General features: G+C 42.8%; 3 protein-coding genes across 3 annotated transcripts; 1 reads left to right on the top strand and 2 right to left on the bottom strand.

Annotated features, from left to right (window-relative positions):
- Positions 1 to 36,468: 36,468 nt before the first annotated feature.
- On the top strand, positions 36,469 to 127,048 carry slit2 (slit homolog 2). Its single transcript, XM_083984100.1, has 38 exons — positions 36,469 to 36,709; positions 37,184 to 37,446; positions 38,333 to 38,404; positions 40,142 to 40,213; positions 47,715 to 47,786; positions 92,605 to 92,676; positions 93,883 to 93,954; positions 94,728 to 94,799; positions 95,156 to 95,319; positions 95,819 to 95,957; positions 97,615 to 97,686; positions 97,888 to 97,959; positions 101,720 to 101,791; positions 102,087 to 102,230; positions 104,181 to 104,344; positions 104,649 to 104,672; positions 107,389 to 107,539; positions 107,679 to 107,753; positions 107,942 to 108,085; positions 108,219 to 108,362; positions 108,467 to 108,633; positions 108,767 to 108,899; positions 110,784 to 110,852; positions 111,178 to 111,249; positions 111,821 to 111,892; positions 112,061 to 112,132; positions 114,165 to 114,328; positions 115,620 to 115,744; positions 115,979 to 116,076; positions 117,682 to 117,821; positions 120,181 to 120,274; positions 120,857 to 120,994; positions 121,468 to 121,708; positions 122,491 to 122,621; positions 122,727 to 122,881; positions 123,942 to 124,296; positions 125,092 to 125,306; positions 126,660 to 127,048. The coding sequence occupies exons 2-38, from the start codon at positions 37,226 to 37,228 to the stop codon at positions 126,914 to 126,916; spliced, it is 4,716 nt and encodes a 1,571-aa protein (XP_083840226.1). The 5' UTR covers positions 36,469 to 36,709; positions 37,184 to 37,225; the 3' UTR covers positions 126,917 to 127,048.
- A 10,261-nt stretch (positions 127,049 to 137,309) lies between these two features.
- On the bottom strand, positions 137,310 to 138,686 carry LOC310994963 (D(1) dopamine receptor-like; the record flags this gene model as incomplete). Its single annotated transcript, XM_083983892.1, has 1 exon — positions 137,310 to 138,686. One exon carries the CDS (start codon positions 138,684 to 138,686, stop codon positions 137,310 to 137,312), a length of 1,377 nt encoding a protein of 458 aa, XP_083840018.1.
- A 1,722-nt stretch (positions 138,687 to 140,408) lies between these two features.
- Positions 140,409 to 143,942, bottom strand: LOC310994946 (glutamine synthetase-like; the record flags this gene model as incomplete). Its single annotated transcript, XM_083983870.1, has 6 exons — positions 140,409 to 140,742; positions 140,873 to 141,072; positions 141,821 to 141,942; positions 142,116 to 142,262; positions 142,364 to 142,507; positions 143,774 to 143,942. The coding sequence occupies 6 exons, from the start codon at positions 143,940 to 143,942 to the stop codon at positions 140,409 to 140,411; spliced, it is 1,116 nt and encodes a 371-aa protein (XP_083839996.1).
- Between the last annotated feature and the right edge of the window lie 237 nt (positions 143,943 to 144,179).

Here is a 144,179-nt window from a genome sequence, read left to right as displayed (position 1 = left end):
TACTACTATTGTTTGTACTGTCAGTTATAATTAGATGGGAAATTGCAACCTGGATTTTGGTCTCTGGCATTGTTGGTGTTTTTTTCAGTGAATGAGGCGCTACATTGTTGTAACTGATCCACATCATAACAAGTGGGTTGAGGTGGATGTTGGGTTTACAGTGCAGGGCTTTGGTACCAGAGATGGAGTGGTCTGCATCCTGAACTGTGTGTGGTTTGGTAGCAAAAGCACTTGGGTTAAGGTCAGAGAAAATTTAACAGTTTGTAACTTTCCTTGAGAACAACACATTTAACTGGTGTGACAGCCCGGTCACCAGTTACAAATGAAATGTAAATCTGTTTTATGATTTGATAACGATATCACTATGGTTTGGTCTTGTGTTGAGGGAAATATTGTGGTTTGTGTTCGAATGTTAATTTAATCAAAGTTATGGGAGGTTGTTGTTATGGTTACCAAAAGAACATGTGATTAAAGTAAGGGAATAATAATAATAATAATAATAATAATAATAATAATAATAATAATAATAATAATAATAATAATAATAATAATAATGGTCTTTTTTCTTCTTCTTTTTAAACAACATTGTCAAGTTTGATCTATCCATCAACACCAAGCTCCTCCTTATGTGGACTTTGCTGCTGCTGTAATGACACTAAATCACTTCCTCCTCTCCTCTCAGTACTATAGCCACTCAGCCAGCTACAGTAACACTTACAAAATACCACTTAGCACTACCCAACTGGCCACAGGGCTATAACACACACACACACACACACACACACACACACACACACACACACACACACACACACACACACACACACACACACACACACACACACACACACACACACACACACACACACACAGTGTCATCTGTCAGAGTCAATAGGACTTGTTTCAGCCATGTGGAGATGAAAACCCACTTGGTTGTAAATATGGTTCATGGTGTGTGTGTGTGTGTGTGTGTGTGTGTGCGTGAATATGAGAAATGGGGACTGTCAGATGGCTTTTGATGACAAACAGCCAGGAGGGACACACACATGTGCAGAAACCCACTATCAGGACACACAGACTCTTCAGAGCAGGGTGCTAATACATGTCTCATAATCACACTTAGTCCTGGTAATCTAATACAATGTACACTAGCAGGTTGACCCACACACTTATTTTCCCACCCACTTATGAAGATAGCTTTTTTTCTTTGATCACTACAACAGGTTTATATTTCAAGCCTCTGATTTAGAGAGTGAAACAGTCATTAAAGGGATAGTTCACCCAAAATTCAAATTTCACTCAATATCTACTCACCCTCATGTCGACTAATGACTGGGAGAATTTTCTCTGTGCCTTCTCTGAGTTACGGGGGGGTCCGCGCAGCAGTATTTGTCCATATAATGGTTGTGAATGGTGCTCACTTTTCTTCGTCCAAAAAGACACACCAAAAAACATCCAAATACCTCCATACTGCTCGTCTGTAATGTCCCTCTTGTATTGAAGCCCCGACATGAGAAATTGTTCTGAAAAAAATTTAATAATTCTATATTTTAAGCTTGTTTTTAGCGGAAGCTCCCAGTGTCTCAGTTCACTGCTCTTCCTGTGTCAGTGCAAATCTCGCATGATTTGCACTGACCGGCGGAACAATTTCTCATGTCGGGGCTTCAATACAAGAGGGACATTACAGACGAGAAGCATGGAGGTATTTGGATGTTTTTTGGTGTGTCTTTTTGAACGAAGAAAAGGGAGCACCATTCACAACCATTATATGGACAAATACTGCTGCGTGGACCCCCCGGTAACTCAGAGAAGGCACGGATAACTCTGAAAATTCTCCCAGCCCTTAGTCGACATGAGGGTGGGTAGATAATGAGTGAAATTTGAATTTTGGGTGAACTATCCCTTTAAGTATTAAACTGAAACACGTGATACGCAATCATACATAAGTGCACCCCCCCCAACCATAACCCTCCTCAAAACAGTAAGTGACAGCTATCTGCTCTTCAGTGATGAGTGTGTGTTTTCACCCTAGTCCATCATCATTTTTTATTGATCATTCTTTTGTAATTTGCCCCAGGTACAAGGCTGAGCTGAAAGTTTATACAGAGGAAGGTGTGTGTATGTGAAGATGGCTTGGGGAGTTGATGCACTCAGAAAATATGTGTTTCATTACTGCACTGTGACCCAGCAGAGATGTGGTGAAACAGACTGCCACAGTGAACTGACAACCTACGACACTTATTTGTTTGTAGCACACAGACTTTCTTTTTGACGTGAGCTCCGGCTCTCAAGGTTGAATGAGCAGTGTGTATGCTATGTGTGTTCATTGTTTTTGTGTCAGACGAGCTAGCTGGTAGCTGCGACAAGGCTATACTGGGGAAACTGGTACACTAACAACATGTGACAAGGGTATACAGAGTTGACCTGGTCTCAAACTTTCTCCGCTTTTTTTTCTCTTTTTCACGTCATTTTCTCAGTCTGTCTCTGAGCTTACTTGACAGCAGTTGTGTTGAAGGGAAAACCCTCCGGTGTTGTTTTTCCATGTCACTGTGAAGTACTGTCATCCAGCCCTGGCAGCTCTTGCCAATAGTCATCAGTCATTATTCCTTTAACTTGATTTTGGTTAGCAGTGATTCTGCACATTACTCCTGCAATATGAAGCTAATGATCTGCTGCTGCCACAGATTTTAAAGCAAGCTATGCAGCTTTTGCTCTGATTTGAAACGAGCTAATTAGCTCTGTATTCAAAGTAGAGGAATGTAAGTAAGGATTAGAAGAAATGGCAGGAGACCTGTGGGTGTGTGTGCGTGTGTGTGTCTGTGTCTGTGTGATTGTGTATCTATCCAGCTGTGGATCTCACAGTCATTGCACACCAAAAGTGGACTGGTGAACCAACGGTTTATTTTGGACCAGTGCTCTCCATGCTACACTTACATTCAGTGCAGGACCAGTGCAGCCCCACCTGCATGATGGTGCGGAGATAAACAGTATACAACCTCATACCTTCTACTACTTCTCAACATCCTGAACTATTTGGTCAGACAATTTAAACTTATTTCCAAAACCATGGCATACTGGACTTCAAAATTTAATACACCACAAAGAGATCAAACCCACAACGTTAATCCTGTCTCACCTCATTTCCTGTGCTATCTCACTGGAAACCCCTTGCTCTCTTTGTCACATTTTTCAGTCTTAACTCTCGGTGTGGGGCTTCAAATTACAACATATTGCCTCGGGAATAAACCTACAACCTCAAAACTACCTGTGGCCCTATTTCTCCAGCACCTCTCCCCTTGGCCCCCATGACCTGAAAGAGTAAAGAGTGACACAGCCTTAAACTTGTTCACACTGCCACTCCAAATCCACTCCTTTTTTGTAAGGTGACCTTGGGTGACTTGAAAGGCGCCTCCAAATAAAATGTATTACTATTATTATTATTAATATGGACACACACATATTAGATCACTCTCAGTCAGTAAAATCGGATTCTAATCAGATTTGAAAAAAAAAAAAAAAGGATTTTGACTGCAGTCAAGGCCTAAATAGCTCTGCATGAGGCCTCCTGAGGTTGTTGTTTAAGTAAAAACTCAAATGCCTGAAGAATCAACTGATGTCAGACCACGGGATGAACACAAAAGGTCAAAGACACAAAACTTAATTTGTTCTCACCATGTTGTTCAAAGAGTCAAAACAAAAGGGCCAAACGCTCCCTAAAATAAAGTACAAGTGTGTGCTTTGGTTCAATCCCCTGGCACTGCACTGTTAAAGTTAGCTAAACATGCAGATCAGATAACTAATCAGATAACTTGGTGTGTTATAAGACTGCTTGAAAGATTTGGGTTTGATCTCGTCAACCACTCAAAGTGAAAGCTCCAGTGATGTACAGTATCTGGGGCAGCAGATGGAAAAACACAAAACACTACAGCTACTATAACTGTAAGCCTATAACAGACAGTAATATACACAACAAACAAAATGTTTAACTGTTAAAAATGAACATAGCCTCCATATGTATTCAAGTCCCAGTGTTCACCACCACAGTTACACAGCAGTTTATCCACCATACACACTGTCCTTTCACAACAAATTCAAAAGAAAAATTACAGAAGGAATTTTGCACTCATATGAAAAGAGAAAATAACAATTAAATAGGAAATTTTTAAAATGTTTTTTGGTTTTAGAAAAGTAGAAAAGCTGAGTGGATGAAAAGCAAGAGCAAGTCAGAGGACATGAATCTAACATGGGGGGGAAAGGGTCAAAAAGAGAGTGTGTGAGCATTTGTGTGTCTCAGGCGAGAGAAAGGGCACGGTAATTAGCCTGTTAATCATCTGGTTTAAATCACTGATGGAGCCCCCAAAAACCTTCAGGTTAGACACATCATGTGTGTGAGTGTGTATTCACATACGCCAAGAAGCACTGCACAGTTGGTGACCCCATAAAGTCCGGCCTGCAGGAGAGCAGTTCTCCACAGACATAACTCAGCATATCAACCGACCTTCACAAAGATCATGACAGAGCGCTGATCTACGCCGCAGCAGCAGACAGGAGATTCATTTCCATCCATATCGAACAATTCAATGACCCACAAACTCCATAAAACATCTTGCAGAACTCTGCTAAGTAAGCTGACCGGCTGTCGCTGCAGCGCTTTCAGCAGAATGTCATGCAGCAGCAGGAGCGCTGCAAGTTTCACCTTACAGCATGTTGGCTAGTCTGAACGGTCCTGATATTGAGTTGCAGCCATCTTTTCACTGAACACATGTTAACTATCTGAGCTTCTGTTTCTTTGATTGCACATCTCCTGTGATTTGTTTAATCTGGGTTAATGACTTATTTAAGAAAAATAACATAATATTAATGACGTAAATCCATAAATAAACATGTAATCCTTTGATATATGTACATCCTTTATATTTTAGTTTTCTTTTCAAACTGTGAACCTCTTTTCTTTTTCTTTTCTTTTCTTTTTTTTTTTTTTTAACAATTATTACAAAGGTCCTATAACCTCGCAAAATAAGTAGCCTAATTCAAATCAAAACACAATATTCATGTAAACCTAAACAAGCCTCAAACTAAACCTTAGTGTTGCCTTAAACAGATTAATTGTTTGATGGTAACAGGAAGATACAGATAAATGATGTTGCCCAGCTGTCAGAAAGCACTTCAACCCTTCAGCCCTTGCGTTACAGGCTTTATTATTTGTTAATATGGTCGCTTTACCAAAATAAACCTCTCTTTCAGAAATGGAAACTGTTTGCACTTTGGTTAAGGATGTAAAAGACTGTGTTTTTGTAAAATGTAGATACTGAAAAACGTATTTTGTATAAAATCATATTATACTGTTTCTCTTACCTCAACCAAGTTCCTTGTGTAGCTAAACACCGTCATAAAAAGTACCATAGTTTACAGAACCTTTGAAAGTGTATTGTTGAGTCACAAATTCAGTGACCAAGGAGCTGAGGTAATAATTACGTTGCAATCAATAGATAATCACATGTTTAACACAAGGAATAGAATGGGATGGTCGATAGCAATGTGAACAGTAGGAGTAAAGGTATCATTACTTTAGAAAAGAGGTGAAGTTTTGTTGAGTGAAATCAGGCAAAAGTTTCAGCAGTAAGTAGAGTGACTGACGTCTGATAGTTGTTACGATCTGCAGGAGAACGGTCCAGACTAGAGTCTGACTGCATCTATTGATATCCCTGCCTTACTACAGAAGGACTGATGATTTTTCAATGGCTCTGTGAAACACTGAACATGAAACTGAAAAAAGCTGGCAAAAGCTACAACTGATAGAAAGGACCAGTCAACACTCAGCATCTGGAATTCAGCAGCTTACAGTAATGGTGAAGGGTGCACACAAAAAGGAAACACACCTGTGTCGGGTGTAACAGAGTTGAGTTAGTTAGGTGTCTATTCACCCCAGCGTGCTCCATGACAACCCTGCCCTCAGTAACAGAAGCTGTCGCTCTAGTATTAGCAGCTGTAATGTCCCGATCAACATGCATTTCTGTCTTTCACATCTGGAGCTGCCTCAGGATGTGCACTGAAGTCAACTGGTCTTGGCAGCCTACACAGACTGGCCACTGACAAGTGTGTGTGTGTGTGTGTGTGTGTGTGTGTGTGTGTGTGTGTGTGTGTGTGTGTGTGTGTGTGTGTGTGTGTGTGTGTGTGTGTGTGTGTGTGTGCGTGTGCGTGTGCGTGTGCGTGTGCGTGTGCGTGTGCGTGTGCGTGTGCGTGAGTCAGCAATGTGTGATCACTGGAATGTGTGTGTGTGTTTGAGCTTCATCACCTTGCTGTGGGCGAGACATTACAGTGAAAGATGAAGGGGCCTGCTGTGAGGTCACACACCCACACACTCTCACAGCTCCTCCTCGAGGCATCTTAAGGTCAGCGGCAGTGTTTCCCTGTTTAGTCGGCAGTGAGAAAACAAGAGGATCAGACTTGGAGAGTCTTTTCAAAAAAATATGACGCGGGGGGGGGGGGGGGGGGGGTTTGGCAGGGGAGCGCAAGATGGAAAGCACTGACACAGGTATGAAGGGAGGTAGCGTTTTGCAGAGGAGGTTAGGGAGAGTTATTAAAGCAATTTAAGATTGATGGCTGTTGTTTGTTTGATCCCAGTGGAAATACCTGTGTCTTGAGCAAAACACAGACAAATTGAGAATAAACCATGGAGGGATATTAATCTCACAGCTGTCTCAACGCTATTATTAACTACTGGAGAGAAAAAATCATCACGTCTTCCCAGAACCGGCGCAGATATGTGTCTGATTTATACTTAGACTGCCTCTCTTATAAATATCTAGAAATCTCCAAACCAACAATAAGCAACATTATGAAGAAGCACGAAGAAAATCTCCACTGATATGCAGATGACACCCAGCTGTATATATAAACTTGCATAACGCAAACCATCTGAAATAATCCAGTAATGAAACATCAGGCATCAAGACTTTTATGACAACCAGTTATTTAGCTGAAATTCAGACGTTGAGGTTGAATGACATTACCTTGGTCTACTTCTGTAAGAAACTATGGGTTCATTTTTTTAACCAAACACATGCTTTGCTTCACACATATTAAATAGCTATCCAGAATAGCCCCCTGTACAATATTGAAAAAGTGATGTCATGCATTTGTTACCTCGAGACCTAAGGCACTATCAGGATGTCTCAACAACTCTGTAAAGAACTTCACATTTGTTAGCTTCTCTCAAATTAAAAACCCAGAATAGAATTGAAATGACAGGTTTTGTTTAATTTTCTTAACAACAGGTTATTCTACAGGTACTTCAATTAACTACACAAATTCCCTAATGGATAGCACATGTTATCTCCATTGGTTTCATCATTCATCATTTTTAGCATACTTTGGCCGTTGTGCCAACAAACACACAAGGTAATAACAAATCTCTTTTTCATTTCCTGATTTCAGAAACTTTCAAAATCAGCAAAATCTGTTATTATTCACTCTCCTCTGTGGATCTGTTTTCCTCATCACCGTCATGTAGGATTCTGACGAGGATATTATTAATGTGATAAAGACTTTTCACCTTCTCCTCCCCTGCTCTGTAATAAAAAACTGTGTAAACACAGCAGAGTGGTTCAGATCAGAGACTATGCAGATCCCTGTCTTGTTCCCTGATTAACATCTCTGGCCCGTGCCGTGTGGTGGAAAAAACTAAGGCTCAGCTGTGTTTTATTCATCGCAAAGAAATGCACGGATGAATAATTAGCACAAAGACTCTTTGGAGAAGGTTTCAGAAAAATGAATGCCTGCTGCCATGCAAACACACACACACACACACACACACACACACACACACACACACACACATGCACCTGACGACACTGTTGTAGGAAAGTGTATCAATGCCAGGTACACAAAAATACTAACCACACATGCCCTGAAAGACAGACTCAGTCACCTTTTGTGAGTCTGAGGACCATCTGTGACAACAGCAGCGGTCCTCGGTGTTTAAACTGTGGACAGACATGAGAGCACCGTGTGATGCTCTTCCAGTAAGACATACCTTCACAGTCTGGATCTAAGCTTGTCTATTTACTCCTTTGGGTTACAGAAATTCAATGGGCCTGATAATAATAATGTTTAAAATTATTGTGGTTAATTTTACATTTTTCTATTCAATAGTCACTGTTTTGCCAGGATTTTCTTCCTGCACCTGGAAAATTATGTCTTCACAACCAAGAGATGTGACGATGATATTTTCTGTAATGCAGTAACGGTACAGACGAGGTACTTTGCTATGGAGCCCCATCATTCCTAAGTGACACTGTTCCCACAATTGCCCAAAAAGCTAAGTGTCACATCCTTTCTGCCCTTCTAAGGACAACTCTTCACTCTCTGACAAACTGGTGCAGATGTGTAAATGTAGAACTTAAAACAATAAAGACGTATTTTATGGGACAAAGGAACCTTTGAGGCAACAGAGGTTCATTTTTCCTACCTGAAAGCAATAGGGGGGGGGGGATGTTCAGGCCATGTCAAAGTCTGTGTTCTGTTTTAACTTTATGACATTCCTCGTGCATGTTTTGATCCCAAGAGCACCTCACCACTTGAACGATGATCAATCAAGAGGATAAATAGGCATGCAGGATCTACTGTATATCTATCAGTCAATCAATTATTCAGTCAATCAATCAATCATCCCCCTATCAAGGAGGAAATAATTCATTTACTGTAATTATGTGCTTTATTCTTTATGTCATAAGTCAATTACAACTTTTCCTAAAATTAAACAACATTTTCTAAGGCTACAGTTTAAATTGATCTGTGATGAAATTGATATGTACTACTGCATGTTCAGTGGTAGAGTAAAACCAAGTGCTTTCACTTACATACTTTACTTGTGTACAGTTTTTTAAATGTACTTTACTTACCTAAACATTCAAATAAACATCACTAAACCCCTCTGACAGTTATGCGTTACTTTGCAGATTAACCTTTTACAGACAAACACTATAATAAGCTCACAAGACATCATACATTTCTATTACTTTTAAACTAACAGTAGTTTGACAGTATGTGAAGTGGTTCAGATTATCTCCAATTTCACTAGAAACAACACTAAAATGACCTTTAATTGTAATCAGAACAGTACTACTGCAGCAAAACTGAATAATGGCTTTTTCTACTTAACAAGGACAGTTTTGTAGGTTATGTAACGCGCTTAGTAAATGAAAGTAGAAAAGTTAGAAAGACCATTCAAGAAATCTGTCTACCAACACCTATGAAACTTCCAAATCAATGGGAATTATTTCTTGTTTTTTAGACTTTATTCTATCTCTTTTTAAAATCACAAATGAATATATAAAAAACATCAAATAACATGTTAATCTGTGAGTGTTGAAGATTCTGGAGGATGGACAAGCGATGCTGTGTGATGGGCAGATATGGGAATGATCTCCTCATCTAACTTCCGAGTTGTTCCCTGGCAGAAACGTACCTCTCACAGTATGTGCATGCATACTGCATGACTTGATGAGAAACTGACCTTGTGGTCGTCCTTCCTGGTTTATTTGAGTTTGAAATACATGATCTTCTGGAGCTCAGCTCACAGATCATTCTTAATTTTAAGGTACATTCAACAAGCTGCCATTCACCAGTTTGATTTCATACATTTTATGCAATGAGACGACATAAGTTAACAATATTAACCTCTAACAAATGTAAAACTTAATTGTCTAATGTCAAAAGAATGCAGTTTTTGAATTTGTGGTTTAGGCAGAAATAAACCGAATGTGTAATTTCAGAGATGTATTCCCAAGACAACACAGTGAAAGTAAACAACGTCCATGCAGAGGGGCTTTTAATGCTTCGCCAAGGTTGTTAATCTAAAGTAATGATGAAGTTGTTTTTAAATCAAACTGTATCACAGTTCGCTCCTCTACCTCCTTGAAAATAATACCTTCTGCCTCTCAGAATAATTGTTAGTCGTTTCCTGACTTTATCGTAAAGGCAGCTGTTCTTGAGTGTGTGTGTGTTACAGCAGCAGCATGATAGTTTTGTATAACGATACCCCTGTGTACCTCAATACATGTGCACACACATACACACACACACACACACACACACACACACTCCCATGCATATTTTTTCCACCCTATGTGACTGTCCAAGCGGTAGAAGGTGCCAATAGCCTTAAAACCACAGGAAAATTGCATTTCAGATTCATAAATTCAATAGTAATATGAATAACAGCAGATTGGAGGCAGGGAATGGGCGTTATCCCAACTACGGCAAAAACCAAACTAAATGTAAAGATAATGACTTTTTCCACAGTCTAACTGCAACTCAAATTGCATCTCAACTTACCAGACAAATAGGCAGTTAAAATAAAGTTGCACTTGAACCTTATATGGGCATTTCATTTTTAATGGGTTACTCCCAAGAGTGTCTTCAAATCATTCAGCGGTCAGTAAATGTGAGTGGTGAGGAAATATACATAGAGCGTGCTGTTTGTGGCTCATTGCTCACAGTTTTGAGGCTGATCAGTGACTTTGCATTTGTCTGTTCCCTGGTCTTGTCGGAGAAAGTGTGTATGAGTGTGCATTCCCTCTCCCTCTCTCTCTCTCTCTCTCGCTCTCTCTCTCTCATACACACACACACACATACATACACGCGGACAACGTCTGAGACGAGCTGTAAGTTACTTGGCGGTAGTGGTTGTTCTCATAACATTGTTTCATTGCTGGCATTTTTCTGGGGTTCTAAATCTGGGTGCATGTTTGTTGATGCAGAGGGTGGAATGGAATAACGTGTGTGTGTGTGTGTGTGTGTGTGTGTGTGTGTGTGTGTGTGTGTGTGTGTGTGTGTGTGTGTGTGTGAGAGAGAGAGTGATGAATGGGACTGATCATGAGCTGCCTGCTCTCGTCATCCCTAGTCACACCGTCTATATTTATTTGAATGAACTAATGCTTTGATTTACAGGAATCTTTGTGGATTTTATTCTCTCGGTGACTCTCCACATGTCTCTGTGTGTCTGTGTTTGTTTTTCAGACCTTGAACAGGCAGAATAGCACATGGAGAATGCTAAATATATTGACAAACACTCATCTCCTCACTGTACTGACTGTTGAATGCAAAAACAATACAAACAAAAGTCTATACACATTCAGTGCCGGTGCTGTTGTTCACACAACTAAATTATCTCTTTAACAGGTGGAGTTTGACAGTAAGTATCTTTCAAGCCTTTCAAATGAGTTGTTTGACATTTTAGCAAACAAACATATTTGCTTTCAGTGCTCTCTCAAGTCTACACGATAAATTTGAAGCTACAGTCCTCCAGTTTTTATTTTATCACCTGTACGTAAATGTTACCAATTTACTGATTAAAGATATACTGTGTTGTTTATGTAATTAGATCAACTCAAATCTAATTTATTTCTAGAGCGCATTTAAAAATGGCAGATGGCTGACCAAAGTCCTGCACAACATCAAGTCAAACTAAAGTGCAAAAACAACAATTTGTCCTTCCACAGGGAGTCATTCGCTGAAACTAGAAGTAGCGTGCTGCATTCCTCTGCCAAGGCCACACGATCCTACATACAGTATGTGCAGCTCCTATATAATAGAAAAACAAAAGGAAAAAGGAAGTAGCCTAGCCTGAAAAGTCGATTCGTGAAGCTCTACAGCGGAACGAATTGTCCTATTGCATATGTGGTTATACTGCTCTTGTTATTGTGTAATTTTATTAGCTGGATGTTGAATGAAACACTGATGTAAGCGTTCCTAAATGCCGCTGCTGCTGCCACATGCACTGTTAGTTACTGTTAATAATGGGTACAGCTCTGTGTGTGATGCAGATTCAGCAATTTTTCCACCAGACCTGGATCATAAACTGAATCTGCCCCAACATAACACCATAAACATGTCTGACTTTGTCAACTTTTGTACATTACCTACTTCTTGAAATATTGATGAAAATGTTGAAAAAAAATTCAAATTAATGACACAACTATGCCTTGTTAATCAGATGAGATGATTGGTGTCGAGTTAATACTTTTGGATTTTTCTACTAACAAATAAACAAACCAGCTGATTCTTTGAAAACATAACTTCCTTGGTAGAGTCAACTATTTCTCCAAATCAACCATCCATTCAGGTCAACCCTGAAATAGTACCACCATGCGACCTTCATTGTCATGGTTACAATAATCAACACACAAGTTAGGTTCATGGAACCGTCAGGGTCTGGTTAAAGCAGAAGTAAGCGATCCGGTCGTTTTGGCTAATGCTGCGTTCCAGGCAGGCTTTTGAAACCGTAAATTACAGCTTCAAATCACAACTTACGACTTTGTAGCGTTCCAGGCAACCCACTCGTGTTTTTCCGACCTGTTTTACCTGTGAAAGTCACTATAACGGCCACTCGTAACTTCCGACCGGTGAACTCGTACCAGATCGAACAAAACACGAGTTACGGGCTGCCTTGAACGCACCATAACAGTCCTTGTCCCTACGTCACCACATTCACGGCGTCCCTTGGCTGCACACACAGCCCTGCATGCCGTTCTCTCTCCTCATTGGATAAAAACTGTAGGATACGAGAAATGTTTTCTCCTCGGCTCAGAGCAGAGCAGAGTGACTGACAGACCCGTGTTTCGGTCCAAACACTCTATGTAAGTGATTGCTGTCGGAAGATATAACTATTTAAGACTTATATTAACACAAATATATCACTCACTTCTGCTTTAAGTTTGGGCACGAAAATGTTGTGATGTTGACCTCTGTGTCTGTCTGGTGATCAGTGATACTCTGCCTTTGCCCTTTGTCAGCTGGGATAGGCTCCAGTACGCTGGATGAGAAGGAAAACTAATAGATGAATGGATTTACCCTCCTATGTAACTTTTTCCAAGAAAGAATTTCCCAAAATGCCTCACTGTTTTTTAACCCCTCTCTTTTAACTGACTTCTTACAGTCATGGCAACAAAATGACACAAAACATCTTTTTTTAATGCTGAACAAATATGAAAAATGGACAATCATCACCAACAAACATATTTACAGGTTCAGAGTCCTTTGTTTGTTTGAAAACTGTTTATGTTTAAGTGACAAAGACCTTAACTGACTGTAAGAACGACCTCATGTCAGTTCAGCACAGCATGAGAGTGTGATGTTGTTATAAGCCACAAAGTCCACAGAGGGAGACAGCTGGTGAGTTGAATAGAGCACAGAAAAATGTCAGACCAGTACGGTAGACCGCTGTTCGTTTCCCATTTCCTGCTAACCGTCAACACTGTTTTGTTTAACCGTGACTATGGACATTCTTTGACCTTAACAAAGTACTTATTTTTATTCAAACTATGATCCTCCCTTAATCCCAACCAAGACATTTTTGTTGCCTAAAACCTAACAGCATGTCTGTGTAAGATCATACAGCGTCAACAAGCAGTTCAGTTCCTGCAATCATTATTCTTACCAAAGTGATTTGAGGAGAATTATGAGGAGGATTTATTTTCATTAATCCGCACAAGGATCCAAACAACCAATCTTCAGCACAGGCTGCACATTCTTCATGCTGACCAGCACCACATCTGAAAATGTGTTTGTGCTCTTGTAAGTGGATATATGCATACCAAATTTGGCCCCACGATATACACAAACACACTCACACAAGCACACACCAAATTCCCATAAGTTCAAAGGCCAGTGCCCGTATCTTATCCCAAGCCTTTAGTAAGACAAAGGACTCTGTTCTCTCTCCAGCCACCATGCTAATCTGCCCTCCAAACTACAAAGGCACTCCAGCAGACTGCTCCCTGCTTCTACAGGGATTATCATTCACTTATTGAACTGGCTCTTATGGGTTTGGAGCAGCCGGAGTAAGAGAACGAGAGAGAGAGGGACAGAGAGAGAGAGAGAGAGACAGAGAGAGAGAGAGAGAGAGAGAGAGGGGTGCAGTGGCATACAGTTTAGAGGAGCAAAAGGCACAAAACCACTTGAGTTTATTTTCTTTCACTGAGCTAAAAGCGTGATTGAAATGTTAATATAGCCGAGCTGCTGTCCCATATTCTCCCCTCAGATAAATTTCTCCATCTGGAGAGAGAAAGTAGAGAGAAACAGGGGTTTGCAAGAGGAAAAAAAATAAAAGAAAGAATGAGAAAGAGCAGAAAAAAAAGAACTAGAGTTAACAAAAAATGTGAGACAGAGAGGCAGGAATGTGGGAACAGCCAATAAAAGCGCCCCATGTAATCGCCGGCGTAATCCTTGTAAAATAATCCAGCAAAGGTGGTGTGTGCGCATGCATGTGTGTTTTGTGTGGATGTGACAAAGTTATAACAAAATAAAATACTCTACATCTTCTTGCACTCATTTATTTACCGTGCCAGTTTGATTGGTAATACTTCATCTGAAGTTCCCTAGATATTTAGTTTGTTATTTGAGTTTGGAGTTGATTAGTGGTCTAGCCTGATGTAGACTTCTGATGCTTTTAGCCATGAGATTTTGCAGTCACCCCCTTGATGCCCCCCATCTCTCCCCCATGTCTCATTCTTCAACTGCTGGATTTAATTCCAGTCGTGCCTTCGTCTTCTTGTACAAAACACGCCAAAACTGATCATTTACATGGTGATACCAAACCTCTCTGCTGCAGCAGGAGAAAAATCGGGGGGGAAAATCTCACAGTGAAGCATTAATAGGATGAGGGTAATCTCAGTAAACTTTAGTGGATTAGTACGTGAGTCTTGCTTGAGGAACAGACATTAGATTTACAGCATTGCATAAACATCTTTCTTTTTTCTAACCTTGATCATTGTTCCTCATGCTTCCTCTCTATTGACCTTTGCACAGAGCAGGGCTGGCGACAATGTCGGCATCACAATATAATCATAAAATCCTACACACAAACGTCAGCAGACCACACTAACACGGATCTCCCACTCTCAGATGTGAACACAAATAAACATCCTGATTGGGGTATTAATCATGCATGAACACCCACATACTACACACACACACACACACACACACACACACACACACACACACACACACACACACACACACACACACACACACACACACACCACGCCTCTTCCTTGTTTAGCAAATTAATTAGGCCAATGTTCAATAGGCTCTTAGCTTTAATGAATAGAGCTATAGAAAAGAAGGAGGGACAGCAGGAGAAACTGGAGAGGGACAAGCGGCCTGAGAAAAATGAGCAGACTGGTTTATCGCTCTCTCTGGCTCCACTGCGGAGGTTAAAGGCCTTCCTTGGCAGAGCAGCACACACTCTGGCTGGAATATTTCTCAGAAAATTCTGCAAATATCTCTCTTTTGCTTTGGGAAAAATCTTATTTGAATAAACTCTGATGGGGAAACTTTGGACATCTGTTTTTATTACCTTACGCATACATAATTTTGGCTTTTTTTCCCTATCACATAGCAAAATGCTACTATTTTGATTGTGATTTCTTCTATTTTCAGACTTATGCAGGAAGTCAGTCAACTGATATAAGACGTATGACTACAACCGCTGTAGATTGCACCCTACAATTTCTGTGCATGGCTTTATGGAAAACAGACAAATGGGACGCAAAGCGCAACCCCCTTTGCGCAGCTGTTGGCCAGGTGTGCCTTCACAGAGCTACTTCCATCATTTTTCCATGGGCACGGCCGTATACAATGTCATGAATGTGTTCAGGGAGTGACCAAGACCCCGTGAATAGCGTCGGGCTTTGAGGTGACTTTGGCATAATGGCTGCACAGAGGCAAACTGGCCCAAGCACCATTTTTTCCACCATACACAATCACTGGAAAAGAAGCAGCTGTAAAACAGTGAATAGATGCATTGGCTCGGCGGGAGAATGACTACGGGCCAAAAACATGGAAGTGTGAGGAAGCCAGTGGAGGCTTTTTAGACATATGTGCCCAGTGAGCAACTATCACAGGAATGAATGGAGTTCTATCTTTGAATGCAGAACCCAGTGATCCTTAATAAATCCATGATTTATGTAATTGTCTCGCCTCTTTCTATGACGGCAGACTTTTCGTTATGTGTGGGCAGTTGAAAAAGCTTATACTTCTAACTTAGCAGTGTCCAAAAGTGTATTGATAAAATGAAGTAAGAAAAGATCATGATGGAGTTTGTCACTCAGTTCATTTCCATTTGGGTGGAATATTTTTTTGGCATTGCTGTCAGTGAAATGTCTGTTCACTCCGGTTGAGTTATGACACTGAGAAGAAGGGGTGCGATCTTTTGATGCACCCCTTGCACCACTCCAGAGCTTGATTGGGAAGCTCTTTCCTTGGACACATCACATCAAGAGGTAATGGAAAAAGCTGTGGAAATTTTCTCAGGATTTGCCTGTGTGGATAAAGTGTACTGGCCGGCGGCATCTTCCTGCTTAGATATTCCTTTTGTTTCTGCCATCGGCCTGTTCTGATCGCCAACCTGTTTATAACCTCTCCCTGTCTCAGGTTCACTCTCTCTTTCATTTCGGAGAACGTTGATTGCTCAGCTGCTGATTCATCATGGCCGCCCTACGCCACAGTGACGTAGATTGCCGCAATATCACACACGCTCCTGCTCACATAAAGACAGACTTGACAGTATCTGATCCTCGCTGCATTCTCCTTCAGTGCCTTTCTATCATCCATCTGACATCACGGATCAGAGTCACGCAGAGAAAAATCCTGCATTATGCCTCCATTAATGTTCATTGATACTACATCCCTTTCCAGCTGTATCTATCACCTAATCCATGTGTTATTCATCTCTGATGAGAACAAACTCCTGATCAAATATCTTCTCAAAGCTCATTTGGTTTCACTTTGAGTTTTGGCTTCATCTCCCACTGATAAAATTTTGGTTCTTGCTCCATAATTCTAATTTTCTGGAAAGAGAAAAATCCATAATATTCAGTCTTTTAAAAGTAATTGCTGAGTACTTGGCTCTTGATGTCTGCGTGTGTCTGTAAGAGAGAGAGAGAGAGCACTTGTATGCGGGGGTTTGTGCTTTTGTGTGGATGCAGCATGTATTAAATTTGTCTGAAAATGCAGAAGCAACGTGAGTGTGTGTGAGATCTAATGTCAGATTTACATGTTTGTGCTCATTTTTACACTTTGTCTGTCTAGCTGTAGTGAATTATTGCCTGTATGTGTATGTGTATATGTGTGTGCGTGCGTGCGTGCGTGCGTGCGTGCATGTGCGTATGCGTGCGTGCATGTGCGTATGCGTGCATAACGTCGAGCTGATATGTGGTTTACATTAGTTCTGTTTGATGTCTCCATCAGAGGCCTCTCTCCTCCTACTTCAACACTACTGTTTGATCTGCACCAATCTGGTCCTGATCACTCTGCCTTTGTTTACTTTCAAAGACACTTTTCATTTCTCCATGTTTCTCTAACCCCCCACTCACCCACTCTGTGTGTCACTTTGCTCTATGTATGTGTGTGCGTGCGTGTGTGTGTGTGTGTGCAGGTTTGAATGCCTTTTGTTCTCTGAGCAGATGTTTGCGACACAGAAAAGGCAGAGGTGTTTTACATCTGTACAGCTTTCTGGACTATTGTTTCTTTTTTTAAATTCAATCTGAGTGAAAACTTCACTTCTGCAGTGGACATTTTATTTGAGGTGCTGATCAGTGATTGTATGTAGATATGATTTGAAGGCCAACGCTCTCAACACTCATGCTCTTGCACTTTCAGCCGAAGCGTGGTTATGTGCTCTAATCCCCTACTTAATCAAATGTCAGGAGGTCAAGTATGAGTGCACACGAGTCTCACTCCCACTGCCTGTGATCAGTCCATGGACAGACAACTGGTTCTGACTTTTGGCTGTGTCAAAAGTGTTTTCTATACAGAAAGCACAACTACAGGCCTTATATTAATGCCAAAAATAGGTGAGGCAAAAAAATAAAGAAAAACAAAACAATAACAAAGCACCAATCGCTTAATTTAGATTATTTTCAAGGTTTATGAAAAAATAAGGGTGTCACACTACACAGTTTTACACCACTCGTGGTGCTCTGGAGAAAGGTTTTTATGAGTGGGTGTCACAGGTCATGCTGCCTTTACCAAGAACCACTTGTCTTTTTAGGAGCTGCCACTTCCATCTATGTCTCACTTTCTCTGACTTCAGCCACCTGACTTCTCCCCACATTCACATATGGCTTTTCCTGCCTCACTTTCCTGTTTTCAGCTGGTTATTGTGTCTGCTCCTGCTCCCTGACTTTACCTCCAGTTTATGGGTGCCTGTATTTGTCTGCAAGGATTTCCTGTTACATTTCCTACGGTGCAAGGAAAGGTAACAGCTCAGCATCAAAGGCAGACAAGTAGACAAGCCGGTAAATACAGTTGTAAACAACTGGGAACATTCAAAAATCACATTTGTTGTCAGAGAAAACATTGATCACTGTTGGTTCTCAGCAATTCAAACATTTTTGGTGAGAAATAAGAATTTAGACATCATTTTAGTTTACATAGCAGCTTCATATGACACCTTTAAGTACTCAGTTACACCAGAAATAGAGAGAGTAGTTCCGACTACTTCCTTCGTGGCAAAATCATACAAAATAGAGAGGTCTGTTGCTGTCATCTCACATTATGCAGCATCAGGGTAACTGTTGCAGTAAGAAATGTTGCAACAATGGTACTATAACAGGTTCCTTTATTTTCCTATCTTTTTTCCCTAGAACCATCAACATCGTGTGATTTGTGGGCCAAAGATTACCAAAGATGAATTGTACACGCAATAGCACCATGTGAATGAACTTTGTCTCTGCAAGAAAATGACCAGCGATTTCACAGCTATTTCATATCAATGAACTGATTTTCGCTGAAAATGTTGTTATGAATGGTCTAAGAAATCTCAAGGATTAAATCCTTTAGCAGGCCTCTGAGCACCTGCACGTCCCCCACAAAGACCTGGCATAGATGGATATGGGACAGTCTTTCTTTATTCACTGTGCTCTTTCAAGCACATCTCTTTATCTTCCTTAAACCTTATTGCTCATCTCACCATCCGCCCCTCCTTCTTGGATAGTTGCATGTGAGAGTTACATGTCTAAGACCCATTAATACTGGCAGCTGTAGACACATAGTGAAATTCTTCTTCTCTACACAGAGTAATTCAACACTCCTAATCATTTATCTTCCAGTAACGCCTTTCTTACTCCACCTAGCGCTGCTGGATGCTCCATGTCTCAAATACAAACAGAAAGACATAAAAGGAGTGTGGGAGAATTAATGGTGCAACAGAGGGAAAAGATATAAAGTGGATGAGAGAATGAAGATGAGCTGCAGACAGAGCATAAGACTGAGAAAAAAGAAGTGGAGGAGAAAGACAGAGCGGTGTTTACATAGTTATAATCATGCAGACATGTTATACAGGCTCATACAGTACATGGAGTCGGCCGATGACATGAACATGTACACATCACTGACTCTTCTCTGTTTGGCCCTGATTATATGTGTTGGTACCATGGCTACCATAGGACTTAATTGTTGTTTACAAGGGTGGACGGCTTCTGTCATGACCTCAGGATGGGGTCAGTGGTTAATCTGTTGCCACAGTGATGCACGTGTGTGAGCATACACATTTTCATTTAACCTACTTTTGTGTCGACTATGTGGGACCGTGCGTGATGAGAATTTTCATTTACAGTCTTTTAAAGTCAAATTCTTTCCATCTGTGACAGTATCTCCGTGGTACAAATTAAGCAATCAGCGCGTAATTAAGTAATTCTTCTGAGTCATACTTTACACTCTTAGATGTTTAAATCATCACTGTCAATCATCTTACCACATTTCTGTAAGTAAAACCACACAGTGGAGGACAGAGTGCTGATTAGATTGGATATAATTAGGTCATAGGAGTTTAAGATAATGAAAGTCAGCGCTGCTCTGCTGTCGTCCCGTGTGTTCGGGGTCCTGTGGGACTCAAACAGGCCTGTTAAACTTTATTAGAGTGAACAGGCTTCCTGAGTCCACGGCACACTGGGCCTGGGAGAAAGTCCCACAAACAGAGACTATAAACACCACAACAACAGCCTATTGTCTCTGTGAGAGCAGGAGAGAATGGATGACAGGGTGGATGGATAAATGAAGGGTCTGTTCTCTGCTCCTCCTGTGGACGGAGGTAACAGTTTGCGTGTCCATGCATAGATTTGAATCTTTTTCATTCAAAAGGGGAAAAGTTTAAAGGAAGGGGTGGTTAAATATAGATTTTATTGTCGTTTTCAGTTTCAGGCTCACAGTCTCACTTCATGGCTGTTGCTAAGTAACTTGAAATGAAATGTCAGCAGGCTTTTAGCATGTTGATGGTGACTGTAAATAATACAGAGAACACTTATCACCGATCACTCTTATCATCACAAAGGCAACTACGAGTGATAGCACACAAAAAGGATTTAACTGGTTGCCGTCATGGACATGAACAGTGTCAAAGTCAGGAAGGTTGTTCCACTAGTGCCATGGTTCATTCAAATGAATGTATCCAAAATTATCAAGCTTTTTTGATATATTAAATCCGATCACAGAAAAACGGGTTTAATCCCTATAGAATATTTTACTAAAGATAAAAGATACTCAGCTGTAGCTCTTAAGTTTTTCACTGCAAGGTCCTAGAAGCTTCCAAAAAACCTAAAATCAATATGACAAAATTAAGCTTCATGGTTTCCACAACTATAAATCAACTTGATTTAAATGAAAGAGAAAGTCCAACTTCCTACTTATTCTCAAATTCACCAAACTGAACCAATACAGTCTGAATTATTCAAGCAATTAAATTAGCTTATTTTATCTTTATTTACTTAGAGGATGTGGTCATAACTGCAGTCTTGGGACTGAAAACCCAAGCCCATGGTACACAATGAGCACCACTGATCTTCAGCCTGGGTGTGCTGAGAACTCCTTTCCTTTTTAAACTAGTAAATCGGTGACTTAAAACACGTTTTTTTTTTACCCCCTATGTTTTTCCTCAAGAGTGTGCAGCCCTGTCCTCTAGAATTTTACATCATATAATACAACTGAGTTGATTTGCAAACAACTTTATGGAGGCACCATAATCACTTGCTCGTTTATGCTCTGAGAAATGTTGTTTTCTTTGGAATTAATGAATGAAATACTACATTTATTGACAGCAAAGAAGGCAGCAAAGAGCATAAATGACACTAGAGACCAGAGTTTCCATCTGCAGTCCATCTGTGGTTTGGTTTTGGCTTTCATAACCTGCCTCCAGTCACTACCCAGCCCTATAGGTCGTATGATGAGTAAGTAAACAACTAAAGAAAACAATTGAATGAAATGAATGTTAACTATGAATGTTTGACTGATGGTTCAGCATCAACATATTTGTCACTAAATGCACAAATTGACAACATATCCTCGTTATTATAATGGAAAATGTAATCTGGTCACAATTAGGTTTCCCCCAGCACTTGTTCAATGTTACAAATTAGTAATATGAATGCCATTTATAGGACGCAAGGTTGTATGCGGCTCCAAAATGCTGTGGGGACCTTGGTGGGACTGGTAGTCTGAGATTGCTTCAGTTTATCATCATATTTGTGAATAGAGCATCATACATTTATAAAATGACATAAACCCCATCATAAAAAAGCACATTCCCACCCCTGATGTTTCACAGAGTAAAGGGATAAAATTATATTTAATAGACAGCTGCTGTTAAGAAACATTGGGAGTACATTCACAGTGACACCAGATAAAAATGATTCATCAGTAAAAGCTGCGTAGTAGTAAACCACCTGTCGGGATCTGGCTTGTATCTGTGGGCTGTAACAACATCGCTGTGTGATCACTGTCCTGATTAGCTGCTGCATCTATCACTGAGTGTTTAGACGGGACCAACAGCTCTGCTGCTGACGGACATGAGGTCACACCCCTGTGCAGATGCTGAGGGTGGTGAGAACATGACACGCACACACACACACGAAGACACACACGCAGACATTACCATTGCATGAATTACACAAAGTTGTAATGAGAACTGTTTATTTGGCAACATGATAAATGATAAACAGTCACTGTACTGCCCATCGTGTGATGTCTTTTCCCTCTGAGTTTCTGCTGATGGAGTGTGAGTGTGTGTAGGTGGTGCTGCTTACGTTGTCTCATCTGTCAGGGTGGCTCTCAATGCCCGGCATGCAATATTTTTTTCCTCACATGGCTCATAAGACCCACCCTCCATTTATTTATTATAATATCCTCAACTTTTCAGTGTGTTTTGGAATCAAGACAGATCAAGTCAGAGGTTTGTTTTTTTTATTTTTGCTGTTTGCATGCATGTTCATGATGAGGGTTGTGAGAAAACAATGTCACATCTCATAAGGTTTCTCCTGACAAAGAACAACCAGACTAGGTGTGTTATAAAACAGCTAATGCAACTCTACAGATGTGATGAAGATGTAACAGATTATAACTTCGGGAGACTTCAGTCTGTGTGTCTCTGTTTATGGACGTAATCCGTGTGGAAACAGCAGCAGCAGGTGGGGATCTGTGTGTCTGCAGTTTTCTGGAGCTGACGAGTCTCCAGAGCTTCAGACTGATGGCTCCACTCGCTCTCCCTGATCTGGGAATAATCATTTCCTGTGATTTGGGAATATTGTGTCATAGACATTACACTCTGTCTCTGTTAATTACTCATCGACTGTGAGTATTCGTGCGCTTTCTGTGCATGCGTGTGTGTCTTTTGCAATTCAGTCTGAGAGACATGGAAGTCATTTGCTCTTGATACGTGCAAAGTGTAATTGTTTTCTTTATAACCTGCAAGCAAAGTTTGTTTTTGTCTCTCTCCCCTTGTCTGTCTCTGTCTCTCTCTCTCTCTCTCTTTCTCTGTCCTCTATCTTTCTGTCTCTCTCCATGTTTCTCTCTCTTAATTATTTCCAGAGTGTTTGTTTGGAAATTTGTTGAGTTCTCCATCACACGCAACCAGGATCGCAGCCAAGGCATTCCCCCTCTGTAGACACACGCACACACACTTACACATAGAAAATACCATGTTAAATCCTTTAATTCCAGCCTTATGATGCCTTCACCGTGTCGCTGTGCAGTACACGTGTGTGTTTGTTTGTGTGTGTGTGTGTGTGTGTGTGTGCTACTCTACACACTAGTGTGTATTACTGTAAGAATCTATATGAAATATAACAATGTAAGTAATTAAACTGAGTTTTGTTGCCGCAGATACACACACAGACACACACACCAGACCCTGATGTTTGTGTTTGTGTTGTCATGGCGATGCCACGTGCTCTTTGTATCATCGGAACAGCAGTGAGAAAGGTGAGAGCGCCATCCTTCATCCGTCCCTTTCCTCTTCTCCTCTTCTCCACTTTGACTGTGGGATTTCAGGGGGTTTTGTTTTTGCCCTCTCTCCCAACTCATTCTTTCTTTCTCCTCCACTTTCTTACCTTTATATCCCAGGATCATCTCAAGAGAAGCCTACAGAGTCTCTCCTGTCACAGCCACACGGAGGAAAATATTGGGATTTCTTTCATATACATTCTTAACCAACTGTGCGCTTCCTTTCCTGCCCCGACCATGTTTTACTGAGGCAATAGGTCAATAGGTCACATCAGACTCTCTCAGCGGGAACTCAATTTCCCATGATCCACTTCACGCTGAGCTTAACCTGTCCTCACGCTGTGGTGGGATAAAAGCTCCAGAGTGAGAGATGAGATCCGACAGATGAGAAAAGAGACATACCAACATACTATGGAGAGACATATGGAGGTAGTGAATGATAAGAAGTGGGTTACATGGAGCAGAGGTGGAGCGGGAGAAAGAGAGAAAGAGAGGGAAAGTGGAGGGCAGAAAGGGAGGAGTGTGAGGGGAAGGGAGGGACTGTAAGGTGCTTTCCCAATTCTAGTCTTGAATTCATTGTTTGAAAAACATGTGGTCTGAATTTGTTTGGAGGAGAAAGAAGGACAAGATCACACAGTAGTGCCTTACACAGAGGCATTTTACTGACACGCACACACACACACACACACACACACACACACACACACACACACACACACACATGCACACACACACACACAGTCCACTTATAGCAGTCTATGAAGTAACGTCCCACTTCAAGAGGGAACAGACAAAGTGCAGCAGAAAATCCAAACCATTGATGTGAATGAAAACTGACTGTGTGTGTGTGTGTGTGTGTGTGTGTGGCATGACAGTGTCAAAAACACACCCAGTATTCTTCAATTAGGTTGTCAGGTAAAGCCCTCTGATAGGCGGAGACATGTCTGTTTGGGAAAGCTAATTGGTTAATGGTGCTTTTCCCAGATGTTTCATCACCTCCCCAACTCCCCCCTCCACCATCCCCCATTCCTCATCTGGTTTCAATCGAGAAATGAACTACTGCCTTTACTTCTCGCCTCTTTCTCCATTTCTTTTTCTCCCTCTTTCTTTGTTTTGCTCTGCTATCTTTTGTCTCTATTTGTCATCTTCTTGGTTTGCTTGTGTAAAGAGGAGGGGGAAACCCAGAGGTTATGGCATTCATGATGAAATTGTGTGAGGTTTGGGGGGAAAAAATAAAATAAAGTAATAAAACAAACACACACACAAAAACTCCCTTGTTTATATAAATTGCTATCGTATCCTATTATTCACTCCATGGGGAAATCCCAATGTTTCCTTTCAGCATATTCAAGGTTATGGCCTCAGCTGTAAAACGCATCATCAGTGCTAATAAACAACTGATATATGAGTTAACTGACCAACAGCTCTTTCTGTCAGTCAGCTGTGACTGGAGGTTGAATCTTTTGCTGGTGAGAAAATGGAGTATGATGGCAAACTGTGCAGGAAACATCCATCAGACTGGTGATGGGATCATCATCATCATCATGGTATGGGCACATGTGGTGGAGGGGATTTTCAAAGTACTTTGCTGCAACAAATGCATCAGCCTGTCTGCAAAACTGGTAATTCATTACCAACTGTCACTACCTGCCTCTTTTTACTTCAAGTGAAACACAAACAAGCTACCTCTCTCCAAAGTTAAACATGCGTTTTCATTTCATCATGTGGCGCCTTCTGCCATAGAGTGTAAATAAATCTCAGCTGGCTTCTGGTTACCATACCATACCATTTCTGTGTCTTGCAACACTCTGTCCCGTGACACTTTTTGCTTAAGTAGAAATTATGATTTAAGTTCCGACACAATTAAAGGAAGTCAAAGAGTATACGAGTCACAGTGACGTGATTTTCTCCTGTAATGAATTAACATTTAAATGCACCCGGCATTGTTAAAATCCATATTTAATAACAAGCAGTGTCCTTCCCCTATATCAACCAATCAATCATCTATGTAGTACCACAGTGTTTCTGTTGAGCAAACATTGCAGGGAAAATGCTGTTTAAGTTATCTGTGACACCTCAATAGATTTCTACATTTTATCAGTTCAAGACTGGAGCTGCCATGAGACTAAAGGTAAAGCTCAAACAGCCTCCTATAATACAATGGGTGATATTTGGAAATCACATCAAGCTGGAGCCTGAGGATGACTCACTGTAAGAGCACAACTCAAAAATCCCTTGAGGAGAAATAAGCAAAGAGCTTTCCAAGTGTTTTCAGATTGTGGATGAGTAGAGACGATGAGAGATGGGGTTTTCTCCAGGGTCCTTTGAGGACACGGTCTCTTTTTTTTTTTTTTTTTAACCTGAGATCAAAGTTATTTGTTTCATATCAGAGCACAGTCTCACCCTGGAAAGTAATTTCCGCTAGAGACCAGGGACATTAGGAGGGGAAATTTTGTAAAAATGTGATCTGCATGCCTTAAATTGCTTGTGATCCATCATGTTAAACAATACCTCATTGAAGTTTTAAAGAGGCATAAAAGTACCTCAAGCAGAAAAAGCTTTAGTTGGTGTGTCCCCGTCTCTCTCTGTGTGTGTTTGCATGTGTGCATCCCATTAGCAGCATGTATGTGGTGGAGCCTCCGAGCTGTGAATATTCATAGGGAGCTATAAGTGGTTATGAATGTCTTGCAAGTGAGTTTCAATGGCCACATTATGAATTATGCCCAGCAAAGGAGCTCATTCAGAAGCATCTGTTGCCTGATGCTGTTGCTGCCAAATGTGTGTAGGGGAGTTTGTGTGTTCCTCTATATATTGTGTTCATTGTGCCAAAGCATGGGGAGTGTACTGTGTAAGTAGATGTGTGCCAAAAGGGGCCTGAGACCCTGCGGGAAAACCTTATCTGTGCATTATACATGTGTGTGTGTGTGTGTGTGTGTGTGTGTGTGTGTGTGTGTGTGTGTGTGTGTGTATGTGTGTGCGTGTGTGTGTGAGACTCTGCATTGCAGAGGTTCATAGCAAATGTCACTTTTTGATTTAGTGAAACTGTTGGTTCTCTATTCCCATGATGTGTGTGTGTGTGTGTGTGTGTGTGTGTGTGTGTGTGTGTGTGTGTGTGTGTGTGTGTGTGTGTGTGTGTGTGTGTGTGCGTGCGTGTGTGTGTGTAAGTGTGTTTCCATGCATCAAAAGAAGAGGATATGAAAGGTGAATGTCAGTCTTTGATGTAAAGCTTCCCACTGTTAAACTTCAGCTTCAATCAGCGTCTTAACTGCAACACGCTCACACACACACACGCACACACACACACACACACACACGCACACACACACACACACACACACACACACACACACACACACACACACACACACACACACACATTTGCGCAGCCACTGTTTCACATTAACCACTTCACAATCAGAATTTAAAAAGACTCGAAACTGAAGAGACAAAGGAGAGTGGGATAAACAAAAGACTAATTTAGATAGATGTTGGTACAGCAGTGATCGTCCTGCTCTCCTACAGGTGTCTGCATCTGCGTTTGGGTGTGTGTATGTGTGCACACGTGTGTTTTCGTACGTGTCTGTGTGCGCTCGTATGTTTGTTTATGTCTTGGTGGTGTGTTTGCAGGGTCGTTTGTGTTACTTGAGTGTGGGTGTGCATGTGATAATTTACATGATCACACAGCGAATTTGGCAACAGACCACCAGCCTGCCATCTGCTACTAACAGTGCATGCAGGGTGAGTGCACACACACACACACACACACACACACACACACACACACACACACACACACACACACACACACACACACACACACACACACACACACACCTGTCAATCTATTATGTTTTGTGTGTGCTGTGCTTCGATACGCCACACTGACTTGTTGGATTGATTGTGTGATTTATTCAGTTGGTCCCTGATTTGGGGTGAGGCAGCCTTTTCCAAAGGGTGGAAACCATCATTAAATCTGACATCACCCCCCGGACACACACACAAACACACACACTCTCTCTCTCTCTCTCTCTCTCCTTTTCTCTCTCTCCAACAATGCAGCTGCTGCATAGCATAACACTGAAACGAGTGTGGTGCATTTCCTGCATCTTTAATTTTTGATTATTGCTTTACGATGTATAAGTGTTGTGTGTGTCTGTGTTTGCTGTGCCTGTCTGTGTGTAAATGTGTGTGTGTGTGTGTGTGTCCTCTTTGCTAAGGTGTCATAATAGCCCCCTGCTGTTCAGACCTCAATTAACCCCCTGCAACTGCACAGCAGAGACACAGAAGGGAGGAGAGCAGAGGGAGGGGAGAATAATAGAAGTGATTGGATGACGGTGGCAGAGGAGTGATAGAGAGATTGAGAAAAGTGGATTTTGTGATTGGTAAATTTCTCTCTCACTCTGAGGAGTTGTATTCTTCCCGTGTGCTCTTTCATCTATCCATCTACCCCCTCACCCCCCTGTCAGTCTGAGAGGCGCCTGGGGGCAGATGGAGAAACTGAATTCAGGAGAGGGACTCGGACAATGGCGGGTTGAGCCAGCTTTACAAGCCCTGAACGTCGAGTGGACGGCCTGTGAAAGCTGCTAGCCTCGAGGCTTGCTAAAATACTAACTATTCACAAACATACATATACAGAGGGAGAAGGAGGGAAAGAAAAGGAGCTCTCTTCTTTATATTGATAATAATAATAGCTATCAAAGCGAGGCCGTTTTCACAAAAAGTAGCTTGGGACAATCTGGCCCATAGCCTTTGGCTTGTGTGTGAATGTGACCCCATAGATGGGAGTGACATATATGGACTTGAGGAAAGTGGCTGCAAGCAACGTAAGCAAGAATCAACACATTCAGTGCCAGTTAAAGTCAGTAGTGTCCATTTGTGGATGTGACAGCCTCATCCCATTTCAACTTTGCTCAGTCTCTTTGTTTGATCTGCCCTTTTTCATAAAGTTGATAGAGGGAAAGTAATGAACTTTTATCCCATTAACTTGCCTGGCGTCATTCTCCTGCCCTCAGCAGTCATGCCAATAAAACATATTTGAGCTGAGGACAGCAAACACAAGGGGAGACAGGCAGGGACACATACACACACACACACAGCTGCACATATCAGCACATGAATCTACTCAAACTCAAAATCAATGACCGGGCATGTTACTCACAAACACATACAGGAATTTGTGAATAAAATATATGCACACATACATTCACTATCACGCACACATGCTTACACACATACACACTGACACCAAGGGGAGACGAGGGTCAGACAGGACTGATTGTCTCTTCCAGTCGCTCCAGAGAGCATATTGATTTTTCCCACACTGCTCTTTCTACACACCTCCCTCACTCTCTCGTCTCCTCTCTCCCTCTCTCTCTCTCTCTCTCTAAAGGACCCTTCATATTTTTCTTTCCCTCCCTTTTCACCCCTGTTCCTCTCCTTTTTCTCAAACCTAACTTCACCTCGATGCCACTCCTCCCACTTTCCACTTTTTCTCTGTTTTCAATGTTTTTCCATCCAGGCTCTTGTTCCGGACTCTCTTCTATATTGAATGGGACTGACCCCCGGCTCCTGGGACAACTCAGAAACTGACTTTGATTTCTATATATGAGTGTAACAATAAAAGACATCCCTAGGGGTGGTGTTTAGCTCAGTTGGTAGAGCACCCACCCTATGTCGAGGCTATAGTCCTCACTGCAGGCGGCCACGGTTCGCATCCCATGTCGAGCGGCCCTATGCTGTGTGTCACCCCCCACCCCCCACCCCTCTGCTTCCCATTTCCTGTCTCTCTCTCAACTCTCCTGTCCGTTAAAGGCGAAAAAGCCCCCAAAAATATACTTAAACAAAACAAGACATCCCTAAAGATGCTGTGGATACATACTTCAGCGTGAAGCATTTCTGTGCGGCACTTCAAAGGTGCTCCAAGCCTCGGATGATTTACTTAAACTACTTTCTGACAGGATGCAGGACAGCTCGCACCTGACAGAAAACAGTCCCGTCCTATAAAGCTCCATCTGCAACAAGACTCCTGCCTTCATATACTCTGTCAGTATTTAGGACCCATTTCTTCAGTGCAGCTTACAACCCACTATAACTCATTCACTCACTTCTCCCACTGTGGTACTGCCCGGTACTTTTCTTATCAGGCTGCAGCCTCATTTCATGGTGTTAGTGATATACAGCGCTCTTACTGTGTCTAGCTTTAGTTAGTATTGCTTTTGTTCCTTGGCAGTTTAGTTAGTCTGAACAAATCCTCTGACAAATTCCTTGATCGTGCACTGTGTGATAAACAGATGACATCTCCAGCATGGACCCTGTTGTTAAAGTATTTTGTGTGTGCGTGTGTCTAGGGGTGTGTGTGTGTGTGTGTGTGTGTGGGTGTGGGTGTGTGTGTGTGTCAGAGAAAGCAGTGTTTTATGGGTCTAGTTATTAACTCCATGTGGGTTTTCACTGATTCAGCATGCTGGAAAAACTATGAAGGAAAGGAGAGAGGAGAAGTGAACAGAACGATTTTAGACTCTATTCTGTTCTCTGATTCAGATCAGTGCAAAAACAACAACGGACAAACAAAAGAGGACAAATGTATAGAGAAAAGGAGGAATATCCATCGTTCCTCAGTAATCTACTCTGTCTGCTTCTACTTGCTCACTGTCACCTAGACTATATCTTCCCCAATTTGGCGAGACAGGGGATATATGGGATATATTCTATTTCCCCCTTAATCTCAATTTGGGTTCAGCAATGGTTACAGACAGATGTTTAATCTGTTGTCACAACAATGCTTCTCAACAAGGCAGCTCTGCACAACGCACAATTAGTTTCACACACATGTTTATCTTGTACTTATGGGCTATTTTAGGATAATGGCAGTTGAGTTGTTTTGGTTCATGCCCATGGAAAAGCCACAGTCAGAGTAGCTGCGCTTAAACACACAAACACCGAGGGGTAATTGTGTAAAAGGATTAGAATGGCTGAGACTCTATTGTTGCGCCATGAGAGGAAATATGCAAGACTATCATGTCTGGTTGGAAACCTGCTTCTATTGCTAAACACACAGTCAGATCAACAAATTTACCTACCTGCTTCAACATAGACAGAGGTGCAAAGACTTTTAATTATCATTCCTATTGAAGGAAGAGCAGCCAAATTAATAGGCTACACCAAGGGTTGCAAGTTTGAAAAGGCAATGACTTTACAGTTTGTAATAAGATTTATAAGAAATTAATAATTAATGAATAATAATAATTAATTAATAAAAAACAACACACTGTGATGAGTTACTTTCCCCAGTAACAATTTACCTATAGTTGAAGCAGCATTTTGTAAAGTGACTCAAAAACTCTTTCAGAGAAGTAACAAACTGTAACAAATCAGCCTACCGGTAGTAGGCCTACTCATTTTCTGTAAAAAGAAGAAGCGTTTGTCATGAGAAAAAATGTAGGCTATAAGTTATGTTTAACTCATTTTCACAGCTTCATATTCTGTTACAAATTGAATTCAAAAAGCATTTCATACATTGATTTGATTATTAATTGTTAAAAGTTATTAGTGATCTACTGTTGCTACGTGGTCTTAATCTACTATTCTGTGATCCATTGCTTTTGTCTCTGGCCACTTACCGACCGGAAGTCTTGGGAAATCGCGGTATTTTCCTTATTAGCATAAACAAATGGCTAGCACTGATGAAATGTGTCGTGCTCCTCTGGTGATTATTCCTCTCCATTTTACAGGTAGGACGTCGTCGGTATTTTATACTGTCAAGGTGGTCGTCATGCAAGTTTTTCTGTCTAGAGAAGGTGCGTGTCCTGTTTGGAGTAACTTAGCCTAGGTTAGAGTGAAGTTTGTGAATGAGGCCCAGGCTTCTTAAAGTTAGCAACACAAGACTTCACTGACTGCTTCGTGCATGTGTGTTAATACATGCTGGAGTAGCCTAACAGTTAATTCATATAGGACTTGCAGTGGCTCTAAGCTGCTATAATATTAAACTCCACTGAAACCAGCCTGTTTTGCAGATGTGCTTGTTTGTAAGTCATTTTCATGTCTCAGTTGCAAGTAGAGACTCGCCACAATAGATTTTTAGTGAAGTCTTCATGTCAAGCCCCATACAAACATATTCCAGTTTCACTAAGTGAAGATGACAAGTGTATTTGAAGTATGGCTGCAGCTCAGCTGGTGAAGCTGGCTGCCTGTTCATTATTTGGGGAGGTTCAATCTCCAACTTTCCACATGTTGAAGTGCCCTTCAGCAAAACACTGAAGTTCTTCCTTTTGTGTACGTAGGAGGGGAGGAAATGTATAGTAGGTTCCCTTAGGGTGGAGAACGCCTCAACTAAAGTGCTTGGATGGTCAACCCACGCCCGACCCCCTCCTCCCTCCTCCCAACACCACCTGGGGGAATGCATCGTAACAAGCTTGAAACTTTTTGTTTTTTTTTTGTTTTTTTTGATTTTCCAAGATCAACACTTTGGCAATCATACTCACTTCACTCGATGTTTGCCCAGGCGTGTGGAGGTTAGGGTGTGAGCAGAGCAACAACGTGAACAAGTCCTGTGTTTCCTATCGCCCCGCCTGCAACGAAAACACTGATAGTGAAGTTGTCTTCTTTGGACACTGTTGCACCTTTGGATGACTTCTATCCTTTTGTCTTTCAGATCTACGCGTAATGATGAATTATGTCCCCGGCCCTCACACACAGAACAACAAAACACACTCACAGACCTGACATGTGAAACCAGACACACCTTTTATCCAGCAGCAGAGGAATGGAGAGTTTCCAACATACCAGTGCTTCATGAGATCCTGTTCACTTCCTGAGGATCTCCCGGGGCCACCGCGGCTGTGTGTGTGTGTGTGTGTGTGTGAGAGACAGACAACAGTCCCATCACAACAAAGGTAACCAGCCACTCACACACCTCAGGGCCTCAACCTGGTTTCAATGCACTTCATATATGGATCACATCAGCACGAAACTGGCAGCTGGGAGTGAAAGGAATCTGAGACAAGAGGAGGAGTTTTTGTTTTTTTAATGTTCCTGTTTGTGTGTTTTGGTGTGTGTCCGTCTGTGTGTGTGTGTGTGTGTGTGTGTGTGTGTGTGTGTGTGTGTGTGTGTGTGTGTGTGTGTGTGTGTGTGTCTCAGTCTCAGTACAGCTGTGTAACCAGCCCCTGTGTTGACAGTGCCAGTCCAAACACAAACATCATTGGTTTTTAATGATGTGATTATCAGGCAACACACACACACACACACACACACACACACACACACACACACACACACACACACACACACACACACACACACACCACATGATTGGATTAATGTGGTTAATTAATACATATTTGTAATAAACTGAAATTCTGTCTGTCTCTCTGTTTGTCCGTCTGCTGCACTGTGTGAACTTGTGTCCATGCATAAATGAATACAAGCGAGACAGACACCTGTGTGTGTGTGTGTGTGTGTGTGTGTGTGTGTGTGTGTGTGTACAGTAGGACAGGCTCTGAGCAGCATGTGTCTCAGCAGCAGCTGTCCAGAGGCCAGGTGGCTGAACTGACCTCTACACACACACACACACACACACACACACACACACACACACACACACACACACACACACACACACACACACACACACACACACACACACACACACACACACAGCCTTCAGCTTTACTGCGTGGCCATAAACCAAAGATAACACAAACAGCTCCTAAATCAACAGGCTAGATTGAGCAGTACCAACATCACAGCCGACAGACAGATTCACTTCTCATTAGCAGCTCTGGAAACCTCCTAACCTGCCAGACTCAGCATCCCTGGATGTCAAATCTTCTTCCTTCGACAGGAATTTTCAGAATAAATACCCGCAGATCTTAAAAATTTGACTTAAGTATTACTGCAGGCCTCCTGTTCTTTTGCTTAGGAGCTTGCATAGTTTGCGGTGTGCAGCTATTATTCTATTTTACGTGAGAATGTCCCTGGGCGGAAGTCTTCATTTATATGAGGTATTAGTCATTTTATCCAATGTGGGATGGGCCATTAAATTAAAACTACGCCTTCATTCATTCATTCATTATTTGTACAATTGACAAAGACACCTCAGTCTAAAATGAAAAGGGATTGGATTTACTGCAGCTCGCCTGCTCATTGGCCCACATAACTGCTGTCATTCTTTCTGAGCTCCGTAGGAGACCTTCATTTGCGACGGTTCGCTCTACGAAAGATAGTTTTAACATGAATTATGAGTTTGACAGGTACTACCCAGACCTTTGGCTGGAGGATAACACTTTAGGAAGGACATATTTCTATGAGTTGGCTCGAAGGTCAGAGTGAAATCTTTTCGAATAAAAAAGACGTTGGCGTTTATATCCTTTGGTGTGGAGGAGTGTGGAGGTAAAACACTAAAATTATGTTCTCCAGGCTGCACTTCTGAGAAATGAAAATCTAGTTTGTCAAGTTGCACCCGTATTCATTTACAGTGCCAATGTTATCCAACTTCCTGAGTTCAGTAAATAATAGATCTTTGTTCTAGGCATTTTCACATCATAAGAACAATGACTTATAACAACTTCCAACACATGACACCAGATTCTCAGTTATCTTTACATAACTTTTAAACACTGTAAACCAGCGACACAGGCTTCCTCTGCCTCAAATATGCCCCCAGTGTACATTGCTTTTTGTCACTGCCATTTATGTCTATAACCAGCCTGCAGATTTTCTACAGTGAAGGAACAGGACATTTACATATCATTTCAGAATTGATGTTTTCATCTTTTCTGGATTATCTTCCCTGGAAGTGGGGGTTCTCAATTCTCCTTTTTAATTTTTGTTAAGTTCGGAAGTTGTTGTTTTTTCTGCATTTTGCTTATCTGAATCGAGGGTCTATAATGACTGAGAGCCATATGTTCCACACAGATTACAAAGCTCTTTGGGGCACATTTGTGATTTTGGTCTCTAAAATGATTGGACTGTTTTGGGAACTGATAACCAATTTCGAAAATGTGTCTGCTCAGTTACATATACGTACATAACAGACCGGCAAACTGGATGCTGGGACTGCACTGTAGAGTAGAGTAGAATAAGCTTTGTCTGTGCTGTAGGTGTAATCTGTAAGCACTGAGGTGTGTGTAAGGCGACGGCGGGTCAGGTAAGGCCGTGTCTAAACAGGCCATGTGCCCCGAAGCCTCATTGCATTGCAGGAGATAGGGGTCACCCTCCATCTCCTCCCCTCTACTTCCTTTCTTCCTTTTTTTTCTGTCGCCTTGCGTCAGCTATGATACACCACCATCAACGAGCAGCCTCTGCCCTTCTCCTCCCTGTCTGTCTCCTCCGTAAGTCTGCCTCCCCCGCTTTGTTAAGGAACACTAAAATTTATATAATCCACCCCTCCTCACAAAATAGAAATGAGAAACTATTTTAAAAATTGCCCTGGTGTGTATTTCCCCAATCTCTGAGTAGATTGTGTGTGTGAAGGACTGTTGGAGTGTGTGTTTGTGTGTGGGGTATGCAGGGTAGAGGGGGAGAAGAGTAAATCACACACACACACACACACACACACACACACACACAGAGAGTACACATCAGCATTACAATCACACACAGCTGTGTGTCTTCTGTGTTGGGAGCCAGAGAGGGATCGAGAGAGAGAGGGAGAGAGGAAGACAGGCTTCTCCCCAGACTCCTCATCTCTTCGAGATACCGCTGACCCTTTAATGATGAATAACAGAAATATTCCTGTAATGCTCATGTAGTCCAACACTTAAGCTCCAGTGAGGGCCGACATTTTGTGGCAAAGTTGCTTTGCCCATTGAAGTCACTTGTGTGGCGGTAACTAATATTAGGATGGTGGCTGAGACACTATCTAGATCATACAATGAGCTTTGATTAACAAGAAGGAGACTTAAGGCCCAAAAGCTCTGAGTTGCAAGGTATAGTTAGCCCATTGAGCCAATATACTGTATATACTTAGATCTGTTTCAAAAACTTTCATACTTTTTTTTGTAAACAACATTCATTTAAAACAGATATGCCCTGTCCTTGTTGCCGCACAAGAGATTGATGTTTAATTAATTAATATCCATCTAATAATTAAAGTAAATAAAGTACAAGCTGACCTCTTGATGGTTTGAAACAATGACTAGAATACAGTGATAGTACATTTTTCGTGAATGACAATGTTACATCCGCTATGCAGTAGGCCTATAATCAGGTTTAGATTAACTTTATTCTCATGTTGGGTTGTTTCTCATCAGTATTTCCCATCTTACTGTAACTCCTTAGTGCCAAGTCTGCATATGTGCAAACTGTGTGCTAATCACTCAGTTGTTTGTACTTTGTTTTGTTGTGTTTAACTCCGTCCAAAACAAGAGGAGGGAAGACTTATGAGCTCTGGAAAGTCAGCAGCACAACTACAGCGTCTCCTCAGTTAACTTAATGCTTTAATTTCCGTTAACTCATAATTCTTAATTTATGAAGCTGCTGCCAACTGTAGCATTTGTTAATTGAAACTGAAAGCACAGTCTATTTATAATGATTACAGATAACTTCATTTGAGTTTTCATATCCACCTCGGCTCCTCCAGATATGAAAGTTGCAGAGGGCGCTGAGAGCCCATTAACAGAAAGTGGCAAGTGTGTGTCCATCAGGAGACAGGTGTCCTTTAACACGTCCTTTAATTGAACACGAGAGACTTCGCTGCGAAAGAGCAACGACAGGCCCATGTTGCTTGTTTAATGCAGCACTTAAGAAGTCTTTCTTCAGCTGTGGAAATACGAGAATCAGGTTTGGGCTGTTGGTGGGGGGTGGGGAGGGGGGTCTCTCTGCTATTTTCCACATTAGATTTCAATAAGAAGCTCTGTCGCCTTCCTGAGGCCAGAGAAATACGGCGTCAGGTGACCGGGACACTGCAGAGAGAATGAGAGTCCCCCTTTCCAGACACCAAACTGTTGACTGTCTGACAGACGGCCAGTTGGAAACCTGCTGCTACCTTGAGGGAAAACGCAGTGCGTGTGTTTGTGTTTATGTGTGTGTGAAAGAGAGGGAGAGAGAGAAAGAGAGAGAGAGTTGCTTGGACAGACGCAGTAGCAGACGTGCCCGCTCCCGTCTCTCTCTCTCTCTCTCTCTCTCTCTCTCTCTCTCTCTCTCTCTCTCTCTCTCTCTCGCTCCCTATCACACACTCTGGGGAGCAGCGCTTTGACGCACCACGCAGAGTTGGATTATAGTATTGCGCGCTGGTCTTTCACGGGGCTTTTTTTTTCTCCCTCCCTCACATTGCCTACACCCTTGCCACTGACCGGCAATTGATATATCATCGGAATCAATATCTCTCCACCACGGTGACCTCTGCTGAGCTTTGGGGAAAAACCGAGCGCAGCCGCCGCTTCCTCGCCGGACGCGTGTTGTGAATTAATAACCAACCAAGACAGCCTCACCTGGAGTGAGTGTGCACACACACTTGAAGTGTGTGTATGTAAGAGTGTGTGAGAGAGTGTGTGTTTCTCTGGACCAGGTCAAGGATTGAGGTGATTCACCGGCTCGGTTCCGCCGCGCACTCACGTCTCCATACACAGACACAACGCACACCGCGGGGGATTTGGGCACCGCATGCCGGGGACATGTGGAAGTTTGCGCCGCTGTAGCGCAGCGAGAGAGCCGGTCCACCACCGCCTCGTCGACCTCCCCTCTCCCCTACCCAGGGGGAACAAACTCCCGGCTCACAGCCTGCACACACCGAGACCCCTCTGAGAAGACCCAAATGTAAATTCAGAACGAGAAATTTTCAGAAACTCACGTCTGAAAAAAGGGAGGACAGTGAGAAGGAGGACTGCATCCCGTTGCGTGCGGAGTTTGGTGAGCTCTCTCGGGGATTTCGGGGCTTTTATTTTTTTTTAACGCCCTTCTATTTCCTCAGTGTTTTTGCGGGTCTCATATTGGCCCCCCACTTGCCGCAGTGATGGTGGGAGCTCTGAGCCCCGTTGGCCCTGGCCGCTCCCCGGCGACTGCACAAGGGCTGCTGGTGGCTGTTCTGGTCCTGGTCCTGGTCCTGGTCCTGTCCAGTGCGGCGGACGGCCAGCCCTGCCCGGCGCAGTGTTCCTGCACCGGCACCACAGTGGACTGTCACGGCCAAGGGCTCCGCAGCGTGCCCAGGAACATACCCCGCAACACGGAGAGGCTGTAAGTACCGAGGGGTGAACGCTCCTCACATCGCAGTTTGGATTTTATCTGCGCAACCCAGGTGTCCCAACAATCAAGAGCCAGTTCACAGGGAAAACCACTAGAATCTGTCCAATTTCTTAGTGTGGGAATAATGCTGAACAACAACTGTGCACTAATATAATCTATAGGCTATTGCATTAAAAACAATCCTTGGTTCTCTGGAGGGATTTAAAGAGTTTAGCAGTTTAATCACACTGTCTGGTGTTTGATAAAGTCACTCGTGTTTTAATGATCATGCATAGCTACTGTTCCTAAAATTGTGATAAAAACTCTAGATAGTGTATATTTAATCATCTATAACTGAATGCTGACAGCATTTTAAGAGGGTTTTATTTCCCTTGGGGAGGGGGGCACATCTTCATGGCACATATTTGAACTAACATGTCAAAAACTGAAACCTTTAATTGTGAATGCTGCTTTCATCCAAGTAAAACTGACAATAAGAAAATACTATATTTGTAATTGCTTGTGAGGGATGTGAGGACATGTTCATGCTGATCGCGGAGCTGAAGTTATTGGGGCACTGCTGTGGTTGTGTTGGTGGTTTCGCACTGTTGCATTAGCACAGCCTCCGTAGACCACATCGGTTTGTCTAGAGACCAGCAAGTTAATCAAAAACGGATTTGCACAAGTGGCTTTGAGTAAAAAAAAAAAAAAAAAAGGCTGTATTTTATTAAGCAAAGACCCCTTGATGAAATTAAAATTTACCCAATGTAGCGCAGCGGCTCAAATGACATTTAAACAACAACAACAAAAAATCGGCTCACCTGCTTTGTCCTGGTTTTATTAACATATAAATCTCATGTTACTGACAATACCTTCTCTGCCCATTTCTCTTGTCTAGGGATCTGAATGCAAACAACCTCACTAAAATCACCAAGACGGATTTTGCAGGACTGAGGCATCTGCGAGTGTTGTAAGTGGCTTTTATCGGTTTTAACCTCTCATTCTCTTTTCACTTCTCATTTTAACCCTAAAAAAATAATATGTACAGCGCTGACAAGAAGCACCTTGCATTTCCAACAACTTCCACCCCCCCCCCCCCCCCCCCCCCCCACATCCAAACACTATGCAACACACACACACGGATTTAACCGTTTCCTGACCGGCATCAGGTTGATCCAGCCCTGGAGCTGCCGCATGCAGCACTGCACCGTCTAAAGTCGTGGGAAGCGGCGCTTCCATTGAGGCTGCATGTGTGTCTAAACAGAAAAGCAGCGGCACCTGTTAATGCTGTCGTGTTAATCTGCCAGTGGAAGTGTCAGGAGGGGCTTATTTTAACCACAGGGCCCCGGGGCCCATGTGCTGGAGTGATTAACGCGCTGGCGTAGGAAGTGATGGAGGGCAAAGAGGGAAAGAGATAGCGGTCATTAGGTGTAACCGCTGCGGGAGGAATGCAGCTGGGAAGGAGGGATGGGTGGAAGGAGAAGGGAAAGAAAGAATCAAGTAAGAACAGGTTTCTTACCTGGGATGAATCCAGGTGAAGAGTTCGCCTCCACCGACAGGAATAGCCTGCTGTGTGTGTATGTGTGTGTGTGCTTTTCAGCCGCTAAAAGTGAATGGCAGGGAGTACACATTGTTGAAATTCCTCCAGAGATTATGTCCTTAATTGGGTGTGTGCGCGTTTGTGTGTGTTTATGCCTGTGTCGGCTTCACGCAGTCTCTTGTGTGTTCACGTCGACCCGGGTGCACTCACACACACAACATTTTCAATTAGTGATGCAACAAGTAGGCTAGGTCCATTTCGTCAATGTCATGTGGAAAAAAACAACAACAGTAAAACTAATCCATGGATCCTGTAACTTAAATGTGAGGAGGTGTTGTTTTTCATCCTGATGATATATAACATGACATGATATTCAGTGAATCTCCTCTTTGCTTTTATATTGTTGTCTGGTCGAAGAAGCATTTTAGAAGACATCATAGTGGGGAATTGTTGATAACATTTTTGACAGCTCATATCCTAAATAATGAAAAAAAGAAATCGTCACATCAGTCAGTAATGAAAATTATGCTGGTTTCAACATCTCAGCCAGGTGTGTGTGCCTTCCTGTGTATCATGAGCTTCCGCCACACAGCCTATGAAAATGTGTGCGCGTGTGCATGCGCGCCTGCTTGGCTTGGTCAGCACACTGCTGCTGGAGGAGTTGTGCTAGTGTAAGTGAATGAGTAGTCACAGCTATGTGGTTAGATAGAGAATAAATTGGATGATAGATGAGTCGCTGTCCAACTGATGGGCCAGTTTTAAAGTCAATTCTGGGGCTCTATCGACCCGCTGCTGATTGTCTTCTCTCTCTCTCCGTCTCTATCTCTCTCCCTCTTGCTGTTTCAACATCCTATCACTTTCCATCTCCACCAATCTGTTGCCTCTCCTTTTTTCACACCCTCTGTCACCTATCTTCTGAATCTCTCCCTCCTGCTCCTCTCCCATCTCTTTACATCTCTTATGACCTGCCTCCTCGCCGTCACCTTCTCCTCTTCTCTTTCTTATCTGATGCCCCATCCAGCCATCTTTCTCCTTTTTTCTTCACCCTCTCATGGTTTCATCGCACGAATCCCTCCGTTAGTCCTCACGCTCAATGTGTCTCTCTATCATTCTCTTCTCTTTTTTTCCGGCCCGTTCTCATTCTCTCTCCGGGTGTTTCTCTTTCAGGCAGCTAATGGAGAACAAAATTACCACGATTGAGAGAGGAGCCTTCCAGGACCTGAAGGAGCTGGAGAGACTGTGAGTAACTTTATTTTGTCGAGGCAGACGCCATTATACCGGCTTAACGCATTCTCCTCTACTTAGAATATTTCAGGATGCCTATCCACGAAAGCATCCGTACACAAAAATGTGCCAGGAGACAGATTTTTTCATTTTCATATAGGTGCATGCACTTTGAAGTAAACAGAGGGGTGACAAATGAAAGATGAAAACCCGATGTAAAGTGTCTTAATAAGGTAATAGTAGCTTTACTGGAGGGATGAACACTGTTCTTTCAAAAGATATATGACGGGAACAGGAGAGTGCTGTTCAAAGGCCCTGACACACAGTGCGCTAACAGCAATCTTGCAGGTTTGTTGCATGTCACGCCATGTGAGATGGGTTTAATAAAATCTTGGTTGCAGTCTGTGTCAGACAATATGATATCAATTTTGAGCATGTCAGATTGTGCTTTGAAGACCTTGTGAATCTTGACACCGTATGTAGTGATGAACAGCGCTGGCAGAGACGTGTCACCCGTATTTGCTCTCATGCTTTTAAATGCAGCCAAACTGAAACAATCCCTGGTCATTGTGCATTATTTTTCCTGTAATGTTATTAAGAAAATTGAGCTTACAATGTTGACTTGAAAATGTAGACATGAGTGGGCACATTGGAAGAGTTGGATCCTAAATTTCGGATGCTGCTAGAGTTTTTGAAGCAGGCTCATCTCTCAAGCTGCCAAATCTTTACATCAGCATCAGTGAATATGTCTAAGATGTCAGCTAGGACCCGCTGTTTTGGTTTGAGGACACAAAGAAAAACACATTACTTTCACCAGTGTCCAACATTTGTCATAGATTCCCTAATGTCGAACAAAAAAAAAGGGCCCAAACACATCTGTCCTACAAGTTTCCTACAAGTTATTGCATCATTTTCATACTCGATCCAATCCGTGACCCCTTCTGTGTTTCTGTGCTCAATTATTCTGACTTTTCCTTTAATATGTCACCACTCTGTGTCTTCATAATCATTGAACCTGACTGTCAGGATGTGGGGCTGTGTCGATGTCTCAGTCCAAGAGGAAAAAAAAATTGAGATTGAGTCACAAGGGCAGTGACTGAGCAGCGGCCAGAGGTTGTTACGGCGCTGGCCTGGAATCACTGGTATTCAGCATCCAACCCTTAGGCAGTTATGGCATAATTAAGTCTTGGTAGTCTGAGAGGGAGCAAGACAGAAGGGGGACGTGGAGGACCCCTGACTGCTGATATGTCCATTGTGTCGACTGTCAGCTTTGGTTGATGTGTGAGCTGTCCGTATATGTATGTGTGTTTGTGTGTTATGCGGCCTGACTGCCAGCCAGTGACACGCAGGAATGCAGCAGACTGTGACCGAGTCTGAGGAGGTTTACAGACAAGCTTTTAATTAAAAGATGCATAAAAGTCCTCGCTGCGCGCACACACACACACACACACACACATGCTGACATAAACACAGACATTACCCCCGTTATCCACCTGTGCACACACACACACAGATGTACATACAGAAGTAAATCAAATGGAGCTAGTTTGTCTGTTTAATAGCTGTTTTGGGTCATTTTTTTTAAAGAGATGAGAAGGATCGTGTCATGCCTGCTGCTGTCTGTCAACAAAGAGCAGCTATAGTGCAGCAGAGGGAGCAGCCTTGTCGACCGCTGCGGGGAATCTGCTGGTGTTTCTCGTGAAATCAACACTAGGTTCTGTCCACCTAAGCATTTCTGGGAATTTTCTGCCCAGAGCTGCGGACAAAGAGGTCAATTTTACTGCTCATGGTGCGGCTTCCGACGGTAACTTTGATACTGATAACGCGTTCAACACGTACTTGTACTGTAGGTATAATGTAGACTAGTCAGTCAACAGCCGTAGCAGATGGAAGTCTGAGACATTTTACTGTCAGACGACACATGCTTGTTTTGTCGTCTCTTTCACTCCGTCTTGTCTGTGACGGCAACAAACACCTTTGACAGCGGCTAACTTTCTGACACAACGTGACTGTTTTCTGTTGTCCTCACGAGGGGTTTCAACTGTAATTCAGCGTCTCTAGCGTGGCATGTTCACAAACACAAAGATGGAGTCAGTCATCAATGCCCCCCCCGCCGCTGCCGAACAAAGGCACGTCTCCGGAGTCTGGAGTCTGGGGGCTCATTTCAAAGGACTCGGTCCTCTGGGGGGGGGGCTGGAGGGGGCCTGCTGGGCACCGCTGCCCAGAGGAGAGGGCCCTAAGCTGAGCTGACGGATCCACAGTGACTGCCCCCCACCGAGGTGGAAAACGGTTCCCCCTTCTCATCCTCTTGGACAGGCCCTGCAGGGCCGGGCAGGGCGGGGTCAGGTGTGGGGCAGTAGCTGGGGGGCATGGAGGAGGAGGGGTGGGTGGCCGAAGGAGGTGTGGAGGAGATGGGCATGTCACAGCGATCACATGCACATACGTAAACACATGCATGGGTATGGATACACTCGTGCATGCGCATTTACTTACGCAAGGCTGCTCTGTCAGTACTGGTTTTATCTGGATTTTGCCCCCCTCGCACCCTCTCAATCCTTCTGTCTTTCTTTCATTCATACTTCAGCCTCTCCTCATGTTTTTCTTCAATACCCACGTATCCTGTTCTCTCACTGTGTTGTCCTCTGCATATAGGAATGTCACACATTCTTCCTCTTCTCCCTGTGGGTGCAGAACAGGAAAGAGAGGAGTTCCTGATCCTCTTATCCTTCTCTCGCATTTGACTGGTTTATAGCCTCTACCCAATTCTATCTCTGTTAGATTTGAAGGAGATAAAAGCCACAGAGATGCAGAGGGAAACAAAACAGTAATTACAGGTATAGAGAGAATGATTTTAGAGAACAGCAGCCAGATAAAGCCTCAGATAATTAGCCTGTAATTGAATGATTACGATGTCAAAGATAATTTCAACAGCGATGAATAATTGTAAAGCTGATTACAGGTAGTGAGATGTGTCTATCAAGAATGATTACAAACTAGATAATGAAGTCTCAAACCAAGTGATTATGTTGTAATATATGTGGACAATCTGAATAGCAAAAGATAATTGTAGCACTGATCCTAGATAGCAGGATATGGATTTCAAAGAAAAGCCCTGGATTAGTAGTAGATGATTAGTTCTAAAGCCTGTGAGTGATAACATTGTTCTCACTGATCATTTCAGGGCAAAGATTCAAATGTTTTTTTTTGTTTTTTTCCCCCTTTCATTTTTATTGAGCAGCAGAGCTTGAAATTATCTGCACTGTGAAGACACACAAAAAAACAATTTCACCACAGCAGTTCTGTCTAAAAAGTCATTTGTGATAGATTTTTGCCAGGTCCCTGGCTGTCTGTGCTGCGCTGTGCAGCAGCCAACATCTGTTATGTTTGTTGGTAAACACCAGTTAGCTCAAAGTCAGGAGGAGAAGCTCGGCAGGACTGCTGAATTTGAATGTTTTTCGGTGATAGCAAAGGAATTTACAGGTCAGGCGAGAAGACTGGATTTCTTCACTTTCTTCAGGGCAGAGATGTTATCTGTCATTAGTGTTTAAATAACAGATCAGATTAGAGTCTGTAAACCTTTGGTGGATGATGGGCCTCGGTTCACTTGAGATGCACTTGCTGTGAACCAAATACATTAACCGCCGAGTGGATACACACACACACACACACACACACACTGGTCAGTGTGAAGTGGTTTTCTGAGTGAAGACAGTTTCCCTGGGCCACAAAAGTATCTACAGGGTTTGAGTTATAACTATGGTAACAGTAACAGCATTGTGTGTGTGTGTATGTATGTATATACACTGTGTGCGCGTGACAGATTGTTAGTGAAAAATGTGTATTATGGCAGCAGTTGCATCAGTGGAGTAATAATTGGTTTCTGAGGTGGTTTGTTATTTCCTCTCTAGCCAGAGCCTGTAGTACAACACATCCACGAGGCTCTTGGGTGTGTGTGTGTGTGTGTATGTTTTTTTTTATATTTGTGTGTGGTTATGCATGTGTGTATTATGTACAAAAGATTTGGCACACCGTATGTGTTTGTGGAAATGTGTGTGAGTGTGTTTACTGTGTGGTTTGTGGCCCTCTAGCATCTGTTTATGACTGCAGGGATTATCACCACGCTGCAGTGTGACATTAGCTTGGTGGAGCAACTTGCACCTCAGACCACCGGCCACTCGGTCTTCATTCACTGTCAGCCAGACATTGTCTAATGTGACACGACTGTGAAAGTATTCTCAAGATGTTTACAATATGCACACCCACACACACACACAAAGCTTTGATAGCTTCATTCCTTCAGGTTCAGAATCAAATCACTAAATCACTACAGATGACTGGATTATTTGAAGAAGCAGTCAATAACTTAAATCCTTAACACTAAATATTCAGACTGTGCTACAGGCCACCACCAGTTAAACGACTGGTCACAAAGCGCTAAGCTGTAAGATACAGTTTGTTAATGCGTCAAAGTCTTTTTGCAAGAACACAAAAGCCACAGAAAATACCAGGATTTAATTATTCTCCTGCAAAGCAGATGATCTGTCGACATTTATGTTGAACTGAGCAGACTGAACCAGGAAGAGACTGAATGTTCTTCTGAACTGATGATGAAATCAGCAAATTTTACTGCATCATGAATCGTTTTGTGTTTTCCTGTAATCACACAGAAGTTGTTTTATTATATATCTATAAGATCTATAGCATTCCTGTGGCTCTTGGCACGTTACCACCACCTGTTGATAACTGGAAGAGTATGAAACCAGTGACTGGATTGTGCATTGCATCAGTCATACGCAGGAGTAAACAACACAGAAACCCACTCATCAAAACTTTGCTCCATAGCGTGACCTTTAACGTACTGCTGCATGTGCTCCAGGGCATTTAGGCATTGATACAATCACTTATTGTATAGCTCAGAGAAACACAAAGTAACTATAGAGTCAGTCGCTGCAAACATTTGAACTGAATAAAACAATTCAACACTGTAATTCAGTTTTCACGTCGACTGCTCATAAATAGTTTACATGAGGTGTTTGATAGCCGAGTAAATGTCTCCCAGGACGTGTGGTGTCTATCACACATAACAACGACGCAGCTGTTTTTTTCTCACTTTAATAAATCAACATTTCTGCACATCTGCTTCGCCATGTGTGAGAGCTAAAACTGAAATTATAAGTTGATGAAAGAAAATTCATCTGCAACTGTTTTGTCTATTAATTGCGCGAGTCCTTTGTCAAACCAAAATGTCAAACATTCTTCAGTTCCAGCTTTTCAAATGACAAATGGTTTTGCTTTTCCGACTGTGTTTTTGGAAATAATAAATTCAGTATCTGAGAATTTTGCGTTGTCAGTCAGACAAAACAAACAGTTGATGTCATTGAGAATGTAATCTCAGGCTCTGAGATGTTCAAGGGACTGAAAGAAGAACTGCCAGTTGCAAAGTGGTTTTCACCAGGGAGATAGAGGGTCTTAATTACTTTGTTTTCACCAAGGACGTTACATCCCCATTGTTGTGTTTATTCGTGTTTATTTGTCAGCGTGATCACTGAAAATGTACTGAGTAGATTTGCACCAGAACTGGACCAGGGAACAACCGTTTGAATTGTAGGGCAGATCCCAATGAGACTATTTTTCTATGAAGTCTGGTTTATGGTGTTTAACATTGGCCGTCGTGGTCTGCTCCTCTGTAATGATATTTACAGAACTGCTTGTGTCAGATGAACTACAAACTTAAAAAAAACAAACAAATAGCATTCGTTTATGTCCTTTGTGATGTAAAAAACATAAAGAATCGCTGCAGGCAAGACATGCTTTTGTAATTTCCTTGCCCAATAAACCATCTGTCTGGTGTTGCTTTGATTATGAAACTAGCAATATATAAAAGTTAGGGTGATAATCAAATTGAAAGTGCATTTAAATGCAGAGGAACCAGACTAGATTTGATCTTTCCTTCATTTTCTCAGTCTCCTAGTCTGACAGCATTGCATCTATTTTAAGAGGATGAGATCATACCCCCCCCTCTCTGTCCTCCTTCCTCCTCCCCACCTCCAGCACCAGTCCATGCACTCTCCCAGGGGAGGTCTAGCCCACTAACGGGTGCTCATGGCTGGGCAGGACCTGCAGGGGGAGTGGACCTCTCCACGGGACCACGTGGGGCTCTTAGCCGCCTGAGCCAGCGTTAACGGAAGAGGAGTGAATTATTCAGAGACATCATTTCTGCGGGATGTTAAATATTTAAGTGGCCTCTGATGTAACTGTGGAGTGTGAATGTGTGTGCGTGTGCGCAAGCGCGTTCATATATTTGAGCACTTGTGGGTGGAAGATGGACACAGAGGGGTTGACGTTATTTAAGGAGAGTCCACAGTGGCGTATAGTGCAGCAAAAAGAAGTTAAAGACAAGGGTTAAGAGGAAAAAGTCATTGAGAGAGTTAAAGAGAGCCGTTTGGGGATTTGAATGAAGTTGGTAACAATTGAGTGTTTTGTTTGTCTGGGATTAACGTGTTTCAACAATAATATGTGTTTCTTGATAGTCTGTATAAATCTTTTTCATGTTTCGTATTAGCTTGATGTCACCCTTCTACTGTGTTTCCTTTCTTCTTCCCTCTCGTCATCATTAGTCTCCTGTAGCAGCCAGCAACATTGCACTGCTTGTCAATGTGTGTGTGTGTGTGTGTGTGTGTGTGTGTCAGGGTTAAACTGTTTCAGCAGCCTGTCTCTCATTGTGTCACTCAGTTGCCTCACTCTCTGACTCACATCAAGGCACAGCCGCACACACCAACACACACAAACCTCTTCACTCCACTCAACCAGGGTTAAATGATCGCACCCAGATTATTAAACTCACCCGAGTTCTCTCAACTCCTCTGTTTGTGTGTGTGTGTGTGTGTGTGTGTGTGTGTGTGTGTGTGTGTGTGTGTGTGTGTGTGTGTGTGTGTGTGTGTGTGTGTGTGTGTGTGTGTGTGTGTGTGTGTGTGTGTGTGTGTGTGTGTGTGTGATGACGGGTTGTTGTGAGTTCTTCCTCCGTGAGGGCCTTGTTTACTCAGTGGGGTCCTTTTCACACATTCGGTAGCCCGGCCAGACTGCCTGTTTGTTTTTCCCACATCGTCTCCTCTCCTCCGCCTTTGTGGTAAAAAGTCCCCCCCTTCCCTCCATCCAAACCCCTTCTCTCGTCCTTCTCCCCGCCTTCCCTTCATCCTTCTCGAGTTCACTGTTTGTCTGGCAGCCATGTTGTACCCCTTAAATCAACCGGAGTCTTGTTTTTTTTTGAGAATCAGTCCATGAACATGTGTGTGTTTTTAAAAAAGTGTCTCCATCAATCTCCTCATTCTTTCATACGTCCTCTAACAAAACTGAATTGCATTAAAATCAAAATAATATACCATAATTTGATATGCTGATCAGGAAACACAAATCTAACTTTACAAAGCTAATTATACACACATGTAACCGCTTTGCCCATGCTGTCTGGAAGGGTCTAGGTAGAGTTTATTCTCTAATTTATGCTGTGTTTTTCCAGGCGCCTGAATCGGAATAACCTGGCCGTCTTTCCTGAGCTGCTTTTCCTGGGAACGACGAAGCTTTACAGACTGTAAGTCCTGTTTTTATTTCTCTTTTCCTATCATCACTCAATTCCTCTGCATTGGTAACTGAAATATTTTTTATTTCTCTCGTGTATTGCTTAACGAGAGCGCCGCGAAGAAGGCGTCAGATGAATTGTTGGTGCACGAAACGGTGCGTTTGTGTGTCCAGCGTATTGACTGTGTGATTTCAAAAGACATGCTGAAATGTGTCAGCGACACTGTGTCATGGAGGAAAGAATATCTGGTTTTCTCAGTGATGCAGCCGCGGTGTTTTACTTGGATGAAGGAGTGAGAGGAGTGAGTGAACAGATTTTACATGGCCCTCTCCATAGAAGCCAGTTCAGTAGCTAATGGAGATTAGCACTCCAACAGCTGCTGCCCACTGGGAGTGTGTGTGCATGTGTGTGTGTGTGTATGTGAGTGAGTGAGAGGATGGAGAGGGGGTGAGTGAGCACGACAGACCAGGGGAGGTATAAGCAGTGAAACGTAGAAACAGGTCTCTGTTCTGAAGTTACGTTTTGTGTTTCACAGGCACAAAATAGTTTTAGTCACAGAACATAAAAGTTCCAGTTTGCTCTGAAACCAACGAACCGCTGTTTGTTGTCGTCAAGCACCTTCCGCTCTTCACTCTCGGCGCGGCCCGTCTGCACTGTAAACCAAGCTGTGGATTTCCAGCACTGCAGGGCTGGGCTGCGACGCTGCTGAAACTGTGGGAACTAACTTCCCGTCATGGTTATTTGTGGTCTCAGGGAATAATTATGGTTCCATATATTTATATGTGTGGCTGAATATATTTATCTAAAACAATATTGAAATGCTCAGATGATTCACAGAGTGTGTGAAAGTTGTTTATGTTCTGCGGCCGCTACTGCGGTTGGCTGGTCTTGACCTGTCGTGTCTGAGGGTGTGCGTCTGTCATGTGCGTATGTGTTTTGAGTGAGTGTGTACGTGTGCGAGTTTCTCAAGGCCAAGAGTTGGCATTTTGCTCAGCGTGTGGGCCGAGGTAAAAATACAACTCGGATATACTGCTCTCTGCTCAGCTGTCGCAGACAAGAGGCCTCTGTGTGTGTTTGTGTGTGTGTGTGTGTGTGTGTCTGTGCTTTGTGTATGTCTGCATGTTGGTTGTGGGTGTGTGTAGGCTTCAGCTCTTCAGGTGCATGTGTTCAGTCGAGGCTCTGGCTGAACACATACATGTTGTATGTAAAATATAGTGCAATACGAAACCCACTGTAGACAGACAAAGAAACACAACTCTGAAAACTGCTAAATGATAACGCAATAGGAAATCGCCAAGCCGGTGCTGCTGCAGCCACAAAACTACAAGCAGATTGGTGAGACGTATGGAAGTCATTCAGAATGAATGACAACCACAAGCCCAAGTCAATATGATTTAGGGCTGTTTGGTCAATATTAAATTTTATGTCTCCTGCACCCCCTGGAGTGTGTTTGTATTTTTAGAAAACACAACAAGAAACCCTTGGGAACCTCTGGAGTGGAATCTTGTTAAATTTCATATTGAGGTCAGAAGATATGTGCGAACTGGACCGGCTTTGGTTTGGTTTTTGCGACAGTATGGCTATAAATGAACACTTGCTCAACCTGCTATTATGAAAATGATGTTTTCACTTTTTTGGGGCTTGGAAAATCTGTGCATTTGCGTGTGTGAGTACGTTGTTAATCTCTGCTCAGTATGGACTTGAAGGCTAAATGACTTTGGGCAGAGACAGGTGTGTGACGTGTCAGATCTGTCTGAATTCTCTGCAACGGTTTTATTTTGTTTTTAGTTTTTAAACCAGGACATTGACACCAGAGACTGGGTTTGCAGCCATGACATGTTGAGTTTCTTGTGTTGAGTGTACACTTGTGCTTCAATCAGTAAACCAGAACCACAAGTTTGTAGTTTAGTTAAGCTTGGTTCAACATGACAATAAGATGGAGATGTTCACAGCTTGTTTTTACTACAACTGTAGTGTTTGTAATGCGTCCCCTCCTGTCTTCTGCTGCATGCCATTCGGTCTGCTTACCACACTGCATCACCATAAGGAATTCAAAGCGTGTACTGCATTATCATCACTTCTTTATCTATAAAAGTCAGGCATTATAATAGGTGAGGAACTGCCATTTCCCTTAATGTTAATGCACCAAATATATATATATATATATATATATATATATATAACACCAGGGAGAAGTGAATATTGAACCAATGAGGAACATTTGATTTCTTTTTTTGCCTGACAAGACCCATCTGAAGACACAAGGCTGCATCTTGTGTCTCACTTAGGAAGAATAATTTAGTAAATAAAGAATAAAAAAATATAAAGATTAGTTGAACAGTAGATGAAAAAGAACAATTAGCATACCACTCCCCTTCAGGTTGATGTTTAATTAGAATTCAATACAGCAGTAAACGGGGAAAAAAAGAAGTACATTTCAGTTCCAACATGTGGAATACTTCCTGCTAATAATCCCACAATGCACTGCATTTTGTAGATGGAAAACAAATTACCCTCTTGTGACTCTACACCTGCGAGCGGTGATGCAATACGGAGATGACTCATAAGTGTCTGAAATCAGGATTAAGCGCTCACTAGAGAGTGAATTATTTAGCGTCTATTATAGAGGGAGTAGTGAATGAGTGTAGGGGGGGACTGGTGTGGGACCCAGCTCGGGACTTATTTATATTCTGGTCTTCGATGTAAAGATTTCAAAGGTGCAGGAGATTAGGCAACACTGAGCACAGTGAGCAGCCTCCTCAAGGTCAGTCATCTCTAACCTCAACAAAGTGCTTCAAGTTTTCTCAACATACAGTAGGAGAGTCCAGAATTTCCAATGTAATACACTGACTTGATTTACACTTGATTTAAAACACGTAAAATATGAGCAGCATTAACTGCTTTTCCTCCTAGATACATTTGCTCATTCAAATGAGTTGTGTATGAACAGAATTCCCGTTTGGCAGATGAGAAGGTTTTTGGGTCGAGCATCACATAGATACAGTATGTGATACAAAACCACAACAGAGAGAGCAATAAGTGTGAGTTCCTGTAAAACCCCTGTGTCCTCGTCATCCCTCCCATTTAAAACACCTGCGTCTAGACCCCCCCCACCCCACATTACACACACACACACACACACACACACACACACACACACACACACACACTCTCTCTCTCTCCATCAGCCTCCCCCAACACCCCAGGGCCCAAACTCTATTAGGTTACGTAGACAAGACACACATCTGGAGACACCATGTGGTGGGCATATCCCCAAAAACGATCTCTCTCCATGCGTCTGTCTGTAACACACACACACACACACACACACACACACACACACACACACACACACACACACACACACACACGGACCTCCTGTTTCCCTCGGTCCTTTTGTTGATCACTGTATCCACACCACAGTAATACTGAGGACCACAGCTGTGACTGTTTGCTCCGTGAAAGAGGCGAGAAACTGAAAAAGAGAAGAGGAGAGCAACGAGACACTTTGAACAATGGATCAAACAGAGACAGTTCATTAGAAAGACTCTGTAAAACAAGATGGGCTAGTAAAACCTCACTGCTCACTCCACTGGGCAACAACCAGGGGTTCCCCCGTCCAAGCAAATCACAACTTTCGACTCTGAGATGAGAACACACACACACACACACACACACACACAAGCATACGCCTAGGCACATGCATGCACCTTTAGGACTTTGTCATTCAGAGGGTCGGTGAAAAGAGGGATGCTTAATGAGGGTGAGCATGGTCTCTTCTAACATGCACTGCTTTTCTCACCTCCTAACTCTCAGCTTTTGTTGTTGTTCACTGATCGTGAATCTTAAAACAGTCAAATAGACAAAGTTCATAATTGAGCGTGACCAAATTTTTTCTTTCTTTCTTTCTGGTTGTTTGAAAAAAATCTATTTAGCTTATTTATTTTATTTCAGAACTTATAAAAAGAACTACTAAATTTTCTATACTACACAACTAATACTACTTACATTTTCTATCCAGTACTGTACAGTATTTATACACTGTATAGCCTCAGTGTTTTGCCAAAGGTGCTACACAAATACACTTGCCTCCTCTCTGCTCTTCCCCTCTGCCAGCTCTCTCTCTCTCTCTCTCTCTCTCCCGTTTGCTGGACACAAATCAGTAGTGAGATGAAAGTGAGAGAGATGAAAGAGGGGGTTGATGAAGGGATGGGGTGATGGGAGGATAAGAGAATGGGTCACCGCTTCCACAGCTGAAAAGTCTGGTTATGCTTCAGTATAAAGCTAGATTGATGGGACAGTGTGTGTGTGTGTACTTTGTGTGTGTGTGTGTGTTGTTTTGCTGCTTGGCTTCCTCTGGCCTACTGTACGTCGTCAAGAAGTCTTTTCAATGCGTCCCTTCTGGTATCACGTTACAAGATAAGTATCAGATTAAGGCTTTTGTGTGTTAATATGCTGGACAGTAGAAAGTGAAGCGAGAAATGGAAAGAGATGAGCCAAGCTTTTGTGATTATGTGAATTATATGAGCTGGTTTTGTTGAGATTATCTGTTGGTGGCATTAAGTATTCAATTATGTGACTGCAAAAGCATCTGACACGGTATGATGCTTGAATTAAAACTGTGCCAGTCGTTGCTTAAACAAACATAAACACTGATTGAAATATGACATTTATGTACAATCTCCTAATCACACAGATCTGACATGGTTGTTCACTGCCATTTTTAGTATCTTTTAAATCGATTTTTTTTTTATGTTCCTGAATCAGGTGAATTGAAAGACGCTTTGGGAGGAGGAGAAGAAACAAAGATTTGGGGTTGAATGTGTGAGAGAGGAAAAGACATTTACACAAAAGTCAAACCATCATCTTCATCATCATCATCATCATCATCTCTCGAAAAACGAGACGCGGAAAATATCAGAATATCAGGTCTCTCTCTGTCAAACACACACGCACACACACACACACACACACACACACACACACACGTTAAACCAGAGTCAAAGTGGTAGGGGTCTTGAATTGAGGAGTTGATGAGGCTACATTTTGGGTGTGTGTGTGTGTTTATGTGTGCGTAATAGTCTCTAATCCTCTGCTAAACGATGCCCTGATGAGGCTTTACCAGGCAGCATTGTTGCTTAGCAGCCTCGAAGGATGTGTCTTTGTCTTCTGTGAGAGCTTAACCTCACCACACACACACACACACACACACACCACCTCGGCCGAGATGACAGGCTCAGCACAATGGTCGCAAGAGCACAGGCGTCTTTCAGAAGATGTGGGCTTTCCCAGCGTGTCCGCAGTTAACTAGCGCAGAGGGAGGAGGACGAGGAGGAGAAAGGAACAGGAAGAGAGAGGTCAAAGGTAGTGAAAATGAAATTTTCTCTGAGTAAATAATGTTTTTTAATTAAGACGGAGAGCATTTGGCGTTTTAGTTGCCACAGTGACGACGACCTCTGGGTGTCACAGAGGTCAGAGGTGAAGAATGTTTCAGTCAGGAGATCTAAGCAGCAGATGATTTATCGAAGAGAGGAGGGGGGGATATCCTCCCTCATTAAAACACTGTGACAAATTAAACTTCTCCTTATGGGAAGTAACAGCTTTTTATCCTCAAAAGGGATTTGCTGGGAGATTAGTTTATTTTATTTTTTATGATAAGACCAACATCGTTGGCTTTAATCATACAACAAATCACAAATAAAAGAAGAAAAATATGAAAAACAAATGAATAAAACATAAAAGAGGACTCGACTAAGCAGCCAGTTTTCAAATAAACAATATGTCACCATGAAAGGCCTTAGTTCATGTGGTTGTTAACACAATGTCAATCATCAGTTTTTACCACTGAAATATTACTTTCACTAAAATTATCTATGATCACTGAAGTAAACAAAGCAGACAGACGGGTCAGAGGTGACTGAATATTTACTTTAACAAATTGAAAAATGGTTACCCTCCATTAGGTTTTTTTCTCTCATTCTTTTTTTTAAATGATAATTTATGTTCTATCTATGTAATGAATTGTATGATGATCCTGATGAATACCACAGGAATTTCAGTTTCAAATTGGTCAATACTAAAAGTGTTCAATATTTTCCTTCAATGTTAACAGTTTCCATGAGCTAGACCTCCATCGTTGGTGCACTGTTACGACATGTTCCTTCATTACCACGGCCAGGGGCACTGTCGTAAGCTCCCACAGACACTGTCCTGGTCTATATAACTTCTAGCAGTGTATTAAGGCAATACAAAATAGCCTCAGACGCATGTTTTCTTAACACTCATTTGAGTAGTGTTTGCTTAAAACCACAGCGAAATGAAATTATACATTTGTGATCCATTTTTAAAGATTTATGAAGATGTAAGAAACTCACAGGGACTAAGCAGTGAGTCCCACAAACAGGGTAGAGAGGTTGGAGAGCACGGAGACTAAACAGAGTAAAACATTGTTTGCTTTGGTCTTTTTACTGGATTTTTTCGACAATAACAAAAATACAGAGTATTGGCAGCTGACAGCTTCCATTCTCCATGCACCTTGCAAGTAGGTGAAGCTGTGCCAGAACCCACAATGTAGATTTCTTTTACACAGTTCCCAGGCGAATTTTTTCTGTAGCTCTGATGCAAAGGGTGGCCAACCTCACGCTGTAATCCAGCCATCTTTAACTATTAATTCATACACAGTCACACGTCGAGGTCAAACCGACCCTTTCTGTTCTTGTGTGGAGAAAACAGGAGAAAATGTAACTCCTGCATCTGGTTATCCCTGTTGGGGAAGATTATTTATGCTTGGTCCCTTTTAAAAAGATGACTATCTTCTGGTTGCAAGGTTGATCGCAGTGTTTTGGATGAGAAGATAGTTGGCCACTGACTTTGTGTACATAGGATATGCAAATATCTGCCATTATGTCTGTCCAAGGAAATGAAGTTAAGCCTTTGCAGCCTGAGGCCTCTGTGGATGGGCCTCTCTCTCTTTCCCCTCTCCCTCTCTCTCTCTCTCTCTCTCTCTCTCTCTGTCTGTCTTTTCCTCTCACTCTCCTTTCTTTCTCTCTATCTAACAAACATAGACACACTGGCACAAACACACCGCTTTACCATTCAGCAATATTTCCTGCCCCCTCCTGTTTCTCTGAATGCACTTTAACAGATATAAAAACTTTCTCTCTCTCTTTCACACACATAGACACACACACACAAGGGAACAGCTCTTTTCAGTATATACAAAAGCATATTGTCCAAGAAATGTTTTCATTCGAACTCTTGGTTCACACAAATCGTATCCAGCCAAATAGAAAAATAGTGTTTTTATTTTTCTTTCCTGTGGCTGAGTTTGTGTGTTCTCGGATATTTCCATGTCATCTGTGTACACGTTATGAATCACCTTGAGTATAAACCAACAGTGCTGAGGTGTTGAGTGTCAGTGACTCACTCTCTTGCCATCATATGAATCACGCGACTGCGTATCTGAATTGCTCAAGGCCACTCATTCCTAAGAAGTGATTTGGCCTTTCAGATCCCAACACAATGCTGTAATTAATTCTGGAGTGATTTGGAGAGGGGGCTCGCCAAAGCTGAACTGGCATTATGATGAGGGCACCAGTACAAAAGATTATGTTATACAGGCAGAATGTAAAGATATGAAAACGCCCTGTGTGATTTTACTACGGCGAGAGCTAACTTGTCCCACAGTTGAGCCCAGGAAGTGTGTGTGCTTGTGTGTGCGGCTTCATTTTACTGAACTTTAGTATCTTAATTTGTGCACAGAAGAGAAAACCACTTCACTGGCAGTGGGTGACAGCATACTGGATTTATATAAACCGAGCTAGAAGTGTTTCAGGCTAATCTGCAGCGAATTTTTGCTTTACTTATGGCCAAAATGTTTAGTTTTTATTAAATCAGTGGTTCGGTTTCGTAGTGATTGTTGGGGCAGTTGTGTGTGTGATGCCGTAGTTAGAGGTGTTTCTAATACATTGTTCACCCACTTTTCACCAGAGGATGGACTGCACCTAATCCAAAGAGTCTGCAGTCCATGAGGAGTGCATGTTTCTCCCACCACTAAAGACTTATGGCACATAAAGACAGAAAATGAGTTTAATTTGCCAAAGAAAAAACCCCTTGTGAAATTGCTATTTTCATGTATACAATATATGGGGAATATTTAGATTTAAGTTAATGCCACTCCATTTAAATTTAGAGCAAATGTAAGTTAAATAGCTTTTTCAAACTCTCTGTTCCCTGTAGCTATTTTAGTGAAAATGAAGAATGAATTTCCAGTATTACATCTAAAACTGCAAACCTTCCACTCTTCCTAAAGAAGTATCCCTTTTCATTTAATCTCCACACCAATTTCTGTTTTACGTTGCTCAATTTGATGCATTGAAAGCAGCTCAATTAATCACCTGTCGCCCGCGGTGTGTGAGTGTCAGAGTTCACAGGTCAGAGGTGAAAGGTCAGGCAGCGTCAGCGTCCGCCGATGAGATATCCAGGGTAATGGACAAACCAGCAGTGACGCCTCGCCGCTGCCTTCAGATTACAGAAGGCGTGAGAGTGTGAGAGTTACGGCTGGAAAAAGAGCGAGAGAGAGAGCAGGAGCTGGATACAGACAGACAGGATGAATGAAGGGTATTTAAGAGAAAGATTAGAGACGTGTTTGCTCTCTTAAATGGTGTGGAAAAAAAAAAGCAGGGAGGAATTTACCAAGGTGAAGACAGAAGTGTTTGCACCATTGTGAGTTAGCCGTGAGAGAGAGAGAAAAAAAAGAGAAAGAAAGAAGCACAAAGTAGTGGTAGAAAGTGAGGGACAGAGAAAGTAAAGAAAGGGGAAGGGCTAGAGGGGAGAGTGGAAAGGAGAGGAGAGAGGTATGTCAGTACTTACTGTAGATGGCAGGTAGCCTGAAGCCTGGAGCCAGCATGTCTGTCAGAGAGAAGTGCCCAGGTGTGTGTGTGTTTGTATATGTGTGTGTGTGTGTGTGTGTGCGTGTGTGCGTAACTGTGAGTGTGGATTATTGGAAGGGGGGGTTACATACCTACCCAACGCCAGGAAGAGCTTACCTGGAAGCAGGTAGTTATGATAGCAGAGTGTGTGTGAATGAATCCATGTGTGTGCGTGTGAGGTCGTCTAGAATCATCAAAGCGTTTCCTCGCCTCGCTTGTGTGTGATTAAGGGTCACCGTGTGTGGTAATACCTCCCAACAAAAGCATCCAAAATCATCCCCGCATCCTCTCCACTTCCGTCGCTCAGTTTTTACGTCTATCTCTTTTCATCCTTTCATCCACTTTAGCCCCAGTGCTTAACTTAATAATATGAAGTTAACGCTGGTGTTACGCAGCAGGATGCAGAGTCCTCCCTCTCCCTCTGCGGCAGTTTGTCTCTCCAGGGTATCTGCAGGTATATGGATCCAGGCCGTGTATTGATGGATGAGTCAGCCCGGCCGGTGAATTATGGGGGGGATTATGGAATAATCAGGACAATTCATCATGCAACGCTCCTCTACTCACCCCAATCACAGCTACTCAGCAATATTGACCCCTGCTTGCTGCGTGTGCCTCCATGTAGAGGAGGAGGAGGAGGAGGAGGAGGAGAGGGGGGTTGTTGTGGCTTTACTTGTTGGTGTGAATGTGTGAGCGTCTGTTCATATTGAAGTGGAAGCAAGTTAGTACTGTAGGAGTTACCTCCTTAAAGTTAGACATGCAATTGTTTGATTTCTTGTCAAGGGCTGGACTAGAAGATCGATAACATTCCCATGTCTGTTCGGCGAATCCATACAGCCAGGAGCTGGTTAGCATAGCTTAGCATAGAGACTGGAAACAAATGGAAAGGCATAGCCTGGCTCTGCTTGACGTTAAGCTCCTGCCAGCACCTTTAAAGCTCAGAAATGAACAAACTACATCACATTACAAGCCAAAAAGTAAAAACAGAGAATTTAGTGGCTGGGCGCAGGAACTCCTGTGCCGGGCCAAAAAATGGTTTGATACACAAACCCCTCAGCATGACAGTTAAGTGTATTTCCCAAAATGTCAAACTGTTCCCGCCATTGGGTCAGTCATTACCAGCTTATGTTGTGCAGCCAAACATTGTTCAAACCCACAAAACTTTATTTAAAATTCTAGTGGAGATCCCAAAGTTTCCAAAGATACTAAATTACATGTCGGGCTGAATGTATGTCAGGCTGAATTTTGGTGAAATGTGCATAAAATGCAGCCAAAGACATCCAGAAAAATGTCTTTCTTTGTCTCTGGGTTTGATAATTTGGCTCTGGCTGCAACCAGCGTATGGCTCAACAAAGACCTCAGACATGATTATACTAAATGTATGTGATACTGTGACTCTGTGGAATAATATCAATTATACAACAACAACAATAAAGCCACAGAGGGAAAAAACAGAAGGGGAAAGCGGTGTTTTAAATTGTTATTAATGCTAATCCACAGGGAGAACTCGCCTCGGCCACCAAGTTGTTTGCTCTTTCAGAAACAAGAACAAAAAGTGGAAACTTCTCCCGCTCACAGACTCTCGCCAGTTAAATGAAAAATAGGAAGGGTTCAGTTTATGTCAATCAGTCAGCAGACCTAACATGGCTGTCTTTCTCTGCGCTGGGTGCCCCCCTTCCCTCCCCTCTAATCCTCCATCTTGGCTCCGTTTCAAGCCGCCTTGTCCAGTTGCACAATATCCCCCCTCTGGGGCAGGCAACTGCATCCCCTCTCTGGCTCCATTAGTGCCACTCCACTGGCATAGCCGGCATTCTCCAGTGGGACTGTCATCGCTGGCCACTCTATTGGCACCCCTGTCACTCTCCAACCACCACAAAAGAAAACCTCACCACCCTCCCTCTCTGCCTCTCCTGCTCGCTTGGTCTTTTTTTGGTCCCCCATTTTCTTCCCCTCCTTGTCTCTCTCTCTCCCCGCTCCGCTATTATCTTCCCTTTCTCTTTTCCAGCACCTTTCTCTTAAGTCTCTTCCCTCTCACACTCTTTCTTGCCTACTCGCCCCCCCCTCGCCCCACTCACTCCACTACCCACCTCTCTCCCCGGAGCCTAACACATTGGTTTGGAGAGGCTTATGCAAGACCCTCATCCATGGTAATGATGCAGAAGAAACCACGAGAGGAAACTGGGAGCTGACCAGTGATTCCTCCCAGAGATGTTGCTCACAAGTTTAGAGCCTCTCACATTATTTCACCAAAAGCTGAGTGTGTTGGAAGTGACCACGGTGACCCAGGCTCATTAAAACGCACTATGTTTACATAATGTGAGGACTGAGGCCAGAAACAGACCCACAACGCATCAGTCTCTGTCACTTTAAGAGAATATTTACAGGTTTAAAATCATACATATATGAAATTAACGCACATTAATACACTAAATAAATGTTATTATCACAATCAGAGGAAATAAAATTTATGGAAAAAAAAGTTAGCAAAAAAAAAAGAAGAGAAAAGTGGTGAGACAGACAGAGAGAAAGTTTGATAATGTAACTCTGTAGCTGCAGGCTAGTGATGGATCAGCAGGTTTGTAATCATAGGTTTGCACCCGGCCTGTGTGTTTGTGTGTGTGTGTGTGTGTGCTCACACTCTAGTGTATATGTGTATGCGTCCATACTAGTGTCTAATGACAGGTTCCAACCCTGCCGTGTCATTATCCAATTACAGTTTTCTCTCATCTCTAGGGTAACACCATGCCCCCCGTAATTGGACGGCTGCTCTTAAGAACTCTGACCTCTCAGCAAGTGTCAAGAGAAGACACACACTCATGCGCACGCACACACACACACACACACACACATGCAGGATGCCAAGAGGACTGTGTAATACAGGATAAAACAGATGCTATCTGAAAGAGTGATCAGATGAAGTATGCAAAGACAAGTTAGGACTCTGATCATATCATATCACTCCCTTCCTCATCACTCTTTCTCCCCTCACCTGTCTATTTGTCTGTCTCTCTGTCTAGTAATAACCATAACTGGGACTCATGTGCTTCCTCTCTTCACGCCCTCTTTTTTTTTCTTCCCTTCAGTCTCGCTCTCTTGCAAGTGTGTTGTCTCTAAATGGGCCTAAATGGGCCGAGTCGAAGGAGAGCTTTTGTGGTTTATGTTTTTCTCAAGCTCTCTCCTCCTCTCTCTTTCTCTCTCTCTCTTTCTCTCTGTCTCCTGTGTTTCTCTCATCACTTTTTCCCAAAAACAAAACACAGCGTTTTTTTTCCCCCCACTGGCCCTCTTAAATATTTCACACGGTTAGAGGGCTTCATGCCCTCTCCTCTTCTTGTCTGTGTGTGCAGATTTTGCCTCGTTGCAAAACTTTACGAGGGTCAGTGCAATGGTAACACAAAGAGAGATCTTCACCATTCAGAGAAATTAAATTATGAGCTATTGGCAGACATGCAGAAACGGAAAAGGGAGGGGGCGGGCTCGAAGGAGAGAGCATGGGAGAAACAAGAGGAGACAGAGGAGAAAGTGTGTGTTTGTGTGCAGGTTTGGTCCTGTTTGTGGGTCAGAGGTCAGAAATGAGAAGTCAGAGGGGTCGGCTGCATCCCAACAGCTCATTGGCAGACACATTTATGAGTTCAGAAAGAGGAATTTTAACAATTTGTTTTCTCAGCATTGGACCAGATTGTGTGCTTCATCGTTCAAGCTGTTTTGTGAACTAACTCCAGTTTTTTTTTCTTTCTCAAGTACATCTGTCTAATTTCCTGCATCATTTCCTCATCTCAGGTCCATTTTAAACTGTAACATTTCTTCTTCTTTTCCAGTGGATATTGACTTATGAATTGTCTGTGAACGTCTTCATTTAAAACTCTTCCTTTCTCTATAGTTCAGGTTGCAGCAGCAGCAATATCGATGATGATCCTGTCCTGATGTCTGCTTTGCCTGCCTTGAATTTCCCTTGATTGAATTCTTCACTATTGTTGCCTCTGTCAACTGTTTACTAGTTACTTTTCTGCTGAGTGTGTGCTTGTGTGTGTGCAGTGGTAAAGAGGTTTCTGTTGTGAGAAAAGACAGAGGTAGTTATATTATTGTTAGGGAGGCAAACTGGGCTACAGAGGGAGTGCAGCAGTGAAAGTTTGACAGCAGCTTACACACCGTGAGGGTGGATACACACACACACACACACACACACACACACACACACACACACACACACACACACACACACACAAACACACACACATACTGTACACATACACAGTGGTCTGTCAGACTCAGGTGTGGACCACTGTTTCTAGCAGCACAACAATAATTTAAAGGTCATAAAAGCGATTCACAACTGTAGTACAGATAGAAATGGATATATAGGGGAAATTAATTTGTCCAGCATCACATTAGTAATAATAATTACAGTAATAGTTGATAATGAGCAATACATAATAAACAATAATAATAGTTCAGAGAGTTGAGAGAGCTGCACACACTTGGGCATTGACTCGTACCACTCCATAACACCTGCAGGTCAACCCATGGGTGAAACTGACCTAAGTTCAAAATAGAGTTGTAGATATAATTACAGGGTGATTTACAGCATGACAAAACATGGACCTCCAAAATGTCTCCTGTTGGCTCACCGGGCCACTGTTGGTGAGTGTGTAACATCGAGGAGGAGGTTCACTTTTGGATATGTACACAAAAACAGACACACACACATGCACACTGAGTCAAATGCACACACAGCTATAATATAGTTTGAAAGAGAGGGAGTGAGAGAATAAGCAACCCAAGGCTATGATGTCAGCCTGTTTTACAGCTCTCATAATTACAAGCAGCGCTCTGGGTGGGTGGGTTACTGAGAGTGTGTGTGTGTGTGTGTGTGTGTGTGTGTGTGTGTGTATAGTGTGCTCAACAGTGCACATAAGATTCCTGTCAGAGTTGCCTTGGTGACCCGCTAGGTAACACTTGGTGCTTCCCAGACATCTTAGCAGCCTAGGATATCAAGTTGAATCTGTGTTACACAGCAGTGGACAGTGTGAGATGAAACCGTGGAGGAAAGGAGTGTGGAGTTCCCCTTGTTAGTAAAACTTGAATTTCCATTGTGTCCCATGTGTGTTCCCATTATTTTCCATTAAGTCATAGGGAAATAGGAGACAAACTGACTGTTCACCTGGCCATTACTTCTTTTTGTTGAATCACAACACTTCCCAGAAAAACGCCCTGATGACGGCTGTGTTTTGTGACATTTTTTTAATTTTAAAAAACAACAACATTTTTTTTTTTTTCAGGGATTTGGTTTTACACAAAGAGATGTTTTTAAAAAAATACAAGATAATTTGTCAAAATTACCACTTAAAATATGATTTTCTATGACTTACAAATCCATTGGGATAACGTTTTTCAATTAAATTCTCTCTTTTTTTGTATTCCTCTGAATTTTTTGGTTTAAGCCATTCAAAGCCTTTTGCTCTGTAAAAGAAAATGTGTATGAGAAAAATAACAATATTACAATTGAAATGAATTATCTTCTCTTATTTAAATAACCCAAACTTTTTTATTATAGCCGTGTTTCTCAAGAACTTTTCATGGATAAAATGATACAGAGGTTCAATTTCCAGCTCTTCACTAACACATCCTGTTCTTAGAAAAAAAGCTGCAGTTGACATCTTTTAATTGACTTTTAAAAAGCAGAATTGAAGACAACAATCAAGTGAGGATTATATTTCACTTTCCTCCTTGAACTCTGCTGATCGGCCCCGGCTTCACACTGGTTTTACATTAGGCTGTATCAATATCGTCCACAGTAGCCGCAAATGAACCAGCGGCAGTAAAGTAGATTTTACTGAGGCTTGGTTAAGATGCTTTCAGTGCCATAAAGTGTGTGTGTGTGTGTGTGTGTGTGTGTGTGTATCCGTCTGTGTGTGTGTCTGTGTGTGTCATGCCCCCAAACAGCAGTAGCCACGATTCCTTTGGTCTTCAGCACCTGGAGGACAGAGAGTGGGAGGGAAAGAGAAGGGATGGATGGGGTGGAGGGAGGGAGGGAGGGAGGGAGGGAGGGAGGGGGAGAGGAAAGGGTTATTAACCTCACCACATTACCGCCTGACAACCTGCATGTTCAGACAAACCCACAAGTAACAATACCACTGTGTGTGTGTGTGTGTGTGTGTGTGCAGCATGCTGGTTCTTAGCAAGTTTGTAAATGTTCTATTTGAACCGAGTCCACATATTACCGTCCCCGTGTGTCTCCATGCAGCTGGTATGAAGACAGACAGAGGAAAATACTTTATATCTGTATTTGATTCTTCCATCTCCTGCCTCGTTTCCTTCAATCAGCTCCCTCAGGCGACAGCAGCCACTGGGTTGGCTTGACTGATTTTTATAGCATTTAGTCCAGGCTGTTTTTCTCCTCCTGCCGTCCAGCCTCCAAACTCTGTCCTGTCCATATTTTGAGGTCCTGTTTCTCAATGTTTCCAAATTTCTCAGCATATCTCTTACAGAGCTGTGTTGGAAAGTAACTTAGTAGATTTACGGTGCTCAATTACAATTTGGAGCAGTAGTAAATTCAGAAGCCATTTTGTGCTTCTCTATAATATTTCAGAGTAAAATATGACGCCCACTTATTTGACAGTTGCCTGTTATAGTGTTTGAATCATCAAACAGATATTTGCCCTTCAAACACCATGCAAAAAGAGATCATTTTCATATATTTCACAAAAAATTATCAGATATCAATTAAATTAATTTTAAAAAATGCGAAACCTTAAGGTTTTTTATACGTTGTACTGTACATTCTTCTTTCTTTCTGCCTCTTCTTTGCCTCCACCTCCGCTCTCTCAGTCGATCGGGCAGAGACAGACAGAGACAGGTGATGCTGATGACTGGTGCTAGTCAAGCAGAATGGATGGGTCTAATTGAACTGTGTGTGCACATTTGCGTGTGTGTGTGTCTGTGTGTGTGTGTGTGTGTGTGTGTGTGTGTGTGTGTGTGTGTGTGTGTGTGTGTGTGTGTGTGTGTGTGTGTGTGTGTGTGTGTGTGTGTGTGGGACAGTTCTGCAAATGGCAGCCGTTTCCATGGTAGCAATTAAGCGCTAGAAGGTTTCAGGTCAAGGTTAATTAGCATGCAAAGATGAAAGAGAGTCAGACAAGAGGTGCTGGACGTTTGATCGCTATTTGTCCTCCATGACCACTCGTGTGTGTCTGTGTGTATTGGAGTCACCTAATCATACAGCAGATACAACTTATGGTTAAATATTCATGAGACTCAAATTGCCCACAAATTGTCCAATGTACAAGAAAAGATGGCCAGTTATTTTCTTTTTCTTTTTGGTCCAAACATGAATTCTGTACAGTTTTTCACATGAAGATGAACAGCAGTGTGGAGCCTTATGTGATGCTGGATTGAACTAAAAGTCGGGCTGTGCTCAGTTGGGTTCAGGTACATCAGCTACAGGAATAGGCAAGTCCCCATTTGAAAAGCAAATGGTTTGTTTGTCATGTGATTTAATTAAGGATTTCATAAAATGTCTCAGGTTGATTTTGAGGAGATACTTTGGGGGTTTATTTTATTTGCAGAGCTTAAATGAGATGAAACGCCGTTCATGAGTTTGTCACTTGGTGACTTTTTTCACAAGTGATTATTCATTCAAAGAATATGTGAGTTCTCTATTCTCGGCCACTAAATAGTGAGGATTTCTATTTGTCCTCACCTTATGTGATAAAAACTTCATATCGTTGGGTTAAAGACAGTGATTTCATGGGGTTACCTTGACCGAACAGTTGTTAGGATAATTGAGAAACTAGTGGACGGACTCATTAATTATCAAAATGAAAATAACTGTCAGTAGTAGACCAGTGTGCCATTGTGACAAGTGTTTCATCATTTAATTCCAATGGTTAACATACACGACACTATACACAACACCTCACTTCCTCCTGCAAAATAACAGGTGCACTTTGTTCATGGAGGGACCTTGTTTTAAAAATTAAACCAGCCACATGAGATGTTGTACATTTGGTCAATAGTGTTTTCAAAAAACTGACCAAAAGCTAAATGAGTTCACTGAATTGGTATTCACTGCAGAGCTGTTGTGTTGCAACGGTATCTGTGTTTGGTTTGTTAACGCCTGATTGTTGCAGGTACGTCTCCTCCTCCTCTCCGCTCCGCTTTGTTTCTTTTCTCCTCCGTCACTCTCCTCTCTCCCTCTGAACTTTCAACAGCTCAATACCCGCTGCAGAGGCCTTCAGCTCCGTTATTCACAGCTCAGTGATACAAATTCTGGTGTATGTGCACGCTTGTGTGTGTGCGCGCGTGTGTTTATGGTGATTGATATGCATTAATGATGTAAGGCGAACAGCCATTAAAAGCTGGGAAACTGTAAGCACTGCCTTGAGCTGTGACTATTAGTATGAAAGTTTCCGGTGTTGGCAAAACACAGGGGACTGCAGTGGCAGATGTTAGGGGAAAGTGTGTGTGTGTGTGTGTGCATATCTGTGTGTGTGGAATACCAGTAGCAGGTGGTAAGTTTATTTCACCCCTCTGGCCCAAACTCATAGTCACAGTGGATTTTGGAGCAATCTAAAGCTCAGCTGTTCTTGTGCTGTAACTACACTTGCGCACTTGTGTGTGTGTGTGTGTGTGTGTGTGTGTGTTTGTGCGAATGCTTATGAGCTCAGGGACAGATTGTCTTCTTTCATGAGCAAGAGAGATTCAAAGAAAGAGATTTCCTGCTCTGTAATGAAATGCACTGAAACACACAACACATGCTCTAAATCTGTCTTCATAGCGGCCCTGTATCCTCTGCCTCAGTTTCCTCAGTGACCGGACTCCACCAGCGACCTTCTCTGAGCAGCCAGTTCAACACCTCTCCAGGTCTTTGCCGTAGTTGCACTCAAGTGTCGCTTAACCGTTCTCCAATTCAAAACCCCGAATGAGATCGTTCTGCAGCTTCACCTTTTGACCGAAGCTCATTAAAGCTAATTGCTAATCTGGTCATGTGGAAACCCAGCAGCAATCAGCAAACAATCTGCGGCCCTTACACACAGTTTAAGTAGCCAGGGCCTCAGGTTTCTTACCAGATGGGCAGGTTTGCTCAGCTCAACATAAATAAGGGTCCGACAGCTCAGGAAGGACAAAGACGGCCATTACTGAAGTGGTTGTTGGCACAAGAAAAGGATGAAGGGAGGGGAAAAAACGAGAAAGGAGAGATTGTTTGTTATTAAATTCTCTCTTCCTGAGGTCAGTGACACAGAGGCTTTTAGTGGCTGCTGGAACCACTCTCCTGCAACACCCTGTCTAATTGGTTAACGACATCTGATGTCATAACATGCCCCCCTCTCGCAGTGCCAACATCATCCTTCATGTTGCTCTCCGTTCTGCATTTCTCAAACAGCTTGTTTCCTCTGTTCTTTAAACGATCCCGCTTTATCTTTTTATGACCCAACAAAACAGGTAAGACGGATTTAAATCACTGTGGGCAAAACAGAAGGTGTTGATATTAAAAGTAAGTTCAGTTACAACACTAAGTTGAATTTGTAGCGAATAGTGAGACATAAATAGTGGTGGTTCCATCCTGATTTATAAAAACTGGTGTTTTGTAAATCACTAATCTACAAATCCACTAATCTACATATCTATCTACAGTCTATCTAATTATACATATATGAGAAAAGCAGTAAATGCTGACATTTGAGACAGAGGAATAGGATGTTTGCTTGCTAAATGAGTTTGATGATGAGATTTTGACTTGAAAAGCTCAGCACAATAACGACGGCTCCATTTTAGCATCATGTTGTGACAAGAGCTCCGAAACCAGAAGCAGCTAAAAGATATTCAGACATCATTCGTCGTATTATGCTTTATATCTGAGCTTTTACTGTGACATGTCAAAACGTCCTGTTTGTTTCAGTAATGATGAAAGTCCAGTGAGGGGGAAAAAATAAGAAGACAATATGATATTCACTGTGATGAAATATGTAAATGAGGTTTTTTTTTTAAGTTTGCCTCTTTATATATATATATTTTATTTTATATATATTTATATTTCTTTCTTTTATATTTCTTGACTACTTTGCTCTTGTACACTTTGAGTTGGAGATGTTATTGTAACAAAAAGAAATTTCCCCTTGGGGATCAATAAAGTATTCTGATTCTGACGTTACAGAAATTAACAGATGTCTGGGAAAATAAAAATGGACTGGTCATTAGTCATTTTAGAACTTTTTTTAATCAAAAAGCACAAACTTCCTCTTCCACTCCTGTCACCGTCATCATCATTTCCACCAGCCTCCCTGTCCGTCTGTCTGGCCTTTAGTTACCTAAGAGCCCTGGACCAAAAATAACAACACACTGTCAGTCCCCTCATTGCTACCTTCTCACATAGCCCGTAAACTTAACGGCTCACCACGCTGCCCGGACTCTTACTGTACACACACACACACACACACACACACACACACACACACACACACGATGCAAGCCAAGACCAGAGCGCTCGCTGCAGCGGAGGTCTGTTTCCTATTTGCCGATCTGGTCGTTGCAGTCTTCCATTTGCTCATCATAATTGCGATGAAGTCAGAAGCGCCTGAATCGGGCTCATCCCCCTGCTTCGCCCCCCGTGCCATCGAACGTCTCGTCACCCAAAAGCTCAGTGAACCTTATTCAGAATACAGATTGAAGACTACTGTGCCCCCCTCCTCCACCAAACCTGAAAAAATGTCTGACCCCTCCTCCTACACCCCTGGGGGGCCGCAGCATTGACCCATATGTGGTATGAAGCATCAGAAATACATCTGAACCCCTCTAACCCGATGGATGCCCCCCGACACACACACATATACAGTCAGTGCTCTCCCCAAGGAAGAAGCGTAACAGCAGGCTCTACACGTTTTCATCCTGTAGAGCGAATTGAGGCAGACATGCATTCATTCACTCAATTGCACACACACACACACACACACACTCATATACACGCACGGACACACACATGGACAAAAGACAGAAAAGGGAGTAATGAGCTTAGTGCAGCAGAGCTTCATGTGTGTCATAATCGTGTCATGATACTGTCCTAATCCTCCTCTAATCCACTGCCCTTCTGGAAAAATGAAATTGGGATTACCCCTCTATCTGTCTCCATTACACAAGCATCTTCTCTTTCAGTGTGTTCGTGTGTCTGTGTGTGTGTGTGTGTGCGCACGCGTGTGCCTGCGTGCGTGTGCGTGCTATGAGGTATTGCAGCATTCCCTGGAATGTCAGCTATCGCCATGCTCTCAGTTTTTTTTCCGCTGATCCCAGGGCTCTGGTTTTCCTACTGGTATGGGTTTGTGTGCGTGTGTTTGTGCGTATCTGTGTGTGTCTCTCTCTGTGTGTGCCCTTACGCATACAGTGATTCAGAGAAAATATCTCTTCACACTATGAAGAATGAATGTTTCCTCTCCTGTGGCAGAGGCGACTTTTAAAGGAGAGCAAGAATATACACACACACACATGCACGTGCACACGCACACCTCAACGGAGCAGATGGCCGCTGTGTGTGTTTGTTTGCGCTCAGATGATCATTCATATGCACAGTGAAAATTAACATACTAACAAGCTGCCTGTGCATATGTGTGTGAGTGTGTCAATCCTTGATTACCACTGTGGTCATGGGACAGAAGCTGAATCTGCACCCATGTGCACTTTGGTGTGTGCATGTGTGTTTTTGTGTGTGTATGTGTGGGTGTGTGTGTATGTGTGTTAATAGCACAGGCTCCACTGGCCATGACTGGGGCATGAAGAGGCAACCCGCTGTCACTTAAAAGCAGTGGCATCTTTACAAATCGCTCTCCCTCAGGGTGAAAGGGGGAAACAGGGATGGACAGAGAGAGAGATAAAGGAGGAGAGACGAGTTAGAAAGATGGAGAAGTTCGAGAAGTGTTCTTAAATAGAGGAAAGGTTGGAGGACGAGCGCTGGAGAGAGCGAATGGAGAGATATGGTGAAGAAGAAAGACAAACAGAGGATTGGTTAAAAAAACAGGCAGTTAAGTGTCGGTGAAAGAGGCGGTCAGGAGGAAAACTGAAAGGAGGTTAAGGACCTGCACAGGGATGGAGAGAGAGAGAGAGAGAGAGAAACATCATGCACCACTATGGCAGCATAAAAAGGCTGCTCTGACTTCAACATGCTCGGGGCAGAGATGGTCCTAAAAGACATCAAAATGAACAAAGCTCAGTGTGTGTGTGTGTGTGTGTGTGTGTGTGTGTGTGTGTGTGTGTGTGTGTGTGTGTGTGTGTGTGTGTGTGTGTGTGTGTGTGTGTGTGTGTGTGTGTGTGTGTGTGTGTGTGTGTACTTGCCCTTGTGCTTTTGGCCACTAATGGGCAGCAAAGTCTTTGTTCCTGAGCAACATGGTTTTTGAGTAATGGTACGTGCACACACACACACGCATACACATGGTTATACAGTCTTTGTAAATAACTATCTTGCATATACGTCTGCCTTCTGTGACATTAGTAGTATGTTTGATGTTTGTGCATGTTTTTGGTGTGTGTGTGTGTGTGTGTGTGTGTGTGTGTGTGTGTGTCTTCACTTTGTATATCAGCTTCTGGTGGTTGATTGCAACTGCTCCCAGTCAGATTCTTGCAGGTCATTGACTAACAGTTGCCCAGGGAGACAACTCAGCAGGCCATGATTGGCGGATGATCTTAACACGGTCTGACAGCCTTGTTAGTGCAACCTGATTGGTCAATTAGTAACATCACTTACTCTGAAATCCCCGGGGAGAGAGAGAGAGAGAGAGAGAGAGAGAATGAGGGGCAGAGAGAAAGAGAGGAGTGATATCAGTTTGTTAGTTTCTCCAGGTTGATTAAATTCAGTCAAGTGCATTAAACAACTTTTCAAAGGACGGACTTTTCTGCTTTGTGTTTGTTGCACACAACACAAGTGTCGAGTTTACTGGAAGAGAGGAGGAGGTTGACGGAGATGTGGGGGGTTGGAGGGAGGGTGTGACGTGGAGACAGATCCAATCTCTCCATAAATTATAAATGTGTTCCGGAGGAAAGCATTCAATAAGCAAATGCCACATGGTACTGAGTCTAGGAATCCAACTGTGTATGTGTCTGCGCACGTGTGTGTGTGTGTGTGTGTGTGTGTGTGTGTGTGTGTGTGTGTGTGTGTGTGTGTGTGTGTGAGCGTGCCCAGATGCCTGTGTGCAGACATGCTCGATGCACCAGTCTGATTTGTTGCCTAGACTAACAACAAACAGCAAATAAAAACATGCAACAAAAATATGCAGTGTTTGTTTGGACTTGTCTCGATCCACCTGTGGGGTTTCAGATGGAAATGGGCTCATTGTTTTTATCTCAGGAATTTATTGATGTTTTAAGCCTTTTCTGATCTTAACTCGTCGCAGGCGGTCCTGGCATCTTCTTGCATCAATTAGACAAAAGAAAATTGGTTTAATTAGACCTTTATTGATCTATTGTTTTTGAGAAGGGTATTTTTTGTGTGAAAATAAGTCAGAAGCAGTAGAACATTGATATTAAATAAACAATGCTTTTAGCTCAATGCATCCATGTGGGATGTTATTTGCTTTTTAATGTCATTATCATTTGCACAGTTGATGAGTTACAGAGACCCTGGACCATAAGGAAAGCCTCAGGCCGCTGTCAGTGTGTTATACAGAGTGGACGGTGTGGATTTCACGTCTCCAGTCCACCTCTGCGTTGTCTCTGTCTTTCCCCTCCGTGTTGTATCACAAGCCTTTTCTCTGGAAGCGGAGACGGCATGACCTCTGCTGTGTTCATGTCTGCCAGTGCTACTAGTAATAAAGTTGTGCTGTTTTGAAGTTCAGCCATGAACGACTTAATGAACTTGTTGAGCTTGCGAGGCGGTCGTCTGCGGCTGTGTCAATAGACGGGGCTAATAAAGTTATGTTATCGGAATGGCGAGCAGCGTGCACGGCCTGCTGCTTTCAGAGACATGTCATGCTGTGTGCGAGTTAATAAAGTTATGTGTCCTTTTGAGTGAGTGCGATACAGTTGCCGGGGGCGCTGCTGCGTGATGATGGCATTACATTTTGATTGTCAGTGCAATAGGCTTGAACCAAATGCCTCTCAGTATGAGAGGGGAAGGGCAGAGTGTTTTCCCATTTGCTCTGCTGCTGTTTCTCAAAGTAGGAAGTACAGTGTGCGCAGCGATTTTATTTGTCTGTGACTCTTAGGTCCTAACATGATGGACAAACATAGAAACCGCAAATAGGAAGGTGATAACACAGGCAACATGCGCCCCCACAGATACACACAAACAGGAATGAGGATGTTTGGCATGTGGCTTCTGTGTCAGGTGGAGCTGAGAAGGGTTGACACCTCGTCAGAGAGTCTGGGAGAGGAGACAGGAGATCTCACTATGTGACACCAGGCTTTTTATAGACACGGGGGCGGGGGGGTGGGGGGGAGTAGAGATGGATCCAAATGGATCACCTCTGCCTCACAGGGGGCCCCTCCACAAGTCTGTGAGTGTCTGTATAAAAACCATTGTGGCCATGTGCTGTGAAGCTGTGTTTTTAATCAGAGTCTCATTGATTGTACGAGACTTATTTCTCAGTTCAAGCTAAAGAAGCAAGACTAGGCCAAAACTGTGTGGCTGTGGTCAAATCCTGACTTTATAACTGCCAACTCATAAATGAAAGACAAAGAGCTGTGATTTCAGCTGTATCTGCTTATAAACACCGAGAGAGAAAGTTTGAAGAGACAGACTATCTTTCTTTTTTAAGTTAGGAGTAGAGACTAAGCCCAAAGCACACACATAACCAGGTGAGTTAGATCAGACTGTGTCTTTTCTCTCTCTCTCTCTCTCTCTCAGCTCACAGCTTCTGTCTGGGATCCATACTAACTTAGTCTTTACTTCTTCATCTTCTGGTGTCTCTGCTGTCTTAAATCCAAACTCCAGCACATTTATCCTCTTTATGTCTAACTCCTTCGGTTTGATAATGTATAATTGGTCAAAGCAGTTGGTGCAGTGGCTCGTCACCAGTGACTGCTCTCTCTGCCTGGTGAGTTTTAAGTTAAGCTCTTCTTCTGCCTCCTTTGTAAATAGTAATAATGTAATGCGAGAGAAGTTTACATTGAGTCTTGCCTCCACGGAATTGGAGGCGTTCCTCAACTTCCCTGCAGTTTCTGAGCAGCTGAGGAACCAGAGCAGTTCAGTAGACCATTAAGAAGTGATACAAGTATCATCAGTCAGTCAGTCAGTCAGTCAATCCACCTGCCAGTTAGGGACACTTGCAGTTATTGGTCTCATCCTGCTGTTGCAGTCCAACCAAATTGAAAAATAAAAGTCTGCAAATGAGACAGTTTTTTGTGTGTTTGTTTGTTTTGATGCTTTACAGTTCAATTAGAAAACTGACAATAGTGCAATGACAAGAAATGGAGGGAGAGATGTGTGGGGAATTGTGTTTAACAGCCTGTGTGTATGTGTTTATGTGTGTGCATGCAGAGTTGCATTTTGCGCGTGCTGTTCTTTGTGTTCGTATGATGAATGGACTCTAAAAAATAAAAATGTCACACAGGCTTCAGCACAATAGGTTTGAGACATGTGTGTGTCTGCATGTGTGTGTGTGTGTTGGCCTGTGTACTGCATGCACTCATAGGAACCATGTGAGCTTCTGTGTATGTGTTTGCATGCACTCCATGCTCAGCGTGAGAGGTTGAATGAGGGTGAATGGTGCACTGCAGGAACGATGCCCCTCTGTAGGAGCTGAATGGGCTGATATGACAGTGATACATGGAGATGTTTACAGTAAACCCAAAGGAGCAGAGAGACCCAAGCTCAGGGGGATTAAAGGAAAGAAAGAGGGGGATGTGAAAGACGAACCCAGCTTGTAGGATGTTTTTATTGAACTCTGTTAAGCACAAGAAAATTGTCAAAGGTACATTAATGGCCGAGGACAGTTCATCCATCTCTTCGTGTCTTTACAGTGAAGCCGTTTTCTATCTGCTCCGTGTGATATCACCAGAGGAATGTCGTTATTATGTGAACTGACAATGCTCACTGACATGGTTGGCTCACGTTCAGCGCTTGTTCAAACAGCCGCCATACACACACTCCCCAAACACACACACACACATACACACACACACGAAGGTGCATGTGCACATTGAGCCCGCTCGTCCCATCCCATTACCGCAGACAATCCCTACAGTGTTTGTGAACTGGTACACGCTTACGTTGCTCAATGCAGAACAAACCTACGACTATTCGCACAAAACACACACGCATACATAGCGCATCAGCAAGGCAGGAAACTCAGCAGTAAACATGAGAGTACTGAGAAATTAAATCGCTTCCTTTCAGTAGCATTACGGACTTTTTAAGATTTCCTTATGTTTACGTTTGAGCCCCCGTAGACTGTGTGAACTGTAACCGAAACACTATCCTTTTAGGTGAATTGGTTTTACAGCCACACACCACTCTGTGCAGCTCTGTATACCCAAGCACAACTAGCGTATAATGTGATATTGGATGGCTTTAGGAGACTTAGCGCTGCAGCTCTTGATTTGTTGCAACTTTGTGGGAAAGTTGACTGTGAGTGGGATAAGCCCTTATTGCCTGCCCCTGTGTGTGTGTGTATGGTTGTGTGTGTGTGTGTGTCTGTGTGTGTGTGAGCTGATGGATGAACTTGCAGTCTGGTAAGCAGGGACATTCCCCTCTCTGTTCTCTCTCTGTGCCATGGAAACGAGACGGGAGGGCTATGGTGGCCCACAGGAGCCAAATGAGGCGGCAATAATGCAGCGCTTAACCCCACATTGAAAAATGACTTCATTCTCTCATCAATAGAGCAGTTCCTAACGCCCCGCCACACTTATGCATACACATACGCACAGCACGCACACACACACACACACACTCATTCACTCACACCCACACATAAGTAATTGAAACGTGCAATGGGTATTTCCCATGGTTAAGGTATGATACAGTTAACTATTATGCGGTTCAGACACAAACACACACACACACACACACACACACACACACACACACACACACACACACACACACAGATGCACAGCCTCTCATGCATACACAGTATGCGGTATGCTGCACTGCAGAGAAACAGTTTGTTCTTTGGTTTGATTGAGGCTGGGTTTGAATAGAGATGTGTACATTTGTACTCCATTTGTGCGTTTCTGCATTCATTTTACCAGCATGTTTTTGTTAATATTCAGTCAGTGTGTCACTTTCAGCTTTATTATGATTCCTATTAGCTAGTCTGGCAAAAACGTATCTCCCTGGGACCCATTAATATTAAACAAAAATACAATAAGGAACTGAGGCCGACTGTGACAGATCTGACTGCGAAGTACGGCTTGTTGTAAAACTCAAATCATTTCCCAAGCAACCGTTGTTTTCTAATTGCTCCCAAAAGTGCTTATTAATTCAAGGTCATTTTAACACATTACCACATGCATCGTAGAGCTTACTGATCTGGCCAGAGGTCCAAGACGTTAATCCGACCGTAACTGTGTGTGTGAACGACAGAGAGGGACCTGAAAATCTCTTTAAGATGCTCCTTCATTCTCTGTCCAGTGGCTCTTTGCTCACTTAGTGCTGCTATTGTATGTCTCTCTTCCATTAGTGTATTTTTGTGTGTGTGTGGGTGTGTGTATGTGTGCGCACATGTCAGTCTGTGCCTGTGAAAAAAAAGGCAGAGGGAGAGAGAGATTTGAGGTGTACTGTAATATTATAAGTCGAGCCCTGAGGGCAGCTAAGAGCTTTTAGAGAATGTGCAACAGGGACTGATGACAGAACGGCAGCCAGGCGTGACCGACAGACAGACGGGAAAATGAAGAGGATGGAAGAAGAGACAAGAAAAGGAGTGAATAGAAAGGAGAGGAGAAGAAGAAAGAGGACACTAGGGGTTATGAAAAAAAAGTGTTTTATTTCTATGGAGTCAACACGGAATAATAAACTCAGCAATCAGGGATTTCCCTCCCACACTGTGTGTGTGTGTGTGTGTGTGTAATTACTGGTGTCTCCTAGATACCACTTAGCATCTGCATGTTTACCTGAGGAGAACAGGGCGTGTGTGTTTTTATCTAAAAAAGAATGTTGCTTGATAATTTGTATGTGTATGTGTCAAGTTTGTTTACATGTGTGATTATTCCTGTGCTGGTCCTTCTGTATGTTTGGCGTGCGTGTGTGCGTGTGTGTGTTTGTGCAAGTGTGTGTCGCTGCATACTCTCCCTGGGGCAACCTCTTTATACTGTCTCCTCTGCGAGGGCTCGAATTGAAAGCCTTTTGAAATGATAACCTAGAGTTATGAATTGTTGTATACACGAGAGAGAGAAAGAGAAAGTGAGAGAGAGCAAGAGACATGGAAGAAAGGAGAAGAAGTAGAGAGAGGGATGAGAGAGAGATAAATGGGTGATGAACAGAATATAAAAGAACAGCCTAATTCAATAAGAAAGAAACATGTAGGGGGAATAAAGTCATTATTGGAGGTGAGAAATCACTTTATTTCCTTACAGGTGAATTGTTTTCTTATTCACAGCTCTGTTTCCACTTCTTTATCTGTAAAATGTGAAATTGGAGGCAGGAATGAGAATGAAAGAAAATTTAAAACAGATAAAAAGTTGTGTAGGAGTGTGTGTGTGTGTGTGTGTGAGCTATGTGAGCGTGTGTGAGCCTGAAGCCAACAAAAGTGGACAAAGTGCGCAAGAAGTGAAAGACAGAGGTTAGAGGCCGGTGCAGTGTCTTGTTAACCTGTGTGGTGGGCGACAATAGCTCAGTAGGACCCCTGCACTCCCAGGCCTGTCTCAAGTGCTGCCTGTCAGTATTTAAAGTGCTCTCTTTCTAGTCAGGCAGCCCGCTCCAGTGCCTCACTATGGCCTCAACCGAGGCCTCCCAAGACCCCCGCGGTAAAAAGAAACAATGTCACAACGCCAGCCTCTCCGGTCCGCGACTACCAGCTCCTTTTTGCAACTGGCTCAATGAATATAACCAATGTGGTTAAAGTTGCACCATTTTCCTTGAAAGTGGTCTGTGCTGCGTTCAAGTGGTATTCCTGTGAGTTTTTTTTTTTGCACAAGCCGTCATTTCTGTGCTGTTTTTGGCGACGCACCCCTTGCAGATCACCTGTCAGTCAAACAGTCAATTAGCCAGTGGGGGCGTCTTTGCATTGCATTCCCCGTTGGTGCATTTATAGTCTCTGTAGGTCAGTAGAGCTGCACACTGAGGATTTTTTTTTTAGTTTGTGGGTTTTTCAGGGCCAACCCAGTTAGGCTGGTGAAAAACAGTTCTGTAAGTCATATTCCACAAAATCTAGCCTGTGCAGTCTGTCCAGTTTTATCAAGTTGTTGAACCGGACAACCCTGGAGGCCACACGCTTTTGTCTGTTGCTTCCCATAGTGGTTCCTCTGTTTATTCCAAGCAAACCACTGTTTCTGCAGCTGGAAACATAAACGCATCGCTTCCTGAGCAACAGCAGAGTTTTTCATGGGAAACATTTATGTTACTTTCATGCAAAACTCGTGAGGTTAGTGTGTCGACATGGGAAATTGAATATGCAGTATGACTGGTGTTCAAGTGGTTAAACAGTTGCTAAGTAACTGACAACACAACTGGACGTCGCTTAGATCTCTTGTCAAAAATTTTAAGTGATTTTGTGGTCGTCTCCACTGTTCAACATCATGCTCAGGAAAAAGAAAAGAACAGATGACAAAGTCAGTGGGTGCCGTCATTTGTAAAAAAAAAAAACCACACATTTTGAATGCCACCACAGCAGGTGGTGTGTTGAGTATTGTGAACTCCGTAAACACAGTGCCACTTAAAGGCACCTTTTAACACCAACTGTCTGGTGCTGAATTATCAATCCAGGTAAATTACCAATTATTCTATTTTTTATTGCATTTAATCACTTATTCTGGAGGGACCGAAGCTGTAAATGGGTCAATGCCAAAAAGCCAAATTTCCCCCTGCTGCTAAAATGGTTTGAAACTGAAATAAAAATAACGCAGCAGTAGTAGATGGTTTTATGCAAGAATTAGGCTGATAAAAGTAAAAACTTGTAGGGAATCCTCTCTTTCTGTGGAGCCCAAGGCTGAAAATAACCTCAAAACCCTGGACCAGACAGGAAGGAATGACATTTTTCTGTCCTTGTGTGTGTGCGTGTGTGTGTGTGTGTGTGTGTGTGTGTGTGTGTGTGTGTGTGTGTGTGTGTGTGTGTGTGTGTGTGTGTGTGTGTGTGTGTGTGTGTGTGTGTGTGTGTGTGTGTGTGTGTGTGTGTGTGTGTGTGTGTGTGCGCATGTGTGTGTGTGCGTGTGTGTGTCTGTCAGAGCGAGAAAGCAAGGGAGAGTATATATGTCCTGTCTTGGCTACCTCAGGACAATAAATTATGGTGGGAAATGTGTGTCTGGCTCATGAAATAGACTGAGACTATTTGGAAGAAACCACAGTAGCTCGTCTTCTTAAACCACCTCTCTGGTATTCACAGAGAGAAAGACAGGAGGGAGGAAGCAGAGGAAGAGAATATACCGAAAAGAGGAAGTGGGGAGGGAAAAGGGAAAGAGAGAATGTAAATGAAGGAGAAAGTTGAGGCAGGAAAGAAGCCAGATGAGAAGGAAGGAAAGAAAAAGAGCGAATAAGAATTGTGTGGTGAGGAGGAAGGAAAGAGTGACAGTAGGAAAAAAGGAGAGCATGTAAGTGGAAGGAAATGAGGAGGAAAGAAAGGAGAGGGTGTGTAAGAAGGAAGAAATGAAAAGGCAAACAAATAAATGAGGGAGGGGTGAATGTAGGAGGAGGAAGAAGAGGGAGTGAAGTTTGAAGGTGTAAAGAAAATGGAAGATTGTGGACCGGAAAGGGATGAGCAGGAAGGAAGGATAGAAAGAGAAGGGAAAGTGACAAGAAAGGAAAGGAGGAGCCATTAAAAAAAACAGTAAAAAAAAAAAGAGGAAAGGTGAGGAATAAAAGAAGCCGAGGAGGAAGAGGGGAGAAAAGTGTGTGTGTGTGTGTGTGTGTGTGTGTGTGTGTGTTCAGGCAGGCACGGGTGAGAGGTCTATGTCTGTCTTCACCAGGATTAAGCTTCAGCCTTATTACAGCCTCATTACATCAGTCCACTTCTTCCATTACAGAAGCACACACACACACACACACACACACACACACACACACACACACACACACACACACACACACACACACACACACACACACACACACACACATACATGCATTTGAAAACATTCGCCTTGTCCATCAGTGTCTCAGAAATCAAGGCCACAGTTTGGTATCCTGGTAATGTTAATCAGTTTATGTGTATGCAAGTGTGTCGGTATGTGTGTGTGTTTCAGTGGTTGGATATGTGTGTCACAGCTGTTCAATGCATTACCAACTAATATGACACTCCTGGTACACACACACACACACACACACACACACACACACACTGCTAATCTAATTTAGCTAACAGCGGTATCCTTCAAAAAGCAGTTTGATGTGTCGGTGTTGTTGCTCACCCAGCGGCCCCTAAATCCCCCCACCTCCCCCTCTAAAGTCACTCATCAAGCTCTGACATATTCTCTATATTTGGGACACTAACCTCATCGTGGACGTTGTAGCTCTTTGGTTTGTATTTCAAAGCGAACAGCTCGTGTTTTGCTGTGGTTAGTAAATGGAACGGCATCAATTAGGTCTGAACTCGCCTGCAGACTGCGAGCTGAAGTGTCTGAACTTGTCCAGTGGAAATGCGATGTGCTGGTCTAAATTAAACAAGGATGTATGTGATCAAACACGGCGGAGACCGGCTCGTCTGCTGTTACAGGCCATAGCCATTTGTACATGAGAAAAAGCTAGGCTCTCATAGTCTCTCTTTTGACTGTGATAAAAGGAAAAGTTCCCAACAGGCCAAACATTCAATGTGCATGACTTTCTGTGTAGATTCACATGTTTTGCTGAAGTTGAAGAGGGGTTTGTGAATGTGAACAGTGCAGCTGAAGAATAAACACCACCACTACATTAAAATTACTCATTACAAGTAAAAGTCCTACATTTGAAATTTTGCAAAATCAAATGTATCGATTATTAGTCAAATGTGTCCTCAGTAAAGTCATCATTCAGCAGAATGGCTACTGTTGGTGTTCGATTATTACAGATTATGTTATTGGGTTATTATTACTGATGCACCAACTTATAACCATAGTCAAATGTAGCTGGTTGAGGTGGAGGAATCTGAACTATTTTACATTAGGTTGAGAAGTTCAGTCTATAGGTAATCAATGATATTTCATGGTATAAAATCAGTTTTCCGTATATAGAATCTGTATAAAGTCGACAGGAACTGCAGCTATCAGGTAAATGTAGTGGAGTAGAAAGTACAATGTTTTACTGTGAAATGTTATTGAATGGAAATTTAATGTACCAGAAAGTTTTGCTTTAAACACATTACAAACAAGTCAGAGTAGATAATAAACGATGATGTGCAACAAAGGTCAAAAGGTTAAAGTGGGAAACTTTAATTAAACTTGTGTATGACAATTTTTAAGTGTTTAAGGCGTTTAATGATAAACATTAGTTATATAGAACATGCAGACATGCATTTTTGTCATTGCTCACTGAGAATTAATCCCTTCCCTATACACATACATACACAATTATGTGTGCGTGTTCACATGTGTACTTGCATGTGTGTGTGCCTGTGTGTGTCGTCTGGCTGCCGTCCAGGAGACTTAATGGTCAACACTGTTTGCTTTCATGGCCTGTCTTTCCAACCCGCTGCTCATAGGAATGCAGAACATACGTGCGCACACACACACACAGTAATTTTACTCACTTCAACACATATGGTGTTTAGGTAAAATGCAGCGCAAACATACAACAACACCCAATAACCAATCAGGAAAGTGTACAAGTAGTCCATATTACGCATGACTTCTCATGTTCACCGTTGGCCATGTGGAAATGGAGCTCAGCTTTTGTTGAAGGTGTTTGCTCTCTTTTTTCTTTTTCATTCCATCTCTTTCACCTCCGACCACCACTCGCTCTTTGTCTTCCTCCCATCATTGTCAGATATTGTATTTATTTTGACACAGCCCAATAAACATAAATTGTTCTTGGGCATGGTGTCTTTGCCAGTAACTGCCACATTTTAGAGCCAGCGCTGCAGTGTGTGTGTGTGTGTGTGTGTGTGTGTGTGTGTGTGTGTGTGTGTGTGTGTGTGTGTGTGTGTGTGTGTGTGTGTGTGTGTGTGTGTGTGTGTGTGTGTGTGTGTGTGTGTGTGTGTGTGTGTGTGTGTGTGTGTGTGTGTGTGTGTGTGTGTGTGTGTGTGCGTGCGTGTGTGCGCGCGCGGAGCGGACAGTGGACAGATGGTGCAGGACAGCTGGTCCAGAGTGACAAGTGTGTGTGACCCGAGCCTCTACGGTGGTGAAAGAAAGAAAGACAACATTGACGGAGAGAAACTATTTGAAGAGGAATATTTCAGCCAGCCTGTGATTGCCAGGAGCTGGCAAACAGAGGGTCGGGGGGGAGGAGGGGTGGGGCGGGAGGGCAGGGGCTAAGGCTGGGGTGGGTGGGGGGTCTGGAGACATCTTGAATAGATTTGGAGCAAGACAAAGAGGAGGAGGTGGAGTAGTGATAAAAGAAAAGCAGAAACTATGCCTTTCTGCCAATTTGTTCTTTAAAAAAAAAAAAATCTGAATAGTACTTGGATTTCTTTCTGATGGCCACAAATGTTGTTCTTCCATCTTTTTGTCCTCCCCTCTGGCCCCCTCCCCTTCTTCCTCTTCTCCTCCTGCTCTCTCTCTTTCTTTCTCTCTCTCTCTCTCTCTCTCTCTCTCTCTCTCTCTCTCTCTCTCTCTCTCTCCCTCTCACTGGTCTCAAAGCATTGTGCAGGTGTTGGGTCAGATACGGTTTTCTGTCCCAGCCTCATTGCCCTTCCTGAGCCAGGCGGCTGACTGATGAGTCCCTCATTTCCCTAAACAGCCCCGAGTACACGATTGACAACATGTTCATTCTCACAAGTTCAAGTGAGAGGAAGGAAACAATTTCTGTCTCTTACACACACACACATCACACACATACTGACGCACAGTCTAGTAGTGCCCGAGGGGAGAAATCTGACCCGCCTCCGCTTTTATTGAACCAGTAATGACCACCTCTCTGTTTGTCATCCTGACTATAAATACACGTCCACCCACCTGTTTTAATGTGCAATTTAAATGAGAAAATTAAGCGAGAAGATGGAAGGAAACACCAGAGAGATGGCCAAATGTTGTGCACTCGACAAAGGTGGAACAAGAGACATTTTGTCCGTCTAATGCTGATTGGAAACACAATTCAAACAACCAACATTACACAGCATTTGTCTGTCATCCAGCTGGAATTAGGGCTGCCATCCCATCTTGTTCGGTGTGCTGGTGCACGACAGACCACCAAAACGAAACAACATGTCGAACGTGTTGTGGAACGTTTACAAAGTGTGTGAGGCCGAGTGTGACATCTACAATGTCAAACATGATTAAAAAAGATAAAAAGTAATGGAACAACTAAGTAAAATGCCATGACCGATAGAAGTGTGGCCACAACAGATGTTGTGAGGGTCTTACCTTACTATGGGCACCCATCCCATACTGACCCACTGGCACTAATGCACCCGTCTTAATATGAAACAAAGTGAGCATGTGAAACTCCTATGTGCACGCTGCTCTGTTATTTTGACTGGTTAATTTTGTGAGAGCTCTGGTTTGTAACATCGCCCATTGCTGGAAGAAATGGATCTTTTGCAGCATAACGATGTTGGCTGGCTGAGTAAAGGCCGTGTGTTAGAAAGAGTGTGTGACCTGCGTGAAGAGCTTGCATCATTTCTATCCAGCCTGCAGAGCCAAAAAACGTGAGAGTTCCAGCAGTCCAGGTGATGGACTTTGCATATACAGTCCATGGCAAAGTGTTTTTGTGTGTGCCAGTGAGTCCCTGGCCTGCACTGGGAGAAGGAAACGCCTCGTCCCATAAATATCCAATCCCCGTGCATGGAAGTTCAGGTAGCCGGCTGTACTGGTACTGTACTGAGAGACAACATTGTGAGGGAACAATGCGGAGGGAGAGAAAACTAAAAAATGACTGTCTCCAAGCATTGTTTGACATGTATGGGCTACTTAAAACACCACGAACATGGCTGCAGATCCGCGGCGCCATCACCGATCAACGATAGCCCTGTCTGAAGGCAGGACAGCCGAGCAGGGCAGCAAAGAGCAACAGTCCCCCACTGATGTCCTCCACCAGACACACTCCACGGGTTCAGAGAGACAGAAAAAAACAAGGGCAGTGGGGGTGTTCATTGCTGAAGATTTACAGCCCTATTCGGTGGTTAGAGATGTGGTCTCTCATCACCTTATGTCCCTTTCAGACATATTTCTGCCACGAGGTAATTCCTGACCTCTGTGAAACAGCACGCAAAGATATTGAAAACGAACTGTATTTAAAATATATATATACTGTATATATAGCCGTGTTTATTCATGTTATATACAGTAATACAAAACACCAAAGATGTGTTTAAATTAAAATGTTGTGCTGAAAGGTAAAATAAAAACAAAAAACCCTGCATTTTATCTTTCCTTAACCTCTTAGAGCTCCTGTAAAATTCACCCAAAAAAAGCGCAAAGGAATCCCCCAAAAACACTTCTGACACACTGACCTCCTGTGGTGTGTGAACCGAGCCAAACTGAAAAGGGCAAGTGCTACGTGGTTGTTTTAAGATGAAATATCTGGGACACATGTCTGATGATGATGACATGTATAGACAACGCAGTGTGTTATATACACAAGTGAATGTGTAAACTTTTTCTTGTTTTCTTTTTGTTTTCAGATAATGTAAAATCTCTTCAGAGCAAGCATCCATGAACTCCAGGTTGCTTACAATGATTGTCTGCACATTTTGCTTAGAAAACCAAGGTGGTGCACTGCAAGTGATTTGTTTTGTAATGTACGTGTTAATTTGTTCATTTTATCTGTCGACTGAACGGTTTGCATAACGCCGTCATTATGCTGTTGTCTAATCCTGGTCTCAGTACTGTGATACCAGTCAGACTGTTTTCTTTAAATGTTATGTTTGTTTCTTTTAAATGGACCTGGAGTCTAATGATAAAGTCTATAGGTGAGAAGAAGCAGGTGCCATAACTTCAAATATTCACTGGCGCTTTAAGCAATTACTGTTAGTAAATGTATTATTTAGTCAATTGATGGACTAATTTGTGACTGTTTTAATAATTGATCGGGTGCTTATAATGCTTAGTTTTTATCTGTTTCATGTGGCTTTTACCGGTTTTCTTGGCTCTGTGTGATAGTAAAGTGAAAATATGTTGGACAGTTGGTTGCAGAAAACCTTTTTCAGGAGAGTTAGCAGTAGTTAGGGTGCAGGGCTGTTAAAAGTCTGACAGTTCGAACCTCAAATATCTTTTTTTTCTCCCCATGATTTCCTTCCTGCCGTGCGCCCCTTGGGGAGACGAGTCTCCGTTTGAAAATCTCAGGTTTAGTGTATTGGCATGCTAACATTTTCTAGTTAGCACTAAAAGACAAAGCACAGCTGAACCTGATAATCTGTGCGCGAGTGTGTGTGTGTGTGTGAGTGAGGAGGCCTCGCCAGCATGTCACTCCAAGCTGCTGGGTAAACACGGGGAAGGAAAGACAAAACCGCGCACAGTGCTGAATTAAGAGGTGTGTGTGTAAGAGAGAGAGAGAGAGAGAGAGGCAGAGTGTGTGGATGTGATTGTTTCTGCCTGTCTTGTCATGGTTTGTAAACTGTGAATAATGGCACCAGGGTGAGTAAGTCATCGCCAATACAGTCCTCTGCTGGTACAAACACACACACACACACACACACACATTTATGCCTCTTTCCACTGATACGCTACATAACCCCTCATTCCTGATGTACAAACACACTCTTTCCCCGACCACAAATCGTCTCTTTCTAAGCTCATCTGTCAATCACTGAAAATCTCCTGAGAGGGGGAAAAAATGACCTTGATATTTCAAAGTTGTTAAACCGCTTATGAGATGTTGAGTTGTTTTGACACCGTCTCAGGTTGTTTGTTTAGTACATCGAGCTCCACAAAACTGCAGCTGGGCTTTTATTTGGTAATGAACATAGTTTAGCAGCTTGGGTCAGACAAATACAGTGCAGATAAAGGATGAGTCCTTCAATTGTCTCTCTTCTTTGAAGGAAGAGAAACTGCTGTTAGGGCATGTACTGGTTTAGGGCGTGTATGTGAGATGCCCGTATGTGTAGGTGTTTTTGAAAATTATTATAATGTTTGTATACTTCTTACTAAATGTAACTTCAAAATTAATTTGAGTTAAAGAGTTTTGAAATCTCAAAATCTCTCTTTCTGTCACTCTCTCTATTCCCCCCCAAATTTAAATGCTTTACTTTTAATCCTGTGATTCTGCTCCCTTAACTGAGCTGGACTGCTAGATGACAGATGAATAGAGGAAAAAAAAGAATGATTGATGGATGAAAAGAGTGATGCAATGATTGAGCGATCAGGAGAATAGCGCAGCGATTGATGGATGAAGCAAATTGTGGGGGAGAAAAATAGATGGAAAAACTAAGTCTGAAAATGACAAAGGATCGTTGGGCGCCAGATTGATACATTATCCGCTAGTGAGAGGGGTTTTTTTTCTTTCTTTTTTCTTTTCGTAAGACGCTGGGGTTTCTAAATGGAAAGGAGACAGACAAGAAGGGAGGCGGCTGCTTCAGCTTATTGGGTCATGGAGTTTGTGGCAGATCAGGTCAAAGACGTGGGTGAAAAACTTTCTGACCTGGCAAAGGATAAGCAGACTGGGGCACACACGACGCAGACAAATGCACAAACCCACACAAATAGGCTCAGACAAGCATCCATATGCTGTCACTTTCTATTTATCGATTCTATTTATTATTGTATGGCAATGTAAGAGGCAAACAGGAAAAGGATATGATGTCACTGACCAAGAGTTTGTCAGTGGTCTGGCAACACGTCCAGCGGTGGTCATTTTAGCTGTGGTGTGTGTGTCTGTGTCTACATCTTGTGTGTGTTTTGGACACTCTTCCAGGGAAAGACTGCAATAAATTTGGTCATAGTGCTGAGCTGGTTTTAAAATTTACACACACAGACACACACACACACACACACACACATACATACATACACACACACAGGCTATCTCTCAGAGGCAGTGTGTAGGTGTTAGAGCTGGGGTTATTGACTCGTAGAGACGGAGACAGCAGCGAGCACCGAGTGAACACACTGCTATCGGAATACGATTAATACTGTCTGGCTGATGGATTAGACTCATTACACAGGGAGCAGGGCAAAGGAGGGTGGTGAAGGGTGGAGAGAAAGAGAGAGAGAGAGAGGGAAGGAAAGATGCAAAATGGGCGAATTTAAGGAGTAAGGGAGAGAGATGTCAGAAGTATGGAGTGGAAGGAATCGACAAAGAGGAGGGAGAGAGATGATCTAAAATGTGACATTCAAAATCTTTGATCACGTTCAGTTGGTCCGTGTTTGAAATATCAAGCCAGAATAAGGACAGTTTGATCTTTAGAAATCGGTGCAGCCACATAAAAATCCAGAAGAAGTCAAACTCCAAAGTGGCCAGCAGAGGGCGCTCACTATGCGATCACTCACACTCAATGGGAGATTTACGTACACTGAAGTACAATTTTTTTCTTCTTTTTAACCAACACAATTCAGCGGAGGAAAGTACTTTTCCATAACGTTTATAAAGGGTACGTTGATACACACATGGTTAATTTGAGATGTTTCATTCAGTCATTTCACAAGCTTTATCGATGATAGATTCTCTAAACAAAGCAGAAGAAGATTGGTACAGAATAGATTTATGACTAAGACAAAGACATGAGCGAGGATAAGTGTAACTTATTGTTAGCCCAATAGTATTACGTCATGTAATCATAATACTTCTCAACTTAGCGAATATCAGCTTGTCAAAATTCTCTAGTGAATATGTCAGCTGGTACATACCAACGGTTCATTTGAGATCATTTGAAAACTAGTTTTAGTTTTTTCTGGCCATACATTTTTTTAAATAAAAAAAATGTTTCTATTTTTGTGTAAATATCAATAGTGTCACTATGAGCCTCAAAAATCCAATGGTAGTTGGACCATGATCTCAGACGATTCGGCTTTAAGCACAAGGTGTCACTTTATGCCATTTTCCAGTTTTCCAGTACTTTACAATCATGGCCAATGACCACCACACAGATATGTATAATGACTGTACACACAGCTAATGGTATTAATGTATTCATTTGCGTGTTGGTTTTTTTCTTCGTATAATGAAGGACAAGGCTCCAGTATCAACGCAACCAGCTGATATGGCCCGTTTCTGTCGGAGGCTGAGAGGGTCTGCATGTATCTGAGCGCTGATAAGAATGTGGACTACCCATATCAGTGAACTCATGTACGTGTCACGGGGAGCTACAAGAGACATCGGGATTTTATCTCCTAACAATGGGCTCAGGCAGCTGCGGGTGTGTATGTGTGGATGAAATGTTTCCAACAGCTGTGGCATTTTACTTGATTCCCTTTGCTGAAGTATATCCCAAAATGATTGCAGAAAGAGAGAGAGAGAGAGAGACACACACATGGAGAAAGAGGGTTTTCTGTCCTGTAGGTCGGAGCAGCACAGGTGCACAGCGCAGTGGTGACGGGTCGTTCTGTTGAGGCAGCTTTCAATCTAAATATCATCATCAGATGTTTAGAGGGAAACTGTGTCCCCATTACTAAGTGCCTCTCAACTCTCCTCATATGCAATTACTGTATTACTGCATGCCATCGTCTATTTCTCCAACGCGAGTGTGTGTGTGTGTGTGTGTGTGTGTGTGTGTGTGTGTGTGTGTGTGTGTGTGTGTGTGTGTGTGTGTGTGTGTGTGTGTGTGTGTGTGTGTGTGTGTGTGTGTGTGTGTGTGTGTGTGTGTGTTCAACAGATGTATTCCTCACTTGTCTATAATTACACGTGTAAACATTTCTGATGATGTCATGGTCTCAGACCGCTGACTAATCTGTTCCTGGGCTGGAAAGCAACGTAATCAGTCTGGTTTTACACATGTACACACACACACGCCAGCATACATACTTTATTTTTTCAGCTTTGTTATTTCACCAGTTCATTTTCAACTATAGATATGATAAGACATGTCTGTTGAATATGTTGTTTCCTCAGCAACAGGACGCTTGTGTTACAAGTTTCACAAGCGGCTTACAGCTGGCTTTGTTAAGAGCCGACTACAAACCATCGGTGGCTGAATGGAAAGAGCCGAAGCTATTTATGTAGGAAATCAGTAGGCAGAATGTAGCATGTCGACTGAGTAATTATTTTTGGCTTTCCTGTGTGTTTTCTGGGTTTAAAGGAGGAAACATTGCAAAATAAAAACTCCTTAGCAAAGCAGCAAGAAAAATAACAAAGCCTGAGTTAAAAGAGCAGAGATTTTGTAAACTGAGCCTTCTGTAACGTTACATACACACAGACACACACAGACACATTCACCTTTTCTGGCAGACTGCCATCCCCGTCGCGAGACAGGCACACTCACGCGCACACACAGGGGACATTCACTCTGTCAAGTCAAAGTGTCCCCTCGGTGTCCACCCTTGTCCAGTAACCATAGCAACCCTCTTACCTGGCATTTAAAGTATGTGTGTGAGGCGTGATGGGGAATAAGGGAAACAGACAATGAGATGGGAAGAGACGGAGAGTGAGGAGGACGGCAGATTTGTCATTCACAAGCAAAGTCAATATTAGTTTAGAAGAGACTGAAGGAGGAGGCTGAAAGAGCGTGTGTGTGTGTGTGTGTGTGTGTGTGTGTGTGTGTGTGTGTGTGTGTGTGTGTGTGTGTGTGTGTGTGTGTGTGTGTGAGATTCTGCATAATAATGCTGTCTCTTGGAAGAGGAAGCAGTGAGAAAAAATTTTGATCATGGGGTGCATGCTCAGTTTTAAAATCCTGCCACCTCTGATTTCCAGGACACACAATTAAAAACTAGAGATGTGATGATTCACCATCACACACACACACACACACACACACGCATTCCTCCGCATTCCCAGGTGCCAATCCAGACCCAGTGTGTTCTGTAATCCTCTGTATTGTCTTCAATAAGCCTCCTCTCCTCCCTTTCCTTTCTCCCCCTCATCTCCTCTCTCTTCTTGGGGGTCTTTCTTCTCCTAATTGCCCACAGAAGTGTGATCTTTGGAGGTCCACCACACGGCTCTCAACTCCCGTCTTATCTTGGTCTTTCTCCGTGGCCACTGGCCGCCCTCTCCAAAACACACCTGTACCCTAACCAATTTTATCTTCTAAGTTCACTTTTTCTCCTCCTTCCTTTCTTACTTTTTTCTCCCTGTTTGACTCTGTCCAGCTCCTTCTTCGCCCATTCACACGTTCTTATACTTAATAGGATTAAGGTCTCCGAAAGGGATTTGAACAAGATGATTAGTTTACTACTCTGCCAACACCGACCCGTACCCTGCCACACACAAACACACAACTTGTACACAGATCCACAGGAGCCCACAGTTAGCTGAACCTGGGACCTGTACAAAGGGGAGGGGGGGTCGGAAACTGTATAACAGTAGGTGTGTGTGTGTGTGTGTGTGTGTGTGTGTGTGTGTGTGTGTGTGTGTGTGTGTGTGTGTGTGTGTGTGTGTGTGTGTGTGTGTGTGTGTGTGTGTGTGTGTGTGTGTGTGTGTGTGTGTGTGTGTGTGTGTGTGTGTGTGTGTCCAGTGTGAGAGAGAAAGAGCAGGGAGGAGGGGGGTGCATGTGTGAGAATTGAGTACTGCCTCTTTCATGCCCAGGTCTTCTTAGACACGCAGGGCGTCAAAAGCCCCTCTCACACTGAAAAGACCCTTTAGAAAAGCAGCACTAAGCTCTTAACACTGGAGACCTGACTCTGTCACACGCACAAACACACACACACGCACACACACACATATCCTGGGCCACCAGAGGTGAGAAAAACAGACAAATAAGGAAGATTGTGGCCACAGTGAAACCCTTTAACAATATTCAAAAAACTCTAATCCCAGTAAGTCTCAGATATTTACACCTCCAATCTGTCCGCTCCTGCTCTCTGCGTTCACTCGCATTGTGCATGAACGCAGCCAAACTCACAATCTAATTGTACACGTTACACATTTTCCTGCTTGAATAACCAAAAAACAGGGATTCAATCTCAGCCTGTAAGGCCGACGCTGCCCATCGCTCATGTGTCAAAACACTGTGAAGACTGAGGAGTCGCCTACAGCGACAGCTATAATCACACTGAAAACAACAAAATTTCTGTTGCTGCCTCTTACCCTTACACATTTAATGCGTGAGGGGAGGAGGCAACAGAAATGTGGTTTCTTGACACTACGGCGACTGTAGAGGATACGTCATTGTTTTCAAAAAGCTCAATTTACCCCTTCAGTCCGCTCAGCATGAGTGTGAAGAAAAGGTTAGACTGGATGTAGGAACGGAGCTGAGAGAAGGGTCAGATTTATATATTTATATATGCTGTGAGAGACAGAGACAGACAGACAGACCAGTAAATGTACTTCGTTACACATATATCATAAGCAGTGTTTAGCATTGTGAGTGTGTTTAAGTCTGGTTGCCTACTTTGCTTCATAGCCAGTGTGTGTGTGTGTGTGTGTGTGTGTATTTCCACTTTAAAAAGTTCTTAACTTAGCAGCATGATATAGTTCCTGTGAGCCTTTAATACCTCCGGCCCCTTCAAACACACACAGACAGGGCTCAGCAGGAGCCTCTTTTAATGAAGGTAACCTCCCACTTGTTTAGGCACCGGGGCAGAGGTGATGGGTTAAATCTTGGGGAAGTCCAAAGACAAGACCAATTTAGGAGAGGAGGAAGAGGCACAGAGCGGAGGATGAAAAGGGGGAGATCGAAGGAGAGAGAGCCACAGAGGGAGAGGGGAAGAGGGGCAGAGAGAGGTGGGAGGAAGCCTAGCAAATGATTTAGCTAAAGATGAAATTGAATCAGGTGCCTTGGCGCCAAACTGAAGAAGAAAATCCACTCTTAAGTCTATAAGAAGTCAATTTCCTAGTTGGGCTGAAACTTCTCTCTCTCTTTCTCCTTCTCTTTCTCTCTCTCTCTCTCTCTCTCTCTCTCTCTCTGTTTCTCTCTCCCTCTCTCTCTCTCTGTTTCTCTCTGTCTCTGCGGTGGTCTGAGTGATGATGAATAGGGTTTAGAGTGGCCTCCTGCACTTCCTCAACAGCCCCACACTAACCCAAACTGCCAATCACATGTACGTGCAAGTATGATGTCTATGTACATGTGTGCGCGCTCTGTCTCTCCTACAGTATGTTGTAGATCACAGCGACAGAGGGGCATGAAAAATCAATCTCCAATCATCGCAGGGCTTCAGAATAGAAGATAAATGTTTCACACACACACACACTGTTCCTAAGGACAGCTCCACCTCTCTCTGATGGTAGTTGCAGCAGTGCAGTGTGTGCCTTATGTTCCCAAGTGAAAATGGTGAGTGTGTGTACTGTAAACACACTCTACCCAAGGTCAGTTGACCATACACTGTCTGTTACAGTGAGAGTTTTTGTGCAGCTTAAAATGTAGATATACAAACTGTCAAACTGTCAACTCCTCACATATGACACATTAACAAGTTTTTACTGATCCCTACATCTGATAGGCAGATGTAATGGATGCAGCCTGTTTAAATGGAGGTTACCTTTATACGTGTGTGTGTGTGTGTGTGTGTGTGTGTGTGTGTGTGTGTGTGTGTGTGTGTGTGTGTGTGTGTGTGTGTGTGTGTGTGTGTGTGTGTGTGTGTGTGTGTGTAGGGTTAAGGAGCACTCTCAGAGTATTTGTTTGGTTTTAGAGTTCCAGCGGTTAAAGGAGCACAGCTGTTTTCCAAACCCCCCTGGTCCTGTAAAAACAGTATCAGGATACACTCTGCTTGATTCAGACCAGCCGCCGTGTGTGTGTGTGCGTGCGTGCATGTGGAAAAGCACACGTGTGTTTGCGTTGTGTGTGTAAAACAGCGACAGTGAAACCTCTTTCTCATCTGCCTCTGTTTGTAAAGTCTTAGAACTGATCTGAGCATCAGACAGCAGCGAAGCCTGGTGTGACCTGTGACTGGATGCAGGCATGTACAGGTGCATGTGTGTGTTTGTGCACTACTGAAATTGTAATTATTAGAAATGTATGTTTTGCATAAACCAGATCGAGGGGGAGCATCAGTGAGTTTTGCATATAACCAGTGAACACAGTTTACTGGATCTTCAACCAACAATTATTTTCCCACTCATGATTCCTCAGAGCCAGATGTGATGTTTTCAGCCTGGCTGTTTTCTCCAGAATCCAAAAAAAAGCAACAAATCCTCCCGTCCTTTGAGGGGCTGGATCCAGAAAGAGATTTAAGTCCTTAGCACATTTGTTGTTGATCAACTTTTGATAAATCGTTCCAGAGAAACGTGCATGTTTACTTTTGATTGTCATTTTTTTTTGTTGGACGTAGAGATTACGGAAGATAATCCTCCAGAGCAATGAGTCCTCGTCCTCGCAGTGTAATTGCTTCGTGTTGTCGGCAACAAATGATATGACTTCAGAGAAGACGAACAAATTCAGACGGAGGTTTCCGAAGCAGCAGGTGGACAATACCTGCAGCTCCGATTCCAAACACGATCAGAGACGCGGGAATGCCAGGAATGTGGCTGGGCATTAGCTGTTAGCCGATTAGCATAGTGGGGGTCATGACACCATTGTTGGGGTCAAGAGCTGGAAGGTTAAGGGTGAAAGGTCAAATAGTCTTGTCTGGATTTTTGGTCTGTGTTGGCGGCGGACAGCACACACACACACACACACACACACACACACACACACACACATGCATACAAACACGAACTAACCATCAAGCACATTAAGATTCCGTCAAGTTGACTCAGCGTCTTCTCAGTTTAGATATTTCTCTTGTGTTGAGTTGATGAGATGATATAGATGTTTTTTTTTCTTCAGTGTCTGTATTCAAGTTCGTCCTCCAGACAGCTTCATGTTTGTACTTCATTTCATGTATGTAACCATTTGTGTGTTTTGTACATCCTTTGTCACCTGTGTGTGTGTATGTGCTCCACTAAATCAAGTTGCTATACCAACCACTGATAGCGGACGTTTCACTTTGCTGCAGATTTATTGTGTGTGAGACACCTGTTCTTGTATAGTATTTATGTGATTGTGTGTGTGTGTGTGTGTGTGTGTGTGTGTGTGTGAACGTTGAAGCACACACGTCTGGTGCGTGTGTCAGTGACAGCAGTAAATTTAGCGTGTTTATTTTTGTTTCTTTTTTCTCCCCTCTCTCTCTTTTACTTTATTCCAAGCACTAGCTTAGTTAAAGTGGCTGAAAATTAAATCTCTGTAAACCCCAGTGCTCATGCTCGCATACACACACTCGCACACATCCATCACTCACTCCTTAAAAGCAGAGGAAAGGGAGTGGGGGTGGTGGGGGGCGAGGCGGAGATGAGTGGGAGTGATGAGAGGAGGAACAGAGAGCTCCAAGGGAAGAGGAGGTCACTAGTGCCCCCTACAGGTTGTTCAAGCAGCTAAAGCCTCTCCTACCTGACTTGAATGGATGTTCAAAGCAGACAATTGAATTACATCTGGCTCCAGATTCGTGGACACTTGTCAGAGGTAGCGTTTTTTTGTGTCACTGAGATGAATAGAGACAGCTGATTATATTTGGCAAAGGAGTGCTCTGTGTGCAAAGAACTCCATTTTGCAGATGATCTGTCTCGCGGTGAAGTTCCCCCGTTGCATTTTGAAGATTACATCAAGTACTTTAGCCGCTACGGCTTTACTCTCTCTGCCACCTTATTTCTCTTTCCCCCCTTTTCACTCTACATCTCTCATCCCTCTCTCTCTCTCTTTTTCTGTGTCCAGTGATCTCAGCGAGAACCAGATTCAGGGGGTTCCAAGGAAAGCCTTCAGAGGAGCTGTGGAGATCAAGAACCTGTAAGTGGCACTTTGGCAATACTTTCTGTGCATGTGTGTGTGCGTGCGTTTGTGTTTATGTGCATGCACATCTGTCACTTGATTTTCACCGTGTTTGCAAATGTGCACAACCCCCGTGTGCCTGGGCATCAATATTTCATTGTGTTGAATGTCATGTGCCTCCTGCTTGTTGTATTGACTGGCACTGCTGCTCGTTAGCAGCTGTGTGCTTGTGTGTGTGTGTGTGTGTGTGTGTGTGTGTGTGTGTGTGTGTGTGTGTGTGTGTGTGTGTGTGTGTGTGTGTGTGTGTGTGTGTGTGTGTGTGTGTGTGTGTGTGTGTGTGTGTGTGTGTGTGTGCACATATGTGTTTTTGTGTATGTGTGGATGTCGAGTCACTCGCATTTCTGTTGTTTTCCTGTTTGTTTTGCCTCAGTCATAGTTATGATGATTGAAGATAATCGTTGGTCATTTTGCAGGTAAAGTAATTACCCTGCAGTAATTCTATAAATATGGATTTTTTAACAATTTTGCCATATCCTGTGTTTTTTTTCCACCAGAGATAATTTTTTTTGAAATGCCTTGCAATTATTGTAAAAGGACAGGGCTGTGTGTGTGTGTGTGTGTGTGTGTGTGTGTGTGTGTGTGTGTGTGTGTGTGTGTGTGTGTGTGTGTGTGTGTGTGTGTGTGTGTGTGTGTGTGCGTGTGTGTGCGTGTGTGTGTGTGTGTGTGTGTGTGTGTGTGTGTGTGTGTGTGTGTGTGTGTGGGCATTAGCATGCGGGTGACAGCACATGATTTACTGTCCTTATGTCTTAATTAAATTGTTTCAGCAAAGCGATTCTGAGAAAGAGAGAGAGAGAGAGAGAGAGAGAGAGAAGGGGGGAAAGAGGTAAAGAGCAGCGCATACAAATTAGACGTCAGATTGAGGAGAGCAGGAAACGGGAATGGATCCAGAGATGAATACGTTTAGAAATACATCTAAAAAGAACAAAGAGCTCAGGAGACAGAACTAAAGCAAAAGGGAAAGTGAACAAGTGTGAAGGAGACTGAGGGAGATTGTTGATGACTTTTGCCGGGGGAGTTGATGCATTCTCGTCTGTACCTGGCTGTCATGGCTTGAATTTCACCTGAAGATAAACTGTAAGACACCTTTACATCTTCCTTCTTTCTTTCTTCCCTTTTCTGTGTGTGTGTGTGTGTGTGCGTGCGTGTGTGTGTGTGTGTGCGCAGCCAGTTGGACTACAACCACATCAGCTGTATTGAGGATGGGGCTTTCCGAGCATTACGTGACCTGGAAGTGCTGTGAGTACCTGTTTATTCAGCCACCCTGCTAACAACAGCGAAGAGCCGGTGAATGATGAACACTAACGGCAGCAGGATATGGAGCAGCTAATATCCTCGTTGACCTTTAAAAGACTGCATTGCCTGTGCAGCATTTGAGAACGGACCCTTGCACATGTATACTGTATATTCAGAAACAGCTTAAAGACCCTGTTCTCCGTCATGAAGTCAGTCTTGTCTCAGTGAGAAGTCTGTTGACGCTCTTAGTTGACGGATTTTCTTTTTCATTAACTGGTCAGACAACTGCAGGCTGCTGTGATTTTAAAGTCTGTCAGTATTTAAGACGGGCAGTTTTTTTTTATTTCAAAACCCAGTGGCAACACAATATGGTATATACAGTATATAGATAAAGATTTAGATAATGTGAATGGTTGACTTCACCGACGCCTATATTAAGTGTTTCACTGTTCGGTAGGTTGACAAGAGGGCTGAGTCGGCTTTAATGGAAGGAGGCAGCTGATAAGGGAGGTAGTTAGCATCTGAAGGAGTCAGAGACAAACACAATTTGTCATCAACAAGCTACTTTTTAAAAGATTAACATGAAAAGACTTGGCAGGGTTAAAAATTACAATGATTACATGAAACTCAGCAGTCGAGTCCAACTTTCAGACCCGACTGTGCTGACTAAGTCACTTCTCTAGCGTGCTCCTCCAGTGTCAGTGTGCAACAACCCTGTGATTAAAAAAAAAAAAAAGACCGGTGGATCTATACGGCCTTGTGTTTTCTCTCCTCAGCACTCTCAACAACAACAACATCAGCCGACTGTCTGTGGCCAGTTTCAACCACATGCCGAAGCTCAGGACCTTGTAAGTGGCACCGCAGAGTATTTCGTACATGCTGCCGCCCTGAGGGGAAGGATTCCTCTCATCCCTGCCTGGTTGTACAATTGATTGATCGACCTGTACTTCTCCCTCCTCCTTCTCTTCCTCCTCTTCCTCCTCCTCCTCCTCCTGCTCCCCTCATCCTCACACATACCTGTTCTCACCACTTGTCGATCCCTTCTTGTCTGTGATCACCGCATACTCCTGTCTCCTCCTCTCCCTCTTCCCCCATCTTTGTCCCCTCCCCTCCCCACCACCTCTTCCTCCTCCTCCTCCTCCTCCTCCTCCTCCTCCTCCTCCTCCTCCTCCTCCTCCTCCTCCTCGTCCTCTCTCTCCCCCAGTCGCCTGCACTCCAACAACCTGCAGTGTGACTGTCACGTGGCCTGGCTGTCGGAGTGGCTGCGACAACGCCCCCGTCTGGGTCTTTACACGCAGTGCATGGCCCCGCCACACTTGAGGGGACACAACGTGGCCGAGGTGCAGAAGAAGGAGTTTGTCTGCACAGGTAGGTTTTTGAAAAGCAAGGCGGTGTGACGCGGTTGTGTGTTGATGTGCGACTTGCAGTGAATCCGCTTGCTGTCTCACAGTGGCAAACCCCATCTCTTGCTTTGTCTCATTTGCTTTTTCTTAATGTCTTTGCTCATGCTTTTCAAGACTGGGACGAAGGCAAGTATCCATCTTCCACTGCCCGGCAACCTCATGACCTGTATTTTTTTTCTGAATATGCACCGATCTATTTTTGTTTGTTTTTTTTCCCCCTAAAATATTTTCAACAAACGAGCACAAATGATGCTGTTGATAGACAAGGACACTTTAACATTTAGGGACAAGCCTCTCTCTCTGTCTCTCTCTCTTTTTCTTTCGCTTGTACCCCCTTTTGCACGGGCTGCCGTTTCATATTTTGAATTTCTCCACTGTCATCTTCAACATCCCTCAGCTGTAGGATTTACACCCAAGCCTAACCTATTATCCACGGGTGATATTGGCCTTCTGTCTCCGTGTAGGTCACCAGTCGTCATCGTCCTCCTCCTGCAGCGTGTTACAGTGCCCAGAGTCCTGCACCTGCAGTAACAACATTGTGGACTGCAGAGGAAAGGGACTGACAGAAATACCCACCAACCTGCCTGAGACCATTACTGAGATGTAAGGCACACTCTCATAACCACACATACACACACGCCTGCTTTATGCTACATGCATACACACCCACTCTAGCGCACAGACTCCTGTATACACACTCAGTGCAGTGATATTTCTCTTGCTCTTTCACTGTGCGTCTCCCCATTTTCCTTCTTTGTCTCTTTCCACCTTTCTGTTTCACTACTTCTCTTTCTCTGTGCAGTGGAATAAAACCACACATCTGTGAAATGAGAAAGCCTGGTCATGCAGTTCTTCCCTTCTTAAGAAAATAATGAAGGGATGAGGGATGAAGGACAAATCAAAAGATTCATTTGAAGGACAAGATAGATTATATCTCTACTTAAAAAAGGGGGCATCAAGAAAAGAGGAAGGATTAGAGCCATTCAAAATGAAACAGTATGAAGCAGAGCAATAGACTTGAGACTTGAACATGAGTCAGTCTTAAGACCTGTGAACAAGGACTTGGGCGGACTGCTCTGATACTTGACTTGACTAGGCATGTCTTTCTGAATGCCTTAATGGGAAATTACAACCATTAAACCATTAACATGAATTAGTGTCAACTATGTGAAACCCATGCATAACAAACATTTGAATTGTGATATTCAAATGCCACGTCTTGGTAACCATTCAGAGATCTTCTTATGAAGACTTTGACTTGTCTATCCCGACTTTGAGACTTGACATGAGACAAGAAAAGGGACTTGACTTGTTCTTGTGTCAGTTAGTTTTAGATTTTACTTAGACTTGAATGTCCTGAGACTGAAGACCTGCTCTGTTAAGACATTAAGACTTGGACTGGCAACTGATGTATGACCAGAGCACAAACATTTCATGTCTTTATTGAGTCTCGCCTTGAAACATTTTGTGACGAGACTTTGAGACTTGACTTGGACCTTTGTCAACCCACTGAAGACTCATCTCTATTATTTAAATTGACACAAACTTGTGTCAACGGACTTCAGACTTTACTTGATAACAGCTTTGACAAGGCTTGAGGCTTTGGAGACTTGACTTGCACTTGTCACGCTTGTCTGACAAGACTTGACACGACTTGAGCGCGTTAAACCAGAATACAACACAGTACAATAAAAAAACACAGTGCTTCTGTGTGACCAGTGAAACATATCAGTACTGTGTAAAAGGAGCGGAGTGGAGTAGAACAGCAGATGAAAAAACAAACTCATTTAAAGGAAATGTTTCACAATAGAGTGGTTGGTTTGCAAATCATGTTCCACCGCCTTTCTTGTCACGGTGACTGAACATGTGAAATGTTTAGAGAACGGTTGTTTGGGTCTGTTTTCTCTTTTGTTTGCCCCTTGCCTCTCTCTTTCTCTCTCCTGGCCTGGCTTGATTTCTTTGGGCCTGACTGACGCGGAGTCTGACTGGCACTTAATGGAACACTGCCCAGATAGTTGTGTGTGTGTGTGTGTGTGTGTGTGTGTGTACATTTTGACTGTACACATGTTAAAGGGGGGGCAAAAGATCAGAGAAATGTGACTGACTTTGGCACCAGCCATCAAAGCACCTTATCTGGAAATGTTCCGCTTAGCCAGAGGCCCCGAGAAAGAGCAGCAGTCAACGATACAGCAGAGATAGCTCCGTGATAGGGGAATGTTAATGTCTCTCCTCAATGGTCTGTGTGTATGTTTGGTTCCAGCCGACTGGAGCAGAACGCCATCAAGGTGATCCCAGCTGGGGCCTTTTCTCCTTATAAGAAGCTGCGCAGGATGTGAGTAGATGAGGAGATACATGCATTGTGCACCCTGTCAACGATCCACAAAAAATACTTCTGTTCCTGTCCTGTTTGTGACTTGTGTTGACCTTTTTGTGTTTCACTTTCTGTGCGTCTCTCTCTCTCTCTCCCTCACCGACTCTGTGTCTGGTTCTGTGCCTCTCTGTTTCCTTTCTCCTTTTTCTCTCTTCTTCACAGAGACTTGAGTAACAACCAGATATCAGAGCTGGCTTCGGACGCCTTCCAAGGTCTGCGCTCCCTCAACTCTCTGTGAGTATTGTGTGATATGTGTGTATTCACGAGCAGTTTACACAAAACATCACAATACAATCCTCTGGATATCTGTGGAGGAAGATCGGACGTCTGTTCATTTTCTGAGATGCAGAGCAAAGTGAGCTAAAAAGAGGGAAAAACGCACAAGCAGTCAGACAGTCCGACAGGTTTTCCACAAGGCAGAGTTCAAGCCTTGTTATCCGAACCACTTTCAAGTGAGCATATCTGCGTAAAGCACAGATGTTAGCATGGCTGGTTACAGGTTATGTTGCATTAGGAATGACTGATCCCCTGCATGTGACCAGATATGACATCAGTGTGAATCTTTTCACATACACGTTATCACATAAAAAGTAAGCACAAGACTAACTATGAGACCCTTTGCAATGGATCAGTTTAAATAATAATGACTTCAACTACAACCAACTTCAGTTTTTCTGGTCTAAACTTTTTTCTCACTTGTCTGTCTGTGAGATCCACTTTTTGTTCAGCTTTTTCTTCATATGTTATTTTGCTGTAACAAAACAATGGCCAAAATCAAACAGCAAAATATATTAAACAAAGAAGACTAGAATCATCTTCTTAATGTGCAGTATAAGTAAAACAAGACATGTTTGATCTACTTTTCCTGGCTGTCTCTCAGGTTTGAATCTCACGTCGGACCATCTGCTTTGCGTGTGAAGCTTTGGGAAGGAAGACAGAGAGACGAGCAGGAGAGGGAGTGAGGGATGTAGAGTTATTTCATGAAGGAGTTATATTAAGGTCTCGTCTCTCCAAAGTCAATAATTCATAAATGCTGAATTGCTGAATGGAGGCTTTTGCCACCTCATTACACATTCACCACAGAGAGAATGGGACACACACATTCATGCTGACACACCACATACAGTATGGCTTTCACATTAAGCTGCACTGTGTGTTCATTGTGTGTCAGTGTTTGGTTAAAAAAAAGGATGTAAATGAGCCATTGATCTTTTGCTGTGTGTGTGTGTGTGTGTGTCGTTACACACTCACTGACAGTGGACCAGTGAGCCAACAGGGGACATTTTGCAGATCCACAGTGGGTCATGCCTTAAATCATGCTATAATTATTATAAAATTTCATTTTCAGTGTTTTTAATTGTATTCCCGACGGACCTACAGCCGTTTGATATTAAAGTTCATACTCAGCATTGCCCTTGGAGGTAGGAGCAGGGGTTTTAAGGATAGAGAACCCTCCCACTTCGCTGACAAGAAGACCCTTTATCATGCCAGTTTTGCTTGTTTACCCTGAACCAAAAAAATCCAGTATTTTGCCCTTTGATTCCTGTCGTACCAGCTGTTTGCTTTTACGCTCTGTGACCACTGCCACTGCTGTCTTAAAGGCAGAAGAGCAACGCCTCACCTATTCTGTGTTGGTACCTTTCATACACATCAGCGAGGTGGAATAAAGATGCTAAATTCCCACATAAAGGGGGCTAATGATTTGCAGACCCTCCATGGTTTGGGGGCCGGCGTGGGCAGCAGCACTGTGGAAGCACAGTGGGGTACCAGATAAAAAACCACAAGCAGCTGAGATTTAACCGAGACATGAAGTTGCACCAAAGTTTTTGAAGATGTTGGAACATTTTTGCAGCTAAAATAAAACAAAAGATTAAAGTAGTCACTGCTATATTAGCCTATTACATTGACAGCTGCTAATACAGTTCAACATTACATGATTACCTTCAAAGTAAGATGTTAAACTGTTAAATCAATACAGGTAAATGATGCATTTTTCTGAAACGCATAAAAAAAAGCCTTTCTACGTCTTTGTGTCCCAGCCTGTAAAAAGAAAAATCATTTATTTTTTTTTGTTCTATTTGTTTTTCCAGCTTAACTCAAAATACTGGTCCACATTGTTCAGCGTAGCCTGTGTGTGTGTGTGTGTGTGTGTGTGTGTGTGTGTGTGTGTGTAGATCAGTACGTGCTAATACATGTGAGAGACAAATGAAGCGTCCTCTCCCCGCATCGTGTGTTTCCCAACCTCAGGTCTCTCTGGGACAGCCACTCAGCACAATGAAATAAAAGCCAATCTAAAACACATGTCTTTAGACTGCCTACATACACAACTTAACTCAGCGTGGAGCGTGAAGATGACTGATAATTCGTGTGATGTGATCTGACGTGTGTGTGTGTGTGTGTGTGCGTGTGTGCGTGTGTGCGTCCAAGGTATTCGCTGGGCAAGGCAGTGGCAGTCTCAGCCTTGACCTGTGTATGTAATCTGATGTATTTATAAAAAGCTTTTCTCTGATAACAGCGTACATTCCCCACACTGTAGCCACAGCCAGATTTTTGTAGGATCCTTTTTTTTCATAGGGACGTTTAGATGAAAAGTGAGTTATAGTTTATGCCCTGAGAGTTGACATGCAGCCAAGAGTTGGCAAATCGTCAGTGTGTTTGTGCTGGTAGCATTTTATTAGTGTTTCACTTGGAAGCCAAAAAAGAAAGATTGGCTCTTATCATCTTTGAGGGATTATCATTTACTTAATGTGTTTCTCTGGATGTTTCTCTGGTCTCTTCAGTTAAGAGCCTGAGTCCTACTCTCTTAGTTTGATTCTGCATTCACATAATGTTGGCAGGATTAGAAGAACTGTAAAATTTCCCATTAGTCTAATTTTGGAGCTTTCAAGCCTCACTCCAAGATGGTTACACCCATCATTAGGCAAGTAGTCACACCAGATAAGGAGCTTAAGTTTGCCTTTTTTTGTATCATGTTACATATTTGTATTCAGGAGTGGAAGCAAAAACAATTATTCAACTGCTGAACTTACAGATACAATTTTGATATACTCGTACTTCACATAGTTATTTTCATTTTATTCCATTGCTTTTGACTCAACGCAATTTTGAGGGAAATATTGAGGTTTAATTCCACCAAATTAATGTTACAGCCACTGTTATGATTCACCAGATTTTACATTAAAATTACATGAAGGTTTATGATGATGCAATATACTTATAATGAAATATGTGAAGTGAACCATCTACCAGTATGAAGTAATTACAATTACCTTCAGCTTGAGCAACTACATTGAAGTATCAGTTATGTATTAATATTTCAATACTAATTTAACGATAGAATATTTAAGTACTTCCAGGGAATATTCTGCAGTGAGTGCCTTTACTTTTGATACTTAAAATTCATTTTATTCATATCAAAACACAGGGTTTTCATTTTTATGATCAAGTATTGTATCTTTCACCTCATCCCTCTACCACTGTGAATATATGAGACCAGGCCAAACACGTGGCGTAGAGCTCTTTTTGATGAGTGGATCATTTTCATTCATTCATTTTTTAGTGTAGTGTGGTTCAGATGTAACTACAGTCCAATTGAGGTTTTTAATACTTTGCTGCAGATTTCAGTTCCTCTGTATTTCACTAAGTGGGAGATAGCTGTCAGACATTCACCATAATAACCTGTGACTCAGAATTACATTAAGTTTTTCCCACAGGCTGCTTGTAATTAGTCTCTATTACAATGCGACATGAACATTTGTCGTTGGTTCACTGTCAAACACACAGAGGAGCCACATTTTTTGACCAGTAATGAGATGTTCATTTTATCTTATTTTCCTCCTAGTAAATATTGTTTTTTCTTAGAATTTATACAATAATCCCCAGGGACTTTTTTTTTTTTTTTTTTTTACTTTTGAGTTTTAATAATATATAGTTTTACAGGATAATAAGTGTGGTCTTATTCCTTACTTACTAATGCAGTGTTTGTTCTCCACAGGGTACTATATGGGAACAAGATCACTGAGATTTCCAAAGGACTGTTTGAGGGACTGTTTTCATTGCAGCTATTGTGAGTAGACACACACACACACACACACACACACACACACACACACACACACACACTGACTCACACACACAGTTACTTGCAGCTAAGAGCTCACATCCGCAGCTCATTGATATTCTGCTGAAAAGTGCTTAGCTAAAACACTGTCATCAGAGTGAAGACATCATGATTAAAAGTCATCATCACTGACCTGTAACATTTGAAACACTCATCCAAGAATAATAACAGGATAAGCCTTCATCCCTCGTCTCTCTCTCTTTCTCTCCATCCCTCTTTCCCTGTGACTTCTTTCTTTCAGGTTACTGAATGCTAATAAGATAGCATGTCTGCGGGTGGATGCGTTTCAGGACCTCCACAACCTCAATCTGCTCTCACTCTATGACAACAAGCTCCAGACTATCGCCAAGGGAACCTTCGCATCACTAAGAGCCATACAAACACTGTATGTACACATACACACACAAACACAAACACATACACAGCTCAAGGCGCACAAATACTAGGCTTGTAGTGGGAAATAAAAAGGTGTGAAACCTTGAGTGGTAGCTAGCAATCATTATAACTAAGGTAGTAACACTTCAGTAGGCTACTCTTAGAAAAACAGCCACAACAAACAACAAACGGGTCCAGAAGTCCAGGATACATAAACATTTTTGATTGACTTAAATGGACTTAAAATGAGTATTAATACAGCCTAATCAATCAAACTCAAACCAAACTTTATTTATAGAGTGCAGTGCACTTCATGCACAAGGCAACTCAATGTGCTTTACAACAGATACAGTTAGAACAAATATTCACAATGCAATCGCAAAGTGCGAGTACAGAAATAATACATGTACAAATGAAAACCATGTCAACCACACATATTTCTACACACACATGCGCACACAACCACGCACGCCCACACGTCACTCAACCAAACACTGTCGTAAAGAGAAACGTTTTTAACCTGTTCTTAAAAACCTGTTCAAGTATTCAAGGGAGGACTTTTCCTTTTAATAAATAACATTTAAATCTCTGTCTTTATGTAACAGCAGTCAAGTTGATGTACAGTAATGTTACTTGATTGGATCAGCTAATGACATAAGATCTTAAGAGGTCCTTCAGACTAATGGGTTAAAACCCATTGTGTTTCTTTTCAGCCGCATTATGTAACCAACCAGTAAAGCATTATCAGTTGTTCCTATCAAAGAGAATAATGGCTCTTGATTGCAAAAGTAAATATGCGGAGTGCATTGGTGGTGGTGTACTGAACCTATTTTGTCATGGTTGCAATAATAAACACAATAAAGTTTATGGAACAGTCAGGATCGGTTCGTTTCAGGCACATAAACGATGGCTATTGTCACCATGGTTACAAAACTAAGCATGTGGTTAAGATTGTGGTACGGTTGAGGATAAAACAAACAACAATGACTAGTTTCAAAAAAGAAATGAGCAGCACAGACCCATAGTTGAGGTCAGAGCGCCCAGAGATCAGTCACCAGGGCCGCGCTCGCTGCTGGGTGGTCACTGGCTGTCTGCTCGTTAAACCTCAGTGTCTCCTTTTAGTCGGCCACATGGTAAAAACAAAAGATGGCCATCGCTGTCTGATAAGCATAGTTTATATTAGCCAATTTTAAAAAAAACATCTTATAAGGACTTTATAAATTGCATCTTGTCAGAAAATGCCACCAGAAGCTGTGATGAGTGGGTGTGGAGGATTTAGAGTTGTTGTTGTTAGAGTTTCACCTTTGATCGAGCTGGGCTGGATAATGAGAGTAAATCACAAGTAATTATAGATTATTTATAATATGTTTAGATTACACCTATTTTCAACTCGCCCAACACCTTTTTTATGATATTAATACTTGAAATGGTTGAATTTAAATCCACAGCTTTAATGGATAATTTATATTTTTTTGTTGTTTATAGTGAGTTTGACTTACTGATCACTTGTGAGTTACCAGGTAACAGAATGTAAAGCAGAAGTATTGTTGCTATGTTACCAGCAGCTAAATATACCCAGGACCTTGCTTTCGAGCAGTATTTAGTATTTAGCTGCTGTGAGAGTGTGAATTATTATTTTCTTAACTTTAAAAACTTAATTACAGATCAACTTAAGTGTACACAGGGTGTGCATAAAAGTAAACAGTACAAATCAAAAATAAGTTATATTGTCAAAGGTTTGAATTGTTGTGTTTATTCTGGCATTCATCTGTAGCCTAGAGTTAATTGTTTTTTTTCTTTGCATTCACAGTGATGAATTGTTAGTCAATAGAAGTCTATACGCAGCATCACACCAGTCATAAGCTATTTACACAGAGGAGCAGAACATGCTTTCAACTTGCTCTAACAGCTTATGTGTATGTTTTTGTGTGTGTGTGTGTGTGTGTATGTGTTGCACCAGTCACTTAGCCCAAAACCCGTTTATCTGTGACTGCCATCTGAAGTGGCTGGCCGACTACCTGCAGGACAATCCCATCGAGACGAGCGGCGCCCGCTGCACCAGCCCACGACGGCTCGCCAACAAACGAATCGGACAAATCAAGAGCAAGAAGTTCCGCTGCTCAGGTATAAACACACACATACAGGAGGTACCACGCAAATGTAGCCTGTATAGATGACCACACTGATCAATCTGAGACTAATTCATCTTATTACTGATCCATACATGCACACACAGGTTGATATTTAAGACAAACTGTCCTCTCCTCTGTTTTCATTCTGTGTCTTCCTGCTGAGATTTTCCCTCAGCCTCTCTTTACTAACCTCAACTCCCTGTCTCACACACATACAAACACACACACACTTTGATTTAGATTTAGACTTTTGTTCTTTTGTTGTTTTTCACTCTCTCTCTCTGTCTCTCCATTAGCTAGAGAACAGTATTTCATCCCAGGTACTGTACATTGAGCGTGTGTGTGTGTTGAACTCTTTTTGGTCACTCACGGTGCACGGATGCTCATGTGCACATGCGCACGCACTTGACGCTTGGAGTGGCTTGCCTTGACTGACACCTTTTGAATGCTAAGACATTTTATTTTAATGATCAAATGTACATCACGATGCATCACATTTCTAACCAGGCACCAGATAATCACACTCTTGTCCTTGCACCGGGTTTTCCACGGTAACCATAACCTTGACGATAGAGGGAGAAAAACAGTTGTATTAATAAGCTCAGGTTGCTGTCAACTGAGCGCCGCACGTGAGGTATTTGATACCATTCCTCCTTGCTTCTTAGCACATCTAATGATAGCTAATGTATGAGCGTGTGTCCGCGAGCATCTGTGTCTATTTCACCCACTGCAGAACATCAAAAGGTCACACAGTTACCATGCTCAGAGGGGTGCTGGGAAATATGTAAATTAGACATGCATATGAGATCAGTAGCAGGGCTAAAGGCGGTCATTACCACAGCAGCACACAGAGGAGGCATGGTGTGTGTATGTGTGTGTGTGTGTGTGTGTGCGCACTCACCGCAGTCATTAACTCTGAAGCTCACCGGGGGGACAGAGGTTTCAAAGCCCAGATACCACATATCGGGCAAAGCTGAATAATTTAAGAACATTTGCAGCTGAAAAGTTGAATAAACATGATTTATTCTGTGGTACAGTCTTTATATTGTGCCTCAGATCAATACTTTTAATATCCTCTATTATATCTTCTTCTTTTTTTAACTACTTCACAGTGTACCGTCTTATTTCTGTTTGAACAAAAGCACTAAACTCTGGGTGTCGTAATTCCAATTTTATCCCTCCAACCTGACCTCGCTGAAGTGATGGATGTTAAAAAATGCACATAACAAAATAATGCACATGCACTTTTCAGGGTTTAAAATAGCGCTTTAATTTATTTTTCTTCTTTTTTTTCATCTGCACTGGCGCTTTTATCTGGCCATGTGTGCTTTTTGCCATCTCAAAATCCCCCTAAAACCAAGTTTGAACCAGTCGTGCTTGAAGCAAACGAGGCCGGGATGTGTGTCGGATGAAAGCGCCCGCCCTGTGTCATGTTATGCCAGCACGATTCTCACTATTCACGAGTCATTACCCCTTTAAATGAATCACTGCCTGGGGACGAAACACGAAAAGATTGCAGCTTTTTTTCACAGTTTTTCATCAGCTTTTTCTCTCTCCTGTTCTAATAAACGGGTGAAATCCCTTCTTCTTTCTCCTACTGCCTCTCTCACACACTCAGGAGTACACCATGTTGGCTGTAAGTAACACACACTCACACACACACACACTCAAAAAACACCCACGATCCTCCGTCAAGTCTGAATCCCTCATCTCTCGTCCCCGAGGTGGCCTGTGACCTTTGACCTCCACCACAGTGACCTTTGACCCCTCTGTGACTCCTCTTGTCTGTGAACAAACAACATCAAGAACATTAATGGGATTTACACTTTAGCGCACAATAGTACTTTTCCCTGTCTGTGTGTGTGTGTGTCTGTGTGCGTCTGTGTGTCTGTGTGCGTGTGTTCCTAGAAGTCAGGGCTTCTCTTGCCTTCGGTGCTGCTGTAACTCTCCTCCCACTGCTCCTGCTCTCCTGTGATACGTCTGTGAGTTTAGATGTCTATAGATGTGCTCCCCCTTTTCCCTCCCTCCCTCTTTTTCTTGATCATTTTACTGTTCTTTACCCGCCTGTCTGATCTTATCCTCCTCTCGTCCTCCTCTTCCCTTACTCCTCATTCCAGCTGATACATTTCCTGGCGTCTCCTCGCTCCCCTTCCCTCCTGCTTCTTATCCTTCATCTTACCATTTTTTTTCCCCTAGACTTTTTGATACTCTTCTCTCCTTTCCTTTCCTTCCTTTTCCCTCTCTGCCCCTCTTCACCAATCATCTTGTCTCCTATGGCGTCCTCATCCTCTCCTCCTGCTCCTGCTCCTACTCCCCCTCTCCTCTCCTCTCCTCCTCCCCTCCTCCCTCTGTCCTTCCCATCCCTGTGTTCCAGCGGAGGAGCAGTCAGTCAGCAGGTTGTTCCTTTGTGCTTGATCTAACCATGTGGCTGCCAGGTTCCTAAAGTGGAACATGGTTCTGTCAAGCACCATGGAACGGCCCTGCAAAACCCTACAGCATGTCCAAGACGCAAGAGACAGCAATCTCCTGTCGTCCCCCCACAACCTCTGTGTGTGTGTGTGTGCCTGTCTGTGTCTGTCCGTGTGTATGTGTGTATGTGTGCGAGAGGGAGAGTTTGATAGATGACTGCCTGGGTGTGTGTAAGCATTTTTCAGCTATGATCCAGTTTTTGATGCTGTTTTGTTTGTGCTGTGGTTTCATATACTAACAGTTACTTTGTAGTCTGACAGGACAGAACAACTCCAGTGTGTTTGTCCTCATGTGTGTGTGTGTGTGTGCGTGTGTGTGTGCCTCTATACAGTACACGTCTTGATCTCGACAGTTTGTGTGTCATGCAGACTTGGCTCCTCAAGCTCACAAAAGCGGTGCAGCCCATCTGCAAAGTCTCAAAATGACCTCCATTGTATCACGTCCTTCATTCACTTCCTTGACCAAACTGGGAGTTTATGTTGGAACAGGCACCAGTAAATGCTGGGGTTCATCTCATGCACGGTGAGAGCATTCGTACGGTGACGTTGTGGTTGTGATTGTGACCAGGTACGGAGGATTACCGCAGCAAGCTCGGAGGGGACTGCTTCGCCGACTTGGCCTGCCCGGAGAAGTGTCGCTGTGAGGGCACCACGGTCGACTGCTCCAACCAGAAACTCACCAAAATACCAGATCATATTCCTCAGTACACCGCGGAACTGTGAGTCACGCCGGATTTGTCTGGTGCAACGTGTTTCTGCGCAATCGCCCTTTATGTCACCTCCTCCTCTGTCTCTGTTTTCTTCTCTCTCTCCCTCTCTCTTTGTCTCTGACCAGCCTCTTCTCTTCTCTTTTCTCAGGCGACTCAACAACAATGAATTCACTGTGCTGGAGGCGACAGGGATCTTCAAAAAGTTACCTCAGCTGAGGAAGATGTGAGTCAGACACGTTAACAGAAATAAAGCACATGTGGCTGTGAGAAAGTCGTACTCGGTTCGCACGGAGAAAACTATGATTGTACAAAAAAAAAAAACACCAATGAAAGTGGCCCATCTCATAACTTCCTCCTGTTGTTTTCACTCCTCTCATTCTTGTCGCCTCCTTACTTCTCTCGTTCCTGCAGCAACCTGAGTAATAACCGCATCACTGACATAGAGGAGGGGACGTTTGAAGGAGCCTCAGGGGTCAACGAGTTGATCCTGACCTCCAACAGACTGGAGAACGTCCACCACCGCATGCTGAAGGGACTGGGCGGCCTCCGCACACTGTGGGTACACACACAAATGAATATGCAATCACATATTGCATGTCCTCGTGTTTTCTTCAGAAATACACAGTACGTTGAATCCCTTCTATCCTTCTATGTGTGTGTGTGTGTCCGTGTGTGTGTGTTTGAGTAGTATGCTGAGGAGTAACCGGATCAGCTGTGTGAGCAACAGCAGCTTTGTGGGGTTGAGCTCGGTGCGTCTGCTGTCGCTCTACGACAACCAGATCACCTCTATGAACCCCGGCGCCTTCGACACGCTGCACTCCCTGTCCACGCTGTGAGTACAGACGATGACACACGTCGAACAAATGCACAACAATAGAAAATACATCAAACGCGTCTGTGAGCACTTCCAAACCCCCTCCCTTCTTTGTTCTCTAGAAACCTTCTGGCTAATCCCTTCAACTGCAACTGTCACCTTGCTTGGCTCGGGGACTGGTTGAGAAGGAAACGCATCGTGACAGGTAACCCTCGCTGCCAGAGTCCGTACTTCCTGAAGGAGATCCCCATCCAGGACGTAGCTGTCCAAGACTTTGCCTGTGAAGACGGTGAGACGAGGCAGATGCACACAAGACGTTCTGCGACATCTGCAGCCCTGACAGATTCCATATTCATTTTTTTTCCTGTCATGTTTCCCTCCCTCTCTACCTCTCCGTCTATCTGCTCACTCATCCTGATTAGGTAATGATGAGAACAGCTGTTCTCCGGTGCTGAGGTGTCCGGCAGAGTGCTCCTGTCTGGATACTGTGGTGCGCTGCAGCAACAAGGGTCTGACCACACTGCCCAAAGGCCTGCCCAAAGAGACCACTGAGCTGTGAGTGTGGGAGCAGCACACTGCTACAGTCTAAACGCTTTAACTATTATAAACCATGCATTTCTAAAACATCAACATTAAAAACAGGTCTATTTTCAGATGTCTGCCTGTGCATGATTTTCAGATAATCGTTTATGTAGCTTAAAGCAGATATCAGTGGAATGTTTTTGTTAATATAAGTCCTAAATAGTCCTATTTTCCGTCAGCAATCACTTACATGAAGTATTTCAGCCTAAACACGAGTCTCTCCGTCACTCTGCTCTGCTGTAACCCGAGGAGAAAATTTTCCTTGTGGGATACAAGTGTTATCCAATGAGGAGAGAGAACGGCATGAAGGGCTGTGTGTGCAGCCAAGGGATGCGCGTGAATGTGGTGACGTAGCACGAGGACCAATTGATGCCTGACAAGGGCGGGGGCTGCTAACTCATGGTGCGTTCAAAGAAACTCGTACTTTGTGTTTTTCCTTCCTGTGAAGTCATACCAGTTCGATCTGGTACGAGTTCACGGGTCGGAAGTTACGAGTGGCCGTTATAGGGAACTTTCACAGACAACAGGATGGTAAAAACACGAGCTACGGGTTACCTGGAACGCTACCAAGTCGTAGTTGTGACTTGAAGCTGTAACTTACGGTTTCAAAAGCCTGCCTTGAACGCAGCATTAGCCGAAACGGCCGTGAAGCTGATATCTGCTTTAACAAGGACACAAATAGTATATTTGGAGGTACATGCTCCGCACAATATATCATACAGTCCACAGCAACGCACACACTGAGTGGTGCAAGTTGCCCACATTTTTTATTATTTTTTTGTTTTCTATGTGTGTTGTGCCCTGAGTTTCCAGAGGCAGCCTCTGATCCCCTGCTGTCTATACTGTATATACTGTAACGATGTCTAGTTTGTACAATAAGCATGTAGAGCTACGAAAGGACATGGTGCTGACTTGAACTGTGTGCTGTCATTGATTTAATGATGAGTCAGCCTGGTGATGACAGTTAGTCCAGTTGCTGTCCTGTCAGCTCTTTGTGAAACAGTGAAGACATAATGGAGGTCGGAGTTAGTGTGGTCTGAAAGGATGGACACTTAGCTAGTGCAGAGGTGTTATACACCTCACATCTGGTGTGGATTCATGACAGGACTCAAGATAACACAGAGTTGCTGCATCTAACAAAATTTGAATTATATGATTGATTGATTTTTTTAAACGGGAGTTTAGTCAGCCGCTTGTGAATAGGAACACATTCATTCAAAGTTTCATAGATACAAACAGCCATACAGAGGATTTTTATTCCAGAAATGTCTGAACATGCACACACACACACACACACACAGTCACAGACACACACACACACACAGTCCCGTGCAGAAAATCCCTAATGATCAGAAAATTATAGCTCTAAATTAAACATCAGGAAAAAAACCCGCTTGGTGGTATTTTCTATCATTTCACTATTTCTCCTGTGGGGAATGTGCTTCTTCCAATATTAACAAAGACTTAATTAATACGCTGGATTAATAGCACGTTGTCACACAGTGTAGGGAATAGGATCTGAGTATTGCGTGTGTATGAGAGAGACAGAGAGAGGGTGGCTATACTCTATTAGGATGCCTGTGGGGATATTAAACTCCAGTGTTTATTATGGCTCCAGCCGTAATGACTGCTCACATTGCTGCAGATGAGGAATTTCCCACATGTTTAAATAACTTCATTTTCTCCATTCTCATTTTCTTTCTCTCTCCCTCACCCTCTCTCTTTCTCAATCCTCCTTACATCTTCCACATGTCTTTCTTCATTTTCTTTTGTTCTCTCTCTCTCTCTCTCTCTCTCTCTCTCTCTCTCTCTCTCTCTCTCTCTCTCTCTCTCTCTCTCTCTCTCTCTCTCTTGCAGGTACCTGGATGGTAACCACTTCACTCAGGTTCCTGTGGAGCTCTCCAATTACAAACACCTAACTCTCATGTAAGTCTCGCCCACCTCAGCTCCCAGACGTTACCCACATACACTCATATATTAATTCACCACTGACAGGGCCAAGAGTTTTGCACACTCGAACACACACTTATAATCAGGATCGTGACTTGGCCGCCTGTGTTACTTGCACTCTTTGCACTTTTGAAGACCAAGACTAACTGACTGGTTTTCTTCCTGTGAGAGCTCTGTGCTGCATCACTTCTGTTATGATCTAGTTTGGCCCTGGTGTGCGGGCGTGACAAGCCAAGTACAGTGTGTGTACGTGTGTGTTGTGCATGTGTGTTTTATGTATCTGTTATTGTTTCCTTTTCAGTGACTTGAGTAACAACCAGATCAGCACGTTGTCCAACCACAGCCTCAGTAACATGTCCGAGCTGCTTACCCTGTGAGTCTGGCTTTACATCAGTGCCTTTGCTGTGTGTGTGTGTGTGTGTGTGTGTGTGTGTGTGTGTGTGTGTGTGTGTGTGTGTGTGTGTGTGTGTGTGTGTGTGTGTGTGTGTGTGTGTGTGTGTGTGTGTGTGTGTGTGTGTGTGTGTGTGTGTGTGTGTGTGATGTTAGTTTGTGTGTGGTTCACTGATATACAAGATGAAGGAGTTAAAACAGAAATCAAATAAGGATGAATGTGATTAAGTCACGCCACCATAGGCGACTCATGGAACCAGTGAATCAGCTGTTTGTTTCTGAGCACTAGACTAGAAAATGCCTGTTTGAGTGCAAGATGTTTGTGTGTGTGTGTGTGTGTGTGTTCGTGAGAGGTGCCTCTGTTTATATTTGTGTGTGGATGAATGCTCTTGTGCCGACAAATGTGTTAAATTGTTTGCCTGACTTATGTGCTCAGTGAAATGTGGTAATAAACACGACTGTGCTCTGAAATGCCTTGCTGTGTTTGAAGACATCTTGAAAAGGTTTTTCTGCATTTGTCTCCATGCCAACATGTTTTTTCTGTGTGTGTGAAGAATCCTGAGCTACAACCGCCTGCGCTGCATCCCGGTGAGGGCCTTCGACGGACTCAGGTCTCTACGTCTGCTGTGAGTATATACACATGCCCCAACACACACCCACACCGACATCACACATCGCTCAGAGTCCTGAGTCAGACTTGAAGACAAGAACAAGATTTTTTTAACATCCGCACTCTTTTGTACAACCCCCCCCCCCCTCTTCTCTCTCCCCCTCTTCCTCTCGGCCTGTCTCAGGTCTCTCCATGGTAACGACATATCGCTGATACCAGAGGGAGCCTTCAAAGACCTCTCGTCACTTTCCCACCTGTAAGTAATGTGAAACCACACACCCACATCGCTGTACTCGTGTCTCCCTCTGATTGAGTTGTCTTCCTTTCCACCTTGGACAATCACAGAATAATTTAACTGAAAATAGATTATCATCACAAAAGAGTTTTCCCCAGCAACCAGCAAGGAAAACATTCATCTAGACTGTGAACTGTGAATCCGTCAGGAAATAAAAAAAAGTAGCAGAGCAACAAAACCATCTACAGCCCTCTCTTTTCTCCTGCCGTCCAAGATAAATAAATATGCCTCTCCCTTTCTCTATAGTTAGAAATATTAACTGCTTTAATTAAAGGGTGGTGTGGATATCGTAATATTCTGTCGTAGCTTCCTCTTCTGTGCAGTGCTCCACTCAATCTGGCTACAACATCAAAACAGTTTTTGTGGTTACTTTCTTTGCTAAATCATGTACTTGGGGATTTAGGGGGGAAAATCTGCTAAATAGATTTTTTCCGCAAAAAGAGTTTTACAGCACAAACTCCCACACCCGAGCAGAGAGGACGTCAATGTACAGACTCGGAAAAGCAGGAAGTCTTGAAGCCTACTGGTACAACAATAGTTTGACAACAACATGTAACATAGGGGACTTTTGTTGAAAATGATAAACTGAGATAATTAAGAGGTGAAAGATCGACTTACATACGGTAAAGAACTATTACTTCTCTTTCCCTCTTCAGTTTAAGGACTTTGTCTTTCATGGTATTTCCAAACCAACCGGTCTGTCGTGAGAGCTCAGTGGGCTTATGGGGAGTGCAGTGAAGGATGGTGGTAATAATGAGAGTTACAGTACCTGCTGGAGTGTGTGTCTGTCCTGAGGATCAGCACCATGGACAGAGATTGTGACAGGCTCTACTAGTAATACACACTCCACACCACAGAAAAGGACTCCATTGTTTTACAGACAATTACGACCCAGTGAGTTGCTCTTCCTTTCTGACCACTGTAATAGATCAGTCAGAGACACTTATATGGAAGAATTGACCATTTATCGCAAACGGTTCAAAGAATCAAAGAAGCAACGTGTCAGGGCTCAGACCGGCAGGTGGGTGCGAGGAGTCAGGTGATTGGGAGAGGCTGAGGTTACTGCAGGACACGAAAGGCTGAGCGACACTAGTCCCTAACAATAGGTGAACGTAGATATAATGTAACTTTACATACACAATAGTGAACTAGTGATTAGTAATGCCTCAGTGCTCTAGTGAGCAACTAAGAAGGTCCTTCATCCCTGCAGTGGACATTGTAAGATGTGGCCTGTTGCACTGTTTGTACAGCTTTGATGTTCTGTACTGTATTTTTTATTTCTCTTTCATGCTTTAATCTTACTGACTTTCAGTCATGTTTCAACAGCTTTTAATCATGTTTCACTGGCCGTGTGCATGCTGTGTCTGTTTGTCTTAGTCTGCCCTTGTGGTAAACCAGTTACCCTTCCAGGATCAATAATGTTTTCTAATCTAATCTAATATGGAATTTGGTCAAATCCTCAGTCATCGTACTGAGAGTCAGATCAGTAGCAAAGCTGATGAGTCAGTCAATGTGAAGCATGAATGAAGAAGCTGACGCAAATAGAAAACACATAATAGTACTACAAGTGTGACTTTAGTGCTCCGTCTTCTGAATCATCCCAAGGCTAAAAGAAAAGTGACTCATATTAGATTCACAATGAGCTATAGGACATCAGCAAAAACTTTGAATAAATAAAATGTGTAGTTCAGTTCTTGGGAGTTGTTTTGAGTCGGAGAAACACAACCTGTCAGTGTGAGACAGATGCGCCCACTCGTCTCAACTACAGTTATTAATGGTAGAAATATCCTGCGGGTTCACAGTTGATTCAACACTTATCTCAGTCTGTTAGCACTTAGACAGTGACACATTTCCCTTTGTTCTGGCTCTCTTCTCAAGCACAATTGATCTGAAACAAAACAGTGACTCCTAGGTTAAAGTGACTGACTTTTCCTCTGTACTCTGTTATTACACCTGAACACTGTTGTCACTCTGCGCTCTCTCCGGCTGCCAGGGCTCTGGGCGCCAACCCTCTGTACTGTGACTGCCACATGCAGTGGCTGTCGGACTGGGTGAAGAGCGGCTACAAGGAGCCCGGCATCGCCCGCTGTGCCGGGCCCGGCGACATGACGGACAAACTGCTGCTCACCACGCCTTCCAAGAAGTTCACCTGCACAGGTAAACGCACACTGTCACATGCACACACAGTGCTACAATAACGCAGGAACACATTAACATTTTTGGCGGATATATGTGCACTTTTAGAGACCCAGTTGTATTTAAAAAGTATTTATTAACTTTATTAGGTGTCAGGAAACAGAGGTCTCCACTTATATACATCGATCAGGTATAACATTATGACCACTGTGTCAGAATACACCTGATCATAATGTTATGGCTGATCGGTGACGGTGTACTGTACTTTGCGGACAGGAGTTTTTTAATGCAGACAAATATGAGGACTCCTAGAGGAGACCACAAGTTGCCATTTGCAAATTGTCCATCCAGTGAAAACCACGAATTGCAAATATATTCTTGTTTTACTATTTTTGACAGTGCATTTCTAGATCATTTAGGGTGTCTACAGAGTTTTTAGTTACTGAACTAACAAAGAACATTCATTTAGAAATATTTGGTTTGACTGGTTAATAATTAATATTAACATTTATATTTATATAAACCTCTAACATTCCATACATTTGCTTATAATCGTGAACTTGCAGGTAACTCATCCTATTACAAAATGCTGCTAACTTTTGAATCACATTCACCATGAATACATGACTAAAACCTATTTTTAACCTAATCTAACTGACACACTGTAGAAGTCCCGGGGCCTTGTGGTTTTCTGGTGCCAGGTAAAGTAGCCAATCATATCCCAGTACTTCCTCCTCAGTCTCTCCTTGCCCAGGTCCTCGAGACAATCCCAGCCCAGTTTTTTTTTTTTTCCGCCCTTTGAACCCTGACCAGACTGAACCGCTCTGCTTCCCTTCCAGCCCTCATGTTCTGACCAACATCATGTCCTGAGTGTTGAATGTTGATTTTTGTCATCAGAGCTGGGGATATGTCTGTCTTCTGAACATGCCATGGTCCTGCAAAGTCCTGCAAATCAGTTATATTTTCATTGATAACCCAATAACATATCTGCAACTCTTGCATCTGACATCTGCAAATCATTTTCTTAGTTAATATTGATGATTTTGACCGCTTATAATTAAACTGTAACATATGGATAACATTTTATGATCTGAAATGTTATAGAGGTAAAATTCAAATGTCAGAACTACGGTGGGATAAAACACAATCTTTATCCGCTGTTGGGTTCTGGTGTTGTAAGATATTTGCAGGTCCCTGACAGTGTACAGCTGTCTAATTGTGTGTATGTAAACCTGTGTATCCTGACTCGTCAGACACAGAATATTATATGTGTGTGTGTGTCTGTGTGGGTTGGTGTGTTTTCATTGCCCAGGCCCAGTGGATTTGAGCATCCAGGCCAAGTGTGAGCCGTGCCTGTCCAGTCCCTGCAAGAACGACGGAACCTGCTCCAATGACCCTGTGCACTACTACCGCTGCACCTGCCCCTATGGATTTAAGGTACACACTGTGGAAAGTCAAATAAGTTATATTTACTTGTTCTAGCATCTTTTCCTGTCAACAAGCCAGTCAACCAGTTTGACTTTCAGCTCCTACTCTACCATTTTTGCATTCGACATGCAGACACAGTGCAAACTTACACATAAACATATATCTCGAAGACAATAGCCTTTGATATCTGGCCATTATAATAAGATGCTCTTGTTCTCTGGATGTGTGTGTGTTTGCTCATAGGGACAAAACTGTGAGGAGCCTATTCATGCCTGCATTGGTAACCCGTGCCAGAATGGTGGAACATGCCACCTGAAGGAAGGAGAAGGAACCAACTTTTGGTGAGGAACTCAAAAAATATATTTTGAGTTTTGTTTAAGATGCTTTCCCCATTTTTGCATATTTATTTATTTATTAACTTCATGCTGAAGACATGAGTATATAACAGGAAAGAGGGGTCTAATTTGCGGTATGTGGATCAGTGGATCTGGCCTTTTTGGAGCTTCACCCAATATGAGGGAATAAAATCTTTGTCTGTTTAGTATTTTTGACCTTTCCTTTTTTAAGTCTGACTCTCCAAACCTGAAGGAGGTGTAACATTTTTGATTCCCACTGGGGTAGCTCTGTGAATTATACTCTCTGCCACAGTATAATTTTCATACTAACCCTAGAAAGCACCATAGTCAGAAATTCTTCAAAGTCTACACATTCACTGCCACTGCATTTTAAAACTGCACGTGTGCACATCTATTGAAGAGGTTAAAAGGTGAATCATTAGATGTCAGGTAGCAGATATCAGCAAAACCAGTTATCGAAAACACAGTAGCAGACTTTGCAGGCAATGACTGGACCCTCGGCAGATGACTCCATCAATGATGCTGCATCATTAATGACAGATGGAAATGAATTTACAGGAGGTAAATGGCTTTGGGGACCAGTTTTGTCTCCAGTGTGTCTCTGAGCTGGACAGCCCTGCTGTGAGGACCGCCTTCTCTTCATTAGGCTATTTAGTGTTAACAGGAGGGAAGCTAATGCCTGTCTGCTCACTCCAGGCAGATTTCAACCACCCACACAGACAATTAGACCAGCCCAAGATCATAGCTTCTCCTGTCTCTCCCTCCCTCTCTCTGTCTCTCTCTCTGTTACTTCTTCATCCCAGTTTTTCTCTGTTTGTCCTGCATTTGCATCATTGTTTCTTATCCTGTTTCGGCAGAGGGGGTGGAATATTCTTTATGAAGATCTGTCGTTGACTATATAATGAGATATTAATCCACTTGAGTGTGTGCTGCATAAGAGCTCTTTATTAGACCCCATAATATGCCAGTTAGTGTGTGTATGTGTGCGTGTGTGTGCACGCGTGCATGCAGATGTAGATGGCCTTGATTTACTATATCTGTGGTGTCCAAAATCCAGACCAAAAGGCTGGACACAACAAGATTAAATGGCTGTTAGAGGGTGTTATCTCAATGACACGTGCCCACAAATAGAGTAAGACAAGGCTGTGTTTGTGTTTGTGTGCGTGTTCGTGCGTGTGCGCATGTGTGTGGGTACGCAGTAATAAGGCTGAGTGGTAGTTACAGAGTTGAGTCACGCACACATTAGCAGAGTAATGATTCTCTACTGGGAATATGCAGATGGAGCTGACACTGCTGTTATAAGCTGCACACATGGATTGAGTGTGAGTGTGTGTGTGTGTGTGTGTGTGTGTGTGTGTGTGTGTGTGTGTGTGTGTGTGTGTGTGTGTGTGTGTGTGTGTGTGTGTGTGTGTGTGTGTGTGTGTGTGTGTGTGTGTGTGTGTGTGTGTGTGTGTGTGTGTGTGTGTGTGTGTGGGTGTGTGTACCATCAAAATGTTCTAAGACTCCTGTTGACAGTGTTTAGTATGCCTGCTTTGTCCTTTGGTACTTGCTCATGTGTGTGTGTGTGTGCGTGTAACTGCGTACTTTCAGGTGTGTGTGTCCGGAGGGCTTTGAAGGTGACGCGTGTGAGATCAACATCGACGACTGTGAGGACAACGACTGTGAGAACAACTCCACCTGTGTGGATGGGATCAACAACTACACCTGCATGTGCTCTCCAGAATACACAGGTAACACACGTCGACAAACCGGAAGTGGGAGGGGTCGTTTCATTTGTTCCTTTAAGCGATACCCTAAATACTTAAAAAAAAACCTTGGGTAATTATAACGAGTCTAGGTTTATGTCACCGCCACTGCTTTGAATTATTTCAACTTGAACACAGAATCTTGTTTTGTCTTTTACATTAAGGCTGGTTGACAGGTCTGAAGTGTCAAATCAAGCTTATTTGATTGAGTTCATACAAAGTTGACCCAGAATTTAAGTTGATTAGTTGATTTCCACTTCTCTGAATGAGTACATTTCTCAGGTAGTAATTAATTACAATACCTATCGACCCTAGTCTGTTCAATTACATTTTTTCTTTTTTAAGACAAAATCAACTTGAAGCAGGTTTAAATATATGCAGTGTGCCTTGGGACAACATTGATTACTATAAGGCAACATCACATTCACCACCATCCACTGACATTAAACTACAACTGTAAGCAGTGTGACCAGTATGGATGCAGATTGTGTTTGTTTTCAGTCAGTCAGTCTTTTTATCATTAAGAACCAGATACTTTCTAATGCAGTCATTCATCTTTTGTACTGATGTTGTGAAATTATCCAAGCCACAGAAGTGCTCCAACCATGAGTCACGTAAATACATAACATTGTCTATAGGAAAATATGAATGGGCCTGTACTCCTGGGCACTCTCCCTCTTTCTACACAGCTCTCTGTTGTATCCACTGAAACATACGTACACAGATACAAAAGGCCGTTTCACATTATTAAACTGCAGACAAAGCATTTCTTTTCTAACTAACACTGGTCTGTTGCAACTTTGTTTGTCTGCTTTTGCACTGTGCTAATCATCTCTGACTGCTAACCTTTGTGGCCGTGTTCTCTCTGTGTCTTTCTGTGTGTTGCTGTCCTGTGTCTTTTTTTTCCTGTCTCGCTCTGCTTTCTGTCATCTATCGTCTGTGTTGTTTTTTTTGTGTGTGTGTGGTTGCAGCTGCTACCAATGAGGTGGAGAGAGGTTAGTCTGTTCTTCTCTCTGTCCTTCCTGTCCCTCTTTCCTTCTTTCCTTCATACCTTCCTTCCTTCTTTTCATGCTCCCCAAGAAATTTGATATTCAGTGCCACAGATTTGACACACTGTGCGCAGTCTCGCTTCATGTTAGCAGCGCATGTCCTTGATGTTCAAACAGACCGCTGAGTTTTCGTGCTCTCGGATATCTGTGGTAATTCTGCTTGCTGCTTTATGTATACATGTCATTACCCTACTGAAGTATGGCATGGTATATTCTGGGTAAACAGTTCGGTAAAAGGAGAAAGCAGATGATATTCTATATTTTTGTTATTGTTGTAAACTCATTAAAAACGTTCTCTCTCAAGCCTGTCTGTGGCACTCATCCCCAAAAGACTTAGTTTAGCTTTAGTGAGTATTTCTGGCAGCAGGAATATTTTAACAGGAAGAAAAATATAGAATATCACCAGCCTTGTCTTTCAAATAAACATCAGGAATACAAACAGAGGTCACATGTGCCTGCAACCTAAACATCGAACTTACAGTGCAACACCACTCCAGCCACCACTCTTGACTCTTTGCACTTAGAGAAAGTTTAACCTGTCAGTTGTGGATTGACAAACAACAGCCCCAGTCTTTCAGCTACAGCTCACTGGTTCTCTTAATGGCAGCCATTTTGTCTTTATTAAAACCATTTAAATGTGCAATCAGCGTTTCTGAAACTAATAGCCCGGAGAAAGAAGCAACACCTACTGTTAAGTTATTAAGTATGGTCTAATTTCTATTTATTAAACTATTACGACTGCTTCTAAATACGGTAGCACAGCCACTGCAGAGCATAAACATGCTTACACCTCTCCCATCATTTTACACACGTTCTTCTCACTGATCCCCAAGTGATCATTTCATTATTCCAGAGTAGACTTGTGCTGTCAGGAGTATTGGTTTATTCCCTGATGCCTCATCAGTGATTCATTTGGAGTTCAGAGTTTTCAGGAACATCGGGACTATCATCAGGAATATGACGTTCCTAGAGATGGGATCATTTATCAGACCGCTGTGTTGGTTCTGGCCACAAGAGAGTCATCCATCATCAGCAGTACACACCCATACAACACAGACACACACGGACACACACACACACACATTTCTGTGTATGCACTACATACACATACAGCTCTTTAGACACACATACACAGGGTCACTCGTACTATTATGCACAAGCATAAGTAAGCTGGATCAAATTGAGATGTCTTATAATTTCACTTGTTATAGTTAACGGTATGTACAGTATGTAAAGTATTGAGAAGGTGTTGAGGTGATTTGTATGTCTGTGTCTGTGTGTGTGTGTGTTCCTAGGAGAGCTATGTGAAGAGAAACTGGATTTCTGCGCTCCAGAGCTGAATCCATGTCAACACGACTCAAAGTGCATTTTGACCCCACAAGGATACAAGTGAGTAGACTACACACACAACACAAACACACACACCACACATACACACACACACACACACACACACACACACACACACACACACACACACACACACACACACACACACACACACACACACACACACACACACACACACACACACACACACTTATGCACACAAACATGTGAGTCGAGGAGGAGTTGGAGGAGTGAGTTGTTATTTCTCCCCCAGGATTTGAGTACTAACATTCCTCGTGGTGAAATAAATTAGTTGCTGATTTTTCCCTGCAGAGATAAGCTGTGTGTGTGCGTGTGCGTGTGCGTGTGTGTAGAGGAAAGGTGTTGGAAGTCTTGGCTGTCTCATAAGATTTCCTGATAATATCTGAATCTTGTTTTAGTTTTCCTCCCTTATAATGTGTACTTTCGTTCATTGAATGTGCGTGCGTGTGAGTGCACGTGCAGTGAAGTAAACTGGTATAAAACATATGAACACAGTCACCTCTCTTCTTCTGTTCTGTTAAATCCACACCACAGATTTAAGTTCAGTATCAACAAGTATCCCTGTCTGTGTGTGTGTGTGTGTGTGTGTGCACATTGCAGGTGTGAGTGCACTCCAGGTTATGTAGGTGAGCACTGTGAGCTGGACTATGACGACTGTGAAGAGAACAAGTGTCAGAATGGGGGTCAGTGCATTGATGCTGTCAACGGATACACCTGCGTCTGTCCAGAGGGATACAGGTGAGACGCAGGAACTCACACACACTGAACACACTGAACAGACTTTCTTTTTCAGCTACTGTGCAGTGGAGGTTGCAAGTCTTTACCCAAACTGCAGGATCAACATTTGCTGATCCATGATCTTACACTGCTAAGTTAAAAGTTAGTTGAAATATTTCTGTTTCCAAAACACACCATGCAGACGTGCATACTGTATATCTACACTGTGTGGTGTTGGCGGGTCTCCCCCTTGTGTTCATTGACGGTTATTGCAAAGAACATATTTCATTAGAAGTTGTTGGGATGAGCTTGTCTCACTCTTCATAATGACACCAACATGTTTAGACAAAGAATCGGCACAAGACTTCAAGTAAGAAACTAAACGGCAAATACAGAGTTCACTTTTAAACTTCTGATGATCTGACTGCACACAGTGAATTTATTGTAAACATTACGTGTGTGTGTGTGTGTGTGTGTGACTTTGTGCGTTGCAGCGGGTTGTTCTGTGAGTTTTCTCCCCCGATGGTGCTTCCTCGGACCAGCCCCTGTGACAACCATGAGTGCCTCAACGGCGCACAGTGCGTCGTCGTGGGAACAGACCCCCGTTGCCAGTGTCTCCACGGCTATGAGGGCGAGAGCTGCGAGACGCTCGTCAGCGTCAACTTTGTGAACCGCGAGTCCTACCTGCAGCTTCCCTCCAGTCTCCTGTCGCCACAGACCAACATCAGCCTACAGGTGCTCGCCCACTCAGTTCTCACCTCCGCTCGGCATCATTTTGAATTTCAATTCATTTTTTAACTGTCCAGCTGCAGCGCACATCTTTATTCTCAATGCCCTCGTGGTAGCATTTTCAGTGAAAAGCTAAAAAACTGTACAGCACAGCACCAACTAGCTTGTAATTGTAATGGAGCAAACAGCAGCTAAAGAGCATGATATTTGACTCAGGAGAAGGTGGAGACCCAAATAAGAGCTGAAAGAAAGTGACTCCTGCACTAAGATTAGCTTGGTGGCCAGAAACACAATCCAAATCCAAATGAATAATAATTTCAGCAACTGTTAAGCAGCTTGTTTTTGCTGCTGGGTGGGTAAAAAAAGGGTGTTTGAGGTTTAAATAGAATAATAATACTTCTTCTACCACCGTTCATAAGGTAGTAAGGTCATAAGGTAAGGCAGACACTTTTTATCGAAAGGCAAGGCAATTTTATTTGTATAGCCCGTTTTTACAAACAGTTTGTCTCAAAGGGCTTTACATGGCATCATAACAACATCCTCTGCCCTTAGACCCTCACATCGACTGAGGAAAGTGACTTACAGGTGAAAGGCATCAGTAAGCTTCAGGGCAAGAGCAAATCTTTGTGTAAATACTAAGTACTACATCTATTACAAGGAGATTGTATTAAAGAAGTGCAGAAAAAGTGCTGGTTAGAGTTTTAGGAGATAAGGTGCTGGATGGATTTAAAGATTTTCATGAAGATTTTTTGTTGTATTTTATTTACACATCATATGTGTGTTTTCAGATCGCTACAGATGAGGACAGCGGTGTGTTGTTGTACAAAGGAGACAACGATCACATCGCCATGGAGCTGTACAGGGGACGCCTCAGGGTCAGCTATGACACTGGGTCCTACCCCCCTTCTGCTATATACAGGTACATACTAACACAAGCAGAGATGTCAGTGAGGCCGCATTCACATGATGGATGACACAAATATCTAGACAAAATCTCTCTACCTCCCCCCTCTCTCTCTCTCAGTGTGGAGACAGTGAATGATGGGAGTTTTCATGCAGTGGAGTTGGTGGCATCAGACCAGACTCTGTCTCTGTCCATCGACGGCGGGCCGCCCAAATCCATCAACTCTATCAACAAACAGTCCACACTCAATATAGATTCTCCACTTTACCTGGGAGGTAAGAATTTATAACTCCACATAAATACACATTACAGTACATAGTTCATTACTTTACTGCAGCTTATGTGATTGGAAACCAGGAAAATTGGAAAGCTCCTGACGGAATTCATCTGTCTGGTTTATTCACATTAAAGCTTTAATGTAAAAAAAAAAAAAAAAAAAAACTCTATTTGAATATAATTTGCTTTGTGAAGACTATGTATGTTTTTTATAGAATATTTTTTATGATTTACTTAATGATTCACTTCTTTGTTATTGGTTATGTGTGATAAATATCTATCAGTATCTGATGTAATAATGGGACATGAGGGACATTTTTATTTGATCTACTTTATCTAGTCACGCAGAGAGCCAAAAAACAAAAGTTTTTCTATCTATTACAATCCCTGGCACAAAACATCAAACAAGAAACAGGTAACCTTGATTTTGATCCTGATTTGAGATTTGAGATTCAGAAGAAATATCACTAAAAGCACCTTTAATCATCCCAGAACTTTTACCAAAGCACAGCCATTTATCACAGAAAGGTAATGTGAACCCCTTTTATCACCGGCTGCCTTGATTACTGCAAGACTCTCTCAGTGGGAGTGCCCAAGAAAAAGATAAACTTCAGATTTATTCAAAACACTGCAGAGAGCAGAGAGGGAGCTCACAGAGATCAACTCAACAGTGTGTTCACTGGTTGGTTTATCCCTGATTTGTAAGTTTCTGGGACTTAAATCTGTCAGTGGACTAGAATATATGCAAGACCTGTTTCATAGTGTGTTCCTTAGTATAATCATGTTTGATCCTCTGTCATGGGCATTTTAGTTGTTTCTCCCTGGATAAAGCCTGTCAATGGTGCCAGAGGAAAGAGGAGCTGGAAACTAAATCCTAGATATAATTAATATCTAGTCTTACTGTTTAAGCCCTCTCCTCCATCACTATGTTTCTTCATCACCTCAAAAGCTGCTCTACAAAAAAATTATATTTGATTTCTGTTTATAATGTGCCTCTGATATGTTGAGATAATACTAGGTGATGTGTTTATGTCTCTAATCACTCCTTTCTTTTACCAGGGATGCCAGAGCGCGCCTCAGCCTCCGGGGGTCTGTCTTCCCTGCAGCAGGGCTCAGGTGGACGTAACGGCACCAGCTTCCATGGCTGCCTCCGTAACCTCTACATTAATGGGAAGCTCCAGGACTTGGGGGCTGGGCTGGGCCCAGGTGCTCCGGGCTCGGGGACTTCGCAGAGCACCACCAGACAGTGGCTGGGGCACGGGGTGGAGCCGGGCTGCCAGCCGTGCCAGAGAGGCGCCTGCGTCCAGGGCGACTGCCATGCGACGGGGCACCGAGGCTTCACCTGCACCTGCCACCCAGGCTGGACGGGAGCACTGTGTGACCAGCAAGTTAACAACCCCTGTGATGGCAATAAGTGAGTGGGTTTTTGTGTTTGTATGACTTTAAAGGGGGGCATATTATGGAAATATCACTTTTTGAAGGCTCTTAAACATATATTTGGGTGTTTGTCTTGCCTTCCGGCCCCCAAAATGTGAGAATTGACAAAGAAATCTGTAATGTGCAGGCTCCCTAGGTTGAAATCCATGTGGTTTTACGAGCTGTTCCCTCGGTTGTCTGACAATGATGTCATTAGTTTTTGAATTACCACCCCTACTGCACCTGTGAGTACCGATAGAGGGGGCGGGGCGGGGCAAGCAGTAGTTCATTTGCATTTGAAGGGACAGGCACTGAAACCAGTCGTTCTGAACAGGGCTGACTTGGGCAAATGAAAAGAGAGCTGTGATGTTGACCAAAGTATGTAGGTATTTTGACCAAAGTATGTCACAAACATGTATTTAAAACACCTAGGAACTATTTTAATTTGGTTGAAAAGGGGCATAACATGTCTCCTTTAAAAGAGTGAATCCGGCCCAAGTGTTTCAGGCTTTTTTTTTAAGTATATTTTTTGGGCTTTTTGCCTTTTATTATAGCACATAGTGAGATAGACAGGAAAGGGGGAGGCAGAGAGAGGGGGAATGACATGCAGGAAAGGTCTGCCGGACGCGGGATTCGAACCAGGGACGCCTGCGTTGAGGACTGTAGCCTCTACATGGGGCGGCCGCCTTAACCACTGCGCCACGCACCGCCCCAAGTGTTTCAGGCTTTTGAATCAACTAGAAAGATCTGTCCACATCTTCATCTTCCTTGTCCCTCCCTCCTCCATGTACAGGTGTGTCCATGGTACCTGCCTTCCAATCAACTCCTACTCCTACTCCTGCCGCTGCCAGCCTGGATTTGTGGGCGTTCTCTGTGATGAGCAGGACCAGGATGCATCGAACCCCTGCAGTCAGTCCCGCTGCAAACATGGCAAATGCAGAGTGTCGGGCCTGGGTAAAGCGTACTGCGAGTGCAACAGCGGATATACAGGGGAGGCGTGTGACAGAGGTAAGACACACATGGATGGAGGCTTCTTTGGAAAGGGGTGTGTTGTAAGGGTTTGTCTGTGTGTGGAAATTATCACTAACTTTCTCACAATTTTATTAATAATATCTGTCGCTGTTCAAACTTTTGAATCTAGTGTGTTTCTCTCAACAGAACCTCTTCCACGCTTCAGCTTTGTTCTGTGTTACTTGTAAAGTCTTTTAAACTCTCTCAGCAGCAGCGTGTATGTGTGTGTGTATCTAACAGTGTTTTATGTCTCTGCTCTTAACACTCCTAACCCCGCTGCTTTTTCAACTCAGCATCTCCTGAGCCTCCTCTTAATCCCACACGGGGAGTTACTCAGGTGAGACTGCCTGGTCACATTTTCCTGTCTTCCTCCTTTATCTGATTTTTTTTCCCTCTTGGTTCATCTCCAGTGCAGCCCAAAATACCTCTACTCACTGTCTCCACCTCACCTTGTTTTCACCCCATGCAATGTGTAGCTAAAGCTGCTCTGTCAAATAGCTTACTGCAAAAGGGGCAATTAAAAAAAAGTGACAATATTTTACTGTAGGAGAATAAATTCATTTTTTTCTTCTTTTCTTTGTATCTACAAAAATCTTGCAAAGTGCAGTATTAAACATTTTTAGAGGTGGTCAGTGGTCAGGTCACCGGTTCGATTCTCTGACGAAGACATAAAACTGCCCCCAAATAATTTTTTAAGGCACTTAGTCTTGATTTGGCATTTGACATTTTTCCATACTCGATAAATCTGATACATTTGCTTGTTTTAGTCGAAGGATTTATGTAGTGTGTCATCAGTCATCGTGCCCTGAGGCCCAGTTCCACTGCATGGAAACAGTCCCAGGTGGTTACCATAGAAAAGCTCAGGCAAGCAGCTGTGCACTGCTCTTTATGAGAGATGGAGAGGACAGTTACACATTGATTCCATCCTTCCATCCATCCATCTACCCACTATACCACTTATCCGCACAGGGTCACAAGTGGGGGCTAGAGCCAATCCCAGGGCGAAGGCGGGACACACCCTGGACGGGTCACCAATAACGCTCACTCACTCACATTCACACCTATGGGCATTTTACTGTAGAGTTGCCAATCAACCTAGCGTGCATGTCTTTGGATTGTGGGTTTGTACTAATTTTTTAGCAAGGACTAACTAGTTGGCAGAACATCTGGTTCATTTCCTCACCTATATATCAATCTGACTCCTCTTGCTATCATCTTCTTTAACCTCCATAGAGCCACCGTGTTGTTCCCATCATCACTTTTGTCAGACTGTCCTTGTGGCTTCAGAATCTCAGCTGCTAAAACTGTGGATAATTTTGTGGTAACCTTTCTGTTCACTCGTTCCTACAGAGGTGGCCTGCCGAGGGGAACGGATCCGAGATTTCTACCAGAGACAGCAAGGCTACGCGGCGTGCCAAACCCAGGAGAAGGTCTCCCGTCTAGAGTGTCGGGGCAGCTGCCCGGGGGGAGCAGAAGGACAGGGCACCTGCTGCACCCCCCTCCGCAGCAAACGCAGGAAATACACCTTCCAGTGCACTGACGGCTCTTCGTTTGTCCAGGAAGTAGAGAAAGTGGTCAAGTGCGGCTGTACAAAGTGCTCCTCGTAAAAATTTTAAAAAAGAAAGAAAAAAAAGACAATACCCTCGGCAGATTTCCTCCTCTCCAGATATGTTCTGTGTTCCTGCCCGCCTTACTTGATCCTCGTCCCTCATTGTCCGAGATCCCGATTCTTCCTGCGAAAACCCTCCCCCCTCTACAGCCCCCCCACCCCACCCCTTTTACAGCCCCCTCCCCACCCCCCACCAATCCTGTTGTTTGTTTTTTTTAAAAACCCTGAAAAAAGTCAAAAAAAAAAACAAGAGAAACGTCTAAAAAAAAAAAAAAAGTTTCTTTTCCTGTCAGTGCTGGACTGATGATTGATGCTTCCTCGGTGGGGATGTTGAATTGTATTGTAAAGTACAAAAACAGACTTATTTTTTATTATGAAGTGGAGAAAAAGACAAAAAAAAAACACAAGCGTTGACTTTTCCTTACATCTACTTCTTTTTGTTGGTCATGATGACTCCAATGGTGTGCCACACTGTCTCTTCCCTGGAGGACTGACCGGTCACTGACGGCCGACCGCTTCCCGTAGACTTCCTGCTTCCTGTATGTGAGTTGTGTGTTTTAGGAGTAACCTTAACTGGTAGTACCACAGACTCACCACTAGGAGGAGCTGCATTAAAGCATGGGAGAGGGCGGGCAGTGATAACCCCCTACAACACGAGAAACCACCACTGTAGTGTGCAGTCTCCCCTAACAGACCTCCTGAACCCTCCGAGACTGTGTGCACGATCCTACACACAGCTGTGCTCAAACTTGTGGTATTTTATACAGCTACTGAACAACACACACACACACAAACACACATGCACATACATACTGTATGCTCTCACCTGTAGAAGAGTTAAACATATTACCTGCCAGGTTAAATACACTACTCTCTGTTTATCTCCCCCCCAGTCAAGAATGACAAGTATTTATTGTATCATAAATACCTGTGCTTATTCTGTAGATCCCCCATGTATCAATCTGATTCTTTTAATATATATTAATTTATATTTGTCCTTATTTTTGTATTAAAAAGGCATAATCTGTCAGGATAGCTGAACTAACAAAATGGTGTCCTTTATTTTGGTTGAAGAGAAGTTGTTTTTTGATCACTGAAACTATTGTGCTTGCCAGAGACCTTAGTTACATTTTAATCTGCAAATGTGACGTGAAGACATTGTATATTTTTGTCGCGTTTCCTGAGAGTTTGTACTGTGCCATTACCAGAAGGTCTTTATATTAGAGTATAAATGTATAGATAATTTCCCTACCTATGTATTTCACACACAGATCTTGTGAGTAGCATTGACCCTAGAGGATGCTTAGAACTGTTTTTACCTTTTTAACAAATTTATGCTTTAAGAATACTGTGACTTTTTCTAAATGAAACTACTTTGTTAGCCCCTTGGTCTCCGATGTTAACATGTTGCTGCTAAGTTTTTGTACCGTAGACTTGGATCCTGATCTGTATGTTATATAGAACTTCCTGCTCCTACTGTACGGGGGGCACCTTGAGATAAATATGTCCCCCACCCCCACCCCACCTCCACACATGTGCATTGTGCTTTATATTCCCCCCTCCCCTTCTCCATCCCCGGACTAATGTCAGTTCCCTGACTGATGTTTGTTTATTAAACACAATATTTACCTCACTTCTCACCTTTGCCTTTTTTTGTCACACTAAGAGTCAAAGTCCAAAATGTTCCCCCGTGCTATACTGAAGAGAATGACTAATAAAGTTTTGAAACACAACAGTAACCTTCCATCATTCTTTAGGATAATTCAGAAAACTGTATTGTGTATTTGTCTTTATCTTTACACTTTCCTCTTCTCAGAGTTTTAAACTATTTGGGTGGCATTTTTGTCCTCAACAGAAATGCTGATCCACATGGACTTGACAGACTTGTGAGCTATTTATGAGCACACATACTATACACTGCAGGTACAAGACCGCCATTGTCCAGCCCCGCTACTGTATGTTAAAGGGTAAGTCTGATATTCTATTTCTACCTAATTTCTACCTGTTTGCAAAAAGATTGAAACCTACAATTAACTCGTTATACCAATAAAGTACAGTCATATTATTGATATATTTAGTGTAAAGTGACATAAGTTGCATACATCATGAAGTTAGCAGCTATTTATTTGAGAGATGTCTGGTCATATTCTGTATTTCTTATGGTCATTTCATCCCATGAAAAGAACAAAATATAGAATGAATTGATCCAATGAAAACGATTGTCTCTGTAGCCAAGACCTGATATAGTTTATTCATGTGCACCACCGTCCTACTAATTCTGCTAAAGACCTTCATCTCTTATAGGCTACAGGTCCATTAAATGTGCATCTAGTCCCGAACAAATGCAATATTTGGACATGTTTGAGTTTTCAGTTCCCAAAAGCCCCAGTGACCATAAACAACACTATATCATACTGACTTGTTATTAAAAATTGACATTATTATTAGCAGAGGTGTGGACTTGGACTTGAGACTTGAGACTTGACTTGGACTCGAGTCCCGATTTTGATGACTTAAGACTTGCTTGATCAAATCAAAAAAAGACTTGGACTCGCTTGGGACTTGATGCCAAAGACTTGAGACTCTACTTGGACTTGAGAGCAAAGACTTGAGACTCTACTTGGACTTAACCCTCTTGACTTGAATTCAAGTCAAGTCACATGCAGCAAGCACAAATATTAAAATATTTAAAAAAGTGTCACATCAATGTTATACTGCAGCAGCCAGCCATAGACATTCTATATAGAACCCACTCCTGTTATCAGTCTTGGCTGTATAATTAATGCCAACACACTAATTCCTACCACACACATAAAGATAATCTGGCTGATTTTGCCCCGATTTTCCCCCTTCAGACCAAAGACAAAAATCGCCCGATTATCTTGGCTCTTAAGAGTATTTTATGAGATTATCCTGTGGTGTGTGGTGTGTTAAGATTTAAATTCTCCCAACGATCGGCTCGTAAAACGGTCGGCGGCGACAATCGTAAATATTGAACATGTCCAGTATTTACGATTGTTGGTCGCAACAATCGTGACCGTTTGGATCAAAAGTCGGCTTGTGTGTGGGGGAAGCCGACAATCTCGAGTCACCGGCTCTGCGGAATGTGACGTGAAATTTAATGTAACCAATAAAGAAGCAGCTGACTGCAGCACACGTAGCATAACAAACCAGTGTGGCTAACGGCTCCATGGCATGGATCTATATAATACATCCATGCACCATGGCTACCATCAACAGACTACGTCAGATCACATTTGATCACACAAGATTTCTGGCGTGTTACTGTACGTCAATTTTAAATAGCTTTATTGGCATGAGAAGGCAGTGCTTATATTGACAAAGCATATCACAATAGAATATTAATAAAAATAAATAGATGAATAAGTGGCAGAACATTAACAATAAAATATAAACAACTTAACAATTGAGGCGTGGTCATGATCTTTACTTATCATTAATTATAATCGATTTGTTTGGGACTTGAAACAAAAATCTTAGGACTTGGTTGGGACTCGAAAAAAAATCTTAGGACTTGATTGGGACTTGAAAAAAAATCTTAGGACTTGGTTGGGACTTGAAACAAAAATCTTAGGACTTGGTTGGGACTTGAAACAAAAATCTTAGGACTTGGACTTGACTTGGGACTTGAGAGCAAAGACTTGAGACTCTACTCGAGACTTGAGAGCAAAGACTTGAGACTCTACTTGGACTTGCAACATAGGGACTTTCTCCCACCTCTGATTATTAGGGACAAACATAGCCACAGACTGGGTAAGAAAGTTCAGAGTTCAGAAATGAAAATGGAGACATCCCTGTTTCCTTTACTAGGCTACCATGTTTTATATTGTCTGTAATAAAGAGCCCCCAAAATACACAGAAAAGAAATCTTTCTAACAACCCCAGTTACTTGTTTATGCAGTTCAATGACTCCACCTGCTGTTGTCTTTTTTAATTACAAACCTCACTTTTAGACCAAAACCAGGGGAATATTGGTGAAGCATAGGCTAAACCTGAATCTCAAATTATTTGTTCAAAACCTAACATATGGAGCATTTTATGGTAAACAATTGGCTTAAATTGATTTTGCATTTAAATAGTTTGCTTTTCTAGTTTAAACAATCACTCAAAGAAGGGCTTTAGTGTCCATGTGACCAAGCTGACTTTGTAACTGGCTCACACGCTTTTGTGCCGATTAGCCTGTTGTGGTTTAGTGTGTGTTTTGCTGTGTAGCTAGTAGCTACCTTATTATTCACGTAGACGTGCCTTTTTATAGGCTACACAGTATTTGAGACGTAGGCTAATAAGGCTATGTTACGCACAAGGCCAAGGGGAAAACATTTCACTTATTGATCCCGGAAGTTCACCAAACTCAGGGGAGATGTGGGCTAAAGCTAAAGTCTCACCAGCTGCTCAACGTCTGCACTTGAACCCAGATAATTTCCTTCTCTTCAAACAGTGAGTAACTTGATAGTTTTACTATGTTACCTTTCTGTTTTACAAATTAGCCGCCGCCTGTATGGCAGTGTTAGTTAATTTACTGTTTACCAGAGGTGGGTCTCAAAGCAGGAAGGCCTCAAGTCAGGTCCTAACGTCACATGTGGGCCTACATCACACTCTCTTGAATTTATTCAGTTCATACTAATTATACACTTTTCAAATATGAATAAATAATGATGAGAGCAGAAGCTTTTATAAACAAATCTATCCAACTTTTCTCAATATTGTTTCTTCTATGAACTGAACAAAAGGATGTCACTCAGCTGTCCTGTAGGCTACATGTACAGTAGGTGTGTCTGGTAGGCTATGTCTGTTCACTCTGCAAAGCATTTAGTTGTATTTCGTTAATCAAGTCAAGGTCTCATTGATAGACAACTGCATGGCCATAGTGGAGCCACTTTGGAGCCCACTTTTATGTGGTGGAGAAAACTGAATAGATTTCTATCTTTGCTGAGTGATTAAAGGCGTCAGCAAAAACTTATATGGCAATCCAATTAGATCAGAGGCAGCAGTGAGTACAGGTTAGAGATGCACAAGTTTTTGCAGGAAGAACCTGTCGTACTCTCCAGCTACAACAGTCCACCTTATTTAATAATTTTCCACTCATTTATTGTGCTTTGAAGTGCTGCGAGATTATAAATAAATTGTTTGGTTTCTTTCGCTACTGAGAGTTTTTCATTCAATTATGTTATTTCTTAGAGCCCCTGGACAAATGGGCCGTAACAAATTTCAAATTTTATATTTTGATACGCAGTTCATGTACTGTATGTAAAATGTGCTATACAAATATAGCTGACCGTCATCAATATCAATAATCTTTTGATTTGCCTGTCAGTCTTGTTTTAATTCGAATCTACAATCTGCTTATTTTCAATTCTATTTTATTTTGCGCATAAGACATTTGAGTTTCCCAGAGGGGATGGATATTGTATCTGTCTATTTGGATGGAATCCATTTTCACTTGTGCTTTGTGTGTATGTCTTTGATTAATTCTTCATATGCCAAGTTGGTTTCTTGGCATGGCTTCAAAGAGCAAAATCCAATTTTTGGTCACCAAATTCCATTTGGCTACATTTCTCTCCCGACAGTCCTTAATTCATACTCGCATCCAGTACAGTACCTCTGAGTTTGTAGTGGTATAATGTTGCAGAATGAAAGCACTGAATAGGCCCATTGTTGGAGACAGCGCAGTCGTCTATGTGGACAAATAAGTAGGCCTAACTGCAGTTGGAGGCCTTGGAAAAAATTAAATATGAAACACCCAAAACCGCATATGGTACCATAACGAACTGTATTGTAATGTTTTGGAGGGAAAGTCAGACAGTGACGTAAGTCTATGGACATGTGTCATTATCATTGATCGATCCATGCTCTATAACATGTAAAATGAGAACATGAGAGGAATATTATAAAAGCAACTCATGTAATCAGAATATTGTCGTATTTCTGAATGAGGTCAATAGTCTGATCACTGCCGTCCATGTAAACGTGTTCATTGTCTTCCTTTATCTCATCTAGTCTGTAACATGTCTGTTACATTAGTGAATTTGGCCACCGCCACCCTGATTTTTATCTGATCTGTTCTTTCCTTGAAGTTGATGATTAACTCTGTTTTTTTCTTGCCTTTTCACACGTTTGTACATATTCTTTTTTTTCAGATCTCCTTTTTTTCCACTCAGTTTTTTCGTCACCCAATACTCTCTGTAGAAATGAGCCAATAACAAAAGTTATAGTATACAGTTAAGTGTTATTAACATTGCAATGGATTTCCCAATGGTGGTTGTTTTATCCTTGTATACTATACGTTAATATGGGGTGGTCATTGGTAGCCCTACGATCTGTTGTTTTATAGTTTGTCGTATAGAAAACAACACATATGACTGATTTGTCTCAATTTGTCTTGAAAACCAAAAACATACACATCCTCAATCAGGTCCAATGTCTAAGTTCATTAGATAATACTTACATGGTGTAGATGTTGAGCAACTCATCTGGTGGCATCTCAGATGTAGTGCAAATGGTTGTTAAGGGCCTATATAAGTGAAATGTTATTCAAAAATGCAAATGGTCTACATGCCATGCAGTCCTCTTGCAACTATCACATATTTATACATTCATAAATATGTGTAGCAGTGATTATGAATGTCCAATAAAGTAGACACCAGGTTTGAAGGGGTTAATGATTGTGTAACTGTTTTGTCTTATTTAGGGTTTAACTGTAACCTTTTTATGAACCTGCATTTCCCCTGACCCTACCAATCTCCATATTTCTCTCTTGAATTCTCGTGTATCCTCTGTCCTCTTTTATACTTCACACTCCGTCTAACACACACACACACACACAGACTCATACGCATGTGCTCACCCTCCCTCCCGCCTCTCCTTTTTGCCTTTCCCAGTCTTGTCTGGTTTGCTCATCTTATCTGACCTAATTCATTTTTCTGCCAGAAATAATTCAGATTCATTGACTTGAGTACACACACTCATAAATAAAACATAAAAAACACAAAATGTTCCGTTTTCAGACATGGTCTGTCTATTCTTAACATAAAGGATTTCATCATTTATATAAGAGAACTAAATCTGTGTGAAATGTTCTTCATATATCTGCAGTAATGCTGAGACCGGGGACGTCTCCCTCTGGAGAACCAGGATTACTGCAGGAACCGCAGCAACAACCTGATCCCATGTCCCCACAGGGACCAGAGGGGATTAGGTCTTTCAGATGGAAAGACTTCACAAACTGGATCAAAGGAGAAAAGACAGTCTGTGTGAGGTAAAGCAAATCCATTAGCCAATATCTATGTGTATGACATAAAGAGGTAAGTCCACATCCAAACATGAGGATACTTTCGAGGATATGTGCTCTTTGGGCAACCTTTCTATTTGCTCAGCCAAGGTTTTGTCCCTAAAATCAGGGCTTTCAAAACTGTGTCTTATCAGTGAGAAGATTGGAGGAACCATCGTCTGCTTTGTAAACTTAAAAACTAATCTGATCAAGTGGTTTTCTTTTATCTACTAGCAACAACTGAAGTGCCTGACATGTTAATGTTATTTATTCTGCTCTCAGACGAATCTACACGAATGTTCAGTTCTGCTAAAGCTGTTGTTCAAATGTGTCTACAAGATAAAGAGGGTGAAGAAGAAGAAAATACATTATTCAGCCATTATATAGTATACGTGTGAGTGGGGTCCTGACTTTTATCTCTGTGGATTTGTCCTCACACAACTCATTATACGATCTGTGACGACGACACAACACTGTCCATGATTGTGTCTGTGTTTGATAGTTAGTAAGCTGATAACTGGTTCTTCTCTGGTCTCTCTGGGAGTCCTCCTCTCTCTCTACATCTTACCATTAAAAGTAAACCCAGGTGAACACAACCACCCTGGGAGACATATTAATGCACTGAGCTCTTTTCGGACTACATGAGAATGAGATGAAAACAGAATATAATAAAGGCAGTCATTAGTCAGTCAGTATTAATTGAGGTAATCACTTTTTTTAAATTCCTCAGAGAAACGACCCTTGCACGCTTCTCGCTGAACTGCGTTCCAGTCAGGCCTGTAGTGACTTTTCTCACTCAGTAACCTACATGCAACTCCTGTAAATGGGAAACACACTTTAAAAAATTCATTTGACCTCTGTTTTATTAATCGTCTTTGGTATGGTGTCTATTCTTATATACAGATGGAGCCGCCTACAGCTGATGGATGTTCTATGTAGGTTACAAGCCCATTACGTCGTGGATACCATAAGGCCGCACACACGCTTCCCATCTGGAAACAATCAAACGGTATATAGCCTACGATTTCTGTGTCTTCACGCTCCTGCATAATCAAGATGAGCACAAACATTTTATCACTGGTGCCTACAGATCATACATCAAGTTTTAACAATATTTAGTGAAAGGGAAGCAGTTTGACATTTTGGACATTTAATTATTTTTGCTTTCTAGCCAAGAGTTAGGTGGCACCAAAAAAAGCTTTCCTACTTAACATGTTATAGCTGTATCATTTAATTGGTTAAAAATCCCAAGTGAAAAAAATAATAATTTGTAGAGTCTGCTCTCTGTGGATTACTTAGTAAGTGCTCTCAATAGCTCTGCACCAAACCCTTGCAAAGCTAAAAATGATATGAGCTGAGTGGAAATTGTTACCCTTGGGCAGAATCATGATGGGTATTTCTCCTTTCTTTTGCTAAACTAATTAGACAACATATTGACTTCTGTCAACTAATGCTGCAATTACGCTTCTCTAAACATAGCTATCTAGCATGGTTGTCAAGATTCATATTAGTGACTTTCATTGGAGCCAACTCCCACACACACACACACACACACACACACCTGCAGATCTGCACATTAAACAAGGTGATTTCTTGATTCAACCTCTGTCAGGACGTAGGTTCAAAATTCAGATAAACAAGTGTAAACCAACCACTAATTTCTGTTAAAAGTGCATGTTTGCCTACAGATGTAGTCTAGGCAAGTTGAGTCTTTTTATTAAAACAAAGAATGTCCGATGTGTAACTCTAAACAAAAATGCAAATAAGTATATTTACCAAAAAAACCATTTAATTCAATCTTAATTTAATCACAACCACTAAGAAAATATTTAGTGCTCAGGATGAGCTCTTAATTCTTGTTGACTCCATTAAGGCTTGTGGCTCCTTGAGGTTATAACACACGCGTTCATTTTTAACACTAACAAGGAAGTCTCATTAAACAACAACGAGCAGATGTTAATCAGTAGAGAGTTCATCACAGAGGATATGACGCCGTAAATCTGGTCTCCAGGCTTCAGCCATCAGCCTGGCTGCATAAACAATAATCACATCCTGTGTTTTTGTGGGTTGTCACCATAAAAGCCTCTGTGTTCTCACTGGTCAGGGCATCTTTCACAGGAACAACCTTTACAAATTATTCATGTTTGTTTCTTTCAGGAGATAGAGAGGGGGAAACAGAGTGCACACTGCGTTCACCAAGATGCACAGCTGACGGGTGCTAATGTGAGTTACTTACATAATCCCATTTCTAGAGATTCAGAGAAATCCTGACCTCTGGTAGCTCTCTTTCCGTGATGGGGTAAGAGAGAGAGAGAGCAAAGCCAGTGATTTGGCTTTGAATGGCTAAACTGCATAACCATGTCCCTCGCTGGTAGATCCAAACGTTTAGTGTTAAGTGAGATAATTTCACTTTCACGTTTGATGTTTAGCTTCATCTAAGAATTTGCCCAGAGTTACTTCAGCACTGTGAATTCAAGGTGTTTTATCATCCATGTACAACATCTAATCTAATCTAACACAGAGTGAGAAACATATACACCAGCCCCGGCTTGCTTGACCGCAGGCATCTGCCTCGCACCTTTGTCGTCATATGTGACTGCTTCTCACAGCAGCAATGAAGTTGCCTTTGATCATTTTGCTGAGGTTACAGATAACCAATTGTGAAAACTGTCCAACTGAGCCTCCTCTCACTGTAGGGCCTCACTGTACCTATATATATCTCATATAGATCAATTATATATATATATTTAAAAAAAGGAGAGGTAGTCCTCACTGAGTTTTTCAAACTACTACTATAAAATACATTTCATACAACACATTTTGAGCCAAAACACTTTGTGGGGTACAAACAAAAATGAGGCTATGAATAGCTCAAAGATAAATAGGAAGTAATAGCTCCACAGTTATCCAGACTTGTGGTTATGTTCATGTAAAAACATCCGTAAGACAGAAAGGTTTTTACCATATGCACTGGGTGTGCGGTGCAGTTGTCACCTTTCCCTTTTCTTTTTATGTTTTTTTGTTAGTCCCTGAACTTCACTGTGTGCTCCCTGTGGGATGTTTGACCTGCTCCCTGACCCCTCCTATCCTATGAGTGCGTCTCTCATATCGGTATCTGCCCCAGTCTGTCTGTGTCGTTGCTTTCTTCAGTGTCCATCACCTGCTCCGACGCTGTAGCTCTGTGGTAACACACAGTCACCGTGGTGTTCCCGCTGTCCTGACTTCCCCTGGTGTTCGTGGCGCATGAGACGCCCAGCTTCGCGGTCAGCGGGCTCTCCTGCTTCAGGTTCCCGGCCTCGTGGCTCGCCAGCGCCGTCTCCACCGCGGCGCTCACGGCGGCCCAGCAGCCCCGTCCGCTGCAGCGCAGCAAGCGCAGAAAGGCGTCTCTGAAATCCGCGTTAAACGCATAGATGACCGGGTTGAGAGATGAATTGCTCCAGCCGATCCACACGAAGACGTCAAATGTTTTTTCACTGACGCAGTGGGGGCCTCGATGCGCCCCCGGGGCCCCTGGTCCGGGGCAGAAGGGCAGAGCGCAGTTCAGGATAAAGAATGGCAGCCAGCAGCAGACAAAAACACCCATGATGATGCTGAGAGTTTTCAGGACTTTAGTCTCTTTTCTGATGGAGACTCTGAGCTCCCGGTGCGACTGGTTGGGGGGTTGAGAATCAGCATGGAGGGCGATGTGGGAGTGATAGGGGTTGGCACTTATTTCCGGGCACAGGTGAGGACATAGTTCAGGGTTCACATCTGATTGACAGTTCTGCGCGTGCTCCGCCGCACGCTCCAGGGAGGATATCATCCGGATCTGCATCTGGGCTATCCTGTAGATGCGGGTGTATGTGACGATCATGATAGCCACGGGGATGTAGAAGCTTATGAGGGAGGAGGAGATGGCGTAAGTGCGGCTCAGGCTGGAGTCACAGCTGCCGTCGATGCCCTGACCGTCAGGCGCCAAGTCTCCGGCTGTCGCGTCCCCGATGTCCGCCCTGTGCCAGTTCAGCTGCACGGGGACGAAGGAGATGACCACGGACACCGTCCAGGTCACTCCGATCATAACGGAAGCCACTTTCTTGTTCATGCTCCTCTCGTAGCGGAACGGGCTGGAGATGGCCCAGTATCTGTCCACGCTTATGACGCACAGGTTGAGGATGGAGGCCGTGGAGCACATGATGTCGCAGGCCAGCCAGGTTTTGCAGAACCCGCCGAACGGCCAGAAACCGGCAACTTCGGCCACTGCTTTCCACGGCATCACGAGCACGGCGACCAGGAGATCCGACAGAGCCAGGGACACGATGAAGATGTTGGTAACTTTGGCGCGCAGGTGCCGGTAGCGATAAACAGCTGCGCACACGGTGAAGTTGCCAAAAAGCGTCCAAATGATCAGCAGCGCCAGGACACATCCCGTTAGGGCTCGGTGTGCCGGTAACTCCTCCTCGCTATCAGCCCCTACCAGTGCCAAGCCGGTGGTATTATTCATCGCCGGGTCCTGCGCTCGACAATAAGTCAAAGATAAAGGATGGGATTTTCATCCATTGCTGCTATTAACGCTGAAAACGAAAGGGGCGAAATAGTCGGAGCGTATTCACCGCGCGTCCTGGCTGCTCTGTACCACCGCTCTGAGCGCAGAGCAGATTTACTGGGGACCACATGCACCACCAGCTGCTACTCACGGCTGACAAGAGAGGCGCACGGGGCAGAGAGAAGTTTGCCATCTCAAGAGGCAAACGTGCTCAGCCGAGATCTCTGTGGTTATATAGTTTCATACTGCGTGTTTGTTTTATGTCCCCTCACTCATGTCAGTGCTTTTGTCCCATTTCTCCTATTCCCATAAGAAGAACGTGAATGGACTTGTTTAAAGTGAGAATGAGCTGAATCCTGGATCTTTCAGAACAAGCTGGTGCTTCACATTTTAGAACATAATTCAATGATTCAAACAAGAGAAAACAAATCTGCCTAATGCTGGGTCAGAGAGACAGGTGCAATAGCAAATAACAGCCCACCACAAACCATAGTCTCAATCAGAAACAGAGTTGGTGAATGTACAAGAGAGCTTTTAAGATGAAATAACAAATATGAAATATGTTCTCCTGGTACGGTCTGGTACCCAGAGTCAAAATGAGGTGTGTCTCTGGGACGCACGGAGCGTGACTCTACCTTTTTTGGTTTTTATTGTGTCAGAGATGCAGGACACAGGGGCAGAAATTTGGAAAAACTGAATTATTAAATAAATAAAATTTTAAATAAGGGAGATTTTGTGCCTCGGAAAAGTCTCACAGTTGCTATCAGAACAATCTTGGAAATTCTACTCCAGATTTTGTGTAGGAGTTAATGGGGGGGCAATGGGCAACTGGATGGGACCAGCTATACTCTATATAGGCTTATAGCAAACTGTGTAAGTCTCTTTTTTGCTTTTTTTGAGCACATTGTGTGAAAGATGATAACTTTGTCTACAACTGTGGCAAAAATCATCAACTTCTTCTACTCAAGCTGATGATGTCCACTCCAGCCTGAACATGCTGTGCAATACACATACATTATAATCTCAAAGTTTCTCCAAAAATGATCATGATCATTGAAAAACTATTGATCAAAAATATAAAATCTATGGAAACGTGGAAAACCACATCAAGATTTGTGTCTACGTCTTTAATATGTAAGTTAATGCTGCTGTTGCATTATAATCTCATTGTTAATAATTTGTATCTCTAACGTTGCCATTTCCTAAACCATTTGTAGAGGAGGAGCTATTTTTAAATCATAGACCCATGCCTCTTTCTTGGGCATGTAATATAACTGATTAATGTGCATTTATATGTGCACAATTCATGTTGTCCAGTGTGATTTTTGTCGGAGGCCATAAGCTGCTTGTTCCATTGCTACTAAATCTATTACTTCTGCAACAGTTCATCAGGATTACTGCCAGAAACACTGATGTAGGAAGGCACGTGTGTTTGCTTTTGTCAACAAGTGTACAGATAAACATGGCCAGACTCCATGTGTTTACAGGAAGAACAGGCCTGATGTTGGATTGATTTGTAACATTTTTTATTATTATTACATTATTGCAACACAAACCTCTTGAATTTGTCAAAAAAGAAAAGAAAAGTGTCAGGGGTCTTAATAATGTCACAGAGGCATTAACTACTTGTTAAGTTCAGTAAGTGTGCTTTGTGGTGTCTTGGATACATTTCCTCCCTCTTCAGGCCGACTTGGTCTTCTTTTCCTCCTCACATTCATCTTCGTCAGTGACTCCCAGGAAACAGGTTTCGATCAGGGCTCTAACCACTGAATAGGGGTCGCAGTTGGCAGCGGGTCGTCTGTCCTCAAGGTACCCGCAGCCCATGTGGCTAACATGGCCAGGGATACGAACACTGACGTTACGACAGGCCGTACCTGCAGAGAACTCATGGTAACTGGAGGTAGTGCTCTGACCAGCGAGGCGAACCAAGTTGTCAGTGCCGCCGTGTGGGTCGTAGACACGGAGGTGCTGCGAATGACGCCTGCTCAGTTTTGTAATGGCTTCTTCTATGTGCCTGTAACATCCCAGAGATGAACAAACAGCATATATTTATCTTCAGAACATTAAATATTGTGAGTGAGTGAGTGAGTGAGTGAGTGAGTGAGTGAGTGAGTGAGTGAGTGAGTGAGAGAGAATAAACTTACTTCAGTCCCCCTTCGCTCCTCATCTCCTTGGTGCTAAAGTTGATGTGACAGCCTGATGTGTTACTGTTTCCCTTAATGGGTTGAACATCCAAAGAGGCAACAACCCCAAAGTCCTCACAGACTCGGTGCAGGATGTAGCGGGACATCCACAGATGATCCCCCATCTCAGCCCCCTCACACGGGCCGACCTGGAACTCCCACTGTCACAATCAGACAACAATCAACTGAGTGTAATTTGCATGGGGCTTTAAGCTAGGGCTGGGCAATTAATCAAATTTTAATCATGATTTAGATTTTTCAATTTTGATTTCAGATTGTTGTTGTTTTTTATTTATTGATCTACCTGGCATTTATTAGTTTAGAGCAAAATATTCAAAAAATGTTCACTGTAAGAGAAAGCTTGCAGTTTATCTCTTATTTATTTATTCATTTATTTACTTACTGTGTATTTATATAGTCGGTTTGCTGTTTTTGTTTTGTCCTCCTTGGTTTACTACTTACTAGAAGTATTATTGGCAAAACTTACATCTTAAGAAATTATGGATTTGATAAATAAATTTGATAAATTGTATTAGTTGTATTATTATTGAATAGCAGAACATTTCAAGGAAGCCGGATAAAAATTATTTTGGTTGAGTTAAGGAGAAGGGGTGGGAGTGAGACTATACATTTTTAACTTCAGCCCACTCATTTCAGACATGTGGGGCAAAAAAAAGTCTTCCTTTCATTCTGGTCTTTATTGCACCCCTCACAGTGTAGATACAGAAAGGAAATCACTGCACTACCAGTCTACACTACAGACACTTGAATCATAATAATTATCATGAATTGCTAAATAGCAAATCTGCATATTGGAAATGTACACACACATACTGTACGCTCGCTCACACACACAAACAGCATGTAAAATTGCTAAAATTGTTTAAAACCAGCCAGACCTGATCTTACCTGGGAGGCTAATTCTTCTGCATTGGTGCCACAGATTTTCGCACCAGCATAAAGGCAGGCTCTGTAGTGACTCATGCAAATGTCTCTTCCATACACTTTGTTAATGCCGACAGCATTGGACACTAGGAGCAAAACCCACACAAATGATTAATTGATGAGTAAACAGTTACACATAATAGGCAAAGTTACAATTTGAACCGTTACTGCCAATCTATCATATTTCATTTCAGACTATAAAGATGACTTCATAACACTTTCTATACACAATGTGTTTTTCCACTTCTAATATTTTTACCTCCTGTAGATGAGATTCCTTGGGGAGGCCAGCCAAAGGGCTTTCCATCCACATCAAAGAGCATGTACTCCTGCTCCATCCCAAACCAGGGCTCAAAGTGTTTCACCTTTTCCTCTACCTCGACACACTGCGAACGTCGATCCTTCCCTGTGTTCAAAAATCAAACAACAGGCACAAACACACAACATCAACCACATTTATGTTCTCATGTTCAAAGTGTAGCTGAAAAAAGTAATCGGCACACTTACCAACGGGATTGTGCTTGTAGTCAAAGACTTCACACAGCACCAGCTTATTGGGGTCAAGAGTGAACGGATCTCGAAACATCCGGACCGGGACCAGCTTGACTTCGACAAATTTCTCAGTCCAGACAGTATTCCACTCTGGTATATCTGTCAGCAGAGACAAAATAGGCACCATATTTATAAGTTATGCAAGATGTTAAAGAGGAACTAGAAAATTTCCCTCTGGGAAATTTTGATAGGGCCACGGGGGCTACTGCCAGTGTAGGTACCAGATGTGTTCGGCTGCCAGATCGGCTCGGGTGCCTGTGCTTGCAAATTATGTCACGCATGCCACAAATCGTGATTGGTTGTAGCTCGGAAAGTTGGAGGAAACTATAGAAACAGTTTTTGTACTGATGCACAATGTCATTTTGCCCCAAGGACTGGGCACTGGCCCCTACAGCTATTCGGCAATCACACCGAGCACTACAGCACTACTGTACAGTTACACACTGTTTACAGTATGTCTTCATCTTGCTTTTCTTGGCAGCACTAATGCCTGCGCCTATGATGCCTATGACCTTTTCATTTTCCGCTGTCAGTCTCAACATTAAGATTGGAATCAATCAATCATAAACTCTATGTCATAAACAAAAAGCAGAATAAGCAACATAATAAATTATCACAATGAACAGCAATATCTTATACTCTTACCCAGTAGTTAGAGCTCAGCTCTGTACAATAAACATCTCAGTGTTTTGGGTAACAGTCAATGTATACAGAATAACCAGAACAAGCATGACTCGAATGGTGAAATTGAGAACAATAACAATCTTACACCATTTTCTTTATTTACTAGACAGAACACTGGGATGTTTGCTGTACATAGTTGATTAAGAGCCTTAGTCAGAAGTTAATGCTTATAGCTTTTCACAGTGAACATAGGAGTGGTTAAGAGCTTTTCACAGTGATTGACATTACCACAATTCAATGACCATTGGGGAGCACACAGGGTGGCCAATCAGATTTCATTTATCAGATTTATGCTACATTTATACCTTAATTAAACAGCTTTGGAGTAATTGTGACAGTTTAATAAATGGCTGAACTTGTTACCAGGGAGATTGGAGACTCTTGTAAGATGTAAGATCTTACAAGAGTTAGATCAGTGAGATCAAAGCCTCTGACCCGGTGTCACCGTAACACAAATGCGCCCTGTAACCCATTATCTCTTGTTTATGACAGCTTAAACTACACAAATATACATGTCGTAATTTTATCTACCACTTCATTGTAAACAAATGCACATGACTAGATGGAGGTTTAGGGAAACAGTGGAAAAGTTACTGGACTTGCAAAGTTCTTCTTTAACATTACTGTACAAACTACACAGACCACAAAGGGAAATTATACGCATTAGTTCTTAAATCATACCTTCGATTCCAGCTGGCTCATTGTTCAGAGTCCTGGTTTTAGTTTTCAGATTTTCTTTAGCTTCATCAACCCACACATACGTGACCTGGCACTCTGTGCCACTGGCCAGAGACATATAGTGGTTCTTCACAATCTTCTGAAGACAGAGGCTCTCGGAGACAGCAGACATCTTCTTCCAAGCACAGCACTCTTTTACTTTGATGCTGCTTCGGTTCCTCTAACTTATAAGCATTTCAAACCTGTTCAGCACTGTCATTATTCTAATTGCTGTAGCATGCAGTCACCCGAGGGGCTCGGTCTGTCCCCTCAGTCAGGTTTAACCAGCCTGCTGATCAATGTGTGACAACTAAAAATGTTTTCCTACTATACCATTACTCTTGAACTTTTTCATTCTCTTTGTTTTGAC

This window comes from Trachurus trachurus (genome assembly GCF_905171665.1).
Source record: "Trachurus trachurus genome assembly, chromosome: 1".
NCBI classification, from domain to species: Eukaryota; Metazoa; Chordata; class Actinopteri; order Carangiformes; family Carangidae; genus Trachurus; species Trachurus trachurus.
The sequence above is the reverse complement of the archived record's forward strand: the minus strand, read 5'-3'. Positions and strand labels throughout refer to the sequence as shown.

Coding starts and splice junctions, on each gene's coding strand:
- slit2 (XM_083984100.1), top strand. CDS start 37,226: ATGGTGGGAGCTCTGAGCCCCGTTGGCCCTGGCCGCTCCCCGGCGACT. Junction 95,320..95,818: donor GAAGGAGTTTGTCTGCACAG/GTAGGTTTTTGA, acceptor GTCTCCGTGTAG/GTCACCAGTCGTCATCGTCC. Junction 114,329..115,619: donor CAAGAAGTTCACCTGCACAG/GTAAACGCACAC, acceptor TTCATTGCCCAG/GCCCAGTGGATTTGAGCATC.